Source organism: Pinus tabuliformis, chromosome 4_2, assembly GCF_031772625.1.
Source record: "Pinus tabuliformis cultivar Carrire ecotype Pingquan chromosome 4_2, CPIR1, whole genome shotgun sequence".
In the NCBI taxonomy this organism is placed as follows: Eukaryota; Viridiplantae; Streptophyta; class Pinopsida; order Pinales; family Pinaceae; genus Pinus; species Pinus tabuliformis.
The window spans coordinates 740,619,189-740,763,367 of NC_142304.1; positions in this window are offsets into that span (position 1 = coordinate 740,619,189).

The window sequence follows — 144,179 nt, forward strand, 5'->3', positions numbered from 1 at the left end:
AGTAACCATCTAATAATACGAGCATTCACATCAGGTTTATTCATTAAATATCTAATTGCAGCATGATCAGTATGTACAAATGTTTGATAGCCAATGATGTAGTGTCGGAACTTGTTTAGGGAATGGACCATGGCCAGGAACTCCTTCTCAGTTACAGTATAGTTCAATTCTGCCTTGGATAAGTTTTTGCTGACAAAGTATATGGCATATGGAAGTTTTTCCTCAACTTGTCCTAAGGCTGGCCCTATGGCTTTGTTCGAGGCATCAGTGTGGATGTGGAAAGGTAGGGCCCAGTTTGGGCATCTCAAAATTGGGGCGGACACTAACTTATCCTTCAACTCATTTAGAGCCCTCTGACAATCGTCAATCCATTTAAACTCAACATATTTTCCTAAGAGGCCAAACAATTGCGAGGCTAGCTTACTAAAGTCTTTAATGAATCTTCTATAATATCCCGCTAAGCCTAAGAAACTCCGAACATCTCTTACCTTCTGAGGAGGTGGAACCTTTTTTATGATAGCAATTTTATTAGGATCCACCTGTAATCCTTGGCGAGAAATGGTATGACCTAACACAGTCCCTTCAGTCATCAGGAATTCACATTTTTCAGGGCTGAGGGACAGGTTCATCTCAATGCACTTGCTTAAAACTTTTCCTAGGTTGGACAAGGCTTCTTGGAAGCTAGATCCATAAGGAGTAAAGTCATCCATATAGATTTCCACCGAATCATGAAGCAGCTTGGCAAAGATGCTCAGTACATCTCTCTAGAAAGTGGCGGGGGCATTGCATATCCCAAAGGGAAGGACTCGGTAGGCAAAGGTACCCCATGGACAAGTGAAGGTGGTCTTATCTTGGTCCTCTGGGCTGATTTGGATCTGATTGTACCCGCTGAACCCATCTAGGAAAGAGAAAAACTTCTTTCCTGCCAGTCCATCCAACACTTGATCTATGAAAGGCAAAGGGAAGTGGTCTTTCTTGGTGGCTTTGTTCAGTTCTCTGTAGTCCACATAGATTACCCACTTCCTGTTTTTCTTGGGTACCAACACCAGAGGGGAAACCCATTCGCTGTCCGAGATGGGGTAGGTGAATCCTGCATCCAACAATTTTTGCACTTCGTCTTTAACATTGTCCTTAAGGGCTAGATTCATTCTCCTCTGAGGTTGCCTGACTGGTTTACAGTCCTCCTTAATGTAAATATGATGGGTACAGACTGAGGGATGGATTCCTTTCATTTCCTTGTAGCTCCAGGCAAAAGCCTCCAAATGCTGGGTCAAGAGGCTACATAGCTCCTTTTCCTGAGAGGGAGAGAGAGAGAGGAGGTGATGTTTAAAGTTCTTTCTGGGAGTGGTCAGATCAGTCACACATAGGTCCACTAAAGCACTGCCTTGGGTATCTTCCACCAACTCTTCCAAGGATAGCGCACCGGGGGGAGGATTTTGGATCAAGTTCTCAATCAAATCATCCTCGGTTTGAGGACCTCCCCTGGTGGCCTCCACTGTGCATAACGGTGCAGAGTAGACCTCATCCTCATCTCCTTCTTTGAACCAGAGGGGTAAGTCATGTTCTAGCAGAGGTTGGGCAGGAGGGTATATGACCAGCTATTTGGACATAGGCCCATTTTTTATGGTCATGCTTCCTGCTCGACAGCTGATGCAAGCATCCGCAGTAGCTAGCCAAGGCCTTCCCAAAATGAGGGGATATCCAGTGAGTTTTGCCTTTGGCTGAAGGACCAAGAAGTCTGCACGGTACTCCCAGGAGTCAACAAAGACCAAGACATCTTCCACAATCCCTTCAGGCATCACGGTGGAGCAGTCTTCCAATTGCAGTATTGTCGAGGTCTTCCTTAAGGAAATCTGAAGGTTGAGCTTAAGCATGGTGTCCCTGGTCATCACATTAATGGCGGCCTCTAGATCAATCAAGGTGTGGGGTATGATGGTGCCATTGATGTGAACATCAACTACAGGACTTCCAGGGTCCAAATACTTTGGACAGATTACTTGCCCCAACATAAGATCGGACAGTTGTCCTGTGACATTGATAGTTGAGGCATCTCTCTTTCGCCTGCCTGGGTGCCTGAAACACTTCTCCTTAATCAATTTGTTGTATATCGGTACATCTTTTATGGCCTGGAGAAGTGGTATTTTCACACACAACTGCTTGAGTTCTCCCAGAAGCTCAGTCTCTTCTGGGTTCGGTTGTGTGGTTACTGTGAGTCACTCAGGAAAGGGTGGAATGGCTTGGGGTTCACTTTCCTGTTTCTCTTCCTCCTCCTATAGGGAAGGAGGTTGGCACTCTGGAAGGACCTTCCCAGATCGCAGGTTGATCTCTTGGATCTCCATAGCATAGGTAGGGCATGTTGTCTCCCCAGTATATACCTGCTGGGCCTATCTGTTGTTAGGGTTCAGGTTCGATTGAGCAGGCATCTAGGGTTGTCTTGGAGAAGTAGGAGGTAATGGTTGTGGTTGATCTGGTGGAGGAGGAAAAATGGTGGGAGGAGTGTTGTACTAGGGCCTCCACCCCAGTTGAGGTGCATTCCACTGAGGTTGTGGCTGGGCATGTGAGTGAAACGAATGAGGAGGAGGTTGAGTATGGTATGGAGATGGATAAGACCACGGAGGAGGTGCGGACTAGGAAGGATGAGCAGGGGGGCCCCAAGAAGGTATATGAGTGGATTGGTTGGGGTTATAATAAGCTTGGGATGTCCCTTGCATCCCCTGCTGGTAAGGTCTGGGCCCATGTGGCCTCCTTTGGTTGAGGAAGTAGAGAGGTTCAGTTGCCACCTCAGTCCCTAGGTACATGGCTTTAAATCCAAGCTAGGTAGGGCATTGGTTGGTGGGGTGGTTTTCCTCACAAATGAAACATACCTCTACTAAGTGGAATGGGCACTCATTCTTAGGATGCTTCCTCGTGCATCTAGGACAAAAAATGGCCAAAGCCCTCTCAGCTTCCTCTTTCTTTTGCTGAATTCGAAAGGTATCAAGTTGCATGGCAATAGTTTGTCTCATCTCAATCTTGAGGTCTTCCATCTGGTTAGAAAACTCATGCTTGGAGAAGGTGGTACTAGCTGAAAGTGGATTCCCCCTACCTCTCTTCCAGGCCGCCCTAGAATGGTTTCTAAACACGGTCTTTATGTCCTCATAAGGTAGTTTGTAGATGTCCCCTCCATCCAGCATGTTAAGGGTGTCCAAAAGGTCTTCACAGACTCCTCGAAGCAGAACCAACTTCAGAGATTCCAGGTCAAGTGTGCACCTGGCCTGTTTATAACTAAGTTGGAACCTTTCCTCGTAATCTTCTAAAGACTCATCACTTCCCATGGTCATCCGAAAGATTTCTCCCTTGGTTTCCTTGGACCTACAGTAGTCCCGGTATTTGGCATTGAAAGCTTGCTGCATCTAAGCCCAAGTGGTGATAATGTTTCCAGGTAACCCCATGAACTAGCGTAATGTTGCATCCTTGAGGGTAGAGGGAAAGAGTTTCAACTTTTTCTCGTCCTCAGCATAGTCGTAAGTTCAACAAAGGACAGCAAACTCAAACAGGAAGGTATCAGGGTCTTTAGTAGTCAATCCATGGAAGTGAGGTAAAGCTGAGGGACTTATGTTTTTCATTTTCATGTCTCCATTGGTCTCCTGGATGGGAAAGGCACCTTTTATTCTCTCATCCTCTCCTCTATCATTTCGGTTTTCAGCCATGGCTTCAGATGGAGTGTTCTCTAACTCTTCTTCTGTTATAGGATCTTCGTATATCTCAGGAGGTTCACCTATAGGTTCTTCTAGCTCACTATCACCAGAGAAGAGAGAAGGTTGACTCAGTGATGTGGTGGGGGTGTTGGGTAAGAATTTGCCGGTTTTATCTCTGTTCCTACGAGGCATGAAATGGAAAGACTTTTGATTGCTTTTGTTTTTTTTCTTCTGGTACCTGCAAAACTGAAATAGATTGAACTGCAACTAACTATCTTGTTGAAATGAAAATGTGGAATTGAAATGAAAGCAGGAAAGGACTAATCTATTTTGCTCAAATGAAATTGCAGGAATGAAATGCTAGTCTACGCTTGCAGAATTGAAATGCTAATCTACACTTGCAGAATTGAAATTGTGGAATTGAAACGCTAATCTATGAAAGCAAGAAATATCTACTCTACTTTTGCAGAAATGAAATTAAATAAACTACTTAGTAGAAGGTTGTAGTGGAAAATAGAAGAAAAGCAGCAATCACAAATACTCTGATGCTTCCCCAGAAATGGCGCCAAAAATATGGTGGGCTCCAGTATTGCAGCAATAATGCTGCAACTCTTGGGACTCCCATATTTACTTTTATCAACCCGGTAGTTTGTAACAAACTTGAAAGCGATGGTGCTGTATGCACAAGTACTAGTTCTTGCCGCAGCTGTCACTTGGTCAGCTGGCACAAGTCCACTAGGAGCATAAGCCAACTTCTATGAGCTCTTAGAAGAAACTTTTTAATTGATTGATGAAAGCTAACTCGAAGGAAGCTAATCTATTTGCGAAAAGGGATTGAAAAATTGAAGGAAAACAAAAACCCTAGCAAACCCTAATTCTACCAGCTAGTCCTACTGATGCAAAGGAGAGAATGCGAAGTATTGAAAGAGATGCCATTACTTCTATGAAGGTAAAATACATGTGTCTAGACTACCTCTATCTGAAGAAAACATCTTTTTGTATTTTTGATTAAGTCATCAGTTTGATCATGCATATGCTTTCACTGTTCTTTGACTGTGCAGGGGTGGATCAAGGAGGAGAAATGCTTGGAAGAGGTCGGGAAGGTTCAAAGAGGGTCTAAGGAGTCCCTAACACCATTCCAGAGAGTTTCACAAAGTTTGGCTATCAAGAAACCTCATTTGTGAGCTTCTACAGGAAGTCTGCAGGGGTTCTACAGGATGTTCAGGAATTTCTACAGGATGTTCAAAAATTTCTACAGGATGTTTAAAAAATGGATTTTGGAGGATGGGTGAGTGAGGGAAGATGCATGAATGGATATGGAGGTAGGATAGGGGTCTGAAATGGCCCAGGGACTGGTGGATGGAGTGGTGAGAAGGTGTAGATGGCTAAATTGGCTCAAAGAAGGCTTAAACAATGATTGCACAAAAAGGTAGGGTTACGTGGGCAAGAGGACAGACGTGAGACGAGGAACCTAGCTAGGAGATGGAGCAGATGGCTCTCATGAAGCTTAGGTGGATGAAAGAGTCGTAGAGATGCTCTGCACCGTATACATTCAACTAAATCAACAAAGTCTTGCAAGTAATCAAAGTCCTAGCTAATCTAATCTAACTAACAATAAAGTGAATGAACAACATCTTTACTTGAAAGAGAACCATGTATATCAACTATGCAATGAAACATTTCAGAGATCTGAACACATAACCAAATTCTGCAAATGAAAACAATACACTAAGGATTGCATGGTAAAGCAAACTAGTGTTTTTGTTTGGGACAGCATGGTTACTTCAATTCCAGCCCCTGATCCAATAAGGAAGAGGTGAAACCAAAAGTGTTTGTTGACGCTTTTTTGGCACCTTTTTCCTATTATTATCCTACCAATCTATTCTAAACATCTAAAACATTCTATTCATAAACAGTGACCTAGTTAATCAACAAAACTTAATCTGCCTAACAGAAATACGTTTGCCAATGCACAAAAGGAAAAAATGATGTTTAAAGGAAAGATAACAGTACATAAAGGAGGCCCTAGGCTCTCAGGTTGGGCCCAACCCTAAGAGCTACGGCTCCTATAGAAAACTCAGAGTTGATATGAAATAGGACTGCTTATCGTTATCAAAAAATAGTCATTAGTCAAGAGTTATGCCAAAATGGCTACAAGAAAACGAGCTAAAGCTGACAGCACTATAGTGCAAAAATATGCAATGGTTTCAAAAGTCCCTTACGAAGGCTGAGGCCTTATCATTTATACACCACGAGGGCCCTAGTAGGCCTCCTAAATCTGGGGGACTTGGCTGTCCAACTGTTAGTAGACAATCCCTCTTCCAAAATCTGCTTGGATGCCTTCAAGATCTAGTTTTGGTGGCCTGTGAGCTCGGAGTTTGGGGGTGAAGATCTCGAGGAAGGGCTATTTAATGTCATAGACAACCCCCCTATGAATCCTCACCTCAAGCTTGGTTGTCTTCTAGCCCATGATTGCTTGGTTTTGCTCCAACATGTGTCAAAAAAACCTGAAATAAGCACGTGTTAGCCACCTAGGAAGAGTGACCACCCTTATTCGTACAAATGACATAAACATACTAAAAAATAATGCATAAGCTATGAGAAAGGAGGATTGAACAAGGACTGAACAAGGATAATTAGGCAAAATGAGCACAATAAGTTACCCAATTTGGGGCTCATCACCAGGTTAGACTCAAATTTAGGAGATCCCAGTGGAAGTGGGGGTTCTGGATTGGATTCAAGAGACTGAATAAGGAAAGCTAATTGAAAATCAACTCCCATGTCTAACAGTTCAATAACCCTAGGTGATAAATGAGTGGCATCTAGATCAGATGGAATGTTACTATAGGGATCAAAATGTATAGTATCTTTAGTGTGTAAAGCTGAAGTGGAAGAAGATGGTTGATGTCTTCTTCTGGAACTAGTGCTTTTCAAAAGTTTTTCTGGATCTGACAAAGGATGAACTTTGTTAGACTCATAATGGGATCTTTTGTGCTTTAAAGGTGCAAGTTTGGCATAGTGGAGTCGCCAAGTGAATAATTTTGACCTATCTAAACCTTTAGTCACCTTAAAAGAATAGGATTAATATCATTGTCGTAGGGAAAACTTAATGAAATTCAAATCCATGGCAATAACACTAGATTGATGTTGTATCTCTGAGATGATAATGATCAGCTATCATGCCAGGGCATTTAAGATAATTTTTTTGGGGTTTTGTTTTGATTTGGAGGACCAATGTAGGAGACAGATTTAAAACAGCAAGGCTTAACCTTTTGAATAATATTAATATCGAAACAGAGGGTTGTTATTAAAATTCGCACAGTGATTTTAGCTTATACGATGGGGGTGAACATAAATAGAGAAATGATATGATTATCACAGTCCTCGGATTTAATATTAAATAATCATAAGTGTGAAAACCTTTAAACTATGTTAAGAAGGTTTAACATAATATTCTTAAGCTTATAAGAGATGCTGATGATTTATTGGTTTAGAGGGAATTAATTAAACAAACAATTCATTAATTCATTCTCTTTAAAAATGATCACTTCAGAAGCTTATAGGAATAGATTGAAACCAAATTATTCCTACCTAGTTATCTCTATAAGACATAAGAATACAAAGAAAAACATAATAAATAATACTGGAAAAACTTACAGGAAACACAAAACTGTGTAAATCAGGATTTAGAATCCTTTGATTTTATATTAATGATTGAGAAAAGTCAAGTACATTTTAGGCTTCAAATGGCTTCTTAAAGGGTGCAACCCATGATAACTCGTGAAGAGATTTATTTATACAACTGTGGAACTAAGAAAATATCCTAAATTGTTTTTAAAAAAATAGGTTATTACAAAATCAAAAATAAAAACTGCTAGTTGATCTGGCACTATTTTGGTGCTGAGGTGTTGATGACTATCGCTGGAAAAATTGAAAGTTGTTGAAGCTAGCTAACTATTCCTCCAAAAACTAAATGTTGTTAGATCACCCTTCAGTCAAGTAAATCTGTCAACTCTTCCCAGCGATTCTTTTTTGGGATAGATATCTTAATTACTCTTCTATAGATTTCATCCATCTCTATATATTTAGTAAAAGTGGGTTTTTCTAAAAATATGTCTTTGATCTCATTCAAAATAAAGAAGGTATCCCTGAGTTTATTTACTGTAAGTTCTGGTGTTGCTAAACCTCTGATGTTTGAAACTGAAGCTGCATGTTTTCCCACCTGTGTCAGTTTCTGAACATAATCCTCAATTGGCATCAATTTTCAATTGATCACAAGCATAAAGGGTAAACCCTTGTTGGTCAAGGGTTCTATCCTACTGAAAAACCTCTGAACTATGGTACTGACATTGCTACTCTTTTCCTGTAGCTGAAATATGAGGTTTTTCTTGGTGATGATCTTCTTTACCTCCAATATAGTTGTTATTCTGTCACTTATGCCTAATTCCTCAAGCTCATAGCTGTCTTTGGAATTTAGGAACTTCATTATATCATAGGCAATTTCTGGCATATCCTCAAGCTGTTTGGTAATGGATTCAACTACTTCTTGGGTTTTCTCTAAGAGATATTTCTGATCAAACACTATCTTGATATAGGGCCAAATATCCTTGATTGATTCTATAATTTCTTCCCACAAAATTTCCTTTGTTAAACATAATTTATTTCCAATGAAGGATTCCTTAAGTTTCCTTTGTAGTACTTCAATTTAACCTTTGACTTTGTTGAACTCAATTACATGAGAACTATCTGTTACTGATTTCATAAGCCATAACTCCTTGAGTTCATCCTTTAGTTTATTAATTTCTCCTATCTAGGTAGACAGGTTCTGAACAGCTTCAACAAGTTGTCCAGCTCCTTATACTGCACTTGTAGTTGATGTTGTAGCTGATGTGGAAACTTTGGTGGTGGGAATTGTTGTAAGGTGGACTATATCAATTGGAGTTTGAGCCTTGTTAACAACTTCCTCTTTTTCCTTGATCAGTTTCTCCATCTGCTCCTCCATTTGTTTCATATGTAGATTTTGTTCTATGATGAGCTTCATGATATCAAAATTCTGAGTTTCTGTCTCAATTTCTTTAGCCATTGCATCCTCTGAAGCTAGAAATTTCAACTGCTTCTTTAATGCTACAACTTCAACATTATTTTTCTTAATAAGCTCTTCTACAATGTTTATGTTTGAGGGATCATATACCATTTTTAACACTAGTGTTATAGCTCCAAATCTCACTCTTATGGTTTATGATGCTATACTCATGGCCTAGGGAAACCCCTCCTTCCAGACCTGGTCCTAAAATTTAAAAAACAGTGTTTTATCCCTTATAAGCGACATTTCCCTGAGTTAAACGTGTGTATACGCGGGTCTGTGTATACCCAACCCACGTATATGTATTAAAACACTTAAAAAAATATAAAATTCCTTATTTTCGGGCGAAGATCGCGTGTTTTACCTACTGATCACCTGTTAGTGCCTGTGGCCCAACTGTTCCCAACCAACTCCCAATTGAAAAAATACTTTGGGAGAGGTATAAAAATACCTCAAAGGGAAGGCCTAAGAAGGAGAGAAGAGAGAGAAAGATTATTATGCTGAGATTTTTCCCCTGACCAGGTCTAAAGTCCCTTGTGCCTTCTGCACTTCCCCCATTTGTACAGGAAACTCTTGTTTCCTTGTGTGTTGATGTTCATCCATTACTTGTGACATCATGGAGAGAGTCATGGAAGGAGTTTGTTAGAGGCTTGAGGCTGGAATGGATCCGGAAGGAAGCTTTGCTTGGAGCCTGCTGAAGGTGACTCAGGTGAAAATATTCCTTTTTATGTACTTTATTTGTCTATAATAAAAGAAACACATGTCTTGGTTCCCGAAATGAATCCTCTTTATGTTAATGATATTCATGTTTAGAATTCATATGTAAATGGTTGTTTGGATTTCATAACTAACTACCTTTATTTATAACATGAATATGGTTTCTTTATAAGGTTTTGTCCATATACTGTTGTGTTCTTTGGAATTGGTTGTTTTGCAGGACAAAAGAAAAGAAGGGAACTCCAAGAAGGGTTTGGACCCTAAGGGCCTTCTCGAATGTAGGACCTAAGGTACGTACCCTTTACAATAGAATTTGCTTATAATAGCATAATGGCTGTGTGAATGTGTGCTTCTTTGAATAGACAACTTTCAGTCTACTAGGGTTTCAACCCAGAAAGCCCTAGGGGAACATTTCCCTCCATCAGAATTGGCGACTCCACTGGGGATCAAACCCAGAATCTCCGGATCTGGGAGTTAAGCATGAGTGTCTATGAAGACAGGGAAGAGAGATACCCCCTCTCCTACTTGTCCGAACTTACCTCACGACTGTTTCGCCTGGCTTCTGCGACAAGTTGGTATCCATAGTTGCTACTCCTAGGGATCTACACAGCTGGTTGCGGAGGGGAATCCCGTGGCACCTGAGGTCAACGTTGCATCACTCTCGACAGTACTACTGGAGGGCACCCTTATGAAGCTTGGGGGCTTGCACCGGCGCAGGCTGTTGTTAGGAGGTCAACGTAACTTCCTCTAATACCTTCGCTGATAGGACTGGACCCTCATCATCCTAGACTATCTTCAGAAGGCCCCTTATTTCACTTTCTTGTATTTTGGTGTCCAGTCCTAATCACCCGGAGCGGAAATACTTGGAAGTTGTTTGACTAGATGTTATCTTTAGGGACTTTATAGTGTGTGCTCTGTGTTCTTAGTTGGCCTAGCTTTCAATTTTTTGAGTCTTTAGTTAGATCATAACAAAAAATTCAAAGTGGCTGAACGATCTCCCAGACGGTCTCGAAGACTTCGTGGTCTTTCACCACCAAGTTTAGAGCCTTCTCCTAGAAGGCGCAGAGGTAATACTACCGGTGGGTTCCGTCCCACGCCGATTGACGCATCGAGGATTGATCCTCCTCTCGGGGGCATTAGTGTTCAAGCAAGGCCTGGCACTTCTGAACATGAGAGGAACACTCCAATCCTTTCTCGAGTTCTCTTTCAAGCTGAGAATAACATAGAGGTAGAAGAACTCTTAGAGTCGTTATCGGCTCTGAATTCTCCACTACCATCTAGTCATCCAGACGTATTACAATACGCTGGGACTCCGACACATAGACCGTCAAGTCCAGGTTACACTACGTGTTTACCATCAATGACCACCACTGGAAGCATGGCTTCTACAAGTGCTACGACTATGCAAACTCCAACATCGGTGCAAGGCGGAGGAACGATTTCCATCTCCTCTGCTTCCTTGTTTGGATCTTTTGCTAGCACATCTTTAGTTGGGTCTACCTCCATTTTGACCACAGGGGAAATGCCCAAACCAATGCTTTTGGTACTAGATTCTTTCCATTTGGCACCCACTCACATGGTATTCCATTGGTTCCGTTTAGTGCCGCTACGTCCATGATGGGCGGATCGGCTTCATTCCAGGGTTTTCCTTTCGGAAGTGGTCATATACCACATTCCAACCCAACGATAGGATCCATGCCTTTTTCATCTGTAGGACAAAGCAGTAATCCTTTCCAAGGTTGGACTAACCCTGGGGACAGTGACGTGGGAACTGGGAATCCATTTATCGGCCAACATGGGAATAGGCTGTACTCCACGATTAGTTCGTTTCAAATTATTCCTCCCCTAGCTTCGGCTTGGAATCCTTATCAGGGGTTATCAACTCCTTACAATCCTTTAGGAGGAAACTTTGCTGGTTATGGAGGTTTTGCGGCTGGAGTTGGTCAAACTCCAAATTTTACTCGATTACAAGGCTTGCGTTTTGGTTCAGCCAGTTCTACTGGTTACTTCGGGCAGCCTGGTGCCTCCCAAAATCCAGGACAATCTTTTCAGAACTTTGGGAGTTCTGCCCAGTCTGGGTGGAATCCCCAAGGTCCTCCTAGGCTTCTGTTTCTGGCAACGTTGAACTTGCCAGATATCACTAAGTTAACAAATGACCCAATCAAATACAATTCGGCCTGGCCTCCGGTCCCAACCAAACTCCCTTCGGACATTCCAAAATTCGAAGGGAAGAGTGGTGAGGACCCAGGCGACCATGTAACCACTTTCCATTTGTGGTGCTCATCTAACTCCCTTATCAATGACTCGATTAGGTTGAGATTTTTTCAGTGCACCTTGACTAGTAATGAGGCCAAATGGTATATAGAGTTGCCAGGGGGTAGCTTCACATCTTTCGCTCACTTAGCCAATATTTTCTTAAATCATTTCCAGTTTCCTGTCCGCTATGATGCCGAAACTGAACTTCTGGCCACTTTTTGTCAGGATAAGGCAACTCACATTTCTGACCATATTCAGGAATGGAGACAGAGAAAGAGGCTCATTAAAGCTGAAATCCCTCCAGAGTACCGTCTCGAGTGGTTTTTGAAATCTTTACAACCCGAGATCTCCAAGGATGTCTCCATGTCTGGGGTCTATTCTTAGGAGCAAGCCTTTTTTAGGGCCCAGCAATTAGAATTGATCTACTCTCAGTCTGGGATCCTACAAAAATACTTGCCAGATGCTCCTAGGTCTAAGGTTGACATAGCTAAGTCGAAGCCAGGTCCACACGTGGATGGTATTGTTGGGTCAGTAGACACAACTACCATGAACTTGTTGAACCAATTGCAGCAGTTGTCCTTACAAACTGCTTCTAACAACCAAGTCACATCGTTTAATCCCCCCGCTTCCCAAACTTCTTCAATTAATGTCGTCCAATCTGATAACCCCAAAGGAAATCAAAATTCCAATTGGAAAAAGAAAGGACGAGGTAAGAAAAAGAGCCAGGATGGGAAGCCTGATGCAAATAAGTCCGGCAACAACACTGGTGGTGGTAGAAATGAGACTAGAAAGAAAGTTAAGTTTCCATGCAAGTTGTGCAGTGGAGACCATTTAACTCATCTCTGCCCTAATATTGAAGATGCTCAGCGCTTGTTAGGATAGCAAGGGACTTCTAGTTCTCAGGCTGTGTTAACTAACCCTTTTCCCCAAAGGGAGCAACTTCTTGCCAGCGCGAGTTCAAATCCTAGTACCTTCACAGGGGGCAACCAGAAAGGGGAAAAATCATCGAATGTTTTCAAGATCGGTTCTAACGTCCATGTGACTACTTGGTCACGTGATTATGGTGAAGCCGAAACTTCCAAGGACAAGACTGTTCCCGGAAATACCGACCTTCATATTGAGTGACCCCCTATTGAGACTATACCACGGATACCGAAAGGTTCCGCTAAATGCGCGACTATTAATCCTAATGCGAGGGCCACCCAGAATTACTCCATTGTGGAGGATCTGGCTCAGAGTCCGTGCGCCATGTCCGCTTTAGAGGTTCTCTAGTCATATCCGGCTCAGCGAAGTGCTTTACTTTCTGTGATTGGAGCAGTATCTCCAACTAATTCTTTAGTGCTCACTTTTGACATGTTAAATGTCAAAAAGCGACTCCCTCATCATATGGCTTTCCAAATAAAGTCTACATACCGGAAAATCAACATTTTTCGTACCGTTATCGATGAAGTAGCTTCCACATGCGTCATGTCGATGTCATGCTGGAAGGCTATTGGATCACCTTCGGCTGTTCCTTCACCCACCGTCTTGACTGCATTTGATTGTCATTCTCATAAGATGCATGGGATTATCCCGTCCTTTCCTATATGTGTTGGGGGGAAGGTCGTCAATATTGAAGTAGAAGTCATAGATGCTAACCTAGACTATAATCTCCTATTAGGAAGGAACTGGGTATACAAAATGGACGCGGTTGTTTCGACTCTGTTTCATGTCATTTGCTTTCCTCATGAGGGGAAAATTGTTAAGGTTGATCAAATGGATTATTGTCTAGTCAATCCTCAAGCAAGCTCTGACTCTACAGTTCCTTTAGTGGATAATCCTCACTCACCTACTGAGAATTTAGAAGTGGGAATGTATTCCTCATTGATGGGTACCTTCGATCTTCCCTCTCCTTTCGCTAAAATCAATGCCATTTCATCATCTAAGGAGTCCCCTCGACAAGAGTTCTTTCGAACTTGTTATTTTTTAGACCCTTGGACCTTGCCTTCACCTACGACCACATTAGTTGAAGGACAAGTAAATGGAATGGCATTCCCTATATCTGCAGCTGAGCTTAGATATCAGTCTATCGTAGACTCTGCAGACAACCACTCTGCTGCTTTTTCCGAAGAGGAGTTAGATGGTGATGTGGCCCCGGCTTGGAGCCTTGATTCTACCTCTGCCTTGGACTGCTTAGATTTAGTTTTACCTTCTGAAGAAGCAATCCTCGAAGCAATATGATGGGTATAGATTGACCTTGGGAATACCTACACCATCGTTCATACTTTCTTCCTCCATTGCAGGAAGTAGAATCTAGATTCTCCTAGCTCTGTACTAGTGATGTTTGTATGGTGTCAAACCCTTTGGCTCCAGCACATGTTTGTGCCGAAGGAAATATGTCGGTAATTTCAAAAACGATACCTATAAACATCTCTAGGGACCCTAACGTCATCGAGAATCTCTTCATCAGAATTGAGTGTTCCCCTAAAGAAATTCAAATTTCCACCGACCTTTTCAAGGAATTTCGAGATGTATTTGCTTGGTCTTATGAGGAAATGCCTGGCATTGATCCTTCTATAGTTTAGCATGAGATCAAGACGTATGAGAACGTCAAACCAGTTCATCAAAGGCTTTGGCCAGTTAACCCTAGGAAAGCGGCAACTATCAAAGCTGAGGTTGAGAAGCTGCTAAAGGCGGGTTTCATATACCCTGTTCCTCTTACTGATTGGGTTTCTAATCCAGTCCCTGTGGATAAAAAGCTAGCAAAAATCCGAGTATGCATTGATTTTAGGGATTTAAACAAGGCCTGTCTGAAAGATAGTTACCCCATGCCATTCATTGATTAAATTATCGACGAGTGTGTGGGTAATGACATTTTTTCCTTCATGGATGTTTTTTCGGGTTATAATCAAATTTCTATCCGTCCTGAAGATCAACATAAGACAGCCTTTATATGTCCCTGGGGTACCTTTGCATATAGAAAGATGCCTTTTGGTCTTAAAAATGTTGGAGCCACTTTTCAGCGGGCCATGTCATATGCTTTCCACGACATCAAACATGTCATCGAGGCTTACTTGGATGATCTCACTGATCGTTCTCGAAAGAGAACTAATCACCCTAGTCATCTTCGATTGGTTTTCGAGCGATGTCAATTTTATAAAATCGGTTGAATCCCAACAAGTGTGTTTTCGCGGTTACGTTTGGTTTGTTGTTAGGGTTCATTGTGTCCAATGAAGGGATTTGAGTTGATCCCTTCAAGGTTGAGGCAATAGTTCAATTGCCTCCCTCATCCTCGATTCGGCAACTTCAAAGTCTTCAAGGGAAGGCTAATTTCTTAAGATGGTTTATAGCAAACTATGCCGAGATCACTAAAGGGTTCATGCGTTTGCTACGGAAAGGAGTTCCATTTGTGTGGGACGACTTTGCGCAGCGGTCATTTGATGCTTTGAAAAAGGCATTAGTCTCTGCCTCGCTTTTGAGTCCACCAGATTATGGTAGAGACTTCCTTTTATATCTCGCTACAGCAGAATCAACCATTGGTATTGTTCTCGTTCAGGAGGACGATGCTCTCACCGAGCATGTGATTTATTATTTGAGCCGAGGCTTAATAGGTCCTAAACTTCGCTATTCTCCGGTTGAGAAGTTTGCCTTGGCAGCTATCCATGCTGTCCAGTGGCTCCGTCATTATATCTTGCTACGCAAAACTTTTGTCTTAGCGGTAGTCAATCCATTTCAATTTGTCTTCAGTAGGCGAGTGATTGGGGGCAAATATAATCAATGGATATTCATTTTGCAAGAATTCGATCTCGAGTTCTTGTCTACCAAGTCTAAGAAATCCATGGTTTTTGCGGAGCTAATTTCTGAGCTACCTTGTGGAGAAGATACTATTTATGAGGAAAGTTTTCCTGACGAACATTTATTCCTCATCTCTTCACTCGACCCTTGGTACGGAGAGATCATTGTCTATCTCCAGACTTTGAATTTTCCCTCTACTTTCTCCAAGGATGAACGTCGAAAATTATGTCACCTGGCTAAAAACTATGTTATCATCGATGACACATTATATCGTCGAGGGGTTGATTCAATCCTTCGACGCTGTTTAACCTTAGAGGAAGAAAATTCAGTGCTCAATGAATTCCACAGTGGAGCTTGTGGTGGTCATCTATCAGGGCTTGCTACAACCCAGCGCATCTTACGTGCCAGCTATTTTTGGCCTTCACTCTTTAAAGACTGTGTGGAAGTGGTCAAATGCTATCACCCGTGTCAAATTTTTACTCAGAAAATGCGCGCGCATCCAGCTCCCCTTTTTCCTGTTGTCACCCTCGGTCCCTTTACTAAGTGGGGTATTGATTTTATGACTTGTAATCCACCTTCAGCGGTGAATCATAGGTACATTATCGTGGCTGTAGACTACTTTACGAAGTGAGCTGAGGCCATGCCTACTTATAAGAACGATAGTGACACGACAACATTGTTTCTTTTCAATCAGGTTATCTCAAGATTCGGTATCCCGAGAGAGATTGTCACTGACCATGGTAGTCATTTTCAGAAGCAACTGATGTCTGAATTGGCTGTCAAATTGGGTTTCCGCCAGGAGCATTTGTCTCCTTATTATCCTCAGGCCAATGGACAGGTCGAGGCAGTCAATAAAACTCTTAAGACGATACTCCAACAGACAATCGATAAAAATCAGTCCAATTGGCACGTTATGTTGTATTCGGCTCTTTGGGCATACCGAACCTCCGTCAAGACGGCTACTGGTTTTACACCTTTTCAGTTGGTTTATGGGATGGAATCTATCTTTCCCGTTGAATGTGAAATTCCATCTCTTAAATTGGCTGTTGAGCTCCTTCCAGAGACTTCAAATCTTGAAGAGCACATACTTCACTTGGAACATCTCGGTGAGCAGCGTCAAGATGCTGCCACGATGAATGAGGCTCATAAGAAAAGGGTTAAAACGCAGTATGATAAATCTGTCTGTCCTCGAGTCTTTTTCGAAGGTGACCTTGTCTTGGTCTATGACCAAGATAAAGACACCTTGGGGGCAGGAAAATTTAAGCCTATGTGGTACGGTCCTTTCATTATTAAACGAGTTTTAGAAAAAGGGTCATATGAGTTAATCGATTTTGAGGGAAACATGCTGGCGGAGCCCTGAAACGGGCTCTACCTAAAGAAGTACTTTGCTTAGTTTTGGCCAGGCAATGGCTTCTTTGTACTTTATGTATATTTGTACATATATCGTCGAGAGTTTTCTGATATCAGCACTTTTTCATCTGCTGTGGCAGGTGTTGATGGATGATTTGGTATATTTTGGGTTTGCCGATGGTGCTAGTCGGCACACTCGGAATCTTGCTTCCGCAGCTTGGGTACTCTATTATCCAGCTGGTCAATTGATGGCATCAAGAGGCGTGTGTATTGGTCCTGCTTCAAACAATATGGCCGAGTATACTGCTATTATTAATTTATTATCCGAGGCAATCTCTCATGGTATCGACTCGTTGGTAGTGTATCTTGATTCTCAATTGATAGTGTCTTAATTAAATAACATTTATCGGGTACGGGATCCATCTTTATATCACCAGTATTTAAGGGTGAGGTTGTTGCAAAGATCATTTACTTATATTCATTATTTGCACATTCCAAGATCTCATAATTGGTTAGCTGATTCTATCGCTAATCAAGCATTATACTGGCACATCAACCATTCATCACAATAAAATCAGGCATCAAAAAGTCAAACTGTATATATATATATATATATATCCTAAAGTGTCTCGAGTGTACATATGTGTGTCCAAAAATATACAAAATTGGGACTCAAACGCCCATAATCATGTCTGGCATATCTAATGCCCTGACTCAAGATGAGCGGCTAAGTATGTAACTATCGCATTGGCCACATGCCGAAAAGTGCGAACCCAGTCACGTGGAATGCCAACCACATGACGCTGCATATCCTCAGGAAGGTCCTCTATGGTGGCCATCGGTACTCGACAGCTCAGTCTCGCCAAGTGTCGCTGGACGTTGTTTAGAGTCTGTTCTGTATCAGCAGCCACCTCTTTGGCTCCTCGGCCGTGTCGTCCATGCTGTGGGAACCCATCTGGTCGTACGGGCCCAATTTCTGGAACATGATCATCATATCAGTCATTTGAATCTCATCAAAAATATTTTTCAAAATGCATCATTATATTTGAAAAATCCAAAAAAAAAATCATAAAATCAAAAAATTCTTACCAATCTCGCCCCATGCTGCGTTCGGTGGTAACACTAGATCAGGATCTCCTCATAAATCCAACCCAGCATAGGGGTAGTCATCCACGAAGATGATCTGCTGATCCCACCAGGTGAAGAAATCATCGTCGAAGGCAGTCCTTGGGACCTCCCCACCCCCCAGACATTTCATCAGATCGGCCCACTGGCCCATGCGTGGATCACGTGGGGTGCTGATGGAAACCGCTACCCTGGGGCGGAGTGGGGGAACGTTCTCGAAAAAGAAAGTACACAGGATAGTCCCATATCCAAAGTTCTTGGTCTATCCCCTCCTGATAGAAGTGAGCTGGCTATTCATGTTGGCCAAGAGAGGAGTACACCAGTCGAACACAGTAGTGAGACAGTCAACTGCCACGCTCATGATGACCCGTGACGCCTGATGCAGAGAGGATGATCCGTTCACTCGAGCTATGGTGAATAGGATTATCCTAAGTGACAAACTCGCCACATGTGTGATGGAAATCTAGCTCCCAACCTTCTTGGGATGTCTTGGGCAGTATATCTGTACATAGTCCTCTATCGTGAGGCTACTCCATGTCCTGCCTCGGGAATGTACTACCTCTCCCTTTCGGGAAAGGCCTGTGATAAAATAGACATCCTCCACTTCTAGCCTGAGCGGCATCTGATCGATCATAAAGGCTTCCTCCTTGACGTCCCAATAATCAATGAGCATCTCAAGCAGACGCGTGTTCACTTTCATATTTGGCAGTTTGAAAAATTTAAGCAAACCGCATCCCCGTAGGGCATCTAATGCTTCTAGACTATTCATAACTTCATTATCTACCACTGCGTGCTCTCTTTCACGCCACGTGATAGGCATCCTGAGAAAAAACGATTTATAACCATTAGATTTTGTGTAAAAATGGTTCGTGGCATATATGCGGGTCCCTGTGCACACAGTCGTGTATAGGGCCCGCGTGTACGCGGGTTCAATATTACCAACCCGCGTATACGCCGCGGGGAAATTTTTGACAAGAGTTCAACGGTGAAACATCAATCAAAAATCTTAAAACCTGCCATAATCAATTGCAAGCTAAGTATAAGAGTTACCTGGAGGTCTTTAACAAATTTGAACGGCTGAATCTGGCTGTGGGAAGTTTGCTCCTTTTGCTCCAAATCCTTTGCTCTCAAACTCAAATGGTAAAAATGGTGAGTCCAAAATGCTTTTTATAAGTTTTGAAAATGCAAATTTTTTTCAAAATTTTATTTTGTTTGGCCTCATGTGAATTTTAACTTGGGAGCTTGGAATGTCGAGAATGGTTTGTTTTTCAGGACATTTTGGACGTTTTTCAATTTCGAGATGGTTCCATGACTACTGACCCATCATGGCAGGTATCATTTTCTCACTGGCATATAGGTTATGGACACCATTTTTTCGTTGCATTATGTATACTAGCCTCCATTTTCCGATACATCTGCCATAGGATCGATCCCATCGTGTTATGGTTCGTAAGCCATCTTCACTCGCCGATTCTTTAAATCATGACATGATGGTAGAGCCATACTTTACATGGGAATCGTAGTTAGCACCTCACTAACATTTTTTGCCCATGTTGCTCCATTGAGTAGGCTCGGGAGTCCTCTGTAGTCCCTCCGTGACTTATGTGTTGAAGACTCATTCCTCTTAGCTTCTTTGCTTTGTTCTGGCCTTATACCCTAGAGGCTCCTTTGTGTTGAGTTGTACTATTGCATTGCATGTTGACCAGTTGCACCTTTTGGCCTAGAGCCGGCTTCACTTGGACTTGTGTTTAAACCAACTTTTGACCATGATGACTGCAAAATCAACCTTGCATACCTTTGACTTCTGCAGCTTGACACACCTTGACCCGTGGAAGGAACACACCTTTGACTGTCACTAACCAGTTTTCACCTCCCTGCATTGAGCATAGGAACGTTCCATTCCTAGGAACTAGATCATCTGTTTCACCGACACTCGTTCTTTCCATTGTACCATAGCATTCTTTTATTCTTTTTCCAGCTTAACAGAAAAAGAAAAAAAAAATTAAATATTCCAAAAAAGAGCGAGAACGGGACAGTATTTCCATTTACTGTTGGCAGCTAGAGTCAGTCGTGTCGCCCTTGAACAAAGCACTCGAAACAAAGTCTCCTCCGCATGGGTGGGATTTAGTTTGATTTAGGTACGCCATAAACTTGTTATTGAGTAAGTTCTCCCCCGATTGGTTATCTCTTCCAATCATATGGAGGGTTCGTTCATGCCTCCTACATGGCGAACTTATACAGAGTCATCATATGCTGCCACATAATCACATTGAGTCTTGCCTTTGTTCAAGGGAAGTTAGCCTGAGTCGGCCTCTCTGCGGTGTCTCTTGACTCATTTTTCAGTCAGCCATCACTGCTTGTCAATGTCATGTCTATCATCACATCAGCTATATTGGTTCTTTACTCGTGCCAGTTTGAGAACGTCCCCATTGACTTCTTGCTAGCGGGTCTTCTCCTTATCGACGATGACATCTTGCTCTGAGGACAGGCCTAGAGCCGCACTCTGGCCCTATTTTCATTATTGATAGGTCACCTTGTGCTCAACATCGATCAATATCATGGGTCTTTGACTGAGTGGTTTCCCTTGTGTTCGACATCAGCTTACATTATCACACATTGGGATTCGTGCAATACCTTGGTTTCCATTTGACCCTATTGGTGGATACCTCACCTCTGTGTCAACTTTCATTATTGGTTGGTTCAGAGGGTTTCTGTTGTGCGCTAGCCACATCTTGTGTATGCCAGAAACGTACTTCAGTTGGGTTACTACATCTTTTTTGTCCGATTCCTTCCACATTATTGGCCTACAGGTTACACTCGCGCTAGATTGATGAAGGATGCCTTAATGCCTTCCTTCTAGCAAATCTTTCCCTATCGACTCCAACTCATTGCTCTGGGGCAAAGATCTAGAGTCCATTTGGCAGTACCTTGGGGTTAGCAGTCATTAGTGGTAGATCCTTCGCTATCGATAGTGGGAAACCATCATCGTCTCCTAATCGATAGATTCTTACAGGTGTTCGACTCCAGCTCATCTATTCACACTTGTTAGATTGTACTGGGTACCTTGACGCTCATTATCATTATCGGTGAGTAGTCTCATGTTTGTTAAGGGTATACATTAATGACCGGTAATCAAACGATTTCTCACATGGTCGACTTCAGATCATTTATTCTCATGGTGTAGAAATGTACCACGACGATCAGCGAAGACCTCAAGTTGTATCCGCATTCATTGGTTCACTTGATAGTTGCTCCTATTGCTGCTAGTTGATACCACTCCACTTTATATGTTGCAGTCAGTCATGGCAACATTCTATATGCTGGAACCTGAGTTTGTAGTGTAGTACCATCCTATTCCATCATGTTCAGTTGGTACCTTTTGGGATCAGTCTTTGATATCAGTGATCCGTTGCATCTTTTAGCATCATTGACAGACTTATATGTGATATTCAGACATGTACTTGTTCATTATGACCAGATGATCCATTATGTATCTTTCAGTCATTTATACTAGTATACTTAGTGGATCTACTTGTACTTGATATGCGGACATGCTTTAATTTTTCTGAGCATGGGTATGCCCGCCTCAGATAGTGTTTCTTTCTGATCTCCTCTGGTGGCTTGGCAGGCTGAATTCTGGTGATGTCCTCCTCGGTTTTTGATAGACTTCCTTTCCATGTACTCGCATAATATATTTCGGCCATCATGTACCCCTTCTGACCTCATATATTAGGGGGCATCTGTTATAGCTCCAAATCTCACTCTTATGGTTTGTGATGTTGTACCCATGGCCTAGGGCAACCCCTCCTTCCAAACCTGGTCCTAAAATTTAAAAAATAGTGTTTTATCCCTTATACACGACATTGCCCTGAGTTAAACGTGTGTATACGCAGGTCTGTGTATACCCAACCCGCGTATATGTATTAAAACACTTAAAAAATATATAAAATTCCTTATTTTCGGGCAGAGATCATGGGTTTTACCTGCTGATTACCTATTAGTGCCCGTGGCCCAACTGTTCCCAACCAACTCCCAACTGAAAAACTACTTTGGGAGAGGTATAAAAAGACCTCAAAGGGAAGGCCTAAGAAGGAGAGAAGAGAGAGAAAGGTTATTATGCTGAGATTTTTCCCCTGACCAGGTCTGAAGTCCCTTGTGCCTTCTGCACTTCCCCCATTTGTACAGGAAACTCTTGTATCCTTGTGTGTTAATGTTCATCCATTACTTGTGACATCATGGAGAGAGTCATGGAAGGAGTTTGTTAGAGGCTTGACGCTGGAACGGATCCAAAAGCAAGCTTTGCTTGGAGCCTGTTGAAGGTGACTCAAGTGAAAATATTCCTTTTTATGTACTTTATTTGTCTATAATAAAAGAAACACATGTCTTGGTTCTCGAAATGAATCCTCTTTATGTTAATGATATTCATGTTTAGAATTCATATGTAAATGGTTTTTTGGATTTCATAACTAACTACCTTTATTTATAACATGAAGATGGTTTCTTTATAGGGTTTTGTCCATATACTGTTGTGTTCTTTGGAATTGGTTGTTTTGCAGGACAAAAGAAAAGAAGGGAACTCCAAGAAGGGTTTGGATCCTAAGGGCCTTCTCGAATGTAGGACCTAAGGTACGTACCCTTTACAATAAAATTTTCTTATAATAGCATAATAGCTGTGTGAATGTGTGCTTCTTTGAATAAACAACTTTCAGTCTGCTAGGGTTTCAACCCAAAAAGCCCTAGGGGAACATTTCCCTCCATCAACTAGATTCTCCAAGGATTGAATCTTGGTATCCTTTTCTAATGTGGAGACTTTATCCAACTTAAGCTATGACTGAGTGTTGGCCAAGGTAACTGACATTTTTGACAAACTCATGGTAGTGTTTGTCAAGGTTGAAGTAATCATCTTCCTAGTTTGTTTGTGCATATCAATTTGATCAATTGGATGGACATCCTTCACGTTGAACTCAAAAGAGGTCTGCCTTTGATATTGAGTAGCAGTCCTCGGTTATGGAACCTGAGCCTGTAGATAAGCCAACTGCATTTTACCCTTCTCGGAGTCAAAGAATGAAAGATGTCTAGCTTGACAACTGGAGGAACGTTTCTAGAACTATTTGCAGGTGTTCAACTTCAACTCTTCATTCTTCTTTTTGATATCACTGAAAACATGAAACATGTCTTCCTCCTTGTGCTTTTGACTGCTCCACTAGTCTGGGTTATCTACTATTCCTGAGTAGCAGTAGAATGAGTTTGGGACTGTGTAGACTATGCACACGACTATGTATGGACATAACCTCTCCATGTCCATCAAATGTGGTTTTCAGAGACTCATGTGTTGCACCTACATTGACAGAGGTTCTAGGTCTCTTCTTTCTATGCACAATCCTAAAACCCTAGCTTGATGCTTCAGTTGTAGGGGATGAATGTTCTTCCCTCCCACTCTTGGCTATGTTTTCTTGTGCAAGTGGAGTTTGCATGTTTGATGTAGAAATTGTCTACTCTTCAACATCTTGGAGGGTGTTCTCTACCCATTCCAACTAATTTTTATATTGTTCTATCTCAGGCCTGGATGTGTGATTATATGCTATAAAAATTTTCTCCATCCTGATTTTGGAAACTATTCCCATTGGGTCATAAGACCAAGTGAAACTCAAGCCAAACATCATCTCCTTTAGTAATTTGTCTACTTCCTCTCATGCTGCCCTGGTGTTACAGATGAATGGACCAACTTGGGCTTTCAGTTTGAATTGTGATTTCTTCTTTGCAGCCACAAAGTGCACTTCATCTGCATTTAACCTTTGTCTTATATATTCCAATGTAAACACTCTAATAGGCAGGTACTTGGGCAATTTGTAGGGTGTAAGCTCAAAATCATAAACCCTAATCTCTGTATAGTTTTGGTAACAATACCAATCCCCTATTCCAACTTGATCAACCAACTGTAATATTTTGACAATCTCCTCAATGATCCTTGGTACTAGAGTGCTACTCATAAGACTGATAGCTAGATGCATAAACAGTTCTATGAACTATTTATATGTAAATCATTCTTTCTCCTTCTTCCCCATTGAAGTTCGAAATATCACCAATTTTTGATTTCCTTCCTCATCTAGCTTCTATAAAGAAAATGGGAATTTGTCTCCCTTAAAATATATAAAAAGGTAAAAAAGTATTGAATACTTCTTCAGTGTTAAACTTGACAAATTGCTCATGTATTGCTTCAGCTAGGAATTGACTGAAATAATAAATGGCAGTGGGTTTAGACTCAGTAGAAAAGATAGACAAGAAACCAAGGATGGCTTCATTAACATTTTGATCAGAGTTGTAAGCAAGAAAATAGGAAAAAATAGATGTGATTTGCTTGGTTCTATCAGGAAAAATGGATGAATCATAAGGAGGATTATTTTAGGTAGAGGACTATCAATAGTTAGAAAGAGTTCAAGGGTCTGGGTTCATTTAATAAAATCTAGTTTTTGATAAGGTTCTATTAGGTTTTCATGGGAAAAAGGATGGGTTGGTGTAGTAATAGGGGCCTGCAACATTTTTTCAATGGAATCAGAATAGATTAAGTAAAGGATTTCTCCTGTGGGTGAAATAATTGTTGTCTGACCAGGATGATAAGATTCATGGAATTTCCTCAGAAATTCAGGTGCTTTGTCTATTTGAGGAAAAATATAATGAGGGAGTTGGGAGTCCCAAATCCTTATCTCATTTGTCTGGTCAATTAGTTGATCTTCCATCTAGCGATAGATTTCATATAAATTGAATTGAGAAGCAGTGTCAATGATTTTACAATCTTTGTCAAGTAATGGGGTATGATGAAAGTTGGCTTGTGGATGAATCAGAGGATTTGAGACTTCTACAAGTTCTTTTCCCTTGGGAGGAATTTTGTCAAACAAATTGCAGACTGATGGTGACAGAAATAGGCCTAAAACAGAGTGATTACAGTCAAAATAGTATAAGTATAAACTGAGAAAGTGGACCTGAATGTCAGTTTCCTGAACAGGAAAACAATTGCTTAATGTCAGACAGTGGTCAAGCTGTGGCAAAGAAACCTCCAATGATCAGCTTTGGTTGCAAAAATTGATTATTTAACCGTTTTCATCAATTAACGGGGTTTATAATGGAAAAATGGGAGTGGGGTGGCAATGAACGTTTGAATTTTGCATTAATAACCCAATGGGATTAATTAGTGGGTCTTTGAATCATAAATTTACGGGATTGACATTGAATGGATAACGGATAGGCGGTAGTTGATTGGATGGTAGGCATGAGGTGGAGTGTGACGTGGAGAAGCGGTAAACAGTCACTTGATATACCACGTTTGGGGGTAAGGTGAGGCGGTAAGTAGTTTCAGGATTTTAAGTCCCGAAACACTAAAACACAGAAAAGGTTGTTTATGTCGGCAGTATTGGAAACTACCCATTTCGGACCCCCCACACACCCCCCGCACTTGCTGATAAAGTTTGGATGGTGAATGAGGGTCGAGGAGGGACACGGACCATCAGATTTTGGGTGTGCCTGCGGAAAGGAAGGTGAGGTGAGGGGGATTTAACACATAAGCAGAAGTCATGGTGGGGTCATGTCTTTAAGGGCAGATGTGACAGCTGCGGGTTATGGCGATAAATGGATGAATGGAAATATTTATGAAACAAAATTGCAACTTTAAAACTTTAGGTTAATTGAAACCCATCATCAAATGTATTATTTTCCAATGTTACAACTTAATATAAAACATTTGTTGCTGAAATTAAATTTCACATGTCTACCTACCCTTTTACTCCTAACATTTTCACTTATTTTTTAGAGAACATTTAAGCTAGAAACTCAAAATTTTCTTTTTATGCCTACTCTACCTCTATCCCGTATTTCCTCCATTGGCTCAGTTTAAATTGTTGGGCCAATTTTATTTGCTATCTATTGCTACCTATTAACAAAAATTTAATACAAATCTAATCATGATTAAATTGTATAACTGGATTGTATAAACAATTGTGGCATTTAAACAAATTACACACAACTTTTATTTGCATAGGTAAACTAGACTAAAGTAGTGGCATTTAGACTTGCAACACTTTCAGAATTTATTGTTTTTTCTTTTCTTTATAACCTAACATTCTATTTTTGCCTTTGTTTTTTTAGGGCATCTATTCTAACATTTATTTAATATCGACACATTTATCAAAATATTTCCTAACATTTTTTTTGTTCAATATTCTTTTGTTTGTATCCTAGATTAACATTTTTTGAAATATATTTTCATTTTTTGACTAATTCATTCTAACTTACCAAAACCAAAAAATTCTACAACATGTGGAATGAGGTAACACACTCGGAATGTATCGCAGACAAGTTAGCAACATCTACTATGTTTTACGACATTGGAACACGTCTCTAGCCTAGAACCTCTAAATGTTTTGCATTAGGTGAGAATGCTCCATTAGGTTAATTGATGTTAATTTTAAGTTGATCTTGATTAATAATTCGCCTTTCAAGGTTCACCACATGATGTATTTGAATTCCTAGAATGCAACTAATATGATAAGCATCCTTTTCATTCAATTTTGACAATGAAAACCTTAGCTAGTAGGGATAGAGCAATCAGATTCTTGCAATCAAAGAACAAAGAACACATCTAATGCAATTTCCTTAAACTATTCCTATGATCACACACAAACTCTTTAAATGCACAATGCAAGTTTTTCTTTTCAATTCCCTTAATGTTTTGATGAACAAAAGGAAACTAATGCACATACAATCAATCAATCTCTTTGCAAGAATGAAGACTTTACGACAGTTCCATTTCAAAATAAATGAAGACTTTTACGACACTTTCCTTTGAAAAAAGATTAATCGATTGTAAACTAACTTTGACAATGAATTGATAGTGATAAAGAAATCATTTAAGAAACACTTAACAATCAAGGCCAAAGTATGGCTAGCAAAGGAAAAACAAATTGATTTCAGACATAGAACAATCATTGATCATTCAGCAAGCATAAACAAAAGGAAATTTGGGAAAAATCAAGTCAAAGGAGGGATTTTTTACCTAAGGAGGATCAGTGCAATGTTGAATGGGAGACAATACACTCCAGAGCACTATTCTCAAGCCAAGGGTGCTCTGCAGCACTCTGTCTCTTGACCAGACCTATGCTGATGCTAGACAGGCCATCCCAGGGGCTTGCAAGCATAATTTTTACCAAAAACACTTCAAAAAGGGTTGAAGCAAGATCAATGGAAGCAAGTAAAGTGTACTAGGGTATATTAGGATGAGGGGAAACTACCCGGAATGATGATCGCTCCCCAGTGGAGTCACCAATTTGTTATGTGGAATTTTGCATCTATGGATAAACACAATTTCCCTAGGTGGGTAGCTACACCTAGAACAACATATTTAAAGCACTTAACCTTTTTCTATAGAAGATAAATAAGACAAGGGACCTACCTTCTATCTTTTTCTTTCCCTTTGTCTCCTTTATTTGGATCCCGTCGCTCCTTCTCAAACTTAATCCGCTCGACAAGTACTGGTAATCATAAACAGAGGACAAAAACCAATCAAGGCAAGAGATCTATCTAATATAAGCAAATGGAATCGAAAGTATTTACACATATAATCATCATACATAAAGACAAGAATATGGGAAAAGGTGTAAACAAATTTATTAATTAGAGGGAAGAATTACAGCCATGAAATCTGATCCATTGTCACTCTTCCAGCTTGGGCTCCAACCAACCTCACATCAAAAGCACAACACTCTGGCAGCATAAAAATACTTGCTTATAATCTCAAACCTCACACAAATATTATCTCCTTACAAATTCTTAAACTCTAGGCCCTAATCACTTAGATGAGTGCTCAATTTATAGGAAAATGATGCTAGTTTGGTCATAAATGAGGATATTGAATGGCCTTGCAAACTTAGAGTTAGTTTCCATGGAGGAAGGGATGAGAGGATAGGAGGTTACTTAACTCATTCCCTATCCAATTTCGATCTCATATGAGATGATAAATGTGGGAATCTTCTAGATGGCTCCAGAAGAAAAGAATATTCCCAGAACCCTATGATGACTTCGCTCAATCTCTCCCAATGCAGGTCAAAGTGGACCTAAGTGCTCTGGAAAGCACCCTAACGTGGGCCTACCTACGCTGAAGCACACTTATCGCTGACCAAGGCTGTGATGGTCCCTTAAGGAGGCATTTCTATAGGGCTTTAGGCTAAGAAACTCTTAGGGAAGGAGGCATTCAAAGTGATGACTTGTCTAGGGCATGTAGCAAATGAATTAGGGTTTGATGAGCCCTAAAAGTACTGATCTGAATGATGGGAGTGAAGTGCCCAAATGGATCTGTAACAAATGGAGTTTTGCTTAGGTGCCTAAAGGCACAGGAATCAAAGAAGGTACTTCAAGATTTGCATGACAGACCCACCGGGGGTCACTTTGTGAAAAATAACACTGCACAGAAGGTTATGCAAGCCTATTTTTATTGGCCCACATTATTCAAGGATGCACATGCCTATGCCCACAAATTCTCAATCTGTGAGTGATGCGCTAGTAGAACACGAAGATCAGCAAGCCCACTACACCCTATTGCTGTGATTGAACCATTCCAACAGTAGGGCCTGGACATCTTTGGGGAAATTTTCCCTCATTCATCAAAGAAACACCACTATATCATAATAGAAATTGACTACTTTACGTGGTGGACAGAGGCAATTCTGCTCAAACAAGTGAACGACGAAGAGGTCATCAGCGTCCTCCAGCAGAATATCATCTCATGCTTCTGCGTTCGGTATCACTTGTTTTTTATAATGAAAATTATTTTTCATCTTTGAAACTCTATGACTTTGCATTACAAAATGGTATTGTGCTAAAAAAATCATCAAATTACTATCCGCAAGGAAATGGTCTAGCAGAGTCTACGAATAAAAACCTCATTCGTATAATCAAGAAGATCATTTTCTTTGAGCAACGTAACTAGCATGCCGCCCTGATGAATGCGCTATGGGCTGACCGTATAATGCCTAAGCCCTCTCTGAATACCTCATTGTACTTCCTAGTTTACGGTAAAGAAGCTATCCTGCTGCCAAATATCTACTTTATTGCTCTTCAGCTTTCCCAGGAATCCCAAGGCGAGCCTTGCCAACTAGTTTGGCGTAGGATGGATGCTCACCATAAGCTCCAAAAGGAAAGGATGAAAGCGAAAGAAAAATTCCCACTCCACCAAAACCATATCAAGAGGTGGTTTGATAAGAATTTTGCAGGTAACGTTAGCTTCGATGTGGATGACTTAGTTCTGAAATGGGATAATCCCCGTGAAGACAAATGAAACATACAAAGTTCCAGTCCATGTGGATTGGCCCGTACATAGTTCATGAGAAGATTGGCCCATACATGTATCATTTGCGAGCACTCAACGAGAGGATTGACAACCTTCCTGTCAATGACCAAGATCTCAATCATTATTTTCAATAGGCCAAGTTGCGCCCATGCCATGTACATAGTTTGCTTGCTGCTTGTTGTTTCATTTGGTTTATTTTTCTTATTATCTTTGCTTTCACTTTGTTTGATTCCTCTTACTATTTTTGTCCACATTCATTTTGTTTGTTTGGTATATTACTATTTTTGTTTCCAGAAATAATTACTGCCAACTACTACGTTCTCGCTTTTCAATAGAGTATGTGGCTGAAATTTGAAGAGACTGTGACACTGGAGCACTTGGCAAGTCTTGTGTCTATTTTCTCTGTGGTTCGTTACAACCTTCGGCCAATGAAGTCCTGACAGAAAATATGAACCATCCGTAGGGAAGCTTTGGTCCAACCATGAACCTATGCCCCATGCCTCTACTCAACCTTCTGCTCTATGTGTTTAAGCTAATCCAACTAGTAGAAACGGAGAAGGGTAAAATCTAAACAAGCAAACCTATGTCAAAGGTCTTACATGCTTCTCTGATCGAAGAACCTGTTCTGCTCTCAATAATTCGGGATCCCTCTTCTACCCCAAAAATAAATGAGTGCATATCCACAATCCTCTTGAAAAGCACAAAGGTGAAAGAAGAGAAAGGCTTCCTGTGCAGAGAGGTGAATCATGCAACTCCTCAAGGGTATTGACTAGGCTTGCTCGCAGTGGAGCAATGTGTGTGTTCCTGTGTGACTTCGTCGGGGTACTTTCCAGGCTTACTGGCAGTGGGGAAACACCAAAGATGAAAACTTATACGCTGAAAATCTTCAACTCACGACCTAAACTACCCTTCCCGGATTCGAAACACTGAGATCTAAGCTAAACTTTTGATTGTGTTCGACTAAGTTGGAAAAAGGTGAACCATGTATGTCTATGGGATAAGTGGGGAAACTGAACTAACCCACACAATGATTCAATACTACCCTAAAGACCAAGGTACTGTGCTGGCAATGAACTGAAATAGAGAAGCTGGAGTTCTACCAGTGTGTTGCCAAGTGTTGTAGTGGCTACAACCACCCTCCAAAATTTTGGCCTGCACCAATTTCAGAGCCTCCCTTGAAGAGTCCACTTGATGACTACACACAGTCGGGTTCACTCTGTGAGCTCGCATGAGTCCTTACATCTACCTTGCTTGTTCATTGCATTCAAGTCTCTACATGATGATGTCTAAGTCATGATTGGGACCATGTTCTGGTTATGCTTAAAGTCTTCGCTTGGTATGTGTTTTCTGAATTTGCTATGAAAGCATATGTTGCACTCACACATAGATTCAAATTCGCTATTGTGCAAGTGTCGTCTTCATCAATGAACTAGAAACCATGAGTGTCGCGCTTGTCTCTTACACGGTCGGTCAGTCTTGTTGAACATATGTGTCTTGATGGTTTTGAATTTTCATCGTCAAGTCATGCAAGTGTGTGTTGTATGATCACCTATGAATCTTTCGATTGTTCATGCACTTAGCCATTTTTGCTAATGGTTTTGATGATCTGACTCCCCTCTAATAGCCATACCATCAACCTGCCATCGACTCGATCGACCATCAACGAGAACAGCGCAGAAGCACTACGTTAATCTTTTCAAGCTATGTTTCCCACAAGCAATTCAATCGACTCTCATGATGGCCACCCGAGTAGTGAAACTTGGCAGTCACCCTGGGACTAACTCCCCTCAAAAGTTGCGCAAAGGCCACTGACTTCACCCACTCAAATGATTGAGGAAATTGTAGAAACATGCCTAACAACTACCAAGTGCATGTCCCTGTTTCACTCAAAAAATTGTGCAATGTTCACGAGCATGCCTTCCACTACCCATTAGTCAGCTTAGCCAAGAATGTGCAGAGATGATCAGTAGGCCAGCCTCCTAGCCTCATTGCAGTTTTCCTTGCCATGAACCCCTAACAGTAGACTGCCAGTTCCCTCTGGGAATTGCACAGTTTCTACTACGAGTCTCCCAGGCAGCCAATTGGGAGTTCCCTCTAGGAATTGCATAGTTTTAGCTGCCAGCAACCCCAGCAGCCAACTGGCAGTTCCCTTTACGAACTTCCCAGTTTTCACTACCAGTGACTCCGACAATTCCCCAGAAAAATTGTGCAATCCCCGCCTACTGACCCTTCATGTAGCCCGACCTATTCCTTTACAAAATTGCGCAAATATGGTTGTCTAGCCTCATTTCCCATTCATTCTAAAAAATGCATAGAGCATGCTTGCCTTGCCTTCTAACCACCCAGATTGTTCATTCCAAAATTTGCGCAATTTGGCTTCCCAGCCAAGCTATACCTTGCATACAGTCGTTGTCGACTTAGATTGTCTGTCTTCTTCTCTCAGTGACTCTTACGGAATTTTCATCAGTAGCTATTCGGAGCCATCATGGCGCATCGCAACCTTGCTCCCTCTCACGATCACTTGCACCCGAATGATCATGTGCCATGGTAGACTAGGAGGTTTTGGATTTGATGCCGTCTCATCATGAGTGACTATAGGTACAAGTACACAAATGAACATGGCAAGATGATGGATAGGATGAAAAAATAGAGCACATGCAAAAGGACAGGATCACCAACAGACGAACGAATGAAGCATGCAAAGCAGACGAACCTGATGAATAAGCACCTTCACAAACAGATGAGCCTATCAAACCTTCCAACATGAAAGCAAGGAACAACATGTGGACAAATTCATTAATCAAACCAAGGACCACTGAAGACTCTGTGCACTTTGACATGTGGAGGTGAAGCTATGATATAGCATGAAGACATCCATCACCCAGCACCACTATAGCTCAACATGCACTCCAGCAGTAGCACGAATGTACCAGCATTGTCATATCAAGTCATGTCGAGTCATGTCATGAGTCACGTCACCACATCCTCAATATGGGCTTATTGTCAATCAATGTGATGTAACATGGAAGTCCAAGAGACCCACTTGTTGAAAAAAGAGTCATGTAAGTCAAAGAGTCATGGAAGTGAAATGTTCATGAGGGTAGTCGAACAACCTTAAGGGTCATTTTCACCCTTGGCTATAAATACCCCCTCATTTGTACATGTAAATGACTTTTCACCTCAGCTCCTCCCACATAGCCAAGAGAGTCAGTAATATTTTCTTTGAGGAGTAAGTAGCGGCTCCAATGCCCCACTGACAGGGTTAGTGATGTACGGTGTAACGATATGTCTTGGAACTTTGGCTTAATTCATAAGCATATTAATAGGCTAGCACGTTTACACACATTTATTGTATTTTTTGTAAGACTGATCTTTAACACTTGTAATGCATGCTTCTTTAACATGTGTTCTACATCTATATTGATTCATTTGTTGTAATACATAATCTATTAATCGAAATGTGTTGTATATGTTGTTAATGTTGTCCCGTCTATGTCTACCGCTCTGCTGGACATCAGACAAACCTTTCACAAGAACCTTGTTGTAACAACTATTGTACCTGTTTGGAATGGTCTATGAGTGTTGTACGTGTTATCTTACCTTGTATGTTGTGACTGCCGCATCCAAGTGGACTGCTCCACTGGAAGCTGTGTATGTCCTTTTGTGTTGTGTGTTCCTAGCTAAGTCAGGATTGATCCCTTTCAACCTGGAACTCACCTTCACCTTCTTCCCCACAAATTGAAAGAACTATTGACACAAGTACACTTACACTCACCAGGCATGCGAACCTCACTTCTCGAAGAGAAATCGAACCACTCACCTGTGTTGATAAGTAAGAGTTGAGGCAAATCCTTAAGACATTGGCAATTGGGCCATCATACCAGATGGGACTCCCACACCAAACGGTGTGAGGTCTAGTTGGGACTTCACATTGGGGTGATCCCCTAAATGTTGGCAAGTTTCAGCACCATCAACAAGGTGTCATTGAACACTAATGATATTGTTCCCCTAAGGTGGAGGGTTTTGTAACATCCCTCGTTAAAAATTCATATAAAAATATATAATACCACAGTCATGGGACATGTATTCCAAGATGAATGTTGGGAAAAACATTCTAGTGGGTGTTCATTTCAGTTATTATGGCTAAGGAAATTGGAAAAGGCAATGGAAAAAGCTTTGGAAAGGCATGAGGCATTAATTGTCATATTATTTATGAAAATAAAGGGAAGTAGCATAAAAGGGAGCTAAAAGGTCAAAGGTTGCATGTCAGGAGAAAATTGAAGGAAAATAATGGAAAATGAAAAAAATAAAGACCTGATTTATAAAAAGGATTCTGAGGATCAATTGGAAAGTTTTTTTCTTAATCTTGCATTTGATCAAGAAAGGAAAAGGATGCAAAGAGATATGAAGAAAGGAAGGGTAGGATCAAGCAGCTACAACAAGATTCATTGCAGGTATCAATTTGCATGTGTGATTTCTTTGCTAGATTTGAAATGCATGGTATTGCGTGTGGTTCTTTGCTGTCATGGAATGAGTCTTTCCAAGTGTGACAATGTTTTCATCCTAGCCTTGCCATTTTCAGATAGCCATGTTGTGATGGCGTTCTCATGTTTTGTTTGAGTTGGATTGTCGAATGGATTCAAAGCTTAGTGAGGTATATTTGAAATAAGGAACACATGGCCTAATGATCCTCAAACCAGACCATGGATTGTAGTAAAGCGAGTGGCCTAGTGACCCCTAAACTAGACTGTGGGTTACAGTAAAGCCAAGAACTTTGTGCGTCGGTGGGCCTAGGAATCCTTGACCAATGAATGGAGGAATATACGACAAAGACTAGAGGTGGGTGTTGTCCCTCAAGCCTAGTAATCCTGGGATGGGATGTATGGTAAAGCATGGGGAGCGGAGTCTCGATTAGGGCCTAGTGATTTGGGATGGTTGCGGTAAAGCTTGAGGACTGGTATCTTGTTTATGGCCTAGTGATACCTAGTTCAGACTATGGATTGAGGTAAAGCCTAGAGACTAGGAGATAGGAAAAGTCCTCACGATGTAGGTGGAGAAATTGAGTGGCATCAATACTTGCTTTGGCCTAGTGATCTGGTGGAGGTCATCGTAAATCCTTTTATTACATGTTTATATTTTTGGCCTAGTGATCTGGGGTGGATTGTAGTAAATCCTGGTCTTTGTTGATGAGGGTGATGTGGTTTAGCCCTGGGATGCCTTAGGTGGTTCTTTTGGTTTGAGTCCCGCATTCATGCTTAGGATATGGCACATGGGCCATTCACTAGAGAGAGATTTGGATTAGCTAATATATGGTCAGGTGGAACGTGGTGGTCCCATATCAGGTTGGATTTTTCATTCATTAATAAGAGGTTCTTTCCTTGGTATCTTATGTATAAATGTATTGGTTTATATGTGGATTCTATGGTTGATGTATCCTTGATATTTATGTTGTTATTATGCTGGTTATCAGCATATATTATGAGCGTGATGATGTACGACTCTCATATTTTGATTTGTAAATGAATGAATAATATATATATGATTGAATAGATTATAATGGTGCTAATGATAAAAGGGAACAATGCTTCATAGTGACTCTTAGATAAGTATGAGACCCCTATGCTCAAATCTATTGTTTAAGACATGTAGATTACATATTTGTGACATGTTTCACAAAATGCCTGTCATGGCTAGTAGGGGTCTAGTATAGTCATTGTTAATGTTTTTACAAATTTATCATTGTTATGTTGTGTAAATTTATTTGTGAACCTATCATTGAGTTCTGGGTGGTGACCTATGCTCTTGACCTGAAAAGGTGGCACAAACCCCAGATTCACAGGCACAAATCTGAGGAGAAAATTCCCCAGACACATGCATACCCATGCTATGAGAGTGTCTCGAGCCTCCTAAACACACCTTTGTCCATTTCAACAGATCATCTATGGGTTTAATGGTCTAAAAACTCACATGGTCTCAGGGGCTAGTTACTTGAGTGGTTGTGATGGCTCGTGACAGTTTTGTTGCTGATGTGGAAGGTTTGTGTAGTGCGTCTCCATCAATTCCACTTCCTTAAGGCCAGCGAGGAGGTTGAATCACATCATAGTAAGTTCTCATCACATATTTACCCCTATTGGCCAGTTACTTATGTAGATGTGGGAGGGTGTTACATTAAATCGGTTGATAAACAACTGGGTGCATGTCAGAAGTAAGATAAACCACTTGGAAGGATGAGACACTAAGGTACTTGCTGCAATGAGTAGCTAAACCATTAACTACTTTCCTTGGAGGTTGATAAACCACTTAATTTCTTTCCAACTAAGGTGACAAAGCACCTGGATAGTTTGATCTAGACTATTGCAATGATTTCCATGAAAATCGAACCGATAAACCAACCATAGAGTAATATCACTCTCCTGGAACTGAGAAAAAATTGACTGAGCCTTAGATGATTCCCTGTAAGTTATCCTAGAGAGTTAAAAGAGTCATTGTGGTAATTAATCAATGAGGCATATGATAAACCACGTGGAAAATTCACTTTCTCTCTCTTGTCTAGTCAACTTGCTATTAGCTTGATATTCCGTTGAGCAATTAATTCCTTAGACTCTAATTCTAAATTGGGGGTGCTTAGCTACAAGATATACTACAATGTAATTGGCTTATGGTTGGGAGGAGAGTTGAAGTCCCTTCTTAAATTTTGAGACTTCTTAAAACACACAGATAAGTCTATTTTGTTATTGTTTAAATCAATGATCATGGATGATGTGATATTTTGTATGTTTGTAGATGTAATGTATGTGTGGACTTTGTTGTTAATTGATTTTGTTCATGGCTGGGATATGAATTTGAGTGACTATGCTTAGTTATTTTGGACCATGATATACAACACTGTGTTATGAATGATTTATAATGTTGTGTGACCTTAGTCAATTGTTTATCAAGGCTCTCTAAATAAGTTTAACAATAGACCAATATGGCTCGAGTAAGTTGGTGTATTTCCCTTGCTAAGCTATGGGTGTTGTGTGAATTGGTGTTGGGTCCGTGCCCCCTCTCTTTTCTTAGAAGCTATTATTTTATAGCGTTTAGAGGTACATACCCTAGTTATTGTTAATTGCTCACCATCAACAACCCCTTTACCTCGAGCTCTTATATCATAAGTTCAGAGAACTAGATTTCAGGTTGTCACCCCTTTCTATTTATTTGATGTAAATATTTTATTTGATATGTCTTATAGGCTTGTGGCCACCAGGCTCTCTAAGCATATTTGAAATGGAGTGTAATTGGAAGGACCGATGATTGGGATGAGGTATGCTCGAGGAGAGCCTATCGAGTTATTTTTTCTATGGGTTATTGGATAACACCTTAGTTGGGGTGAAGTATTCATGGGGAGAGCCCAACAAGTTATTTCACCTAAAGGTTATTATATACAGCTACGATTGAGATGACTTATATGTAGGAGCATCCCACTGGGTTATTTTTCTTATGGGTTGTTGGAAGAAGCTATAGTTTGGATGACATATTTGCAGGGGGGTTGGGGGCGGGGGCAGATAACATTGTTCTCTTGTCAGTGAGTTGTTGTAAGGATCCATAGCTGGTATGATGTAGACATGGTGGAGGGACCCACTGTGCTCTCTAGCATGAAGGTTTCAGGTTCAGTTTAGTTAGTAATGTGGATATGTAGGAGGACTTGTGACTAGGATGATGTGGCTAGGTTGATTGACTATAAGGGGGAACAGTGGTAAGATGAAATGGTGTCGGAGTGCTGAGTTCGATGGCCTTATGTACATGTGGAAGGTGTCAATAGGCTAAGTCAACTCTACGTGGATGCCATGTAGGTGCCATAAGGGAAAAATATAGAATCGCCAAATTCGACATGCTAGGCACACGGCCACATGGGGGGATTCCATATGGTGGTTATTTGATGATGTGGCACTATCTAGTTAGTCAAAATTCAAATGAGAATACCTTTCGATCTCAGAGTTGGATTTGATTAAATTTATATCTCTTGAAAGCTCTCAACAAGTTGAGTGTAATGGCAGAATTAGTTTCTAAAATTCAAATACTTTGAGTAAACGAGTGAAACAACCCCATCTTCATAACAAACCATGTAGGTCATGTTAATTATAAAGTAACACTTTCCACAAACCAAGAAGGTCTAAGTGGGTGGGAGGGAGTGTTATAGATGATGTGAAAAATCATAATAAGCTTTGTTTAAGAAAATTATAATGTCTTGTTTCATTCATTGTTATTGCAAGAGGGAAAAATAGCTACTCCATGGAAATAGATGAGGATAGAGAGCTTGACTTACTTATTGTAGTGGGATCTTGAGTGATTTTTACATCTAGTGTATGTAGTGATGCACAACTAATAGATGAGGCTCCTCATGTTGTAGAAAGGGTTGTGCATAACCCTCGTATTTTACCCCCAAAACCACCCATATATGTTTTATTAAGGTTGGATAATAATGTGGGAGTTCCACAGGCTAAATCATCCCATCAAACAATTTTGATTACACATATTCAAATAAATAATAGAAAACAACGCCCTTTGAAATTCGTTTAGGGCTTAATAATCCATAAGTCAAAAGGTTCGATGTTAGAGAAATATACAATTAAAATTGAAAAGAAAGAGAGATATGGTATGATGTTTAATGCAATATCTCAAGTTAAATATTTGAATGGATTATGGTATCAACATTCATTTTCATACGACCGTAGTAGATAATAAGAAAAGTAAAAGAATAGAGATTGAGATTGATCACAATGTAAACGGATTGTCATTGACTACATTGTTATTCTTCACATTTTCCATCATTCAATATTGTTGCATTATCAATTTGCATTCAAAATTTGTATTTCATCAATTTTCATCTTTCAAGTTATTAAGAGTCTCTATGTTTTTAACCAATTGAAATAGCTAAGCAAAATTTGAAATTAAAATGGTCAGTGTAATCTTAAACATATTGAATGTATTTAAAATGATCACATTAATAAGATGTTCAACAATTTTTGTGTGACTGCTCATTAAAATTAAACTAGATTCATCTTAACCCTAGATCTATAAAACATCAAAAGGGATCAAATTTGTTGAAGCTTTACTGTTTTATGCTCAAAAAAAAGTTTTCACCTTGACATATTTGATCCTTATCTATGGATAATAAATCTAAACAAATATAAAAATGAGAATTTATTTTATAAAACTTATTACATTATATTATTAAGCCGAGAGGCTCATTCGACAGTCGTGTGAGGGGATCTGTAAGTTTCTCCATTGTCTATGCCCCTTTAAAATAAAAACAAAAAATAAAAATTATGTTCTAAATAGAAAATAATGTTTTCTATAATTAAAAAAATGAATATCCTATAAAGTAATTAGAAGTAAAAAAAAATGTGAAACGCATGTTTAAATATTATACTTTTCAAAAATATTTCAAAGATAGATTTAAATAAACTATTTGAAGATCTATGTTAACCAATATATGTCCATATCAATTTCATATGTATATATATATATAAAGAAAATTAAGTTTTTATGGTTAAATTTTTTATTTGGTGCTATATATGCTCTATTTAATGTTCAAAAATACAATTTAAACAATGAAAAATAACACATTGTATTTTTCGCTTTTGGAGTTTGTATATGAAGAAATTTGATCGTTATTTTGTAGCTAAGATAGATCTATCCTCTTAAAAATTTAATACAAGATATATATATATATATATATATAGCGAGCGAGCGAGAGAGAGAGAGAGAGAGAATATAATGGTTTAACATAGGTTACCTTACAAACAAGGGCTACATAGTAGCTAGTACCTGTAGCTTAGCTTAACTATAATTTAATTAAACTGAAAAATAATAAATATACATATTTCATCTTAAAAATAAAACAATTAATAAAATATTCTATTGTTTAGTGTCATCACCAAAAAATAAGAAATATGATTAACAAAAACTGTTTATATTATCATATATACACTTTAATATATATGTCTACATTTTTATATATATTTGTGTGTTCAATTTGGTAGCAATATATATGTATTTTTTAAACTATTTTTTTAATATAATAATAAGATATCTTAAATTGAAAAAATAAGAAAAACTATAATTTATGAAAATGGAAATAATAGGAAATTGAAAAAAATCAAAGTCAAAAAGTTAAATAAAAAGAAAATAAATCTAAAACAAATAATTGATAATTAAGAGAAATGGATGTTACTAAAGAGCCCACAATAAGACTTCAACCAATCACTTTACAAATAAATAAATTTAAATAATGAAAAAACATAATAAAAATTGAATCCTTAAATAATGATAAAAAATAACAAAAATTGAATTCCTGATGTTATTCCTAATGTTAAACTATTCATAAGCAACAGAAATTTTTGGTCAAAAACACACTAATAAACAAGTCAAAGCAAAACTAATAGGGAAATATAATAAGAATCAAAATTGAAAATAAAAATAAATATTATAAAAATAAAAATAAATATTATAAAAATAAAACTAAACTGAAAATTATATAATATATTTTTGTTATATGAGAAAAAATATCATGCAAAATACGGAGAAATTTTATAACGAAACATAATACCTACACTCCCACCGATTACTTTTCCTCTCAAAATATAAGAATATCTGCCCTCCTCCCATTACCTTTCATCTGCAACCCAGAATATAATAATATCCTAAATTGATCACTGGGTGCACTAATCAATTGCCCCGGCCATCAAATGCAATTTCTGTTATGACTATCGTCGACAGAAGTAATATCTGGAGAAAATATAATGAAATTGCTTATGGAGTTTAAAATAAATACCGTCATTGACATCTATCTTGTGCAAAATGAAGTATGCTGAGTTCTTATACTATTACAAATTCTAACAACAGCAGATTGGACTGCCATACTCGAGACTGGTAAAGAATCGATGTGAAACTCGAAACTATTCACTACCTGCATAGTTAATAAGTTGGAATTCGAATATTGTAGGAAATAATTAGATTCAAATCAGTATTTGAAAGCTTTGTTTAATGGTATTCTAACATTCTAATCAAATCCTATAAACAGACCCAAATTTCAACTGATTGGAAGAGTGAAAAGTCAGTACTTCAGGGTATCTTGCAGAAATAGAACGAAATCAACCTGAAACTATCAGTAATCAGTTCTAATACGGTTCGAATAAAAGTATGTGAAGTTAATTATTTTATAGTTAACACACTGCCAAAACGTCTGCAATGCTAGGAGAAAACTAGGATAAAACTTTCAGTGAAAACACGAAAATCATTAAACAACACAAAACTAAAGTTTAGCTAGAGAGGAAAATTGAGGTTACCGGTGGGCTTTAACTATGATAGTTCGGAGGAAATGCCTTGGGAATGAATCTATATTATCGGTTCAAACTATTCTTTTGATTTGTACAGAGAGCCATACCTTCTTCTAAACAATACTGGGGTCCTGAATCTCATCAATATACAGGGAAGATGGAGTCAGAGTCAACTGAGATATGTCTCTCATCCTGGTTTAACCCACAAAAGAAATATGCAGCTTTACCATTCAATATCTTCTGGGGTATTTGGATGTGTAGGAACAAAAAAAAAATGAGCAGAGAGCCAGATATCAGAGTTACAATATTTAAGACAGCAGCATTGGGCCAATTAGAAGGAATGTTTATAGTAGGATCGTCAAATATACTAATATTTGGGAGGAATTCCTTGTTCGCTTTTTCGGTGGGGCATGTATACATAGAAAATGTGGTTGTGAGGTTTATATGTGCGAAGTAGTTGGGCATTAAGCATTTAACAGTTTATGGGGACTCAAAAAGTGATATAGAATAGGTACAGGGATCTACCTTTTCAGCCCTTTCATTCTGAAAACTTAGATGAGGAGCATTCGGACTTCTGCACAGTCATTCCAACAAATCACATTCAGCCATGTGTACTGGGAACAGAATGGGATGGCAGACACCTTGTCAAAAAGAAGAGTTTTAGTGGAGGCAGGTAAGATTTTCTTTTCTGCATTTCAACAGGGCACATTAGTTAGTGAAGGATACATAGTTCTGTAGTTTTATACTACACTGTCCTTCAGATTGATACACTTCTTGTGATGAAAAGATGAAGTATTTTGGGGCCAAGGAAGAGGATATCCATAATATAAATAGTGACAGAATTAATAGTGTTTTTTTAAGACAAAACATAGCTAGAATATGGGGATAAGTATAAGATACACTTCTTGCGATGAAAAGATGAATATTTTGGGGCTAAGGAAGAGAATATCCATAATATAAAGAGCGGCAGAATTAATAGTGTTTTTTTTAAAGACAAAACATAGGTAGAATATGGGGATAAGTACAAGATACATTTCTTGTGATGAAAAGATGAAGTATTTTGGGGCTAAGGAAGAGAATATCCATAATATAAAGAGTGGCATGTTGGGAATTTTCTGATAAATTCCAAAACAAAATAGCTTGAACAGAGAGTAATACTCTGTTTTTAACACACAGAATCTTAACACAGCGGAACAAAAAAAAATGTTTCCAGAACACGGAGTTTTACCCACACACATAAAAACTTGTATTCATTAAAAGATTGCTGTTACAGAAGATTCTTCCTCTAACAGAGAGATTTCACCAACATAACTGCTTCAGATACAGTTTTTAACTTTACTCTGTCTCTTCAGAAAATAAAACCAACACTGCTGTGCATTTCAAAACAAAACCTTCTCTGCACTGCTGTGCATTACTTACAGAAAATTACATTTACACTGCTGTGTGTTTTTTTTTATATGCGCTGCTGCATACTACTCTTTTCTCACAATGGACAACTAACTAAAAACATGACACTTTGTTTTACTTGTGCGGTAAAAACAAAATACAACTCCCGTGAATAATAAAAAAAAAATAAAATTAAAAGTTTTTACCTACATCTACCAACCGCATTTACAATTTTGATTTCCGGTCATCTGATTCAATCTGAACAAGATGGAGTCCCATGCTGCGAACTGCTCGAGGCTGTCCTACTCGTCCTTAGCCATGTTGCTCTTTAACTGCGGTAGCTGAGAATTCAAAGCACAGGAGCTGAATCGCAACCTACTTCTTCGCGCGTCCAAAAATCGGGCAACTTTGAACACAAGCCGTTGGATTAAAGAAACGGACGACTGAGATTTATTTGACAAATGGTGCGATCTGCGATGGCGGTCAAATCGCATCGCGGAATCGCAATCGGCATAAGAACACAGGGCGGAGGGTTTAACATATGGGAGCGATACGCGATTTGCGATAGCGATCACATCGCGATATCGCAATCGGCGAAAGGAAAGAGCGTAATAGCGGCAATGGGGCTCGAGCGCGATTTGCGATCTGCAATAAGATCGCATCGCAAGAAAAAACAGACTGTTTTGCAGACGTTGTTTGATATTGGATTCCAGCAAGCGCTGCAGTTGAAATTATCATTTCAACACTCCCCTTTAATTTCAACTACTGGGTTATCAGTCATACCCAAACACTTCCTCAAAAATTCGAAGCTTTTCTGTTCCAATGGCTTGGTCAGAACGTCTGCAACCTGCTCCTGAGTCCTGGAATGTTTTAAAACAATTTCTCCATTGCTTACCAAATCCCTGATGGAATGAAACCTTGTGTCAATATGTTTCGTTCTCTTATGGAACACAACACTCTTGGACAATGCAATCGTTGAGCTATTGTCACAAAAAATTACCGTTCCTTTTGCCTGCTCTTGGCCTAAGCTCCTTAACATCCTTCTCATCCAAACTGTTTGACATGTCGCTGCTGTAGCTGCCACATATTCTGCCTCTGCTGTAGACAACGCTACAATAGGCTGTTTCTTAGAAGCCCATGAAATAGCTCCTGAACCCATGTGAAAAACATAATCGGATGTGCTTTTCCAATCATCTACACTTCCAGCCCAATCACTGTCAATGCATCCAACTAAATCTGAACATTCTGAGATAGTATATAAAATGCCAAACCTTTTTGTACCTTTAACATACCTCAGAATCATTTTTGTTGCCTTCCAATGTGCTTCTTTTGGCCTCTCCATGAATCTCGAAATTAAACTAACAACAAACATTATATCTCGCCTAGTTGCAGTCAAATACATTAGGCTACCAACTATGCTCTTATACAAGCTAGGATCAAAATCCTTGCTGTTGTCCTCTTTGTTGAGTTTTAATCCCATCACTGTGGGAGTGATTGCTGCCTTGCTGTCTTACATGTTAAATCTTTCCAACACTTCATTAACATATTTCGCTTGTAAGATAAAAATCCCATTTTCAATTTGATCTACTTCTATTCCTAAGAAGTATCTCAACAAACCCATGTCACTCATTTCAAATTCTTCTTTCATGACTACTTTAAAGTTTTCAATAATGTAGTCATCATTACCTGTGAAAATAACATCATCAACATATAACACAACAATTAGTATTTTACCATCCTTTTCTTCGATGTAGAGGGTGGGTTCTCCCTCACATTTGTCAAATCCATTTTCCAATAGATAGAAATCTATCCTATTGTACCATGCTCTTGGTGCTTGCTTCAGCCCATAAAGAGATTTCTTCAATCTGCACATTTTGTGCTCTTGGCCTTTCTTCTCATAGCCTAGAGGTTGTTCAATGTAGACCTCTTCCTTTAACACTCCATTTAGGAATGCTGACTTCACGTCCATTTGGTAAAGTTTCCACTTGTTTTATGCTGCTATGGATAGCACTACTTTCACGGTTTCCATTCTTGCAACCGGTGCAAAATTTTCTTCATAGTCTCTCCCATACTGCTACTTATATCCTTTGACAACAAGTCTTGCCTTGTGTTTTTCTATTTTGCCTTTAGCGTTACTCTTGGTCTTGTAAACCCATCTAACTCCAATGACTTCTTTACCTTTTGGTAGCTCAACCAAATCACGTGCATTGTTTTTTTCTATGGCATTGATTTCCCTATCCATAGCTTCTATCCATTTTCTATCCTTAATTGCCTCTTCGAAATGAATAGGGTCATCAACATGATAATATAAAGCAAACAAAGAATTCATACATTCATCATAAATGTCACTTAAATTTCTGAATTTCTTACCTCTTTCATTTGGTGTACAAGTGCTTGAAGATGCACTTGAATTTCCTCCTTATGATGTGCTTGGAGAAGCACATTCATTTCTCCTCAAGGGTGTCCCTTGCTGCCCTTGTGTTGGAGCTGCTATTTGGGGATGTATTTCAGCCATCTCCTCATCATCTTCATCATGAGACAAACAGTTTTTAACATTTACTGTTTTCTCTATGCTTTCATCCCAAGCTTCCTCCTCAATGAACTGAACATCTCTGCTCACAAAAAACTTCTTGGTAGATGTGATATACAACCTGTAAGCTTTGGATTCCTCACTGTATTCAATGAAAATAAATTTCTCCCCTTTGTTGTCCAACTTCCTCCTTAGCTAATTTGGAATGTGTGCATAAGCCACACATCCAAAAACTTTCATGTGGGTGACTCCTTGCTTTCTCCCACTCCATGCTTCTTCCGGCACTCTGTTCATCACTGCTTTTGTTGGGCATCTATTCAAAATATATATTGCACAGTGTACAGCTTCAGCCCAATAATCATTTGGCAAATGCTTTTCCTTTAGCATACTCCTTGCCATATCCATGATGGTCCTATTCTTTCTTTCAGCTACTCCATTTTGCTGCGGAGTGTACCTTGTGGTAAACTGTTTGTGTATTCCATTTTCTCTACAAAACCGTAGAAATTCTTTGGAGATATACTCACCTCCTCTATCAGTTCTCAGAACTTTGATATGCAGCCCGCTTTGGTTTTCTACAAGTGCTTTGAAATTTCGAAATTTTTCAAACACTTCACTTTTGGTCTTAAGGAAATAAACCCAAGTTTTTCTTGTAAAATCATCAATAAATGTTAGAAAATATTGGTTGCCTGCTAGTGATGGAGTTTGCATTGGTCCACATAGGTCTGAGTGGACAATCTCTAAGGGTGCTTTTGCCCTTATGTTTTTATCTGATGGAAAACTTTCTCTGTGTTGTTTCCCCAAGATACAACCTTCACAAAGGCTGTCTGGTTTCTCTATGAATGGTAATCCTCTTACCATTCCTTTTCTACTCAACAAGTTAAGACCTCCAAAGTTGAGATGTCCAAATCTCAAGTGCCACAACCAATTTTCATCATTTGGTACGCTTTGGAAAGCCTCTTGGGTAACTGCTGCAATTACTTCTTTATTTTTCAAATCTGCCCTTATTCTAAGAGGGAACATCCTGTTCCTTGTCATCTTCACTTCAGCAATACATCGTTTGTTGGGTACTCTATCCATGATGGTGCATACATCATTCACAAAGAAGACATTGTAACCCTTTTGAACAAGTTGTCCAATACTTAAGAGGTTACATCTCATTCCAGGAACATAATAGACATCTACTATAGTTTTCTTTTCACCTTTCTTTGTAAATATTTTTACTTCTCCTTTTCCCATAACAAAAATTTTACTATCAGTCCCAAGTGTGACTTGTGATTTCACATTTTGATCTAAAGCAAAAAACAGGGCTATGTTTCTTGTCATATGGTTGCTGCAACCAGAGTCTAGAAACCATATATCATCACTGTTTGTTTCAGCCATGTTACAAGCTAAAAGCACATTATCTTGGTTGATATTTTCTCTAGTGATATTTTCACTAGATCTATTATTCATATCATGCTACTTCTTCCTACATTCATTGGCATAATGCCCATATTTTTTACATTAATAACATTGGGCATTAGATTTTTCATACCTTTGTCCTTGAGCATGATGTTATCCACTTTGTTGGTTGCTGCCTTGGCCTTGGTTCTGATTTGGATTGCCGCCTCTTCCTTGAGCATTTGCTAGACTGTTCCTTCCACCTCTGTTTTCGCTTCTACATTTTCCTCTCTTGTTTCCTCTGCCTTGACCTCTTCCTCTTCCAAAGGACATCTGAGTCTTGAAGGCTTACTCTAGAGATAAGTTCTCATTTCTACTCAACCTCTGCTCATGTGTTATCAGTGATGCATGAAGTTCATCAACTGAAAAGTTTGTGAGATCCTTTGTCTCTTCTATGGTGGTGACAATCACATTGAACTTTGAGGGTAGGACCCTCAATAATTTCTCCACAATCCTCCTTTCTTCAAGAATCTCTCCATGAAACCTCATCTATGTAACCAGACCAATCACATGTGTGAAGAGTGAGTCAATATTATCTGACTCCTTCATACATAGGTTCTCAAAATCTCTCCTCAGCAACTGTAGTTTTGTTGTCTTCACTTTCTCCATGCCTTGATAGGCTGTCTTGAGAGTTTGCCATGCTTCTATGGATGTCTTGGCTGCTGCTATCCTTGGAAACAAACTCTCATGCACTGCTTGATATAAAAATACAAGGGCTTTTGAATCCTTCTTCTTATAACACTTCAACAGATCTTTCTCTGCCTGTGTCATGTTATTAAACTCTTCTTCATCTCCTGGTTCTTCAAACCCATATTCAACAAGTTCCCATAAATCTTGTGAGGCAAACAAGGCTCTCATGGTTATGACCCAATAGTCATAGTTTTTCCCATTAAACTATGGGAGCTGAGTGTTAAACATAACCATGCTAGTGCTGGTGCTGGCCATTCTTGCACTCTAAACTATACTGCAAATACCTGACTGTGTATTTAAAAAATCACTGAGAAATACCTTGTATTCTTTTGCCTGAATCTTCACTCTGCTGGAGAAGTTGCTGCAGTAAGAATCCTTCTTTCAGCTTATTTGACACCTTTAAAGTGCCTGGACAAGCTCTGATACCACTGTTGGGAATTTTCTAATAAATTCCAAAACAAAATAGCTTGAACAGAAAGTAATACTTTGTTTTTAACACACATGATTTTAACATAGCGGAACAAAAAAAATGTTTCCAGAACATGGAGTTTTACCCACACACATAAAAACTTGTATTCATTAAAAAATTGTTGTGATAGAAGATTCTTCCTCTAACAAAGGGATTTCACCAACAGAACTCTTCAGAAAATAAAACCAACACTGCTGTGCATTTCAAAACAAAACCTTCTCTGCACTGTTGTGCATTACTTACAGAAAATTACATTTACACTGCTGTGTGTTTTTTTTATATGCGTTGCTGCATACTACTCTTTTCTCACAATGGACAACTAACTGAAAACATGACCATTTGTTTTACTTGTGCAGTAAAAACAAAATACAACTCCCGTGAATAATAAAAAAAAAGGTAAAATTAAAAGTTTTTACCTACATCTACCAGCCGCGTTTACAATTTTGATTTTCGGTCATCTGATTCAATCTGAACAAGATGGAATCCCACGCTGTGAACTGCTCGAGGCTGTCCTACTCATCCTTAGCCATGCTGCTCTTTAACTGCGGTAGCTGAGAATTCAAAGCACAGGAGCTGAATCGCAACCTACTTCTTCGCGCGTCCAAAAATCGGGCAACTTTGAACACAAGCCGTTGGATTAAAGAAACGGACGGCTGAGATTTATTTGACAAATGGTGCGATCTGCGATGGCAGTCAAATCGCATCGTGGAATTGCAATTGGCATAAGAACACAAGGTGGAGGGTTTAACATATGGGGTGATATGCGATTTGCGATAGCAATCGCATCGCGATATCACAATCGACGAAAGGAAAGAGCGTAACAGCGGCAACAGGGCTCGAGCGCGATTTGCGATCTGCGATAAGATCGCATCGCAAGAAAAAACATACTGTTTTTCTGATGCTGTTTGATATTGGATTTCAGCAAGCGCTGCAGTTGAAATTATCATTTCAACATGGCAGAATTAATAGTGTTTTTTTAAGACAAAACATAAGTAAAATATGGGGATAAGTATAACAATAGCGGTAAGTAGAAAATGGTTATATCTGTATTTGGTAGAAGCATGAAATTAACTAGACATATAGTTTAAGGAGCAAGCAAATCAGAAACGTGCTCTTGTAATCACTTTTTTTATTAATGAAGAATTATGTGGAGCAAGCAAATCAGAAACATGCTGTTGTTGTAACCACTTCTTTTTTAATGGAAAAATGATGTAACCACTTATTTTTTAATGAAAAAATGATGTTTTCTTCCATTGGACAAAAAAAAATTACAGTTTACAATCCTTTTACATTGCCCCTGACGAGTTGGATGGTCTAGCTCCAAACGTCGTGAAACTCCGCTCCAGTAATTCCAAATTCTTGTTGCTGTGGCGATGCAAAATCATTTTGAATGACTGGATTTTCATTCAACTGCCAAATATCATCCTCCCACAGAAGCCCATAGGAAAGATCCGTACTCTCAACATAAGCATGCACGGCATCTGAATACAAATTATTGGTCACTGAATCTCCATAAAGATAGCTCTGCATGATTCCAAATTCATAAGGACTGATATGCTCTAGGAAGAAATCAAGATTTGCTCGAGCATCGTCGTAACAGGTGAAGTATCCTATATCAGACATCAGTAAGGTCGGATCAGACTCTCGGTCTGCATTTAATTGGCCTTGCTTATAATTTGAACACATCTGATCAGTATTGGGTTTTTCATCGGCGGACTCGTTATTTTTATTGGTTTGCACCGTCAACTCAATATCATCTTCCAGAGGCTTTATATCTCCGTTGAGCCTGATCTCGTCTTCACTGTAATCCATATCATCGATTTTGTCGAGAATAGCCGAGAGATAAATGTCATGCGCAAACGTTCCGCTATTAGTTCGCTTGGCGTCTGGGAAACCCAACCCGGCATTCCAATACCCATCTCTCCCTCGCTTTCCGTTGGAAACTTGTGAGGAGGCGGCCATCTCTGCAAACAAATGCTGTGATTAAAATGCAACAGCTATAATAATAGAGAACTTTGTTTCTATCGGCAATCCTCCTTCCTTCGGCGTTCGAAGCAGTTGGCTTATTAAATTTCTCAACGAAACACCGCCTCATGGCTACCCCAAGACTTTTCTACAGTCTATAAATAGCTGGCAATTCATGGATCACAAGAAATCCCACATGATGTGAACAACCCCAACAACCACACTCCAACGTGTTGTTCTAAGCTTTTGGATGCTTAGCAAGAACGGCACTCGTAAGACCCACGAGAACCCACCTCGCAGTCTGCATCATACTGCCCAAACACGCAAGTTACCGGAGAAAGTGAAAGTAGCCTGGCTGTTTTCATTCATTCGGGTCTGCTTCCTTCCGACACGATGCAACAGGGGCTGCGCTGGCCTTTTCGATGATGCTCGACAAAGCTCACTAGCTGTACATCTTTTGCTATTTTTTTTATATGAAAATTTCAAGGAACCATGTGGATGAAAGACAAAATACAATTTTTGCCATTAATACGGCTTTTGTACGTCTATTGTTAAAGCGTTTCCCATATATGTATTTTGCAATGAGTTGAATCCATTCCTCTGTGCTATTATAATCCATCCGGCCATATGGAGAAATTTTCTCGACCATGCTCTCCCATGTGCTTATGAGAAATATTAATGCATACAGCTATTCTAACACCGAAAAAGGGAAAGATTTCTTCTATCGTAATTTGTTTTTGGCGTATAATCCACCACAGTACACACGCCAAATATTATCCAACCTTCGTGTTAACACAACTCCAAAGGTACGATATCTAACGTGGTATTAGTTAAAAATCGAGATTGTATGGCAAGTAGGGTATTAAATAATCAATTGTATTAATTATGTGTTAAAATTATTGTTGGAATCTGCAGGCTAAAACGGTTCGCTTAATTCAAAGTTGGATGTGAATGTCGAGCGGTTGAATTCACATCTCTTCAATATCATGAACTAGAATTTAAATAAATAGCTAAGGCTTCAGATCCGGAGAGCAGCTATCCTACACGTTCCATTTGTCTCCCTAAATCTTAAGATTTCATGTCGTCATTAGCTATTTTATTTTATTTTGTTATAAGATGGAAATTTTGGATAAAGGATGATCTCAAGTTATACTAAGTAATAATCAGTCTAGACTCATTTTAAAAGAGGTTTGCATCTTAAGAAATTTGATCTCGGTAGATTTAGAGTTAAGATTGATCTATATCGATTTAATTATTAATTATAATTTTATAAAAATAAACGTGATTATTAATTCTATGTTTTTTATTTTATTTTTAGAAAATCAAAATGATAAAGATTAAAAATCACTACTATAGTGGAATCAAATGTTTCATAGAGTTAAGTTTACTTATAAACCTGAAATATAAATAAACTTTTTAATCAAAAGTGAATTGGGTGAGGGGAAATCTTGGATAAAATATAAAATTACAATTTTATTACCACCTCCCTCCAATAAAGAGTTGTCTTTTTTTTTTTTCTAAAGCAAGTGTGGATCCTTCTATTTCATTAAACCGAAAAGATAGTGTACAATTTTTACAAGTGTGGAGCCCATGACATCCAGGTCAAAACCTTTTAGCCTCACAAAGAAAACCCGAACCCAAGGAAAAACAAACAAAAATGTAACCCGGCTCCCGGAAATCCCGTGAACTTTCCCGCTTCACCGCTGTCAGAAAACCCTGAACCATCTGAGCCGTCCAAAAAAAGCACTAAGATTGACGGCCGAGGAAGAAATCGCTCAGTCAAAAAGACCGAAGTTTAATGGTCCTGCCCCCCAAGATGCAAGATCCGACTCAACCGTTGATCCCCATTAACTAAATCCAACGGATGAGATTGAAATCGCACTAGACAAGTTGGTCTGACATTAGTGTGCGGGGAAGGGCGGTTTTCGGAACCCTCTCCCTGCCACGTGTTGGAGGTTGAATGGCATCGCTGCGAAATCTCCAAAACCGTTTCCCAATTGAAAGTGGTGCGATCAGCCAGAAACCACCTGGGGGGCGGTATTCCATGCCGAGACCCCGATTTCTTAACAATCTGGCATCTGGAAAAAACAGGGCTCTTTCTGCGCATGTGGATCTCCCTCGCCTGAACTTGGAACCCTGAAAAGATGGGAGGTTTGTCACCAAACGAGGACCTGAGGGAATCGTTTCATTCCCCACGATAAACATAGATCTTCCTCTTATGTTTTTTCAACACAAGCAGGAGATACCAAATCCCCAATCGGAAATCAAAATAAGAGTCACACAACAATTCACATGGATGAAAGTATGATTTTTAAAATATAAGGCAACATAGTTCCTACATCACCTAAGTCCAAGTGTCATAATGGAAACTACAGTGCGAAGGAATGCCATTCAAAGCCAATTTCAAATATGGAATATTAGGCTTCAATACTTGATGAATTTTTGGTCTGATGATTTCGAAAAGCCTATTGATATGGCTGAAGCTCTACCACTTAATATTACTCTCCTAATTCCATGATCTCTTGCCCTACCGCCTCTGGAATTTGTAAAAGAAAAAACGAAAAAACAAAAAAATACCAATTAGATATACTATTAATGTGTACTAGTAATTGTATTAAAAAACACTTTTTGGGATTGACACTCACTAGTAATTTTGCCTGCATTTTTCACTTCATAATAATATAATCAAAGCTCATTATGAGAATGGTTTTGATCTTCATCATGTCTAAGCTCTTATCGTGGTCTTTTGCTTCAAGCAATTCATGAACAAAGTTTAGAGGTCCTGTTCCACTACCTTCCTTAAGTACAAGATGTTTCTCTTTGATGACTCAATCATACAATTCATCAACCCATTGCATAATTTCATGCATTCTCTTTTCATGACCCAGTAGATCCAGATACCTGAGGAAGGAAAGATAAACTCCAATGTTGAGCATTGATCAGAGAAAAGGATTCATAAATTTTGGCCCTATGTTTAGTTGCTAATTCAGGGCCTGCACCCTTCGGACCAAAAAACTCTAGCCCAATATCATTTTGGTAATGGAATTTCTTTTCAAGGACCCAAACATGTTTCTCATGTTAATACTCCTTCCTTATTGAGATGACTTAAGCACGTCCCCCACCATGCATTGAACTTATTCATTTCTTCATTTTGTAACACCCTCCTCCCACATCTACCCAATGAACCGGCCAACCAGGGTAAACATGTGACAAGAGATTACTATGATATGATTCGACCTCCTAAGTCACATTAAGGAAGTGGAACCAATAGAAACACACCATACATACATTCAACATCTGTTTCAAGGCCCCTAGGAACCATGCCAACACTTCAGGAAGCTTGTCCCTAGGTCCCACTAAGCTTTTGGATAACTTAACCCCAAGTCACTCTCATGTTATAGGGATCACAGTGTCCAAGGACCACCATTCACTTTCACAGGCTTAAATGCCAGCATCATATAGACTCATTTTTCTAGTATTGTGCCAATGTCCCTGGGATTTGAGCCACTTTTTCAGACCTAGAACCCAGGTAACTTCCCAAAATTGAAATACATCTTCTGAAAAGTAAAATAACATGGAAATGATAGTACTAAATAAATTACTAGATTAATACCTTGATTGGACCCCTACTATCCATGATAGGAATTTCATTAAAAACATCACGAATATGTAATCTATAGGTGTAAATAATATATCTGGGAATAGAGGTTTCATACTTATCTTAGATTCATTATGAGGCATTGTTTGCTTATCACTTTAGCTACAATTTCATCAATTAGGCTATAGATAGATTGTTCAATCGTATACAAGTAAAAACATACGGAGAGCCATACATAGTTGTTGTCATAACACAGACATATAACCAACATCATAGCAACAGAAATACCAATGAAATCACATCCATATGATCCACATATAATTCATTATAATACTCATAGAAATACAAGGAGAAATAACCATTCATTATTGATGCAAAATCCAAACTTGGAATGGGACTTCCACATTCCACCCAACCATAGAATGGCTGAGCCAAATCTCTCTTCACCCATTCACCCCCGTGTCATATTCCAAGCATAAATCTAGGACTCAGAACAAAAGAACCAACTAGGGCATACAAAGGCTAAAGCACCTCACCCTAATCAATAAAAACTATGACTTACCATAATCCATCCCAAATCACTAGGCCCACATAAAGAAAACATCATAACAATATTTACCATGATCTCCACCCAATCACTAGGCCAAACAAGCATGGATACCACTGGATTTCTCCACCTACACCGTGAGGAATTTTCTTGTCTCCTAGTCTCTCACGCTGTACCACAATCCAAACCTGGATCACCAGGTCGTAAACCGATACCCCAGTCTCTCAGGATTTACTACAATCCACACCAGATCACTAGAACCTAAACCGAGACCCACTCTCCAGTCTTTACTGTATATCCAAAACCCAATATTACTAGGCTCAACAGAGAGAAAACCACCTCTATGATTTACTATATATCCTGTCATTCACCAATAAGGATTCCTAGGCCCATCGAGGAAACACAATCCTAGCTTTACCACAACCCACAGTTTAGCTCACGGGTCACTAGGCCAGTGGCTTTCTCATTCAAAAATCCACCTCACTCAACTTTGAATCCATCCAACAATTTAGCTCAACCAAAAACATGAGAACCCCATCACACCATGGCTATTTGAAAATGACAAGGCTAGGCTGAAACCACTGTTACACCTGAAAAACTCATGCCATAATAGCAAAATAACCACATGCAATACCATGCATGCAAAACCTATGCAAATTGACACATGTAAGCATCCTTATGTAGCTTCTTGATGCTTCTCTTCCCTACTTGATCCATCCTTCTTCTTGTCTTCTTTGCCTTTATTGATCCCATGCAAAGCTAAGTAAGAAACTTGAGCCAAGAGCTTAACACTAACTAAGAGCTTACGAACCGATCCTCATAAGCCTTTTTATTAATGGGACCCCTATTTTCTTCATTTTCCATTATTTTCCTTCATTTTCCTCCTCACATGAAACCTTTGACCTTTCACCTTAATTTTCTCCTAATTTGCATTATTTTCATAAATAAATGTGCCAATTAATGACTCATGCCTTTCCAAATCCTTTTCCTTCGCCTTTGCCAATTTCGTTAGCCATTAAACCAATGAACACCCACACTACAATGTTTTTCCCACCATTCAGCTTGGAATATGTGTCCCATCACCATGGCCATATATATATATTTTTACATGAATTTTTACCAAGGATGTTACAGAACCCTCCCCTTTAGGGGAACACCATCCTCTGTGTTCAATGACACCTATAACCAACAATAATGTTGAAAACAAAACATAATACCCATGGAGCTTTATAAAACAACTCATTTTAGTATTTACAATGACCACTACAGAAATATGACAAACATACTGTTTACCGGAGCTTTATAAGACAACTCATTATTGTATTTACAATAATAACCACATATAAACACATACACATTTGCTTCACCTAGTAAATAACCATACTGTCTATGGAGCTTTATAAACTAGTTCGATACAATATTTACAATAATATACACATATAGACATATATACATTTTCTCAACCAGCGAATAAAAGGATATGATGTATGCATCCACAACAAGGGAATTCAAAGGCTCACACCTCCACCCTCAAAGTAATATCAGGATTCACCTCCTTCCCAGGAAGTCCAGAATCCACTACAACGTCAAAGTTGTATCCAATGTCCAACGCTACAATCTTGCACCATTTGTCCTCTAGGTGAACAATTATCGGCTTATTGTTCTAGGGCGCACTCCCAATGTGCATCTAATTCCATCTGGAAATGCTCATAACCAAAAAAAATATATCCCTGACCTTCCCTTCTCTACTATATAGTCCATTGCGCAATCAGGTCACCCCTTCAATGTAGTCACTCACCTTCTAGGTTTCCTGACATCCTCTATCCCGGGGGGTCGATCCCTTGGAAATCCTTCCTCTCATTAGAAGATCAGAGAACCAAGGCATATACCTTCCTCAAAAGCATCATACTAGTCATAGCATGCTCATGGAAATCAATGGACACTGTTGGGTACCATTTTCCCACAATGGCCCTACTCCTAAAGTGCCTTACCAACATATTACTACATTTTCCTATTCCTTTCACTGACATTGCTAATTCTTGCAGTCGATTTCAGCCACTCAACTAGGCATGTTCATGCATTCCTATTCCAAGCACATAATTTCCATTAGATTCAAAATAAATTGAAATAACTCTGAATCATACCTCATTGTTAGCTTGTCCATAATGTACACTTGCAATCCTATTTACTTCATGTCATAATAATTCAAACTAACGTCTTTGACCAAATCAGTGTGTATAGAAATATCACATCAGGTTAGCTCAAAACACAACCATCATTGATAAAAATCATCGATCACATGTAATCTCATAGACCATAATCATAAATCATATGCATAGTAAAACTGAAATACAATACCGATATTTGTCCTTCATCGGTCATTTCTTCTTCCTTTGTGCTTTCTGTACACACACTGGATGACTTACCACAAACGACAAACACTGAGAGCCTTCTCCTTAGCCAGGTGCACATACACATAGTGTGCATCACACACATACAACCTTACATGACATACAACACCATGCAATACATGCACCCACACCTGACATACCATACCTACAATCTACACCCATTGTATGACATGACACAATACATGTGCCTACATTGAGTGTACACCACCGCAATACATATTCTACCCAAAGTACAACATCATGAATACACACATCACAATACAATGACTATAAAATATGCATACATAGTACCACATTCCCTCAACACATCATGTATGATATGCACACAATACCACACATACACCAGTACCATATGTACAACATTTACAACTCACCACCTGCACAATGTGTGCATAGCATCACTTGTACACGACAACACCTACATAGCGTGTATATAATGCCACATGTACACTGCACCACTTGTACAATGTGTACAGAATACCACATGTACCTAGTACCACATGCACAACATGTACATGGCACATGTACACATCATCACATGCATGACATGTACATATTACCACATGCACCCAAAACCACATGTACAACATATAAAACATATGCATGACAATAGTACCACACATCCAAAACCACAATGTCTGTCACGAAACCTTGCTTCTAGTATCTCTCTACAATCCATGCTTATTGTAGCATGTATTAAAGAACTTTGTTTTCATTCCACTGATTTATCCCTCGATATAACCTTTCCATAACATAACATAGGCATAATACGAGCAAATAATATCAATTCATATCCACATGATACTGACCTCATATATTTGTCATGACTACTCTTTCCACTTGATTCCTCATAGCTAGGAACCTCTTCATGTCATTCACTTGCATAAGCAATCATTCCTCCACAAGAATGATCCTTGACAACCCTGTCACACAGTAACATAGATACATGGCTACATACATACATATATAAAAGTTAGCATAAAACATTCATGATCCTCTCAGACAACGACATGCATGCATACATACATGTATACATATATAAACATCAACATAATCACGATCATAATATAATTACCAGATAACATAAGGTCTCGGTTAAGAGAACTTCCCTATTTGTGGATAGCATGCAAAACATTGAGAACCCCAATTCCCAACTTGGCCAAGGCATATGACATCTTAGATCCATTTACTTTACCTTTTCTGATTACTTTTCTCATGTTTGTACTACCAATGGACCCAACAAGTCCAATGGACTGTCATAGTCTTACCTTCTATTGTGCTTACTCATGCACCAAAATTCATCCAGGTGGTAACTTATATGTTAGGTACCACACATCTCTCCTTGAGATCCATTAAATTTCTCAATTCCCAAGACTATCAACATAAAAGGAAAGAACAAGAAGAAAATAAGAGAAAAAAATGAAAACCAATCACAATACGACACCACAAATAAAGCGGCATGATCATGCACTAGACATAAAAAAATGCAAATCAAGTGCAAGCAAATCACAAAGATAAAAAACACAAGACTAACAACAAACACCATGACTCAATCCCCATGGTTCTCGGTGATTCAAAAGGAAAACTCAACCTGAGCCTTCTCTAAGATTTCATGGCAGTCTCTTTGACATGCAATCTCCTGTATCATATTTCCATGAACGCATAACTGTCATTCCATAATTAAACATAACGATACACTAGTTACCTTACCTCATTGTGGCAAGAACATTGCTTGCAATTGAACACATTCATGCCATCTCTCAAGGAACTCCAATCCTTTGACAGATTCACCTGTAACTATATACTAGCTAATATACATATCAAATACATGTCCATGAATATAGCACATACCCACATAATTTCAGATGAAATCAAGGTTAAGAAGACTTCCTGTATGAAAAGGACTCATTCATTTGCAATTAGGGTTTCCAAACATATCCAGAGGAATTCTTTCCTAATTCCTTTCTTTTACCTTTTTACCTTGTTGCAATCAACGCTTACTATTTACTCTCACATCACCCAACTATTAGTTATATAAACACATCAATTGTTACCTTGTCGTACTAATACCAAGAATGTTTCCTGCAATTGTTTACACATGTCAAACTCAAATTCCAAATATCGTGTAAATAAACCTTTACCAAGGCTAACAATCATGTCATAATCCCTAGTCAACTCATAGTTATTGGATATAGTGCTACAACTACCACCTATTACCCTCAAGTACATATCAACCATCTCAACACATATGTACTAGTTCAATCATCTTAAAACAAGATCATTGGAACACATACTCATATTATGCAATTCATCAAACATTCAACCAACTTGCAAACATACCATGTTAAATGAATCAATTAGACGACATAATAGACACCAAACACTCAAACACCAAATAGACTACGTAATAAAATATTCAAGCACCAAATATACGACATAATAAACTCATACCTTAATGTATCTTTGGGGAAGCTATCTTATCTACACAATCAATCTAGTTACCATGATATAATTTTATAACATATCATTTCAAACATCATAAGATCCTGATATCAAAAATAGTCACCAAATAACATGTTCGCATCATAAGCTCATAAATAAGTATCATTCATACATAGCAATCACATCCACACAATCAATATAGATTAGTACAACACCATAATACAATTATGTCGAATCATATATGAATATCATAACCATAACCATCTACACAGGCCAACCCAACATAGTATGATACATATAACGTCAAGATCTTAATGTGATAACCCTAATCGTCAAGTTACTATCATACAATATCTACAAGTTAACCTATAACATACTCATCAACAACATATAACATATAAGATAATCATCAAGTTATCTAACCTAACCAACAATAGCAATGCTTACAACCACATATTACTATCATTCTTGACTATCTGACACCTGTATATGAGTATACTAATCAACTATCATCTATCATGTATGAAACCATAACATCAAAACACATGTGTATGAACCTAATGTATATAAACCTAATGCATATAACAATCCCTAACTTACAGACCTGCATGCCAAACATAGAATACATTTATGACGATCTTATCTTATCCTAAAGTCTAATGTTGCCACCTCATTACGATGATCTACATCTCCTGCTCTATCTCAGCCAACACATTGGCATCATAACGTACCGATAGCATCATGATGACCTAATTTTGTACAATAACCTCAAGCATAACAACCTTCACCATGACAATGCATGCATAACAACATAAATACACTGACATGAATAACAAATGCATATACAACCATACACTCATGAAGACACATTCCAAAACAACACCATCAACCTTCACATGGTGACATTAGTACAACCATGACCAACACCATTAAAATGCAACAAGCACATGGAATATAAGAATAAGGAACACATATGAAACCAACTTGAAAGCATGATCAACACATAACCCAAGGAGAATACAACCACACTCTGATACCACTCTGTAACACCCTCCTCCAACATCTACCCAAGTAATTGACCAACTGGGATAAACATGCGACGAGAGGCTACTATGATATGATTCAACCTCCTAAGTCACATTAAGGAAGTGGAACAAATGGAAACACACCATACAAACATTCAACATCCACTTTAGGAGCCCTACGACCCATGCCAACACTTAAAGCCACTTTCCCCTGGGTCCCATTTAGCTTTTGGATAATGTAACCCCCATTTACTCTCATTCTATAGGCATGACATTGTCCAGGGACATCCAGTCTCTCTCACAGGCTTTCCTTCCAATGCCCAGAGACTCTTTTTGTCAGTGTTGTGCCAGCGTCCCCAAGATTTGAGCCACTTTTTTAGGCCCAGAGCCCAGGTCACTTCCAAGAGTTGAATCACATCTTTAGAAAAGTAAAATAACATGGAAATGATAGAACTGAGGTAATTACTTAATTAAGAGCTTCACTATACCCCTACTAGCCATGACATGCATTTCGTCAAACACATTGCAAATATGTAATTTACAGGTGTAAATAATAGATCTAAACATTGGGGTCTCATACTTATATGAGATTCTCTATGAGGGCTTGTTTCCTTATCAATTTAGCTTCAATTTCATCCATTAGGAAATTTATACATTTCTCAATCATATACAATTAAAAACATATTGAGAGTCATACATAGTTGTTTTCATAACACATACATATAACCAACATCATAGCAGAAATACCAATGAAATAATTGCCATATGATTCACATATAATTCAGTATAATACTCATAGAAATACAAGGAAAAATCACATTTCATCAATGATGCAAAATCCAAACCCAGGATGGGACTTCCATGTTCAACCAAACCGTAGAATGTCTGAGCCAAAGCTCTCTTCATTCATTCACCCCCGTTCCATATTCCAATCATGAAAGTGGGACTCAAACCAAAAGAACCAACCAGGGCATACCGAGTCTAAACCCCCTGAGCCTCATCAATCGAAACGAATATTTACCATAATCCATCACATATCACTAGGCCAACATAATGAATGCATCATAACATGCTTTACCATGATCTCCTCCTAATCACTAGGCCAAACAAGCATGGATTCCATTGGATTTCTCCACCTACACTGTGAGGAATTTTCCTATCTCCTCATCTCTCAAGGTTTACCACACTCCAAACCTGGATCACTAGGCCCTAAAAGGAGACCGTAGTCTCTCAGGCTTTAACACAATCCAAACTAGATCACTACGCCCTAAACGAAGACCCACTCTCTAGGCTATACCGCATATCCAAAACCTGGGATTATTAGGCCCAATGGAGTGCAAACCACTTCTTGGATTTACCGTATATTCTACCATTCACCAACAAGGATTCATAGGCCCACCGAGGAAACACAATCCTAGATTTATGACAACCCATAGTCTGGCTCATGGGTTACTAGGCCGATGGATTTATCATTTAGAGATGTACCTCACTCAGCTTTGAGTCCATCTAGCACTCCAACTCAAACAAAAACATGACAACCTCATCACACCATGGTTATCCAGAGATGCTAAATTTAGCAAGGCAATGATGCATGAAAATCGATACCGACAAGGAACCTGATGTAGCTGCTTGATCCTTCTCCTTCTTGTTTGATCCTTCTTTCTTATTGCCTTCTTTTCCTTTCTTGATCCCATGCAAACATGCGTAAGAAACTTGAGGCAAGAGCTTAATAGTGACTAAGAGCTTGCCAACTAATACTCATAATATTTTTTATTAATGAGGCCTCTATTTTCTTCATTTTCCATTATTTTCCTTCATTTTCCTCCTCACATGCAACCTATGACCTTTCACCTTACTTTTCTCCTAATTTCCACTATTTTCATAAATAAATGTGACAATTAATTCCTCGTGCCTTTCCAAAGGCTTTTCCAATTTCATTAGCCATTTAACCAATGAACACCCACACTAGGATGTTTTTCCCATCGTTCAACTTGGAATACATGTCCCATCATCGTGGCCATATAGGTATTTTTACATGAATTTTTACCAAGTCTATTACAAAGCCCCCCCCCCCCCCCCCCCCCCGGGGGAACACCGCCCTCGGTGTTCAATGACACCTATAACCAACAAGAGTGCTAAAAACAAAACATATTGCTCATGGAGCTTTATAACACAACTCATTGTAGTATTTACAATGACCACTGCTGAAACATGACAAACATACCATTTACTGGAGCTCTATAACACATCTCATTATGGTATTTACAATAATAGCGACATATACACACATACACATTTTCTCTACCCAACAAATAACCTTACTGTCTGTGGATATTTATAAACCACCTCGATACAATATCCACAATAATATACACATATACACATACATACATTTTCTCAAATAGAAAATAAAGGGTTACGATGTCTGCATCCAAAATGAGGGAATCTAGAGGCTCACACCTCCACCCTCAGAGTAATACAAGGATTCAACTCATTCCTAGCAAGTCTAGAGTCCACTACAAAGTCAAAGTTCTATCCAATTTCCAACACTACAATCCTGCACCACCCGTCCTCTCAGTGAATAGTTACTGGCTCATTGTTCTAGGGCACACTCCCAATGTGCATCTGATTCCATCTAGAAATGCTCATGACCAAAACAAAGATATCCCCGACTTTCCCTTCTCTACTATATAGTCCCTTGGGCAACCTAGTCACCCCTTCCATGCAGTCACTCACCTTCCAAGTTCCCGGACATCCCCTATCTCGGTGATCCATCCCAGGGAAGGCTTCCTCACATCGAAAGATCAAACAACCAAGGCATATACCTACTGCAAAACCATGATACCGATCATGGCATGCTCATGGCAATCAATGGAAACTATTGGGTACCAATGTCTCACAATGGCCCTACTCATGAAGTGCTTTATTGGCATACTCTTGCATTTTCCAATTCCTTTCGCTGGCGCTGCTAATTCTTACAATCGATTTCGGCCACTCAACCAAGCATGTTCATGCATTCCTGTTCCAAACACATAATTTCTATTAGATTAAAAATAAATTGAAATAACTTTAAATCATACCTCATTGGTAGCTCGTCCATAAGGTACACCTAGAATCCTTTGACAACAAGTAAAACTAACATCTTTGACCAAATCAACATGTATAGAAATATCACATCAAGTTAGCTCAAAACACAACCATCATAGATCACATGTAATCATCATAGACCAAAATCATAAATCATATGCATAGTAAAATTGAAATACAATATGGATACTTGTCCTTCACCGATCCTTAGTTATGCCTTCGTGCTTTATATACACACACCAGATCGATTGCCACACATGACAAACACCCAGTGCCTTCTCCTTAACCATGTTCACATACACATCTTGTGCATCACACACATACAACCACACGCGACATACAACATCATGCAATACATGCACCCACACCTGACATAAAACACATACATCTACACCTAGTGTATGATATGACACAATACATGCACCTACAGCCAGTGTATACCACCACAATACATATACTACCCAGTGTACAACATCACGAATACACATGTTGCAATACCACGACTATACACTGCACATACATAATACCGGATTCCCTGAACACAACATTAATGATGTGCACAAAATACCACACGTACACCAGTACCATATGTACAACATGTCCACAGTACCACCTTTACACCGCAACACCTACATAACGTGTGCACAACATCACATGTACATGGCACCACCTTCACAATGTGTACACAACACCACATGTATAGTGCACTGCCTGTGCAATGTGTACACAATACCACATGATCAACATGTACATGACACCACATGTACACAACATCAAATGCATGACATGTACATAGCACCACATGTACCCAAAACCACATGTACAAATTATACAACATATGCACAACAGTAGTACCACACATCCAAAACCACACTATCTCTAGTAGTAAACCTTGCTTCTCTCTCCACCATCCATTCTTATCCCATTATTTTCATTTTGCTGATTTATCCCTTGGTATAACCAGTCCATAACATAACATAGGCATAATACAAGCATAAAATATCAATTTATATCCATGTGATAATGACTTCATATATTTGTTATGACTATTCTTCCCACTTGATTCCTCATAGCCAGGAACCTCTTCATGTCATTCACCTACATAAGCAATTATTTGTCCACAAGAATGATCCCTGCCAATCTTGTCAGACAGTAACATAGATACATGGATACATACATACACATATAAACGTTAGCATAAAACAAGCATGATCCTATCAAACAATGACATGCATACATATATACATGTATACATATATAAATATGATCATAATCATGATCATAACATAATTACCAGATAACATAAGGTCTAGGTTAAGATAACTTCCCTATTTGTACATAGCATGCATAGCATTGAGAACAACAATTCCCAACTTGGACAAGGCATATGACACCTCAGATCCATTTACTTTACCTTTTTTGGTTACGTTTCTCATGTATGTACTACCATTGTCTAATTACCACAATGGACCCAACTACTCTAGCTGACTATTATAATATTACCTTCTGTTGTGCTTACTCATGCACAAAGCTTCATCCAGATCTTACCTTGTCTATCGGGTGCCACACATCTCTCCTCAAGCTCCATTAACTTTTTCAATTCCATAGACTCTCAACATAAAAGGTATGAACAACAAAGAAATAAGATAAAACCATGAAAACCAATCACAATACAACATCGAAACAAAGTGGCATGATCATGAGCTAGACATAATAAAACTGCAAATCAAGCGTAAGAAAATCACAAACATCAAAAAACACAATATTAATAGAAAACACCATGTGTCAATTCCCATGGTTCTCAGTGCTTCGAAAGGAAAGCTCAAACTGATCCTTCTCCAAGATTTCATGGAAGTCCCTTTTCCATGCAATCCCCCACATCATATTGCCATGAAGGCATAACCGTCAGTCCATAATTAAACATAACAATACACTAGTTACCTTACATCATTTTTCCAAGTACATTTCTTGCAACTAAACACATCCATGCCATCTCTCAATAGACTCAAATCCTTTCACAAACTCACCTATAACTATAGACTAGCTAATATACATGTCAAATACATGTCCATGAATATAGCACATACGCACATAATGTCAGATGAAATAAAGGTTACGAATACTTTCTGTATGCAAAGCATTAATTCGTTTAGAATTAGGGTTTCCAAACATAGCCAAAGGAATTCTTTCCTAATTCCTTTATTTTACCTTTTTACCTTGTTGCAATCAAGGCTTACTGTGTATTGTCACAACACCCAACTGCTAGTTATATAAACACATCAATTGTTACCTTGTGACACCAATACCAAACATGTTTCCTACAACTGTTTACACATGTCAAACTCATGTTCCAAATATTGAGGCAATCAACCTTGACCAATACTAACAATCATGTCATAATCCATAGTCAACTCATAGCCATTAGATATAGTGCTACAATTGTCACCTATTACTCTCAAGTACATATCAACTGTCTCAACACATATGTACTAATTTAATCATCTTAAAACAAGACCATTGGAACACATACTCATATTATCTAATTCATATAACATTCAACCAACTTGCAAACATACCATGTTAAATGAATCAATTAGATGACATAATAGAGACTAAAAACTCAAACACAAAATAGAAAGCCTAATAAAATATTCAAGCACCAAATATAGAACGTAAGAAACTCATACCTTAATGTATCTTAGGGGAGCCTATCTTATCTACACAACTAATTTAGTTATCACGATATAATTTTACAACATATGATTTCAAACATAATAAGATCATGATATCCAAAATAGTCACCCACTAACATTATTGCATCATAAGCTCATAAACAAGTGTCATTCATACATAATAATCACATCCACGTAGTCATTCTAGATTAGTACAACAACATATTACAATTATGTGAGCTCATATCTGAATATCATAACCATAACCATCTGCACAGGGCAATCCAACTTAGTATGATACAAATAACATCAAGATCTTAATGTCACAACCCTAATCGTCAAGTTACTATCATATAACATCGACAAGTTAACCTATAACATACTCATCAAAATCATATAACATATAACATAATCATCAATTTATCTAACCTAACCAACAATATCAACGCTTACAACCACATGTTACTATCATTCTTGACTATCTGACACATGTGCATATGACTATACTAATCAACTATCATCTATCATGTATGTAACCATAACATTAAAAGACATGTGCATGAACACAATGTATATAAACCTAATACATATAACAATCCTTAACTTACATAACTGCATGCCAAACATACAATGCGTATATCATGATCTCCTCTAATCCCAAAATCTAATGTTGCAGCCTCATTATGATGATTTGCATATCCTACTCTATCTCAGCCAACACATTAGCATCATAACATACCAATAGCATCATGATTACCTAATTGTGTATAATGACCTCAAAAATAACGACCTTCACCATGACAACGCATGCATAACAACATAAAGATACTAACATGCATAACAAATTCATATACAACCATACGCTCGTGACGACACATTTGAGAACGATATCATCAACATTCACATGGCGATATCACTACAACCATGACCACCACCATGAAAATGCAACAAGAACATGGACTACAAGCATAAGGAACACATGCAATGAACATGAAGGCATGATTAACACACAGCCCAAGGAGAGTGCAACCACGCTCTGATACCACTCTGTAACACCCTCCTCCCACATCAACCCAAGAAACTGGTCAATCGAGGTAAAAATGTAACGAGAGGCTACTATGATATGATCCAACCTCCCAAGTCATGTTAAGGAAGTAGAACTGATGGAAACACACCATACAAACATCCAACATTTGCTTTAGTACCCCTTAGAACCATGGCAACACTTCTGGAAACTTTCCCCTAGGTCTCACTAAGCTTTTGGATAACTTAACTCGACCATGTCCAAGGACCTCAAGTCACACTCATAGCCTTGTGTGACAGTTTTGAGAGACTCTTCTTGCCAGGGTTGTGCCAACATCCTCAGGATTTGAGCCACTTTCTCAGGCCCAGAGCCCAGGTCACTACCCAAAAGTGAATCACATCTTCAGAATAATAAAATAACATGGAAATGATAGTACTAAAGCAATTACTTAATTAAGACCTTGACTAGACCCCTACTAGCCATGACACAGATTTAGTCAAACACATCATGAATATGTAATCTACAGGTGTAAATAACAGATCTGAGCATAGGGGTCTCATACTTGTTTGAGATTCACTCTGAGGCATTGTTTCCTTATCACTTTAGCTACAATTTCAACCATTAGGCCATAAATACATTACTCAATCATATACAAGTAAAAACATACTGACAGCCATACATAGTTGTTGTCATAACACGTACATATAACCAACATCATAACAACAAAAATACCAATGAAATCACAGACATATGATCCACATATAATTCAATATAATACTCATAGAAATATAAGGAGAAATAACCTTTTATTAATGATGAAAAATCCAAACCCATGATGGGACTTCCACGTTCCACTCAACCATAGAATGGGTGAGCCCAATATCTCTTCATCCATTCACCCTTGTGCTATATTCCAAGCATTAATGTGGGACTCAAACCAAAAGAACCAACTAGGGCATATCGATGCTACACCGCCTCACCCTCATTAATAGAAAGCAAGCTTTACCGTAATCCATCCTGAATCACTAGGCCAACATAATGAACACATCATAATAGGCTTTACCGTGACCTCCACCCTATCACTAGGCTAAACTAGCATGGATGCCACTAGATTCCTCCACCTACACTGTGAGGATTTTTCTTGGCTCCTAGTCTCTCAAGCTTTACCGCAATCCAAACCCAAATCATTAGGCCCTAAACCAAGACCCCAATCTCCCAGGCTTTACTGCAATCCACAATGAATTACTAGGCCCTAAATCGGTGCAATCCACAATGAATTACTAGGCCCAAAATCGAGACCCACTCTCTAGGCTTTACGACATATCGCATACTGGAGATTACCAGGCCCAACAAAAAGAAAACCACCTCTTGGCTTTACCATATATCCTGTCATTCACTGACAAGGATTCCTAGGCTCGCCGAGGCAACACAATCTTGGCTTTACTGCAACCAACAGTCTGGCTCAGGGGTCACTAGGCCACTCACTTTATCATTTGGAGATCGACCTCACTTAGCTTTGAATCCATCCAACAATCGAGCTCAACCAGAAAACATGAGAACCCCATCACATCATGGCTATCCAGAAATGGCTAGGCTAGGCTGAAAACACTATTACACCTGGAAAAACTCATGCCATAGTAGAAAAAGAGCCACGTGCAATACCATGCATGCAAAATATAACAAGGAAATCGCACATGCAAATCGATACCTACAAGCATCCTGATGTAGTTGCTTGATCCTTCCTTCTTCTTACCTTCTTTGTCATTCTTGATCCCATGCAAACTTGAGAAAGAAACTTGAGCCAAGAGCTTAACACTAACTAAGAGCTTGTCAACTGATTCTCAGAAGCCTTTTTCTTAACAAGGCCTCTATTTTATTCATTTTCCTTTATTTTCCTTCATTTTCCTCCTCACATGCAACCTATGACCTTTCACCTTACTTTTATCCTAATTTCCATTATTTTCATAAATAAATGTGGCAATTAATGCCTCATGCCTTTTCAAAGTCTTTACCATTTTCTTTGCCAATTTCCTTAACCATTAAACAGATGAACATCCACACCAAGATGTTTTTCCCACCATTCATCTTGGAATAAGTGTCCCATCATCGTGACCATATATATATATTTACATGAATTTTTACCAGGGATGTTACACCTTTAATGTAAGAATCAATCTTCTTTGGAGTTAAAGAGCAATGTTAAGACCAAAGTGAGGTTTGATATTTTAAAATCAATCAAGGAACTTGCATCTCAAATAGGGAGCGTGCACCTCAAAGCCATATTGGAAAATGGAAAAATAAATGTCCTCTATTCACATAATGCTACATGATAGTTCTAATATATTAAGGTTTATAACACTTGGTACTTCTAATAAAAGCAAGGATCTGAACTTATAAGCCATATTGGAAAATGGAAAAATAAAGGTCCTCTATTCACATAATGCTACGTGATAGTTCTAATATATTAAGGTTTATAACACTTGGTACTTCTAATAAAAGCAAGGATCTGAACTGATAAATTGGGCTTTTGCATTCATTCTGTTACACATAATTTAATCTAGTGCTTTACACAAAATAGTTCTCCATTCCTCTAATTTTGTTACAACAGGTCTGCAAATATTGATGAACACATGATAACCAACAACCCTGCTAAAATTTGGGATATTGCTCTAAGTAATGTAGAATTCCATCATCCACCAATGGATCATGATAACTGCAGTTCAAATATATCATTTAAATCAATGATTTCCTTGCAACTCTCCACACATTATTGATAACATATATGAGAAAATTTTTATCGACGACAAGAAAAATCAATTGGAGCATTCAGAAAACCCTTTCTAGAAAGCATGTTCTGGCCAAAAATTACCCTTATGTTTTTTCAACACAAGCATGAGATATGAAATGAGAAATTAGTAAATACTGCACAAATTTATGATTACACTGAGTTGGAATTTATGGAAACAATGTTTTTTGGGATTTACACTAACCTCCATAAAAAAGGTAATTTTGTAATTGACTTCATCATTTGGCAACGGATCCCAATAACTATAGTTGAAGTAACTCATATAATATCATCGATTTCCTTGCAACCCTCCACACATTATCAACGATGGTGTTGGCATTGCTTGGCTTTGTAATATTGGGGGAAAACGGATTCAGATCATATCAACCATTGCTGTGAGCTGGAATGGATCGATGGTGGCTATAATATGCAGGATTTTGAGTGGTGGCGTGCAGGGGATTCAATGTGTGCAGGATAGCGAAGAGGTTAATATTTGGTCGAATGTTTCATTTCTGGGGGTTTCTGGAGGAGGAGGACTTTTCTACAGACTAAGGCAACAAGGTTTTCATCTTTTGTGCTGGAATTTTGTTGATGAGCTTTCGAGCATAAGCACAAGAGTATTCGAAGGGAACAACTTTATCACAAATAGTGATAGGCATAAATCATATTTGTGGATTGATGAATGGAACTGACGATGTTTAGTGTTGGAGAGGCGATGGAATGAAGGCTTCTAATATTTGGGCATTTTGAATCTATCAACGCAGGTTCGAATCTCAGCTATGGGATATCCGAAAACAGAAGCGCATCTTGATGGGACATCAATGGAACATAGCTCTGGATGCAATTTGATTTAGGGCTTAGATTGCTTGTTGAGGGAGGTGGTCACTACTGCGATATTTAGGATGACGGTGTATTGGCTTGTTGGGAAAGAAATGATTTTGGGCAAGCAAATGTGCCTGCGCATTTGCCTTTCAAGTTCGCGAGCCTGGGGTTTGGAGAGTTCCGTAGTTGTGCTACTGAGGATAACAACAATACTATATGATAAATAAATATCGTGCCCTAAATTAATAACAGATTTCCTTGTAAAGATTTGAACAATATCACTCTCAAATTTCCTTGTAAAGATTTGAAAAATATCGCTCTTAAGTTCTGTTAAGGTAGAAAATATTGCGTAAGAAATTTTCATGATTACGTTTGCATTTCTTTTGAAAATATTCCTAAGCAAAACAAGGGTAATTTTGATGAAAAAATCAAGGTGTATATGTTTTGCTGCTATAGTGAAAGGCTAAAGTATATTGACTACTAAATATCCTAGCTACAATAATAATTATGATTAATAAAGATGTTGTAGGTGAGAAAATGTCAATCTTCAAGTATATTGACTACTAAATATCCTAGCTACAATAATAATTATGATTAATAAAGTTGTTGTAGATGAGAAAATGTCATTCTTCTCTGATTAGAAACGCCAACCAGAGATACGAGTACAATAACTTGATGTATGATATTGGTAGGGATAAATTACTCAAAGGGTTTATCTTCATGATTATAGGAACAAATTCTCAATATCAAAACAGATTCACTTGGATTTGGTATATACAATAAAACGACTAATTCAACTCATCTTCCAAGATATTGAAATAAAATAACCAATGCCTAGCGTTACCACATTAATCATTCTTTCAACGAGCAAACACCATATAAAATTTCAGGAGTAAACATTAGAAAAATGCAAGTGGAAGAAATACGAGTCTGTAAGATCACCATCTTTGCATGTATCCATAGTCATTCTTTTTCGTCATGATATAGCAGTAGGAGTGATTACTAGGAACAACTTCACTATTAAGAATAAACTTAGAAAGATAACAATCGTTCAAAATTCTTCATTACCACATTAATTATTCTTTCAGCGAGAAAAATTTCAGGAGTAAACATTTGAAAAATGCAAGTGGAAGAAAAATAAGTCCAGAAGATCACCACCTCCGCATGTATCCATAGTCATTATTTTTCGTCATAATATAGAAGTAGGGAAGTAGGTGTGATTATTAGGAACAACTTCACTAAGAATAAATTTAGAAATATAAGTCATTCAAAAGTCTTCAAAACAGGGGATCAGTAACCTCGACATCTAGAAAATACCAAGCCTCCAAAAGTATTCAGAACGTTATCAAAACTACTATTATTCTTCAGTACATAACTTGAACATAGAGACTCCAACTTAGTCAACATAAAACTATTCTTCATTTCATCTCTTGAGCATTTAGACCCCGATTGAGTCCACAAATCCCTATAATATTCCCCTCCTCAACATAAAACTATTCTTCATTTCATCTCTTGAGCATTTAGACCCCGATTGAGTCCACAAATCCCTATAATATTCCCCTCCTCAACTCTGGTGAGTTTAAGTCGATTACATATTTCTGGAATATTTGGGAATCCGACAATATTAGCGCGCACCCATGTCTGTGAGATTCCCAAATATTCTGGAAATCTACAATCGACTTAACAGTGGCCTTCCCTCAAAGTAGTTTCCCTGTTTTGTTGTTCATGGACCGAGTTTCCTCTAATGGGTATGAAAACTAAGCAGTTTATTATAACCCACCTTTGCGAGCAACATTCATAAGTACCATAATAACTGCGGATCATCGTGACTATTTTGAGCATATAGACCCCGATTGAGTCCACAAATCCCTATAATACTCCCCTCCTCACTCTCAAAGTAGTTTCCCTGTTCCGCTCTTGATGGACTGAGTTTCCTCTAATTGGTATGAAAACTAAGTAGTTTTATTATAACCCACCTTTGCGAGCAACATTTTGAGTTGTCAGTGAGAGTCTTTAGGTGTGATTTTAGAAATAGTTATTACTTTAAGTGTCTGAGTTGTTTATAAGTAAGTCATAGATCTATCTTTTTAGAATCTTATTATCTAAAAGTTGCTAATGTACAACTATACATATAATATATTATGTGCTCAATATTACAATATTTGATTTGTGGTGCGTGAAAAATCTCTCTCCTCTCTTCTATATTTTTAACATGGTACCAAAAGGCATAACGATTTGACTCTCTTAAGGGAGCGCGTGAACAATCTCTGCTCTCTTCTATATTTTTAACATGGTACCAGAGGGGCTAATGACTTGACTCTCTTCAAGCAGCGCCAGGAACATGTAAGGGATTGTGAGTATTATTGTTTATATATATATTAGTATAGATCTGTGTGTTGTGTGAATATAGTGTGTTCTTGTGGAGATTTGTGTGAGTTACATACGTAAAAAGTTGTGCATTTTGTTTCTAAAAGAAGAGGATGGGATTGTGAGTGTTATTGCTTATATATATATTAATATAGATCTGTGTGTTGTGTGAGTATAACGTGTTCTTGTGCAGATTTGTATGAGTTACATAAGTAAGAAGTTGTGCATTTTGTTTCCAAAAGAAGAGGATAGATCTGCACAGAAACGATTTTTTTGGGTGGATCACACGTATCGACAGAGCCAACGATTCCTCTTGTATCAGGGAACCCATGCGGAACTAATTTTATTGGTAAAGCTAACCAATTAAAGGGAGCGGAGAGAAAGTGTTTGAAGAAATGTCAGAGAGGGGATGTGTGCGAAATGCGCACTGCTTCAATGTGTTTAACGACGGGCTTTCGAAGGTAGTATAAATGGATACTGCCATGGTAGTTTTACGGGATATGGAGGAGGAGGGTTGTGAACCGACAGTTTACACTTACACCATATTGATTGATGGGCTTTTCAAATCACACAAATGAGAGGAGGCCTTAAAGCTGTGGGATGAGATGATTGATCGGGGTATCACTCCCACTATAGTGTCATTTAGAATATCAAATGGTCTTTGTCTCTCCGGCAAAGTCACTAGACTAAAATGGGTGTGGTTCTTGATACTGCATATTTTGCAAAGCTGTTCGTGTGGAACGAGCATGCAAGTTAGCAGATGGAATTATAGACAAGGGTCGTGAAATTCCTGGAAAAGTACGTTCTATATTCATTAATGCTTTGCGAAAGGTCGGGAAGATAGATCTAGCTCTCAAACTGTTACACAGTAGAATTAGCATAGGTTACAATGTGTTCAGAAGCGTAAAACAACGAGTGAAGTTCATAACATTGCTTGAACCTGACACATAGATGTGTTGGTTATATTCTCTGCTATTGATCCAATGTGATCTTTTATAACCAAACCGAGCAAAGCTTTTGGAGTCGTCAAATAAAAATAATAATTAATTAAAATAAATAAAATTAAGTCGATGCATAACCATAAAGAGTGGCCAATTATTGGATAGGTTGATTAGGTAGTTTTTAATAAGGTTAATAGGTTGATTAGGTAGTTTTTAATAAGGTTAAGCTGGTGTAACTCTTCATGCTTCAGGAGCGTCATTACATGTCATTTTATGTAAGATGAAGTTGTAAATTTGTCTGTTAAAGACATTTGTACCTAGAATGTTATCCTATATAAATGGTGAATATAGCTGAATGCCATATATTCAATAGATGGTGGCAGTTCCATAGGATGGTTCAGTATGACACTGACCTGTTGTGCTCAGGGAGGTTGAGAAAGGTCAACTTTGCAAAGCAGGTCAATGATGTCAAGTGGGAAGCTCGAATGTGTGATGAAGAAAAGATCAAAAAACTGAGTGGATATGATGCTAGTGATGATCATATCAGAGAAACCTGACAAAGATTCATCTATTGTTGTAATCTCTGTTACATGTAATCATTAAGGGAGGTGTTAGAAGTAATACTTCTATGTCTTGTTCTAAATTGTCATTAAAAATCCTTAAGTGTGATTCTAGAAATAATTATTTCCCTAAATTGTTTATGAGTCACAATCCACCTTCTTCAGATATCATTATCTAGAAATTAAAAATCTACAACTATAAAATATAATATGTTATCTGCTCAATAATAAGGTGTGTAATTTGTGGTGTGTGAACCATCTCTCTGCTCTCTTCTATTTTTCAGGACCAAATGTTATGTGCTCAATAATAAGGTGTGTAGTTTGTGGTCTGTGAACCATCTCTCTGCTCTCTTCTATTTTTCAAGACCAAATAGTCAACCAGTGAATAAAAATTATTTGCAATTCGGATATGCCGCATTATATTATGACGGTTAACTATACACTCCGTCTGCTCTGAATAATTCGTAAGCTTATAAATTCATTGGAGTTGTTGCCTGCTCTCTTCTGTTTTTTACGACCAAATAGTCAACCAGTGAATAAAAATTATTTGCAATTGAGATATGCCGCATTATATTATGACGGTTAAACTATACACTCCGTCTACTCTGAATAATTCCTAAGCTTATAAATTCATTGGAGTTGTTGCCTTTCACAAGTAAGGACCCCTCCACCCTGGCCTTTCCGGGCGGTGGGGATTCCAAGTTTCGAACCATCGACATGTTGTTCTCACTGAACTTTCCAGTACTTCGTTGACCGCTGATACCTCTTCTCAATCTTGATGTTGGAATTCCAAGACTGCCTAATTTTCCTCCGCCAACTGTATATTGTTCGCTTTTCGTTTCTTGTTTGCCCCACTTTGCCTCAAACCTGGGCTTCAATTCACCATAGTAGTGGAGCTCAAGTTCGACTTTATTTCTTATGCTCCATGCCTCCGGAGGTTTTGCAGCTTCAACTTGGCCTGAAAGAACAGTCACAGTTTCCTTAGAAGTGCACCCATAATTTGCCGCTTGTATCTACGCTCTATTGTAGATTGACTTCTTGAAAATGATAAGCAGTGAAATAAATCAGTTCCCTTCATTTCCCCGCCCCTTCTGCAACTCCTTGAAAATGGCCACAAAGGTTTCGTCGAAGAAAGTTGTGATTAACTGACCGGCTTAAATGATGTTCTTGTATTCTCTGTGGAAACATTTTGCTTGTTTCTCGTCTCATACATCATTTTCTTCCACTTATTAAGAGGCTTATCACCTAAGGATTTGGACGCAACATTTCCCCAACAACTGCTTGTTATCTCTGAAGAAGAAGAGGTGGATTGAACTCGTGACAAACACCTTAAGCTTTCAAGTCTGACATGACGAGAGATGGTCAGTCGGGCTCTGCTTGTCGTTTGTAGTCATTTTAGGCTCCATCAGTGAAAAATCAAAACTTAATGAAGTTCGAGGACTTTGCCAATCATTTCCAGTGTCCAAGGAAGCCACATGAAGAGATGTTATCATCTTATCAGAAGAAGCAGGTTCTCGAATCTAGGTGTTTCTGAGGTTGCTGCTGGTGGGTGCTCTTGCAACTTCACAAAAGCGCTCGAGCGAATGCAATCCAATTTTAAAGATTACCGTTAACAGTTGTGTCATTTATAGGTTTTCTTGACAATGCATTCCTTTTTTCGGAGGTATCAATCCAACGGCCCATGTGAATTTTATTGTCTAACATACAAGATCCATGACTCACAGTTAGACATAACGGCATCGAGGGGAGTTCTTCCCGAAGAACTCTTTCTAAAGGAACGCCTTCTGATGTAATTAGATAAAAGTATAGAAAAAGGAGAACTTGAACGAAGTATCGAATATGGTTTAAGTTAATGATTCAATGTAATTTATTATTTGAAAATAAAATTTATTTTATATAATAAAATATTTAGCCCAACAGTTCATGGGATATAGTTCAATTGGCTAGTGCCATGTTATGGAGTGGTTCTCAAAATAAAATACAGAAACATAAAATTAATAAAAATATAAATTTATTTTAAATTATTATTAGCAATAATTTTTTATATAAAATATTAAATGTTAAAAAGTGATGTTGGAATTAATAAAAAAAGAATCCATTGGTTAGTTTTGCGAAAGAGAGTTTGAACCATGGGAGTCTCGCTTTGCAGAACACTCTACATTGTCCATGTACCTCACAGATTATATAGCAATCATAGATTTAAGGAAGTTAGAACCATAACCTAAGAAATAGAAACTATCTCGTGACCCAACTCACTATTCTAAGATATTCTCCATTATCTCTAACACTCCCCCTTAATGGAGAAGGGGTTCACAAATATGCCTAGCATATCCCTAAACATTGCCCTTAATGGAGAAGGGATCCACAAATATCCCTAACATCTCCCTAGACATTTCAAACTTAATCCTGCCAAGAGACTTAGTGAGAATGTCTACAACATTATCACATGTATTACAATATACCAAATGGATTTCTTTTGGTTGCACTTTCTTTTTGACAAAGTGGAATTGTGTATCAATGTGTTTAGTGTTCTTGTGAAACACCATATTATTAGCAAGTTTAATTGAACTCTGATTGTCACATCAGGTTGTTGTTGCATCTTTTTGTTCTTCCTCGACATCCTGGAGAAGTCTCCGCAACCAAACTTCCTCACACGTTGTTGCACACATGGCTTGATACTCTGCTTCTGCCGAAGACAAGGAAACCGTGTTCTGTTTCTTGCTATTCCATGTAATCACCCACGATCGAATGCTGAATGCATAGCCTGTTATGGATCTATGGTCACCTACATTTCCAACCCAATTTGAACTTGTAAATCCTGTCAATCTAACATTAGAAGAATTAGTATAAATAATACCATAGTCTATAGTACCTTGTAGGTATCTCAAAACACATTTCGCTGCATTCCAATGACTCTCAAGTGGCTTGGGGATGTATTGACTTAGCACACTGATTGCATAAGCCAAATCTGGTCTAGTAGTGGTCAGGTAGATTAAGCTTCCAACCAGCACTCTATAAAGTGTCACAACTGCCTCTTTAGAGCCATCCTCACTCTGCAGTTTGATGTTCTACAATAGTGGTACTGCTGCAGGCTTACACTGATCCATCCTATATCATTGCAGTAGACCTTTGACATACTTACCCTGGGACAAAAATGTTTGTCCTGAATCTCTCCAGATCTCAAGACCCAAACAATATCTCAATTCACCAAGGTCTTTCATTTCGAACACCTGTGACATCTGTTGCTTGATTTCTCTGATTAGAGTAATAGCATCACCTGTAATAATTAAATCATCTACATACAAAGAAATCAACACTATGCGCCCCTTTTCATCTTTCATGCTATACAAATTAGGGTCATTTTTACTTCTGTGATAGCCAGGACCTAGGTGCTTGCTTTAGTCCATAAAGAGCTTTCTTTGATCTACAAACTAAATTTTCTTTCCCTTTCTGGACAAACCCCTCAGATTTCTCTAAATAAACCTCCTCTTTCAATTCTCCTTTCAAAAATGTAGACTTTACATCTAGTTGGTGAATCATCCAATGTTTCTTAGTAGCTATATCAATCAACATTATGATGGTATTTAGTTTAGCTACAGGGGCAAAGGTTTCTTCATAGTCAATGCCCTGTTTTTGTACCCCTTTGCTACCAATCTAGCTTTTAATTTATCTATGGTTCCATTTGCATTAACCTTTGGTTTATACAACCATTTAAAACCTATGGTTTGTTTCCCGTTACGAAGTTCAACTAGCTCCCAAGTGTTGTTCCTGATTATAGATTCATATTCCTGTTCCATAGCTGTTTTCCATTCACTACGTTCATTTGATTCCTTATAACTAGAAGGTTCAACAACATTCATCATACTAGTTATAAAAGAATTTTCCCTATATCTTGCAGGCAATTGAGCTTTCCTACCTGTTCTCCTGAGTGGTGGGGTAGCCTCAAGCCTTGTTTGATCATCATTTTCTGGACTTAGCTTGATAGCTACATCATCTTCTTTTCCTTCCTACTTCTGTTGTTGCTCCTATTGTTGTTGTTGTTGCTGCTGCATCTGCTCCTGCTCATCTTCTGCCTTTGTCTGTTGATCCTGATTATTTCCTATTTCTTCGCTTTCTTCCACCAAAAATCGAATATCCCATTCCTCATTGTGCTTCTCAAATTCTTCATGATCCTGCTCATGGAATATGGCATCTCTACTAACAAAATCTCGTGAGTAGAGGGATTGAATAATCTATAAGCTTTGTATTGTGAACAATACCCTATAAAAGTACATCTAATGGCTTTTGAATCTAGTTTTCTTCTGTCTTCCTTTTGGATATGGGAAAATTCTTTAGACCTAAACACTCTTAAATTTTTTACTGTAGGCTTAAACCCAAATAATTCTTCATAAGGAGTTTTAAACTCAAGACTCTTTGTAGGACTCTGATTTTTGAAATAAATTGCAGTATCCAATGCTTCAGCCCAGAAACTATTCAAAAGATCCTTACCTTTCAACATGCTCCTAACACATTCCACCAATGTTATGTTCTTTCTTTCCGTTACTCCATTCTGCCAAGGAGTATGAGGTACTGTGAATTACTGTAATATCCCATGGTCTTTACAATACTTGATAAGCTCATCCTTCTTGTATTCTCCCCCTTGGTCGGAATGGAGAATTTTCATATGCTTCCATGTTTGCTTTTCAATCATGTTTTTGAACTGCTTAAAGTATTCAAATGTGTGACTTTTCTTACTCAAAAAATATACCCAAGAAAACTTTGTGTAGTCACCAATAAACAGTAAAAAATACACTGCACCTCCTAATGACTTTGTTTGACTAGGTCCACAAAGATCTGTGTGCACTAATTCAAGTATTTCTCTCTGCTTCTTCTCTACTCGAACAGGGAATTCTTCTTTATGGTTATTTCCTAATGTACATGCATCGCAATCATTATGAACTTGTTTTAACATAGGAAGATCTCTTACCATTTCCTTTTTCTGAAGTAACAACAAATCATTGTAGTTGATATGACCAAATTTCTGATGCCACCACTCTTTTATAGTCAAACTTGCTATTGTCAAAGCTCTAACTAGTGTTGTTCTTACATCCAATTTGTACAGACATCCTGTTCGAATTCCTGTGCCAATAGTCTTCATGCCATCTAACAGATCTTTAATATAATAGTTAGATTTAAAAAATTGAACTTTAAGATCTTGATCTGTAATCATGGATACAAAAATCAAGTTCTTTGTTACACCAGGCACATACAAGACATTATGAATTTGTCTTACAGTACCATTAGGTAAAATGATAGAAATTTTCCCACACCCTTTCATCTGATGACTTCTATCATCACCTAGGTAGATTTTTTCTCCATCATTGATTTCTTTAAAATATTTGAACCATTTCCTGCTCCCTGTCGTATGCGTTGATGCTCCCAAATCTACATACCAGATGTCTGCATCAACATTCTCATCAAAGTCAACCATGAACAATCTAAAGTTCTGCTCCTGATTATCATTCGCGAGATGACCTACATGTCATTTTTGCTTCTGTTTTTGTTCATGATATATCTTCTTCCTGCACTCCTTAGTTATGTGACCAATTTTTCTGCAGTAAAAACATTTAATTATAAAGTTGTTTCTATTCGGATGCATACCTTGAGTCTAGTTTGGTCTTTTATATGAGTTTCCTCTGTTTTGTTATTTCAGATTTCCTTTTCCTTTGAAAAAGTTCTTCTTTGCCATCAATGCAAGATCTGCACTTTGGGGCATGAAAGTCGATTTTCTTTCTTCTTCTTACATTAATATTCCTGTCAATTCTTCAAACTTTGGGATATTCTTTCTTGCATTTATCCGAGTGATAAAAATTTGGTAGTCATCGGTCACATCATTCATGGTAATTGTTACAAGATCTATATCTGCAACTGTATCACCAATGTCTTCCAATTTTCTCTTCAGATCTTTGATACTTGCTATGATGGCAACAACTGTTTCATCCTCCTCCAACTTCAGGGATAAGATCTTGCTCTTCAAGAATAGAAGGCAGTTTGTATCCCTTCTTGCATACAAATCCTTCAAAATTCCCCAGATTTCGCTTGCTGATTTACATTCTCTGATGTGTGGTATGATTAAGTCTTTCACTGACATAACAGCATCCTTGCTTTACCTTCTTGCTTCTCCCAATCTAGGATCGATGCCGATCCAATAGCTAGCTTCTGCTCATCCCCATTTGTAATCGTCCAAGCACTCTTCACTTCTAGCAGAGTCTACATCTTGAATTTCCAATTCACATAATTGGAGCCATTGAGCTTGTTATGCTCATTCAAGTATGCTTCAATCATTTGATTATTCATCTTGGTGATTAAAAAATTGACCGGTAAAAAAGATACATGTTAGATCTACCCCAGATCTGTGTCAAAGACAAAAATTGCTAATCTCCACGGGTCTAATTTCTGGTATTGTCAATAGCCTATAGCACTTGTTGATCCCTTACAGTCCGCGCTCCCTCTGCACATATAGTGTCATCACAGCCTTCTCTCGGCAGACCTCGGCCTCCACGCAACCTTCTCTCGGCAGCCACCGCTAAGACGCAACCTTCTCTCGACCTCCAAGCAGCCCCTTTTTTGTTTGCACAATCGGCGCAATTTATTACCACAGATTCGCGAAGGTCTTCTCGACTATCCAAGATTATCCAACGATGGTTGTCCAAAATGAAATGAATGGGATGGGCACGATTAACCCTCCAAACCACGTGACGATTTCACCTCAGTCGCGCCTTTCAAATCCTTCACTCAACGTACAGGTTCCTCCATCCTGTAGCTCTGATACCATGTTAAAAAGTGATGTTGGAATTAATAAAAAAGGAACCCACTGGTCAGCTCTACGAAAGAGAGTCTGAACCAGGAGAGTCTGGCTCTGAAAAATGCTCTACATTGTCCATGTACATCACACATTATATAACAATCATAGATTTAGGGAAGTTAGAACCATAACCTAAGAAATAGAAACTAATTCCTATCCTGAGGTCTCGTGAACAAACTCATTATTCTAAGATATTCTCCATTATCTCTAACATTAAATTAGAAGAAAAAAACAATTACCTCACCTGGAAGAGGCACATACTTTAGAAAACCTTGAATATCAAACTTATTAAAGAATAAATGGATAAGTTTATAGAATTAGATCATGAGTATAATAGAAAAGACCTTTTAATTTTTTATTTAAAAAAATAGAAATAGTAAAAGTTATTTCTAGTTGAGGAAGAACTATAAAATAAATTAACAATAGAAACAATTTCTCTCTTAAAAATAAGCGATCAACTCCAATGAGCATAAATATGGTATACAAAATAAATCTCCAATTCTAAAATGGGTGGGAATATCATAATGAATTATAGAAACAACTTTAATAGTTTAAAGAAGCTTGGATGGAAGAGAAATGAGTAATAATTATAATTATAAATTTCGTTCTTATTAATAGAGATAAAAAATATAATAAGAAATAGGATTTTGGGATATTTTCAACTTTTTTTTTTTAATTATCATGATTTTTCTGGGAGTAAAGGAGGATCCATGTAAAGTTGGATCCTTGTTGAAATTTAAATTCATTTACTTTTGAAACTTGGAAGTACGAATAATTGATGGTCCCTTATATAAAAATATTTGTCTCACGATTAATATATAGAAGATATATTATGATAGATCTTCCATGTATACCCTGCTACAATACATCATGATAAGGGAGTTAAAAGTGTTACTGCAAAAGGGAATTATCTATTGCCATATCTAGTCCACCAAAGATATATAGAATATTTTTCAAAGGTGGCATTTTAGCACACAAAATTCAACTAGCATGAGTGACAAGAAAAAGTGACCAATCAATCCTACTATTGCAAAATTAGGTTACTTAGATTACTACTTTTTGTAGTTATAGAAACTAAACCTATGGGCATGAAACTAAATATGCTAGGTTAGTGCACTAAGTTTTTTCCCTTTTTTCTTACTGTAGGTTTTAATCCCGTACAAAAATTACCTACATACAAATTCTAAAACATAGAAAACAAACAATGTGAGAGCATAACACATAAAACACATATACAGAAAGATTTTCCCCTTGATCCCAAATCCGGGACTACCAGCTTGATTTTTCATTATGTTCCTTTCAATGTTACAATACATATTTATAGATGCTGATGCATCTAATACCATGGATTGAAAACCATTGCATCCAAAACCATGTGCGAGAAATCATGCACAAAACTATAGGTGGGTTCACCCATCCTAACATAGGGTCCAAAACCAAAACTTTCCGGGGCATTGCCCCAGACCCCACAGAGTGGGGTTACCTGCACCCCTCAAACCCCCTGTGACCCTCCCGCTATGCAATCAATGCAACGAAGGGGGGGCTCCTCCCCTTCTAACCCCCCAGTTAACTACATGGGCTAGTCGTGGAAAGAATATAATACAACCCAAAATTCTCTCGCTTGTTGTTTTCTTTCCATAGAGGGCCACAAGAGAGCTTAGTCATTTATCCAGCCTTGCAACGCCCATTGTTTCTCTACACCAAGAGAACTTCTCAGAGCTCACAGATTTTGTCAATGCATCCGTAGTATTCTTCAAAGTGTCCACCTTTACCAGCAATGCCTTTTTTTCTTCTCATATCCCTCACAAAGTGATACTGAACATCAATTTGCTTTGTCTTTGAATGATATGAAGGGTTCTTTGCCAAGAAAATTGCAGTTTGTTTGTTACAGTGTATCCTTATAGCTCTTTGTACTAACCCCATACTTGAACACAATCTCTGCAATCAAACTGCTTCCTTTCTTGCATGAGTGGCTGCCATGTATTCTGCCTCTGTAGTTGATAGTGCCGCTGCAGATTGTTTCTTACTCATCCAACTGACTGCACCTCCAAATATGTTAAACACATACCCACTTGTAGATCTTCTCTGATCTAGATCTCCAGCCCAGTCTCATCAACAAAGCCACAAATATCCAACACTCTGTCCAATCCTGGTCTTCCTTAGTAGCACAAACCATAATCACTAGTGCTACGCAAATACCTGAAAACCCACTTCACTGTTGTCTAGTGCTCCTTCCTTGGTTTTGACATAAACCTACTCAATACTCCTACTGCATGTTCAATGTCTGGTCTAGTATAGACCCTCTCATACATCAGGCTACCGAATACACTTGCATATGGAACACGGGACATGTCCTCTTCCTCTTCTTGTGTCATCGAACACAGTTCAGCAAATAACTTTACACCTACAGGAATAGGAACCTTCACCAGTTTACTATCCTGCATATTAAACCTCTGTAGTATTGTCTCGACATACTTCCTTTGGTTTAACCGGAGCTTCCTCTTTTCCTAGTCTCTTTTAATTTCCATGCCCAAAATATAGTTTGCAGCACCAAGATCTTTCATGTCAAAGTTGGAGGACAATTGGGTCTTCGAATCCTGGATAATTCTCTTGTCATTTCCAACCATCAACATATCATCCACACACAAGACCAGATAAATAACATGATCGCCAATTAATTTAAAATACACAAAGTGATTTTCTTTGCTTCTGGTGAAGCCATGTCCCCATACAAATGTATCAAATTTCTGATACCACATCCTTGGTGACTATTTTAATCCATACAGAGACTTATTTAACTTGCATACCAGTTCTTTCTTACCCTTCACTGCAAAGCCTTCAGGTTGCTTCATGTATATTTCCTCTTCCAAATCTCCGTGAAGAAATGTTGTCTTCACATCCATCTATTCTGCCTCAAAATCAAAAGCAACAGTAAAAGATAAAAGTAATCCAATAGAAGTTACCTTGGAAACAAGAGAGAGAATATCACCAAAATCAATTCCCGCCACCTGGGGATAACCTTTTTCTACCAACCGAGCTTTGTATTTCTCCACCTTTCCTTCTACATTTGTCTTCTTCTTGAACACCCATTTGCTGCCAATGGGTTGCCTTCTAGCCGGAAACTCCACTAGATCCCAAGCCTCATTTTTGTGCAAAGATTCCATTTCATCAACCATGGCCTCTTTCTAGAGTTTACCATCCTCTGAATCTACTGCTTCCTTTACAGTTCTGGAATCATCATCAGTAATAGATAAAGAAAAATTTGAACAGAAAGCAGATGGACTATACCTTTCTGGCTGCCTTCTTTCTCGAACTGATCTTCTCACACCCGAAGTTTGTGGCTCTTCATCGTCTGATTCCTCCTCCGCTGTAGAGTCTGATTCTTCCTCCCTTATCTCAAACTCTATCTTCTTAGTTTCCTTTGGTTGAACTTCATGTTTAATAACATATTTTACCTTTCTAAACACCACATCTCGGTTGTACACAACCTTCCTTGTTACTGGGTTCCAAAGCTTATAACCCTTTAAACCATCCTTATACCCAATAAAGATTCACTTTTCAGAGTTACTATCCAACTTGGTTCATTTCTCCTTTGGAACATGTACATATGCATCACTTCTAAATACCCTCAATGTGAAAGAGAGGGTTTCTTACGATTCCATACCTCTTGTGGAGTCTTATCCTCCAACATTGATGAAGGTGACCTGTTGACCAGGTAACATGCTGTCTCCACCACCTCTACCCAGAATTCTTGCCCTAACCAAGCACCACTGAGCATGCTTCTTGCCCTTTCCATCAATGTCTTATTCATTCTTTCTGCAACTCCATTTTGCTAAGGTGTATATGGAGTAGTCTTATGACGTGCTATACCACACTTCTTACAGAATTATTCAAATTTCTTACTGCAAAACTCTCCACTATTATCTGTCCTCAGCATCTTTATCTTCTTCTCTATTTGGTTTTCCACCAGAGCCTTAAATTCTTTAAACCTGTCAAAGACTTTAGACTTCTTCTTAAGGAAATATATCCATGTATTCCTTGAGAAGTCATCTATAAATGATACATAGTACACAGACTTACTCAGTGATGGAATATTCACAGGTCCAAACACATCACTGTGCACAAGCTCTAATATCTATTTCGCCCTCTTACCACTTGAGGGGAAACTCACTCGATTTTGCTTCCCATATACACAATTTTCACACAAATCAAAATAAAGAGAGCTATTACTCATACCTTCTACCATACCTTTACCATGAAGTATTCGAAAGCCCTTCTCTCCAATATGTCCAAGCCTTTGATGCCACAACATGGTCTTCTCTCCAGAGACCACAAGATTTTTTTCTCCACTTTCAGAAACCACAGAACCTTCACACCCATCAACAACAATGCTACCTTGCAGCTTGCACAGAGTTCCAATCCGAACTCCCCGCATCAATACCAGTGCTCCCCGAACCATTTTGCAGGTATCCTTATCGAACACTATTTTTACACCTGCATCATCTAGCTTGCTTACAGAAATCAAATTTTTGGCTAATGTAGGAATATGCAGAACACCAGAAAATGTTCTAACCCTTCCACCTTGCAACTTCAACTTTACTTTTCTGTGACCAACGATTCTAGCCTTCCTATCATCCCCTAAGAAGACATCACCACCATCATATTTCTCATACTCGCAGAACCACTCTCTATGTGGAGTGAAGTGAAAGGATGCACCTGAGTCAATCAACTGTGCCTCACGATCTACATGTGTACTTGAAGAAGCCAAGTACACATCCCCACCTTCATCTGAGGTGGTTTTCACCTCTGCGGAAGGAGCATCATCAGATCCCTTTCCTTTATCAAGAGCTTTAGATTTACAGTCCCCTTTACACTGCCCTTCCTTTCTGCATTTCTAGCACACCACCTTTACAGGTTTTCCTAGAGATTTAGATCTCCCTCTAGATTTAAATCTCCCACTCAATGACTTATTTTTGTTTCTGTTCTGGGACCATCCTCATATAGACAAGGCATCACCATTCTTTCTCTCCATATTTTTCCATCTCATCTCCTCTATCAGCAAGGATGAGACTATTTCATCAAACTGCAAGGCAGTTGCATTGCTACCTATTGCAATAACCAAACTATCCCACAAATCTAGTAGAGAACACAACATATTGATGCACTTATCTTCATCTGAAATTTTAATATCAACAGATGTTAACTGACTTACCACAGTATTAAATGCGTTCAAATGCTCTGTCACCGAGTCTCCATCTTTGATCCTCAAGTTATACAACTTTTTCCGCAGGAATAGTTTATTCATTAGAGACTTTGATTGGTACAAAGTCCTTAATTTGTCCCACAAAGCCTTTGCCATAGCTTCCTCTGATACATTCAGCAATACTGAATTCGAGACACATAATCATATTGTGCTCTTAGCCTTCCGATCCAACTTCTTCCATTCTTCATCAGACACTCTGGTTGGTTTAGTACCTAGATCTACTGCGATCCAATGATATTTATCCACCAATAGATCCTCCATCTTGAGTTTCCACATCTCAAAACTCTGACAATTAAATTTCTCGATCTCTATCTTTCCACTATTCACCATCTCCTTTCACCACCAGAATTGACCTCACAGATCTCCCACTGAACATGGTCTACCACAGGCCTAAGTGAAACCCCTTAGCAAAAAAGGTGTCCCCTTGAAGCCAAAACAACTCCAATACCAAATGTAGGTTTTAACCCCGTAGAAAAATTACCTGCATACGAATTCTAAAACATAGAAAATAAACAATGTGAGAGCATAACACATAAAACACACATACACAAAGATTTTCCCATGGATCCCAAAACTGGGACTACCAACTTGATTTTTCATTATGTTCCTTTCAATGTTACAATACATATTTATACATGCCGAAGCATCAAATAACATGGACTGAAAACCATCGCATCCAAAACCGTGTGCGAAAAATCATGCGCAAAACCATAGGTGGGTCTGCCCAATCTAACATAGGGTCCAACCCCTCAAACCCCTTGTGACCCCCCCGCTACATAATCAGTGCAATGAAGGGGGGGCTCCGTGAGATGAATGGTTACTACATACGTAAGACTCATTCATAGTTTTCGAAAATAGATAGAACATCATTAACTATTTGTTCATAAGTGTAGCAAGAAAGTCTCAAAATAACTTAGCCTTGGTCGAATTGAGAAAATCATAAATTTTGGCATCAACAGACAACTTGAAGGCAAATAACTAAGGTGACATTTCTCTTGTCACTCAGATAGCTGAGTAAATTCAAGTTAGAGGGCTTGGAGTTTGGTTATGTATATGTGATTGCTAATTTATAGCAATCTATTTTAGTTATTTCTAGTTGTACTTAGCTAAACTACTCCTCACAGATAATAGAACTAGTTGAATGTCAGTTGTGTATTGGGAAAAAATCTAACTTAGAGATCATCTAGTTAACTAATCAATCAACCAAAAATAGCTCATGCATGCAAGGAATTTGAATTGCTCAATTGTGGTGGATATTCCAAGGTAGTGTAACATTAGTTGTAGACTAGTCTTGAGTGTACAGGTGTGCATGTAATCAATGATAAATCCTTGGGAATTGCACAATCATTTTGGAGGAAATTCCTAAAGCATAGGGGCTAATTTACTCAAGATTTGCCCAAGGAAATATGAGCTCAGGTGGGGGAATAAATTTACTAAGTTTGGGTCAAAGCTTGTCATTATGCAGAGAGAACAATTATTCTTTTGTAGATTGAGATCAAAGTTGGAGCTAGCAATTGTAATAGATTCTATATTAATTTGATTATTTCAAGTGGGCTTAATGGGTTTTTACTATTTTTTCCCCTAGATACATCTTTGTACTTGTGTATGTGATTGATGCATGTTTGCAGATGTTGTTCTAAATTGTGAATTAATTTCCACAAAGCAGTAGAGTAGAATTGTGTCTCGTGATTCAGATTAAAGTTCTTGAGAAGTTTCAATTATATCACCATATTTCCATATGGTATCAAAGCAAGTTTCACATTACAACATAAATTTTTAAGTTATTCCTTAAGAGGTTTGAAGTCGCAACTTCGTTGCTGCATGATTTCCTGAGAGTTGGGAAAATCAACTTCAATGGATTGAGATTAGAGTATGCCTTGGAAGGTAGCTCAAATTTCATTTCCTAGAAGGATTGCATGGAGGCAGTGCTTGATGATAATGGATTGTTGGAATATGTCAAGAAATATATTCCAAAACCAAGATTAGTTGATGCCCAGAACCTAGCCCAATGGAAGAAAGATGTAGCGAAGGCGAGTTGAATAATCTTGGAGGGATTGAGATACTACATTCTCTCAAATTTTCATGGTAAGGGAACTCCTTTCACAATGTGGAAGGAACTGACTGAGCTATTCGATAATAGTAGTGACCATCGAAAATTGGTCCTCAAAGAAAAACTTCGAAACATTAAGATGCAAGAGAATGATAATATTCTGCATCATCACCAGATTTACACAAGTTCGGGATGAGCTTGGAGGGTTTGGTGTGAATGTTGTAGAAGATGACCTGGTGAGCCTAGCTCTTCTAGGCCTTCCAAAATCTTGGCATAGCTAGCAGGACTTAGTGAGCGGGAGGAAAAAATTACTGAATTGTGAATGCTTACGGTCCAATTTCGTATAAGAAGAAATTAGGTGAAATACCAGAGATGGAGGTTCATACAAGAGAGAGGATAAAGTTATTTTTTCATTGGTTGGGAAGGGAAAGTAGGGTAAAGGGAAGAAATCTCAAACAAAACTAGATTCTAGCCAAGGGGGCAAGAAGAAATACTTCTCCAAAATAAAATGCTTCAATTTTCATCTATTCAGGCACTATGCTACAAAGTGTCCACACGAAAATTCTAGAAAAAAGAGCTCAAGAGGAACAAGAGGTGAAGCATTGGATTCAAAGTTAAAGTTAGATTTTACCTTGATTGCATGCATGACCAACACTATAATGGGGAGTGTGTGGTACTTGGACACATGTTCCTTGTTCCACATGACACGGTATAGAGAGTTTTGCAGTCACCTGGAGGAGAAAGATCTCCATATGAATATTGAGCTTGGGGACGACGAAAGGTGCAATACTATCGTGATTGGTACAATAACCTTTAAGAGGGATTCGGGATCCCCTCTTTGCGTCAAAGATGTTATGTTTGTACATGGCCTGAAGAAGATCCTCATCTGAGTAACATTTTTGGTTAACCGTGGCTACGGTGTTATTCTCATTAAAGGGAAAACCTTTCTGAGACACATAACCACTATTCAAGTGAAGCAGATCGATGTTCATTTGAAGAACATGCACAAACGTGTTGTGGAATATTGTTCTCTATTAAGCAATAAGGTAGAGATGAAGAAGAGTCAAGATGTACATGACCTTTTTCATAGAAGACTTGGTCATTTGCACCATGGCACCCCTAAAATTGTGTAGAAAATAACCACTGGCCTCCCTAAATGATTGCTTGAGTAGTAGGATGTCTGCAAGGCTTGTCCCTTGGGGATGTATGTAAAATCCACATTCCATGATCGAGACAACAAAGAAAATGTAGTCTTAGAATGAGTCCACTCTAACGTTTGTGGATCCTTATTTTTATTGATGATTTCTCAATAACGTTTTGGATCATCTTCATGCGAAAGAAGGATGAGACATTATCAAAATTTGTAGAAGTCAAGGCACTAGATGAGAAAGAGATGTACAAGAAGGTGAATGCTTTGAGAAGCGAAAATGGAGGTGAGTATGTTTTGAATTACTTCAAGGAATTTTGTGCCAAAGAAGGAATTCAAGGTGAACTCACAACTCCCCAAAACCCACAACAGAATGGGGTAGCTAAGAGAAATAATTGAATCATTATGGGAGATGTGAGAGATATGCTACATGACCAAGGATTTCCATTACATTTATGGGAAAAGACATGTAACACATTAGTCTACTTGCAGAACTGTATTCCTCATCTGATTCTTGGTAAAATTACACTAGAGCATAATTTCTCCGGGATAAAGTCGGATGTGTCTCATTTTGAAAGTTTTGGGGTCTTTGTTTACTACCATGTCTCCAAAGATTTGAGGAAGAAAATTGAGCCGATAGTAGACTTGGAATTTTTTGTGGATTAGACTGAAAATCCACACAATTACCGAGTGTACTTTCCTTCCTTAATAATGACAGCTATGCAAAGGGATATAAAGTTTGATGAGGAGAAAGAAATGAGATGGTATCTTGAGAGGGAGATGAAAATCCCACTAGAAGAGGAGCTTTTAGCTCCAAAGAAGCAGCCTTAGGAAGTTGTAGAGTAGCCACAAATTGATAAGAAAGGAGGTAGAGTGGAGGAATCCACTCAAGAAGAACCATCTAGAGAAGGTAGAAAAAGAGCCAGGGAAGTTGAAAGACAGGTGCAAGATGCAAGGGAGAATGTTGGATATCCTTCAAATTTGCGTAGGAAAAGGGGGTAACATAAGAGGTACACTAGCTACATGGCTCTAATAACTGCAATTATAGATACTGAGCCATCCTATTTTGATGAAGTGGTAGAGCAACAAGTTTGGGTTGATGTAATGGTGGAAGAATACGAACCCGTCATGAAGAAAATTGTTTGGGAAGTGTTCCCAAGACTGAAAGATAAATCAGATATGGGTTCAGGATCGATCTTCAAGGTTAAGCACACCAAAAAGGAAAGCATAGAGAAGTATAAGACCAGATTTATGGCCAAAGGATTCTCTCAAGTTGAGGGAATTGACTATGAGGAAACCTTTGCTCATGTGGAAAGGTATTCATCCATTAGATCGATTCTTTCACTGGGTGCATAGATGGGGTCGAAGATCCACCAGCCAAATGTAAAAATGAAATTTCTGAGTGCTGTTATTGAGGAGGAAGTGCACATAGAGAAACTAGTAGGTTTTGAGACATTTCATTGGGAGTCTCACGTGTGTAGACTCAGACAATCATTATACAATATCAAACAGGAACTTTGAGTTTGGAACTTTTAGATTGATAGTTATCTCACTGGATTGGGCTTCACCAAAAGTGAAGTGAATGCAAACCTCTATCATAGTTTGGTAGAAGGTAAATTTCTAATCATTGTTGTATGTGTTGATGATTTAATAGTGATAGGTGAGTAGCAGTTGATAAAATGTTGTAAGGAGGACCTTGCAAGAAAATTTTGGATGAATGACATGGGTCTCATGCAATACTTCCTTGGGATAGAAGTATAAAAAGGTGATGGGGAATTGTCTATGTCTCAAGGAAGTTATGCCAACAAGATACAAGAGAGATTTTGGATGGAGAGTTGTAAACCCATGGAGACACCTCTAGCAACCAACTTGAGGAAGGATAATGCCACTTCAAAATGAAGAGGTTGATGCTACCATTTACCAGCAACTAGTGCGTTCATAGATGTATCTTGTAGAAGATTAGATATGTGCTATGCAATCAACCCTCTAAACCAAGTTATGGTTAGGTTGACCAAATTGTATTAGAAGGCACCTAAGCATTTTTTACGGTACCTCAAAGGAACTAACCAGTATGGATTATGGCACAAAATGACAGTGGGACTGAAGTTGTATGGCATCATAGATGCATATTGGGAAGGGAGTCCATTCAACCAAAAGATTACAACAAGTGGAATTTTTAGTTTTAGATCTACAACAATTTCCTGGTAGAATAGCAAGTAGAGGTTTGTGGCACTCAACTCAACAAAAGTTGAATACATGGTTGAAAATCAAGCAACGTGTGAGGCAATTTGGATGATAAATACACTTATGGGATTGTTTGGTTAGGAGATGATCCAACTATGATCTATTATGATAATCACAGTTGCATAAATCTCTCTTAGAATTTGGCATTTCATGATCGATCTAAGGATATAGATATCTGGTATTATCATTTGTGGGACTCTGCGTTGAGGAGGATAATGTTGCAACAATACATTCCTATAGAGGAACAAGATGTTAACATCTTGACAAAGGCTTTGTCTAGAGGGATGTTTGAATTCCACAGGTCTAGGATATGGTTGGTTGATAATCTATTTGTTGCTAAGGGGGGGTGTTGATAAGTGTAGTAAGAAAGGCTCAATTTTATTTAGCCTTGGTCAAATTGAAAAAATTTGAAATTTCCACATCATTACACACCTTGGAGGCAGTTAACTGAACTTAGATGGCTCTTGTGACTCATTTTTCTCAGTAAATTCAAGTTATAGGACTTGGATTTCAGTTATGCATGTGTGATTTCTAATTTATAGAAATATAGTTAAGTTATTTCTAGTTGTACTTAGTTAAACTATTGATAATAGTTAATAGAACTAGTTGGAGGTGAGGTGTGTAGTGGAAAAACATTATAACTTTGAGATCATCTAGATAATTGATCAATCAACCAAAAATAGCTAATGCATGCAAGGAATTCAAATTTCTCAGATGTGGTGGAGATTCTAAGGTAGTGTGACATCCACTACATCAAAACCCTATGATTATCATCCCTTTCTGCTTCCCTTTTTGCATCTAGAGCCCATTTTTGGTGCTATTTGTGTCCATTTATCAAATATGGTGCAAAACTTGATGCAAAGTTTGCATCGAGTTTTGCACCAAGTCTTACATCAAGTTTAGCACTAGGTATTGTAACAGGTTTTGCACTAGATTTTTTACACCGAGTTTTATGCCAGGTTTTATGCCAAGTTTTGTGCCATCCTTTCCACCATGTTTTGCATCAAGTGTGGCACCTAATTTTGTTTCACCAAATTTTTCATCCTCTATTTCATCCACTTTTTACGCCTACACTTGCATCAACTTTTGCATCATTTTTTAAATCATTTTTTGCATCCCCTTTGTGCCAAGTTTTGCATCGAGGTTTCTGTCTAGTTTTGCATCTAATTTTTCATCTACTTTTGTTGCATTGACTTTTACTTCTTGTTTTGCATCCATATTTACATCCTCTTTTTCATCTGTTATTGTGTCCACTATTGCATCCATTTTTCTTGTGCCATAATTTGCACGTAGTTTGACACCTCCCTTTGCACCGTTTTTTGTTTCTAAATTTGCATCCACGATTGCATCCTCATATACATCTAGGTTTTCATCAACTTTTACATCTATTTTTTCATCCCTTTTTATATCCAATTTTTCCTCAAGATTTGCATCAGGTTTTGTGTCTCATAGTGCATCTACTTTTGCATCGAATTGTGTTGCATCAACTTTTGCATCCTATTTTACATCCATTGTTGCACCCATGTTTATGCCCACTTTTACATCCCTTTTTGCATCTTATTTTGCATCTTCATTTGCTTCTTTTTTTGCATCTATCATTACAACTACTTTTGTTGTGACACAATTTGTGACATGATTTTTACTTACTGTTGTACCCATGCTTGCTTCCAATTTTGCATCCATATTCACATTCTCTTTTACATAAAATATTGCATCTATTTTTGCATCCACTTTTTTGTTGGGTTTTGCGTCTCATTTTGTATCTTCTTTTGCATGTACTTCCATTGCATCCATATTTTTCATCCAATTTTGTTTCTCCTGTTGCACTCGTGTTTGCATCCACTTTTACACCCCTTATAGCATCTTGTCTTGCATCTAAGTTTGCATCATTTTTTGTGTCTATTATTACATCCACTTTCTCATCCACTTTTGTTGTGCTATAATTTGTGCCATATCTTATGCCTATCATTGCAACCCACATTTTCTTCCACTATTGCATCTACATATGCATCCTCTTTTGAGTCCAAGTTTGCATCAAATATTGTTTATGTTTTTTGCATCCCATTTTGAAACTACTTTTACATCCACTTTTGATTCATCCAATTTTTCAACTAATTTTGTGTCCACTATTGCACCCATGTTTGGCCCATCTTTACATCCCTTTTTGCATCCAACTTTTCATCATTTTCGCATTCAAGTTTGTATCTTTTTTTTTTTTTTTTACATTCATTGTTGTATCCACATTTGTTTCACCACAATTCATGCTAAGTTTAATGCCTACTATTGTTCCCATATTTTCTTCCACTTTTTCATCCATGTTTGAATCCTATTTTGTGTTCAAGTTTGCATCAACTATTGCATCTACTTTTTCATCCACTTTTGTGTCAATTTTTCTGTCTTGTTTTGCATCTACTTATGTTGTGTCCACTCTTCATCCAATTTTACATCTATTTTTACCCCCATTTTTTTCACTTTTGCATCCCTTTTCCAACACACATCATATTTTTTGCATTGATGATATTTCTTATGACATTGAAAATTATGAACAACTGATGATAATGTCAATAATTATAATGATGATGATAATGAAGATGATGACGATGACATGAATTGTGATTATTATGATAATTACAATGATGATAAAGATGATTGGGGTTACAATGACAATGATGATGATGCTAATGACCTTGGCCATTCTTCCCAATTTTTAAACGTTGTCATGGCCATAATCATAATAATTATCTTTGGCATTGTATTCCAAGTGATCATCATCTGATCATCATTATCATTATTTTAATATTGGTCATCATCAACAACAATAATGACATGAATGATGATTATGATGTTCATGATGAAGATGACAACAATTATGTTAAAAATTATATTAGTTATGATGATGGGGACGATGACAATTATAATGACGATGATAATGGTAGTGATGATGATGATCATTGATCATCTCTAACAAATAAATTTGTTATTTCTCTTGCATATATCATGTGTACTAACAACCCTTTTTGATCACTCGTAACATTTTTTGGGTTGATGATATTTCTTACGATACCTATAATTATGAGCAATTGACGACAATGTCCATAATCATGATCGTGATGATGATGATGAAGACATGAATGGTGATTATGACGATAATGAAATGATGACAATAATGATGACGGTGATGGTGGTGATGATGGCGATAATGAAGATGATGACCATTCCTCTAAACTAGGGAGGTAGTCATAATGAGACAAAAAAGTACTCTCAAGTTGAAATATTCATATAGGAAGGGATATAGATTGATAAGCATCAATGATGATTTACATCATCATAGCCAACATTGTCAAAATAGCAAGGCCTTGACTAACAAGTTTATCTCTCCATTAGATCAGAGCACAATGTTGGGAGGCATAAATTTTGACACCACTGCCTCTCTAAGAACTTACCCCACCAGGATGTTCACAAGGTATGTCCTCACATGATCATTTCCTTTTCCACTATCATAATATTTGACACCAGGAAATGTCAATCCTCATGACAATTGGATTAATGTACTTGACTTATGGCAGTTAGTCCTAGTCAAAGTCTAAATTCTCAAAGAATATTGGTCCCATATGTTTATCCAATCCACCATTCTCCCTATTGGTGTCTTTATTAGGCTCATGACTGTTAGTACTGGCCATAGTACATGACACATGGATAATATGGTGTCTACCTTCACTCCCTCTCAACCAGAGAAGAGACATCTAGTACAAGGATAAGATTTTCTTAAGAATACCCATCATTTTCATAGAGAATAACATCATTAATTTGTTTTCATCACATGATGCCTTTATGATTAAGCATTCATAGATTTGTTGCAAAATATTTCCCCTCTTTTCATTTGTGATGAAACAAAATCAAAATGTGAAATCCAAAATCATTAAAGATACACTATACTGATTTATCTAAGTCTAAACTCTAAGGTTGAAGTGAAAATTCATGTAAATTTTATATCTATGAGTTGTGCCAAACTTATGAAAATCTTATTCCCTAAGTCCTATATATAAGAAAAAGAAAAAGAAAGAAAAATAAGGCCCAATGAATGGTAACTAATGTATTCACTCCCTCTTTGGAAAATATATGAATATATACACTCCTAGTCACACTTGATCACATGTTTGTGATGGTTAAATCATGAAGTCCTCTTTTCCCCTTGCATTTTCACTTCATCATTTAAGCACATAATTGAGGATCTTGGGAATGTTTTTTGCCTAAGGGTTTCATGTCTACTCTTTGTTTACTTATGCCACATTACTGTCAATTTATGTGACAAAGTGAAATATATAAGTTTGCGGAGTTATTAGAATAGTGTATTAAGTTAGTTACCACACACACATGTATTACATCTCATTGATCCACATGTGTTGGTTGGAGACTCATTGCTTGACAACTTTAATGGAGACTACTTTATAGCTTTAATGGTATAGCTTAAAAAATATCTTGTTAAACATTGTGATTCATCCTTTCTTTTCCTCGAGACAGTTGATAATATTGAAGTCACTCCCAATAATCCATGGAGACAGGGAGTATAAATTACTTGTGCTCGAAATAGAATTGAGAAATAGCAGTTTTCCATTTGCGATATTGGAGTCATAGGCATTGGATACATGGTAGTAGTCCTTGATGTCAACTAACTAAAATTGTATTGTCATAATGTGAAAAGAGGTGAACATATTGGTAACCTCGATGTCTTGATCATTTCAAATAATAACCATTCCACCCGAGTGTCTCTAAGCATCAATCACTACTACTTGGAAATTCCTCCCACATTTGCTAATTATATGAGGTAGAACCTCACTTAATATTTTTGTTTCTCATATCAACATTATTGATGGGTGCTTTGTGTATCATTTTTCTTTTAGGAGTCTTTGTTTTCCTTTACTATTGAGGGCCCTCATGTTCCATGAGACTATTTTCATCGATAATTTATACAGAAAGGAAGTATAATGTGACTAAAAAACACATGTCTCAAGATTTAAGTGCTTGGAAAATTCCACTTCATGACTCCTATATTTCCTTAACCTAGGATGTAATGGTGAGCTTGATGGTCTTAAGGGAAATTGGCTAATGAAAATCTAAAAAAGAGGTGACTTTTGACTTTATCACATACAATTTAATATACTAAAAGAAATATCCATAACAATTTCATCAATCAATGAATCATTAAAAAAAATATATCCAAAACAATTTCATCAAGCAATGAATCATTGCATTATAAAATATAATCTATAAACCTTTTGGGAATGTTTTGCTAAACCATGCTCAAAAAACAACATATTTAATATTAATATTTAACAATAATATGGACATTAACACATTTTGATAAATTAAATAACATATTATGAAGCCTAAAAAATGTCACTAACAGAAAACTATAAAGCATGCAACTAATGGAAGTGACCACTCAATGTCACCATAAGACAATTAATCTGTTAAGACCAAGATTAATGGGGACAAATATCTACAAAGGACAAAGGCAAATCTATTTTAACTTTATTGTTTTATTAGGTTCAAGATGAACATTTCAAGATATAATGAAGAACATAATTGGTTTTATTGCATTAAGAAAAACCAAGCACATTCTATAACTTAGCAAGGAAGAGATGTATAATACCCATCTCAGTGACACAGCACATGGCATTAAGTTACTTTTTTAGATATAATTTAAAATCCTATAATAAAATCATAAATTTAGCATGAATGGAATGTTAAAATCTATTTTTATAAAAACAAAATATAATTTTTCTTATAGAAAAAGATTACCAAAAACTAAATATATATTTTTTGGAAAAAAAAAAAAATACTAAAACTAAATATATATCAAAAAAATAAATAAACATAAGCAAACTAGAATTTGAATTTGACACTCTTGTTATGGTGGAATGTGATCTCTTTATCCTCATCTTTAGCTTTTTCCTAAAAAATAAAAGCATACAAAAGCAAGAAAGAGCCATAAAGACTGGGGAAGACTTTTCCTAAGCACAAAAGCATCTAAAAAGTGGAAAATGCCATTTTAATATGAGGAAACATTATTCACCCAAAAGATTTTGCCTAAATTAAACTAATGAGGAGTTTGGAAAATCTTCATAGCCTTCACTTTCCTATATATTGGAGGTTTGGCCATTGAAAAAATGATGGGAATTCTTGTATTATCACATTGTTGAGATCTATCTTGAGATGGAGAGTTTTGGAGCTAGGAGTTGGGGGAGGTGTTGTTGCAACTACATCTGATTGTTGTAACTTTCCTCCAACTCCTTTATTAATATAGATCAATTGTTCTTCCTTCCATATGTTTCTATTCATTCTTTACTTATTCTATTTAACTAATGAATGTATGGGATTTTGGTTTATATTTATTTATTCAATAATATTTATATGTTTCTGATAGTTTCAATTATCAAGATATTATGCTGTGAAGGTTTCTTTATTCTCTCTCTTATGTGTAGGACCAAGCTTTGGAGCTAGCTAGGAGGACTTCCTAGCTATACTAAAAACGCCAAGAACACATTCATGCGAGGACTCACAAGAATTCCTTCTCCTTTTCTTAATCTATACTATACATCTTGATTTACTAAGAATCTTGAGCCTTAGAACAACCTTTCTCTTACTTGGTCTGTCCTAGGTTTCTGGGACAAACTTAGAGAATTTTATGTTCATCTAACCATGCATTAAATCCTATAGAAAAATGATATTTAGAAACTTTAATATATTTCACTATGTAAATGAAATTAGTAAAATGAACCCATAGAGGGGGTCATAAATGGAAATAAAAGTAAAACTCTAAACAAGAAGTCAAAAGTGGATTTAACTGTGGATGCAAAATTGGGAATAGAATTGGATGTTAAACTAGCCATTAAAACAAGATGCAAAAAATGACACAAAAAGGGTTTTAAAGTAAAATTAAAAAAGGGTGCAACACTAGACACAAAAAAGGGAACAAAATAGGGCATATGAAAGGATACCAAATTGGGTGCAAACAAGGATGCAAAAATGGACACGAAAATGAGGATGCAAAGAATTGTGTAAGATTAGGATGTAAAATTGGGTGCAAAAAGGATGTAAGAAAAGACACAAAACAAGATGTAAAATGGGACTAAAAAAGTGTGAAACCAAGGATGTCAAAAATGATGCATAACTATATCAAAATTCAAACTAAAAATCTAGGTGTAGAATGAGATGCAAATGTGGCAGAAAAAAGGAAGAAAATTTGGATGCCAAAAAGGATGCAAAATTAGATACCAAAAAGGATGTAAAATTAGATACTAAAAAAGATGCAAATTTGGACATAAAAAATGGTGCAAAATTGGACACAAAAGAAGAAAAAAAATGGTGCAAAAATGGGCATTAAAATGGCTCAAATTTGGGTGCAAATTGAGATGCAACATTGGATGTAAAATGAGGTGCAACAAATAATTCAAAACTTGGTGCAAAAACAAATGCAAAAGTAGATGAAAAAATGGCTCAAAATTGAACATAACAACAGATAGAAAATGGGAAGCAAAGGTGGATGCAACATATGGTTCAACATAGGATGCAAATTTAGATGCTCAAAAGGATGCAAGAAATGACATTAAAAATTATGCTAAATTGGATGCAACCAATGATGCCAAATTAGATGCAAAATATGGTGCAAAATAGGGAGATAAATAAAATGCAAAAGTGGATGAAAAAAATGGTGCAAAAATGCATGAAAAATTTGGCACTAAATCAGATTCAACATATGGTGCAAAATTGGATGGAAAAAATGGCGTAAAAAAAGGCAGAAAAGCTGGCCCAAAAATAAATGTAAAAATAAGTACAAAATTAGAAGCAAAAAATGGCATAAGACCAGATGCAAAAATTGGCACAAACTGGATGTAAAAAAAGGCACTAAATTAGATGCCAAAGATGGTGTAAAAATCGATGCAAATTATGACACAAAACTAGAAGCAAAGAATAAAACACAAAAGGAAGAAAAAAATGATGCAAAAATGGCACAAAACTAGAAGCAAAACTTGTTGTAAAACCAAATTAAAATCTTGGTGCAAAATATGATGCAAAAAATGATGGAAAATTTGGCGTAAAAAAGATGTAAAATTTGGTGCAAAAAATGACACTTTAAAAATTGTACAATAGAGCCAGATTTAGCGCCAGGCTGCTCATCTCAATTGAGAAAAAAATGTATTAAAATTTGATGCTAAATCTGGCGCAAATTTCCTGTTTTGTTGTAGTGATCAATTGTAGGCAAGCCTTGAATGTACAGGTGTTGCATGCAATCAATGATCAATACTTAGGAATTCTACAATCATTTTGGAGGAAATTCCTAAGGAATAGGGGATAATTTCATTAGGATTTGCATTGGAAAATAGGAGGTCAGGTGGGGGAAGAAATTGACTAAGTCTAGATCAGAGCTTCTCAATATGTAGTGGGAATACTTATTCTTTTGCAGGTTGATCTTAGAGTTGGAGCTATCAATTGTAATAGATTTTGTATTCATCTGATTAATGCAAGGAGGCTTAAAGGGTTTTTAACAGTTAGTTTCCCCTAGATACATTTATGTACCTATGTATGTGATCGCTGGATATTTATGAATGTTGACCTAAATTGTGAATTAATTTTCATAGAGAAATAGAGTAGAATTGTGTCTCTTGATTTAAATTAAATTTCTTAGGGAGTTGTAATTGTATCACCATATTTCTACACTAGCTAAGTAAGGATTTTCAGTACTGAAAAAATGAAAAAGGAAACCATATATAACATCAAATCTTAAAGTAATTACATAAAATATTTTTGATAGTTACGAGAGTAACCATTAGTAGTTGTAGACCTACTTACATTAGAGATATATAATGATTATTTAGTTAAGTAAACCAACAAATTGTCATCTTTGTATCCTAAAGTTTAAGGGTTCAATAAAATGTGTTACGAAATACCAATGCTAATTAAAGTCACTCGTCTCATGCACATTCATCAATCATTGGACATAAAATGAGTAACATTAAATCAATGAAATTCATTGAACATATATTGATCCAAGTTCACATAGAAGGGAATTATGCTTGAATTAATATTGTTGATGGATATCTAACTAGTTGGTACAGAAATAATATCTAATTTAGACTAGTAATTGGCACATATGTTTAGGCACAATTAAAATGAAGGAGATGGAAAAAAAATATGAAGGAAGAATTTTTTAGGTCAAACAAAGCAATAAAGGAGAAAGGTGAGAATGAGAACAAATTCACATATGTGAGGATTGTCACTATGACTAGCAAATTTGTTTATAAGAGAAAGGAACATATTTCATATCAATGTCAAGACAAAGGCAAGCTTAAATATTCATACAAAAAGAATTCATATTCAAGAGGAATCCAACGAATATTAACACAAACAAAGAGGTAAATCTATGACTAGTGTTAAACATGGGTCTGTTCATTATCCTTAGAAAAACTCCTCTTCTAGTTGTAGAAATTTTGGACTTTCCACATAATGACGGAAAATTAATGTAGGATGTGATAGTGATGTAGATGATGGAGAGACTTCTTGCTAAATGCTAAAAATTCCACATATTTTCAAACCTACATTAGAGAGAAGAAAAACATAGAAGGACACTCAAAACCCTAAGAAATCGAAGTCTTGTATTGTAGATACAAAAGTTGATGGCCTTGATGAAATGCCCAGTTGGGAAGGATTATAAATTGATCAAAGTAAATTTAATACATAGGAATTGGTCCATGATGGGCTAATTATTGTTGAAAAATAATATGTGATGTTGCACAATGCCAAGTATGATAGAGTCTATGGAATTACAAATTTCAAGAGTTATTTTAACAAATAATAAGCTTACAAGTAAATGGAATTTTGAAATTTAGATTAAAGGCTTAAAACCTTTAGGCATGGCTAGATTTCACCAAGCCTTGAGTGATGCATTTCCTCACTCAAATAATTGAACATGAATTGGAAAATTATAAATTAAGGAAAATAATAAAAGTGCTTGAAGTTTATTTAAGTATGAGCTCCTTGTTTCATGAATTTCTATCCATGCTCGGAATGGATGAATTCTATTATGAAGAATCTATTTAAAAATTCCAAAGTAAAAAAGATTCTAAGATATTTATGGGTATTAGAAGGTATGTTTCTAAAAATATAAACACAAGAGTCAATGTATTTTCTTAAGCTTAGGAAATTGCAATTGATTTAGGCACAACAAGAAGGAAGATTAGTTCCTTTAGGGAATATTGACAAAACAATTCGGAAAAAGATTATAATATTTACGATAAGATAGTAAGAACCTTCATTGTAAAACTATCTAATTTATAAGAGTATACAAGATAAAAATAATATTTTCCTACAAATAAAATATTTTTCTGCAAATAAAAAGAAAATATAGGCTAACTAGCTTAGACGATAGCCATCCTCTAACAAATCCTCTAACAATTAATAGACATATATGACATTTTTGAAGAAAGTAGGGTTTCTTTGTTTCTATAAGTTGTTCATATGATGAAAGAACTTGAAGTTCCAATGCTAATAAGGGACTCAAAATGGTTAACTAAAGAACAAATCGAAATGGAACTAAATACACTCAAGATTGCATGGGAAAAAAGTTGAATGACCTCACAAACTTATAAAAGAATGAAATTACACATTCGTTGGTCAAATTTGTAAATGAAAATGAAGGTGAAATGCCCATGACATGAGAAGAAATTAAGGATAAACTATTTGACGTAAGGGTTAAATAAGACATAACCATGGCACCATTGGGAGAATATATTGACAATGGGTGAAGCCATCCTGAGAAGAAACAAGTGATGCATGAAATTAAGGATAAACGATTTGACGTAAGGGTTAAATAAGACATAACCATGGCACCATTGGGAGAATATATTGACAATGGGTGAAGCCATCCTGAGAAGAAACAAGGGATGCATGCATCAGTAGTCCCTGCCAGGCAAGTCAAAGGGAAAATTAGATAGCCATCCTGAGAAGAAACAAGGGATGCATGCATCAGTAGTCCCTGCCAGGCAAGTCAAAGGGAAAATTAGATAGGGTCAAAGTGTTCTACTCTCACCAACAATTTTTGCTCGAGCTTGAACATAAAGCAATTATTCTATTCTTTATCCATTTGTTTTCCTCTGTTTAATGCATTATCCAAAGGTGCCAAAACCAAGATTTTGAAGAATTTATCCATTTGATTGCAACATATGTTCCTCGCCATTTTCCATCCAAAACCAAAATCACTCAATTCTTGAAGGTGAGGATTTTTTTCTATCTGATAAAACGAGGAGGGAATGCTCAAAACCAGATTAATGCAGAATTTCAGAAAAACACTTGTAAAAATTACATAGATAGTAATTGGATTTCAAACTACTAAAAAAAACTACTCTTCGAACTGGAAACCACTATAATTAGTGGCATTAATTTACACATTGAAGGCAAATGTAGAATTAATTCTCGCTGCTCTGGAAAATGTCATACAAGGGCTCTACCAAATTGAAATATATTAATTATTAAATATCACATTGTCTTTGTGACTTCCGATTTACATTAGTATAGTCTATAGCTACAAAGATAACTTTCAGAGCTTTATAGTGGCAATAAAAAATATATGTTATATTAGGTCTCCCTCTCACCTGATTACACAAGAAGGTGAAACTTAAATATGAACTAAAAAAGACATAAAAGAGAAAGAAAATTATGAAAGGATGCTTGCACAGAGGACCAAAATTAGCATAAAATCTTCAATTACACCACACTAACAAACGTCAACATCTCTCTCTCCACGGAAAATTTCCACAGTGGGATATTGATCATAGTCATTCTGATTTTTTCTAATATACTTCCTAGTTACCCAAATGACGGAATAAATCCCACTAATAGTTGTAAAGGTACATTTGATAGTAGCAAGGGTTTAGTTGGTAATGGGGACTCTTTTTTCCATAGGTTAGTTAGTCAGCCAATTTGCAAGAGAAGCAGTTTCTATAAGTCTTTCCATTAGAAAGTGCATTTACTATTTGGACTATTGTGCCGACCTTGAAGTCTTGGCTCTCCTACCATGGCCTGAAAGAGAATAAAAATCCGTGTATATTTGAAAAATAAATAAACATAAAAAGAATTCGAAAGTAAAAAACGTTACGAATTATAAATAGAACTGTATAAGTCTTGAGTTTGGACACTAGGCAGGTTTGCAATCCGTAAAAAATGTTGTTAATATCCTTTTCATAATAAAATAGACAAGGCACAAGCAATGGACATATAGCCAAACATACGATATCCAAACCACATTAAACTAAAAAAGTTCAACTGGTCTGATGTGTGGACTTACTCACAAAATTATTCATATCCAAGATCCAATGCAAAGAATCTATGTGAGTGGGCTGACAAATTCATTAGAAAGCTCCTAATAATACAAATTTCTCTTGGTTGCGGCCTCAGTACCTTTAACTGATACATCAAACTTCTTATTCTCATTTGGAGTGCTAAACCATACAAAATTTTATGCACTTGTGAATATCATCTTCATTGTAAGGTTTCCATGGGGCCCTTGGAATAACCCATTGATTCCTAACCCTTGTAACTCTTAGTTACCTTGTCCTCTTGTCATCTTGGTCTCCCTTTGTCAAAAAAATTCCAACTTTGTTCATTTGGTTTCGTTCAAACTCATTTACCCCAAAACTAGGACTTGATCTACCAAATGTATTATTGTGAGGATAGAGTTTGTTAAAAAATGAATGGGGCATATAGGCTCATAAGTTCCAACTAAGATGAAGGTCATTGGGTAAAAAAAAAATATACTTAACTGTAATATAGTGATAATTGGTTTCTTCCCTTAGAGGACAACATTGTGCAAACTGCATACCCTAAGCCATCCAAACACATCCTCGACCACCTCCTTATCTATTCTCACTTTCAGATGAAGAGATAGAGCTCAAAATTATTGGAAGAGGATTTATGCAATCTCTACACATTGGGATATGGTATCATCAATAATATTGATTATGTTGATTTATAGACTTCATGGATTCCTAATTGAGACATTCTCAAAATTTCTCAGGCTAATGGCCTTGTGGCATTGAATTGCTTTAACTCATCCAGTAAATTTATGACATATCAATTTCCCTCACCCACATGACCCTGCATGTGCGACTCCATGAATATGCAGCCTCAAAGAGAGTGGGAAAAAAGAAACAATTCAAAACTAGAACCATAATTGTCTCACCAAAAAGCTTGTACCTAAAATAATTCTAAATATATTAAATGCAAACAAAAAACGATAAATAGCAACAATGAGTAGCATACCATTACGGAGGGTAAAGGTTGCATATTTTTCCCAAGTTGACCAAGAGATGTGGTCTGTGAAACCACTAATGACACTGGATTATTTGTGGGAGGCTTATATCGACCATTTGAAACTATTGGCGCATCAAGTCAAGAAGAAACTAGATTATTTGTGGGAGGCCTATATTAACCATTTGAAACTATTGGCCCATCAAGTTAAGAAGAAACAATCAAAATATCCCTGCCATATCCACCATTAGATGACACTTAGGCCTTGGGCCCAAGGGAGCCCCATTATTGTTCCCACTATTAATATTGTCATTTGTGTTGTCTATTAGATATGAGGTCCATGAAACCACTAATGGAATTGGATTATTTGTGGGAGCCCTATATTGAGCGTTTTAAATTATTGGCCAATCAAGTCAAGAAGAAACAATAAAAATGCCCTTCCCATATCCACCATTAGATGATACCTAGGTCTTAGACCCAAGGAAACACCATTCTTACTCCCATTATTAACATTTCCATTTCATTAGAAGAAATTTCAGCCTAAAAGTGGCATCCTAGGGAAAAATAATAAAATAACAGGAAAATAATAAGCTAAAAGTTATGGTCACTCTCATAATGAAGGATAAAAAACTGGAAGAGATACAACAACAGATAAAGGAGATCAACCCGAGCATAAAGAAAGAAGAGGAGCAGCAGGAAGGCATGGCAGATTAATAACTGAAGATATGTATATGCTGTCTAAAGTTTTTTGAATGCGGGTGGATAACCTTAGTTTCTATTTTCAGTTTAGAATGCAAACAAGAAACAATAGTACTCTTTTTGAATGTTTAGTTTACATAGCATGGACAAGAAGAATCAATATTTTTTGTTTTTGGATGGCTGTCAAAAAGTTAAGGTTCCCAACAGACCCGGTTTCCCCTTGGGGTGGGTTGAGGCCACCATGAAAATGTAATGGTTTCAATTCGAAGTAATGGAAAAAATAATGGTCCCTCCTTAGCTTACAAAAAAAATAAGCTAAAAGTTATGAATTTTGGAGGGAAAATAAGAAAACTATTTTTTTTTGTATCTTTTGCTTATCTCCTTATAGGTTTACTCAAATTTGAATTGTAGACACTCGTTGGATGCATAATTAAATTCCACACCCAATGAGTACTCATTATGCATACTTTAGAGAAGACCCACATTGATAAAAAAAACAATGAAGATACATCAAAAAAACGTGTTCAACACATTTTTTTGATGTATCTTCATTGTTTTTTTTATAAAAGTGGGTCTTCTCATAAGTATGCATAGTTGGTAATCATTAGATGTGTAATTCAATTCTGCATCTAATGAATGACTACACTTGAAATTTGAGTAAACATATAAGGAGATAAGCTGAAAATACAACTAAAAACAGTAGCATTTTTTTTATTTTCCCTCCAAAATATTTACATGTACCTCTTTTAAAATTTAAAGTATTTTGATTGGTTTATATATTATGTATGTGAAAATTTCATGCACACATTTAGGCTGAAATTTCCTCTAATGGTGTTATCTATTATTGTATGATTAGAAGTCTTGGAAATTGACACTTCTCCCTATGGTGGAGGAGGAGCCAAAGGATGAACATATTGTGCAGTTGCTATAGAGTATGTTGAAAAGTATGAGGTAGTAAGTGTTGTGAAAAATTAGCATTGTGAAAAAGTAGTATTGTAATAAGAGAATGAAAATGATCCCTCTTCAAAAAACCATGAATAGTGATTGGCCAATCATTTTGACCAAGGAGTTGTTGGAACATGAGAGGAGTGGGGAAATCCAGAAGAAGACAACCCAATTGTTGAAATGGATAAGTTTATGGCTTCAAATTGCGGCATCAACATAGATAAAATGTTTTGTGAGAGGCCCATGGCTACATTTACTCCAACAACAACACTTTTTGATGTCAAAAACATGGTATATAATGATATATTTGTCTTTGGCTTGAGAGATGAAGAATATGACACAACTATGGTTTCTTATGGTGATGTAAACCCCATTGTTTTACATGACAAAATCACAACCTTGGAGGATAAGAAATATGTTCCTTACTCTAAAAATAAAGGGAATACCAACACATCTATTAATGAAGAGTGTAATGTAGGTTTGTCCATCCTTGTTATATGGAATCCACAACCCCAGATAAAAATATCTTCCCTAGACCTAGTGGCCTAGTCTAGAACAACATACGTCAAATATTATAAAGTTATCCTTAGGGGAATTGATAATGGAAATATGCTTACTTGTAATCTGTCACAAGCTATTCTCTCTTCTTGGTTTGTAAGCTCCAATCATATATTTAATCGCTATAATTAGAACCTAAACAAACAATCACCAAAAACCAAATATGTACAACACACATGTAGCATTATCCAATGACTTTATTAAATGGATCAACATAACATTGAAATATGTGAATGTAAGCATAACATAACACATATAGGGAAATGGCATACTCTTTGTATTAATATGAAAGGGACAATGTTATGAAACCAACTCACAAAAAGATAGAAAAGATAGATCAACGCCTTAGAATTCAGCCTCTTCGAGGGGGCAACCTCCTTTATATTACATAAATGAACAATTCTTCGATGATACAAATGAAAAGGCCTCCTTTCTATATATAGGAGTCTAAGGGGTCATAACATAATCAGAGCCGACATAACAATAATAATGTAAGGACACAATAATAACAATATGGGCACTACATGGGTACATCAATATAATAAGTGGGTTGTACTAATAACAATAATGGGTTACACTAGTAGTATAGGGGCCTAACATGCCCCTCTCCTTCAAAAAGTGTTGTCCTCAACGCTTGAGTAGTTCTTGATGCTTTTGTATAAAATTCTTGTCCTCGCATGTGGAATCTTCAGTGGATAAGTTCTTCCACTTGATGAGATACTGTGAAATTGATCGATTTCGTAGCTATCGGGTTCTTGTTTCTGTGACTACTCCAGGTTCCAATATGATTTTTCTTTCCTCTTCAATTTCTGGGAATATTGTTTGAATTGGGATCTTTTGCAACTTTTGAATAAGTGGCCATACTTCTTCTTCCTTCTTCCATTCATCCCTTGCTTCATTTATCCAATCTAGTTGGATAATAGAAATAGCACAAATCAATGCTTCCACATCCTCATCCTTGAAGAGTCTTCCCATTCGTTAAGGTCACCATTTTTTTAAGTGCTTGTTGTTTTATTTGATTTTTCTTCTTGATATGTTAAGCCCCTATACTACTAGTGTAACCCCTTATTGTTATTAGTATAACCCACTTATTATATTGATGTACCCATGTAGTGCCCATATTGTTACTATTGTGCCCCATAGAAGCCCACTATTGTTATTATTGTGCCCTTACATTATTATTGTTATGTCGGTTCTGATTATGTTATGACCCCTTAGACTCCTATATATAGAAAGGAGGTTTTTTCATTTCTATCATCCAAGAATTGTTCATTTATGTAATGTAAAGGAGGTTTCCCCCTCGAAGAGGCTGAATTCTAAAGCATTGATCTATCTTTTCTATCTTTCATAACATTTGGTATCAGAGCTTTGGATTCTAGGGTTTCGCTGCTCCAAACAGGTCATCGTGGCATTTTTGCTATAACTTTTTTTCTATGACGTTTCAGAAGTCGCAAAAAAAAACCCATTTGAGAAGAAATCGCGCTGAACCTTGGGTTTGAATTTCAGAGCTTTTTGCACGACATTTACGGAGATATGATCTGAGGAAGTTGGCCTTTTTGCAGACTCCTGAATTACATTCCAAACAGGTGACTTGGGGAAAATTGTCATAACTTTCTCTTCGGGGATCAGATTGAAATTTTGTAAGAAGGTACAGAAAGAGGACAAACTGTAGTTTTCTGTATATCTTTTTCAAATCCAAAGGTCGAAACAATGACACGTGGCACTTCATACAAGTTCACTCTTCTGGAAAGGTATATAATCAGGTCATCTTGGGATATTGTGCATAACTCTTTCTTAGAGAATCCAATTTGGATCAGACTGGTGGCATTGGAAAGAGGACACAGAGGGCTACTACAGGTCGTAATTTCAGAACTTAAAGATCTGAAAGTACAGAGTTATAGTCGTTTCAAGGTCGAGCTCCTAAAATCAAGAAAACTCAAGATGAGGAAGTTTGATGGCAAGGATCTGGTAAATTGGATACTTCAGATGGAGCAATATTTTGATCTACATGGTGTACAACTGTTACAAAAGGTATATATTGCATCTTCATATTTAGAACCAAATCAGTTTTTATGGTACAAAGGGCTTTGTTCTCGTAAAAAACTTGTTACGTGGTCAATTTTCACGGAGGAAATGATAGCACATTATGAGGATACAAAGAGCAACACCACAACAATTGGAAAGAGTAAAAGGGCTTTGTGACATAGTGGAAAGCTAAATTATGGAAAGCAGGAAGCGTACCCCTCACAACTATAAAGATGGAAGTGTTGTTTCTCCTAGCCTTCCACAACCTACAAGGGTTACACCACAACAATTGGAAGAAAAAAGAGAAAAGGGGCTTTGTTACAATTGTGATAGAAAATGCACTAAGGGTCATAAGTGTGCTGAGAAGAAATTATTTTACATAGAATATGAATAGGAGGAAGAAAAAGATCAAGAAACATCAAAAGAAGAAGATATACGCCAGGACCCCACCCCAGAGAAAGAAGAAATGAATCAGACCATATCTTGTAAAGCATTGGCAAGAATTACCACTCCTCAAACTCTCAAGATAGAAGGACATATCAAGAAGAAAAAGGTGCAAGAAGTGAAATATCACATCGAGAAAGAAGAAATGAATCCAACCATATCTTGTAACTCATTTCCGAAATTACCACTCCTCAAACTATCAAGATAGAAGGACATATCAAGAAGAAAAATGTTCAAGAAGTTAAAGATCACATCCAGCATCAAGAAATGAATCCGACCATATCTTGTAAAGGATTGGAAGAAATTACCACTCCTCAAACTCTAGAGATAGAAGGACATATCAAGAAGAAAAAGTTTCAAGCAGTGAAAGATCACATCGAGCATCAACAACAAGTTCTCCAACTTTTAAAGGATAATGCCACTTCGGTGCAAAATCAAACGAAACAACATGTAGATCAACATCGTAGCGAAAAATGTTTTGATGTAGGTGATTGGGTATTTTTACTACTACATCTCAAGCAAGCTATTTATGAGAAGGAAATGTTGGCAATACTACATGCACTTAAAAAATGGTGACCTTACCGAATGGGAAGACTCTTCAAGGATGAGGATGTGGAAGCATTGTTTTGTGCTATTTATATTATCCAAATAGATTGGATAAATGAAGCAAGGGATGAATGGAAGAAGGATGAAGAAGTATGGCCACTTATTCAAAAGTTGCAAAAGTTCCCAATTCAAACAATATTGCCAGAAATTGAAGAGGAAGGAAAAATCATATTGGAACCTGGAGCAGTCACAGAAACAAGAACCTGAAAACTACGAAATCGATCAATTTTAGAGTATCTCATCAAGTGGAAGAACTTACCTGCTAAACATTCCACATGGGAGGACAAGAATTTTATACAGAAGCATCAAGAACTACTCAAGCGTTGAGGACAACGCTTTTTGAAGGAGAGGGGCATGTTAGGCCCCTATACTACTAGTGTAACCCCTTATTGTTATTAGTATAACCCACTTATTATATTGATGTACCCATGCAGTGCCCATATTGTTACTATTGTGCCCCATAGAAGCCCACTACTGTTATTATTATGCCCTTATATTATTATTGTTATGTCAGCTCTGATTATGTTATGACCCCTTAGACTCCTATATATAGAAAGGAGGTCTTTTCATTTCTATCATCCAAGAATTGTTCATTTATGTAATGTAAAGGAGGTTGCCCCCTCAGAGAGGCTGAATTCTAAGGCGTTGATCTATCTTTTCTATCTTTTCTTGAGCTGGTTTCATAACATTCTATCTCTAGAGTTTGAGGAGTGGTAATTTCTTCCAATCCTTTACAAGATATGGTCGGATTCATTTCATGATGCTCAATGTGATCTTTCACTTCTTGAACATTTTTCTTTTTGATATGCCCTTCTATCTTGATAGTTTGAGGAGTGGTAATTCCGACCAATGAATTACAAGATATGGTTGGATTCATTTCTTCTTCCTCGATGTGATCTTTCACTTCTTGCACCTTTTTCTTCTTGATATGTCCTTCTATCTTGAGAGTTTGAGGAGTGGTAATTCTTGCCAATGATTTACAAGATATGGTCTGATTCATTTCTTCTTTCTCTGGGGTGGGGTCCTGGCGTATATCTTCTTCTTTTGATGTTTCTTGATCCTTTTCTTCCTCCTCTTCATATTCTATGTAAAATAATTTCTTCTCAGCACACTTATGACCTTTAGTGCATTTGCTATCACAATTGTAACAAAGCCCTTTTTCTCTTTTTTCTTCCAATTGTTGTGGTGTAACCCTTGTAGGTTGTGGAAGGCTAGGAGAAACAACACTTCCATCTTTATAGTTGTGAGGGGTATGCTTCCTACTTTCCATAATTTTGCTTTCCATTATGTCACAAAGCCTTTTTACTCTTTCCAATTGTTGTGGTGTTTCTCTAAAGAAGGTGTTGCTCTTTGTATCCTCATAATGTGCTATTATTTCCTCCGTGAAAATTGACCATGTAACAAGTTGTTTACAAGAACAAAGCCCTTCATACCATAAAAATTGATCTGGTTCTAAATATGAAGATGCAATACATACCTTTTGTAACAGTGGTACACCATGTATATCAAAATATTGCTCCATCTAAAGCATCCAATTTATCGGATCCTTGCCATCAAACTTCCTCATCTTGCTTTTTCTTGATTTTAGGAGCTCGATCTTGAAATGACTGTAACTCTGTGCTTTCAGATCTTTAAGTTCTGAAATTGTGATCTATAGTAGCCCTTTGTGTCCTCTTTCCAATGCCACCAGTCTGATCCAAATTGGATTCTCCAAGGAAGAGTTATGCACAATTTCCCAGGATGACCTGATTATAGACTGGTTCAGTAGAGCGAACTTCTACGACGTGACACGAGTCACCGTTTCAACCTTTGGCTCTGAAAAATATCTAAAAGAAACTAAAGCCCATCCTCTTTTTGTACCTTCTTACGAAATTTCAATCCAATGCTCAGAGAGAAAGTTATGACGATTTTCCCCAGGTCACTTGTTTGGAATGTAATTGAGGAGTCTGCAAAAAGACCAACTTCCTCAGATCATATCTCCGCAAATATAGTGCGAAAAGCTTGAAATTTGGACCCGAGATTCAACACGATTTCTTCTCAAATGGGTTTTTTTTTTTTAGCTTCTGAAATGTCACAGAAAAAAGGCTGTAGCGAAAATTGCACAATGACCTATTTGGAGTAGCGAAACCCTAGAATCCAAAGCTCTAATACCAAATGTTATGAAACCAGCTCACAAAAAGATAGAAAAGATAGATCAATGCCTTATAATTCAGCCTCTTCGAGGGGGCAACCTCCTTTACATTACATAAATGAACAATTCTTCGATGATACAAATGAAAAGACCTCCTTTCTATATATAGGATTCTAAGGGGTTATAACATAATTAGAGCCGACATAACAATGATAATGTAAGGGAACAATAACAAAAATAGTGGGCTTCTATGGGTCACAATAGTAACATTATGGGAACTACATGGGTACATAAATATAATAAGTGGGTTGTACTAATAACAATAAGGGGTTACACTAGTAGTATAGGGGCCTAACAGACAAAGTTTACAACCAAAAGTCAAATTTGATGTTGTAAACATCTCCACAAGTTGACTTGTCCTTCCTTGCCACACTGAACACCTCGAGGTCCCCATAATGCATGGGAATGCTAACTTTCTTATGATCAAAGAAACAAGACAACGATATGATTAGTCTCTGAAATAAAACCTCTATCTTCTGGATGAAAGTAAATATATAGGAGAGGATGATAGTTTAGGAATTCTTATCCATTTACCAATCTAGGCTTGAGATCCACTCTTGATGGGAGAATGAGCTCAAGGAATAATAGGTGAAATTCCCAATGTGATATCATATAGGATTTGAAGTTCTTATCCAAGGTAAATGGTTGTAACAACTCCTAGAATCTTTTGGAAGAGGAAACTTCGGGATTCTTTTTATTTTTCCTGAATTTATAGAATCGACGCACCCCCAAGAAAGGACAACTTTTTGTTGATTAGAGTAGGTGCATAACTAAGAAACGGGTTGCTAAACATAGGTCCTTAAAGGGATAGGGTTCATTGGTCCTTAAAGCACTTAAATGAAGCAATCAAGGTCAGAAACTCACGAATTTGGGAGACTTGTGCTTATGGATTTATGTAGGGATTATGACAAGGTGTTCATTGATGTTAATTGATCTAGTTTGTAGGTCGATTGAAAAAATGTGACAAAATGGCCTATAACAATCCTCATTCTGGAAAATGAAGAACATATGATGAAACATCGTTAGTGACCAACCGGATTTTGTTATGTTAAGAGGTCAATCAACAAACAAAGATGGATGTCACGGTTTCCACGATATCCTTTCGATCTTACCTTCGATTCAAATATCCACTTCAATCATTAATCCAAATGCCCAATTCGATCCCTGAGTCAAATGCCAACTTCAATCCTTGCTTCAATCTGTAGCATTTAGGGAAGACTTAGAATGTTTTGAAGTTAATGTGGCGCACATGCAAAGGAATAACATGAACTTTCAAATGAGAAAATAAGAATAATTGTTTTGGTGATATACCTTAGGGTAAAAATACCAAAATTAGAGAATTTAGCTACAGATGTGTCTTAAAATGATTCAAAACCTGTGACGGTTAGATAGTAGAACAAAAGAACTAAAGGAAATAGGATACCAAGATATTTTGTGGTTTATATCATGATGACAAACACCAATAACATAAAACATAAAATAAAAAAGAAGAAAATAACAAATACTGCACTCATAGAACAAAATAAAGTCGGTTATTCATATATAGCATCATCAAAATCAACGTATCTGGTATGCATGCAATTTAACATATAATAATGGAAATTGGAATCCGTTGTTTTACCCTATTATAGTGTTTATAAATTTGTTAAGTTGAATTAAGTCTAAAAATGACTCTTAGGTTCAACATAATAGTGATGATAATGTTACTTAAATTTGAATGGATTATATAGAAGAAGAAATCTTTTGGTTTGGGTTCTAAGGTCTGGGCACATTAGGTTTGGATAGAATTGCCCATGGCACTACTTCTAAGGTACATACCTTATGTCTCTTCCATGAAATATTTGAGTTTCTTCAAGACCTCCTCTTCTTAGTAAGTCCAGGTTCCAACTGAACTTTCACGAGTAACAATTTCTCCAATAGTTGGAGGATTACCAAGAGCAGGAAAGGAAATGAAAAAGGAACCCACTAAAATAAGGGAAATACAAGAGAAACAAATCCATAAGCATAAGCATAACTCATAGATGCATATGCCATTAATGGACTAGAACTAGTGGGTTTCGTAGCTAATGTTATCGTTCCTCTCTTTGTTAATCTAACAAGAACTCCTTTGGTGGTAGGTAAAAGTATTCTATCAATTTACCAAAGATGACGCCATTTTATTGGTTCATAATGAACTTGGATAGTGGCAATGTAGAAAGGAAAATCCCTATTAATTCGTATTAGAAAACAATAGCTCGTATATGATGTGATTCCCATGGCATACTCGATAATCGATGTGTAGCATCAAAGAAGCAATATACTTAGGTCCACCTGGATTTTAGTTCATTGGAACCTAATTTTTAGATTCATGGTTACTTTCTTTATTCTCTAAACTTGCAACAAACAAGGTATTCTTAGAAATAACCATAATCATGTGATTTGAGGACTAAATTAAATAGACACTTGAATGTTTTAGTAGTAACGACTTGGATGCCAATATTGCCACGTGGGCCCCTTATTACATATATGATATACGTTCTGCACTACCTAGATGCCCTCACAACAGGGAATTCATGCACATTCCATCTGTCTCCATCTTTTCATCTGCCTTCCAAATGACCTAGACCAAGAAGATGAATGACTTCTTATACTACATGCATTCTCTACTTACCTTTCCACATGAAGGTCCACATGAAGAATAATAAGCTCTAAAATTGTCATGAAATCCATTTCTACTAGACTAAAATTTGTAACGAATACAGGCCCTTAGATGTGATACCAATGGCTCCAGCATATCAACAAGGTGTCAAGAATTGTAGGCTAATCCACTTCAAAATTTTCACCAAAATAAAAGATTAGAAAGAGAACAAGCAGTGTTGATAATATAGAGGTGGCATGTGAGGCTATGAGGTTGTCTACTAGGAACATGTTGGAAAATTCTACCCGGTCTACACAATTTACGTCATGGAAATTAACCCCAACTAGGGATCTTTGGGAACCATTGCCAATTTGTCGTGGATTCATCTTAGGCACCAACATATTGGTCAAAGTGACTGTTGATGGGGGTGCATTTACATAAATAGAACAAGAAAGTGTTTTGAATTAAGACAAGTATTATTGAGCTTGGTAGAGGCCAAGAGAGGATTGAAAAAATAACATAACTTTTGTAATAGAAAAAGGGATTAATATCCCTAACTTACTATCTCAACAACCCATAGAAATAAGTATTAAATTTTTTCCAAGGAATTTTATGGAACAATGTACCAAAATTCCCCTCAGACACCAACTTGTTCCAAACCTGTGTAGGATGATAGCTACTTAGTATATTTATTAAATGAAGTACAAAAGTTATGGAATTAGTGAGTATGCACATTTATTTTATGTAATCATGCTTGCATCATATACTGATAGGTATTTGTGCTTGGCCACACAAAAAAACTAGCATGGAGGTTAAATCTACCTGCACATCTGCTTGTTCTTCTTCTTATTCTGGTAAGTTTATGTTACTCAAATTAAATTAATAGGTTATTTTTTTTCCATTTGCAACGTCATTGTTTACTTATTCTACCTAAAATATGTTCTTTAAAATTAATCCCCAAGTGCTTTCAAAACTCACACTTCTCCTTGCGATTGGCAGGAAGGTGGTAGGGGTAGCCTCCATCGAGACCTCCACAACCTACTCCATTTGTAGTGTCACTCGAGGCTTCTTCCAACTGATAGAACCTTCTCCAAATGCATTTGCATGGTTCACCATCTACATATGTAGGGTTATTCTCCCTAATAGAGGCATCTCTATCTACATGTTATAAAGGCTTCTTCCCAAGCGGGGTCATGCTAAGATAGGGTTGGTTGTTGAAATACTCATCAAGCACCTACACATCATGACTATTCTCTCGTCTATGGTAGGAACCAACTTCTTTGTAGTGGCAACTAGAGGTCACATGTGGATGGACCTATTGGTAGGCGATAGTCGTAGGTGGCTGGAGTTGTTGATAGGTGGCTAGAGATATCACAAAAAGAAATGGAAAGTTGTTAGAAGAAGCGACCATTAGAGTACTAATGTAATAATATACATCTCAAAAATTCAAACATTTAATGGTTGAGTTATAATGCTAAATTTGAAATTAGCATTACTTCAATTATCTTATTTAGAAATTTTGGATATGATTTTTGAAGGATTTTAGTTTTTTCATACCTTTTGTTGTACCCTCACTTTCCCTTTTTAGGTTCTTATCATGTATCCCGAGATTTATAATTGTGTAGAAAAAGAGATAGACAAATAAAGTACGATAAATGGACAAATTAAAAATGCTCTTATGGCCCACTTAGTGTGCTTAGTCAAAAGTAGTGTCAAATTCCTTCTCAATCGCAAGTGGGATGATCAAAACAATGAGAATTAAAGAAAGGTGAGGTCCATTTCTACTAGGCATCAAATTGATGTTAAGTGTCAAGAAGGTACCCATCAGATCATCGTCCATCACGACGCATTTGTGATCACCAAAAAATGATCACCTAACCATTTCTAACTAGGTGGATCGAAATACACCATGTAGTATTAATTTTACAATAGTAAAATCACTTTCAGCATGGGAAGTAATTTAGTAAACCTTTTTATTAAATTATTTCTGATTAAAATTTAAAAACCCCATGAGAATAATTGAATAAATCATTATTTATTTAATTTTCTCTAGGAATATTTATTAAATCATTGTTTGATAATTATTTGTTGTCACATTTGACTAAACCAGCTAGGAATAATTAATTAAATCGCTATTTACTTATTATTCCTTAATTATATTATTGGGATAATGGTTAAATCACTATTTAATAACTATTTAAACTTCACACCATTCTTAATCCTTGTGAAATAATTAATAAATAATTTTATTTGTTAATTAGTTCTAAATAAATATATTTGACCATTTTGAATATTTTTTCCCTTTCAAAAAAATATAATGAAGCATTCCTAAAGGTTAGATATTGATTTGGTCAATATTATTTAATTATTTTCTATTTTCGAGTTCAACCTAATACGTTGTTATAAATAAGAGGGTTTTCCATTCATTCTTCACCATGATCATAATCATCAGCACCATTATCGTACTTTTTCATTTGAGCTCCCACTTGAGTTATACACATTGTTTTGGGTTTTTCACACATTGAAAGAGAGAACCGATTACTAAAACATCATGGACATCAAAGGACCCTTCCAACATAGGGGGATTTGAAAACCCTTTTATAAATCTCCTTCACCAGGTGTTATCAACAAAGATTATTATTAATTTTAAAGTCTCTCCATATTGTGTTATTACATTGGATATATATAGTTGTTTCTTGATTTGGATCGCATATGTCATTTTGTTGTAGGTTTTTTCTCATTTCCTATTGTAGATATGAATCATAAACATCCAAAAATTGTTGTTAGGGTCACGTGTCACTAGTGATTTAAGTGAATTATTTTTGGTACACCTTCCAAGAAATATCATACTAACAGTGTTCATCCCCTAGAACCATTATGGGGGGGAAACTATCATGATTGATATATTGGTGCCAACCCCAAGAGGAGAAAATTTATAGATAATAATCAAGTCGATCAACATTCCTGATTTACTCTAGGGTGTTGAAGCTTAATAGCGATTCTGAATTATCCACCCCATCAAAGATATGGGGACCCCACCTGTCGCACTGTACACTGGTGTACCATTAATGTCGGCAAGCGAGAAATGCATTTAATGGTTAACGGTATTCCCCACCCCTTTTGTCAAATCGTCCAACCAATACCATAACTCCACCTTTCACTCTCTCACTGTACCCTATGACGTCATTTTACCATTTTATTTGCCTATAAAACCATGCCCCAATGGCTATTTAAATTTCATAATTTATTCTCACAGTCAATCTCTCTTGGCACTTCATTGGCCCGCTACGCTATCTGACTATTAACCAGTGCAAGATCTCCTCAATGTTTCCGGGTCAAAATTCACGTAGTCACCAGGTAACTCACACACCCACAATTCACAATTTTTCTTCCCTATTCTTAAAATGAGTAAACTTGCACCCAAAACCACCAAACCTCGACAAGCCAAACCCTCATTGAATATTCAAACACTTATGGATAAAGAAGCAGGGATTCATGAATCACCCAACCCATACCACCTATCAAACCTTCAGTTCGACATGTATGACGTAATTTTAAAGGAGAAGACCCCTTTATGGTAGTAGAGTTAGGACATTATTATCAAATCGCCCATCTATTTATCATTTCCTATAATTTGTTTCTTGCCTTGTAGCAACCTACATCGATGAGAAAAAAATGTTTTATATCCTCTGTTGGACTGCAAATTTAGGAAATAACTCCAGAATTGATTCAAAAATCCTTTGTCTACCTAATCCATTCCTACCTTCCAAAATTTAGCAAAACAACCTTCTTCTACAACTATAATTCCCTCCTAGCTAGGGAAAAAAAAGTTTCTTTCATAGATGATCATGGCCCCTCCCCACCAAACCCTACACATATCTAATTACTTTCCCATACCCATGTTTACAAAATTTATACAACCCATTCTCATGTTGAGTTCCATGCTTTTTTGGGAGGATGACACCACTAATATAAATAAGGTTTCCATAAGGTTTTTGAGAGTAATGATGCAGTGAGACCATGTTTTTTATATACCTTAATTTCTAGCTGAATCTATTAAATTCCAATTGCATTATTTTCCTATTACTCTTTATTTTTATACTATTCCAATGTGTTTTATCTATTCCTGTATACCCACGTGGATAAATTCAAATATCTCGACCTCAGTCTTATGGATTCCCACAAATAGAGAAAATTTGTCTTTGACTAGGATGTTTCCATAAAAAAAAAAACCCAAGAATTAGGGTTATGCTCATTTCATTTCCACCTATATGTCTACAACCTATAAAATCATCCATAATGTCTCTCCCCCAAGGATTTTTCCCCACACAAAATAAATCCTCCAACTCACCAAAGACACCAGGGTGGGATACTGGTACTTATTCAAAGATTATACTAAAATTAGGGTTTATGGGTTCGAGCATCCTCCTTACCATTTACCCATCATTATGCCCATGAGAATATTCACCCTAGAATTCATTCGATAGAGCTTGCGTGACGATCAAATCCACTTCTTCTTGCTAAGAAGGACTTCATGTTTAAATTGGGAAAACCAATACATCCTTTCATTATAAGTACCAACCAATCATTTCATTCAGTTAAAGACTTATTAAAGGAGCTTAATTTTGAAATAGGAAAAATTTGGCACTATGACCCCCACTACATCATCTCAAATAAAAAGAAAAATATAAATTCCTTAGACTATGATCATGAATGTAGGCCTAAACTTGGATGGAAGGCTAACTGTGATTCCTGGCCTATTAATACAAATATGGATATTGAGACTCTGACCTCAAAAGACAAGGCCCAAAAGAGGAATGTGGACAAGGTTGGAGATTCAAATGGAAGAAGCTCACTCACAAAAAATGGACAAAACTCAAGAAACAACTAATGAGGACATTGTGACCAGGTTGATTGAGATAAATATGGACTAGTTAGGCTTTCAAGTGACCCTAGAAGACCCCCCCCCCCCCCCCCCCCCCCCCCAAGCTTTTGCCTTCATATCTCTAGAGGTATCAATTCTGAGTTCTATTGGGAGCTCAACAACAGCAAGAACTAGGTGGGAAACAATGAATTTTATAGAAGAGAGAAACAAGAGAATTAGACAACAAATGCAACAATAATTAGGATCACATTCAACCCCTTATCATACCAGACTTCTGGATTCCATGGACCTAGAGAGAAATCATATGAATTTTTCATTGCATCATCCCTCAGCACAGTCCCTTCCATTGGGATAACAGTTTAGGACTGTGGATGTATCACTTGACATGACCAGTGTCCCTCTATCAGATAAAATAAATTTTCATAGACAGGTAGGATACATTCTTTATAGTGAACTGAGTCAAAATGTTATGACAATCAATAAAGTTAAGAAGAAATTGGAGAAGGTTGCTTCTAAGTTGAAGCAAGAGAGAGCTAATTCTAGAGCTCTTCATTTACATAATGAAAAATTTAAAGAGATCATTGTCAAACTGGGAGTGAATGCAAAAGATAAGACTTTGATAGAGTCTCTTATTGAGAGTTCTCAGGCTGAGATCCAAGACCTACGGCATAAGATGAAGATGTTTGCTAGTGAACACGTGCAATCCAAGGAATTAGCTCAATTGGAAGGGGAAAAATAGATCCTAGACAAAGAACTGGTTGACATAAATAAGGAAGTGGTGTCTCTGAATCAACATGTTCAAAATATCCAACAGAGCATTGACTCACATATTTGTGCACTACTAGTACTAAAAAATCCACAAAATCCCATTGAACAACTAACCAATATCTTCACTGAATTATAGCCCTTTGAAGGTGAACTCAAGAAATTTCAGGTGGATTTAAAAAATTCCGATTGTACTCTCATACAAAAGGAAAAGAAGGTGGTGATTGCTAGGGTAAATCCTGAGTAAATCAACAAAAAATCATAGTATACAAGCTAGGAGATTACTCAACTAAAAAAGTAAGTTGAAAGGTAACATGTTCCTCCTCTATGCCATGAAGTTGATATGGGATGAAATCATAACTGAAATAAAAGGAATCTAGGATAATATAACTCTCATGGCAAATCAAAAAGTTGTTGTCAAAGACTATGAGTTGTTTATTTTATCGTCCACGGAGGAAGATGGAAAAATTGTTGAGACAACAAGGAAATTCATCTGGTACATCAATGAAAATCCAACCAACAAGTTGAGGACCAGGGATATTATGGATTGATTAAGTGTAATAATTGAAGTCTCCAAGATGATTCAAAAGGAAACTGCTAAAGCCATGTCCGAAGAATGTCTAGAAAAGGTTTTAAGAGCTATAGCTATTTTTTTAATTGGATTTTTATCAAAGTGTTAGATTTTTATTTCCCAATTTTTGGGACATTGTAGGAGGACTAATCATGTGGGAGAAATATAATCAAATGTTGGTTGAAGCCAAGAGCAAGGATGACTCTTCTCACGAAAATACCTCCTCTCTCAAAAGCAAAGATATAATAAACTATTTGAGGAAGGATTTTTAGTTGTTGTGGTTGTTGAAGACCTTATTTCCCACCAAGCCAAATTATGTGGAGCTCACCAGCCTAATCCTAGCACTATGGAAAAATTGTGATTAGTTCATTAATTCACTGCAACTGCAAATCATCATGCCATGATCTTTTCCACCAGAGGCAACCCAACAATAATGAAGATACTTTGTTTGTGTCAATCATGACACTTTATTATTTTCATGTTTTTGTAAATATTCCATTTCAAGAATGTAATTAAGTTAGTTATGCAGTAGTTATTAGAGTTGTGCAAATAGCACACTCGCACTAGTTTATGGTTATGAGATCATTAGAAAATCAAGAAAGAATATTTTGTAAAGGGTACTCGTCCCAGAGACCATATAAAATTGTTTGTGAGATATTTTTGAAGGGTTCTAAATTTCGGTTTCAAAAGGCTTCTTGAACTATGAATTGGAAAAGAACAAAAGATGTATGCTTTATCTACAAATTACTAAAGAAGTTATGGTGATTCTAATTACATGCAACTGTAGTATGTAATATCTCCTTTGTCTATTCCATTATGTGTTTCTTTCTTCTCGGATGACATGTAATAGTAGTTGTTGGATTTATTCTTAAAATCACATATTCATTTGTGCCTAATTCTGATTAAATAATCCTGTGATAAATCAAATCTAATGTCCTTAATATGTGCTCCATATTCCTATGAATTTCATTTATAGTTTTCAGCTTCTCATTTTCTTGTTGAAGTTCGATGCATATGATTCTGTGATAAGCCCTGTGTATTAAATTTATTTTCCACATGTTCTTCTTTCATGTACATTATAACGATCAAATGAACTATATGCTTCTTCAAGCTAGCCATCAAAGTCAAATGTTAAGTCCTCTCTAGAGTTTTCTGTGAATGAATGAATTTTTCCTTTGGAAGAGATATTTGAGCCCTTTATAGTTCATGTTGTGTTCTAAATGATAAATGTTAATGGAAGAATCTTAGAAATACTCTAAGATTTCCTAAGAACTGACTTCCCTCAACTCGGAGGTTGTATCTAGGAGCTACAATAATTTGGATAATAAAAACTTTGCATATCTAATGTTGCCTTAGTACATGAGATGTTTCCAATAAGATGTCGAAACCAAATTTTGGGTAAATGTTTAGTGAAGCAAATATGTGAATCGATACTTTGGTAAACCAAGGATATTTTTGGTCAGAAGAACAATTAATTGTTGGTCAACCCTCTAGTAATCACTAGAGTCCCTACAGTGCCAGAGGCAGGGACTAATAACTAGTTGATTGTAATGTTTGAGAGTACAAAAATAGTTGCATTATCTTATTTGTGGTGAAAGTTCCTTACGTAATTATTTTTGACAAGTGAGCTAGTATCTCCCATCTACCTTTTGTTATTTCCACTTTTCGTAGTATATAATATTTGAACCATTACTTTTGGGATTTGATCTTATGTCAAGTTTCAATCATCAAGTTTTGTTTTGCAATAATTGTACATTATAGAGATTTATAGCTATTATCTTTCATTTTTCTAGGTTTCATCTATTTATTGTATGGTCCACCTAAGCTTCATGGTAGTTTGAAATGATACATGCATTTTAACACCTTAAGTGTCACGAACATTATGTAGTGATAACTTATCCTAAATATATATGAGTGTGGAAAGGAAATTCTTACTAAGTTATGAAAAAAAGTGTAGATGGCTATTGCAAATCTCATAATTTTTGTTATTTATAGGTTTTTTAAACAAGAAATCTAGACTATGTGGTTTATTTTTATTCTCATGATATAAATAATTTGAATCACTTGAAATTATTTCCAAGAATGATTGATGTTGGTAAAATGTTCTATGTATTGATTTAAATGCTCGATTTTTACTTGTAATAGTAAAAGAAATGGTCATGTTGGAATGAATATTTGTCTTTTCATCTATTATTTTGTAATTATGTTATATATGTTAAAAAATGTAGCAATAAAGGCTCAATTTGACTTTATGCTTAGTCAAATTGAGTAAATCGAATTTCCACATCACCAGGACAACTTGGAGGCAATTATCTAGTATGACAAGGCTCTTTTCACTCAGATAGCTCAGGAAATTCAAGTTAGGGGCTTGGAGTTCAATCGTGCATGTGTTGATTCCTAAATTTTAGCAATATTTTCCAATTAGTTTTAGTTGTATTCAGTTAAGTGATCTCTAACTATTGATAGAGTTGGTTGTGTAGTGGGGAGACAATCTAACTCAGAGATTTGTTAGTTAACTAATCGATTAGCCCAAAATAGTGCATGCATGTATGGAATTTGTCTTGCTCAGCTGAGTTGGAGGAGATAAGGTCAGTATAACATAATTTTGAGTGTACAGTTGTTGCATCAAGTCATGAGATGAATTCCTTGGGAATTGTGCAAGGAAATAGGGACTTCGCTGTTGTTTAGAAGCTCAAATTTTCTTAGATTTTCACAAGGAAATAGGATGCTAGAGGAGCAGATAATTATCTAAGTGTTGGCCAAACTTTGTCATTCAGTAGAGAGAACAATTATTCTTTTGTAGGTTGTGCTTAGAGTTGGAGCAAGAAAATGTAATAGTTTCTCTATTCAACTAATTAATGCAAAGAGGATTGAGCGCTTTTTCCCATTTGGGTTCACCTAGAAATCACCATTTACTTATGGTTTTGGTTGTTGCATCTCTATGCATGTTTTTCTAAATTGTGATTTCCATTCTGCAGATCAGAAGAGTAGAATTATTTCTCTTTTTTTTCAGTTTGAGATCCTGAGAAGTTCTGATTTCTATAAAATTTCTACATGGTGTGAGAGCCCAAAATCACATTAGAACTAGTGTTTTGAACTTCTCCCTCGGGAATTTCGAATTTGCAACTTCATTGTAGCTAGTTTTCTTCAATATCAGGAGAATGTCTTTCAAAAAACTAAGATTGGAGTATTCCGTGGAGGGTAGCTCGAATTTCATAGTCTCGAACAATCGAATGGAAGAATTTCTTGAGGATAATGATGTGTTATAATATGTTAAAACTAACATTGCAAAACTGCAAAAGCTTAATGCAAAACAATTAGCCCAATGGAAGAAGGTTTTTGCAAAGCCTGGGATAATTCTTCTGGAAAGTGTGAGAGAGCATGTGGTATCAAATATCCATGACAAGGAGACACAATTTGCTACCTGTAAGGCACTGATTGAGATATTTGAAAATAGTAGTGACCATAGAAAATTGGCCCTGAAAGACAAACTTTGAAACATTAGGATATAGAAGAATGATGACATTACATAGTACCTCTATACATTTACTCAAGTTTGTGATGAGCTTGGAGGGGTTGGGGTGAATGTTGTAGAAGATGAACTAGTGAACCTAGCTCATCTAGGCCTTAAAAAGGCATGGCACAACTACTTAGACTCTGTGAATGGAAGAGAAAATTTATTGAATTAGGAAAGGTTGTGATTTGATTTGATTCAAGAAGAGTTCAGGATAAATACCATCTATGGAACATCATCCAAAGGAGAGGGTGACGAAAATTTTGCATTGGTTGGAAAGGGGAAGAAGATTAAAAAAATAAAACCTAAATAAAGCTCAAATCTAGACAAAATAATGGGAAGAAGAAAGACTTTAGCGAGATAAAATTCTTGCACTCCCACGAATATCGGTGCTATAAAAAACGATGCTTGCACAAGAGTTATAACAATAAGCCTTTAGGAGGTGAAGCACTCACTTCAAAATTCAGATTAGACTTCACCTAATTGAATACATGACTAGAACTATTGTGGGAAGTGTGTGGTACCTTGATTCAGGTGCCTCGTTCCATATGATAGGGTGCCATGAGTTTATCAGTAGACTAGAGGAGAAGGATCTCTAGATGCATATCGAAATGAGGGATGATGGCAGGTATAGTGCTAAAGGAATTCGTATTCTCACCTTTGGGAGGGAGAAAGCCTCTCCTCTTCACATCAAAGATTTTATGTTTGTATCTCGGCTGAAGAAGAGCCCAGTCTATGTAGAAATATTGAAGGATTAAGGCTAGGATGTTATTTTTAGTAAAGGGAAAGCCTTTCTAAGGGACATATCTACTGTGAAAGTGAATAATATTGAAGTTTGAGTGAAGAACCTATACAAACTTGAGGTGATAAATTGCACTATATTTACAAGTAAGGAAGAAAAGGTGTAGAGTCAAGACATTGGAGAAGTCTGGCATGGGATATTGGGTCATCTACACCATGATGCCTAAAAAATCATGCAAAAAATTACCACCGGTCTCCCTAAATGCTCTCTTGACTAGTAGGATGTTTGCAAGGGCTACACACATGAGAAATGTCCACTTTCCATGGCCAAGATTGCAGAGAAGATGAAATCTTAGAGTGAGCCCACTATCATGTTTGTTGACCCTTTTCTATATCCTCCACAACAAAATATAAGTACTACGTTATTTTTATTGATGATTTCTCTTGAAAATGTTGGATCTTCTTCCTACAGAAGAAGGATGAAGTTTTTTCAAAATTTGTTGAATTCAAAGCATTGGTTGAGAAGGAGACTAGGAAGATGGTGAAGGCACTCAGGAGAAATAATGGAGGTGAATTTTTTTCAAATGCCTTCAATGGATTTTTAGGTAAAGATGGTATTCAAATACAACTAATAACAACCCATCACCCACGTCAAAATAGGGTAGTTGAAAGGAAGAATAGAATTGTAGTGGGAGTAGCAAGAGCCATGTTGCATGATCAAGTGTTATTATTACATCTATGGGTGAGAGCATACAACAACATAGTCTACTTTCAGCACCATAGTCCTCATATAATACTTGGTATGATCACACAAGTGGAAGCTTTCTCTGGCAGAAAGTGTGATGTGTCTCATCTTAATTTTTTTGGAGCTTGAGTTTATGTTAGGTCGATATAATACTAGTGATTTCCCCATTACTATTGTCATTGTATCCCTTATTGTTATTGTTGTGCCCCTATTGTCCCCATATTGTTATTCTTGTTCCCCATAGAAGTACTATTGTTAATTTTGTGCCCTTATATTGTTATTGTTAGGTTGGCTTTGGTTATATTGTGACCCTTTAGAATCCTATATATAGAAAGGAGGTTTCGTCATTTGTATCATCCAAGAATTGTTCATTTGTGTAATGTAAAGGAGGTTGATCCCTCGAAGAGGATTATTTCTAAGTCGTTGATCTATCTTTTCTATCTTTTTGTGAGCTAGTTTCATAACATTTGGTATCAAAGCTTGGCTTCTAGGGTTTTGCTGCTCCAAACAAGTCATGGTGGGATTTTCACTATAATTTTTTTCTAAAACATTATAGAAGCTAATTAAAAAAACCCATTTGCAGAGAAATCTCTATAAATCTCGGGTTCAAATTTTAGATCGTTTCTCTCTAAATTTTCAGATATATGATCCAAGGAATTTAGGGTTTTTGCAGGATCCCAAAATATATCTCAAACAGGTGACCTGGGGAAAATTGTCCTAACATTTTTTCTAATCATCAGATCACAATTTCGTATGGATTTACAGAAAAATGATGGCCTGTAGTCTTCTAAATATTTGTGTTAGGTCCTAAGGTAAAAAAATTGACATGTGGCACTTCGTACAAGCTGGCTCTATTGAACTAGTCTATACTTAGGTCATTGTGGGAGATTTGACATAATTGCTCATTGGAGAATCCAATCCTGATCAGACTTGTGTGGTTAGAAAGAGGACTCAGAGGGTTACCACGGGAAGTAATCTAAAACCTTGGAGATCCGAAATTATAGAGATACAGCAGATTCAATATCGAGCTCCTACAAAGTGAACAAATGTGTGTAGTTTTTTTTAAATTTTGGATAAGTTTGGTTGGAAAAATTAGTTTGAAGAAATTCAAAGGGCATAATGAAGAATTATTATCATTAATTAATTCCCTGAAGAAATAAAATGGGAACACATAGTAAGCAACCTGAAAGCTCTAGCATGACTCATGAAGAAGAGGAGGAAACACAACATGATATATCAAAATTACGAGACCAAGTGCAATAAAATTCACTCGCACAAAAAGAAATAGAAGCTAAGATGGATGGTTTAAATAAAGATGTAGAAGCTAAGATGTATGGCATGGAAGCCAAGATGGATGGTTTAAAGAAAAGCGTAGAAGCTAAGATGGATGGCGTGGAAGCTAAGATGGAAGATTTGAAGACATATTTGACAAAGTTTCTACACGAAATGCTTAGTAACGGTGAAAGGGTAGTAAAGGAAACTCATGATGAGAACAAAATAAATGTTAATCATGATTTCATAGAATGTAACATTGGATTGAAGACCCACCATGTTCCAAAGATCGATATGAGGAAGTTTGATGGCAAGGATCCCGTAACATGGATACTACAAATGGAGAAATTTTTCGATCTCGATAATGTGAAAAACACACAAAAGGTACACATTGCAACATTATATTTGGAACCAAATTAGTTTATATGGTATCAATGGATTTTATCTCATAAACAAATTGTCACTTGGGATATTTTTACACATGAAATGATAGCACATTAACAGGATACAAAGAGCAACACTTTTTTTAGCCAATTGATAAATCTCAAACAAAAGGGTTCAATGGTGGAGCACATTGAGGACTTCAAAAAATTGAATATAAGGGTAAAAGATATTCCAGAGGAGCATAGGATTGATGTGTTCATAGCTACTTTAAAGGATAACATCCAACATGAGGTTTTCCTTTGGGAACATGATTCATTGGAGAAGGCATTCAGTTTGTCAAGAAAATGGAAAGAAAAATTATGGCAACAAGGAAGCCTACCACTCACAATCATAAATATGGAAGTGTTTTTGTCCCTAGCCATCCAAAACCTACAAGGTTGACACCACAAAAATTGGAATAAAAAAGAGTAAAAGGGATTTGTTACAATTGTAATAGCAAATACACAAAAGGTCATAAGTGTGTTGAGAAGAAATTATTTTACGTAGATTGTGAAGAGGAGGAAGAAGAGGAACAAGAAACATCAAAAGAAGAGGATATACACCAAGAATGATATCTTGTAATGCATTGGCTGGAATTACCACACCTCAAACTATCAAGATAGAAGGGCATATCAAGAAGAAAAAGGTAAGAGTGTTGATTGATTTGGGTAGTATCCATAATTTTATTCATTGTAAGATAGCCAATGAATTGAATTTCTTCCTATATCTAGAACCAGAGTGTCAAGTGATGGTTGCAAGTGGAGGAACCATAAATTTCTCAGGAAAGTTCCATAATATCAAGCTATCCATGGCAGAATATATATTGAATAGCCCAATGCTTTCCATTACAATGGGTGGTGTTGATGTTGTACTAGGAGTCCAATGGCTACAATCCTTGCGTACAATAGGTTTTAATTTTCAATAACTTTTCATGAAATTTTCTTCAGAAGAAAAAGAAGTTGAATTAAGGGGTATCATAGGGAAACCGGGAAATATAATCATCTCTAACGGAATGACAAATATTATAAAGAAAGAACAACAAGGCATAATTGCACAATTCTATTTACTAGAGGTTCCCACATCGAAATCATCTATTTCTCCAGATCTCCAAAAAGTCTTGGATAATCATTTCCAAGTATTTGAGACTCCTAAAGGCCTCCCACATATTCGTGATCGTTATCATGCTATTTGTTGGGATAGGAAAAACGTATGATTTCTCTTCATTTAATGCTTCATTTATCATTCATCCTTATAAGATTATCTCTGTTTATAGAATAAAATAAGGAAAATATTAGTTAAAGTTGGAAGAAACTATTTGTGATAGAATAGGCAAATTTAGTACGAAAAACTGATTCTTTTCTATCTTTGTATGCAGAGATGCGATTGGGGAAAAGTTGTTCAGTTGGTCGGACAACACGGGGCCATAAAGCGGAAAAGCCACGACGTTTAGGGAAGACAAGGAAATAGAAGATCAGTTCGAATACTCCTATTTGAGCATATGATCAGATTTTATATTGCAAAATCCTCAAGATCTCCTGATCTTGAGGGTTTTCTTCTATCCAAGTTTCCCTTTTATGTTATATAGGGCTAAAAGGCAACTAGATAGAAGTTCATACTTTTAGTATGTAATTATTCTTTTTGAAGCAAAACCGTTGTCAATTTAGTGACTCTGCCAGCTATTACTTTGAACTTAATGAAAGAAGGTTGTGTTTGATACATCTCTGTATTCTGAGTTTTTATTAAGCAAAGGCTTTTAGAAACTTTGGGCCCAGTCACAAGAAGTTCAGTCTTTGCAATTGATTTAATGTTTAGTTGTTTCAATTATCTTGAATATTTGTGATATTGATTTATACTATTGTTCACTTAGATTTATATTGAAGCTGTGAGATATACTTAAGTAGCGCCTTGATTATAACGAGTGAATGCGTGTTTAATTGTTGTTCGATCGAATAGATGTTATCATAGATCTTGAGAGACAAGACTGATTAACTTCTATGGATTGCAACATAGAATGTTTACCATTTAGGAATCCTTTATCGTTGTTGCTATTCACTTACCAATTGTTGTTCACATAACAGATTGTTGATTGTTGTTCATTTATTATTGTTGTTCAATTGAGTAATGCAGATAGATTTGGGTTGTTATAGATTGGTAGCGTTGTTCGATAATCGTAGCCACTTTACTTTATTGAGTGTGATTAGTCTCAAGCTTATTTGAATGATTCTCAGTGTAATTCTGAATTGCATTCAGTTCCTATTGGTTTCAGAACAAGTTGTATGGAATTACATAGTGTGTTGTGACCATTCCTTTCATGAAAAGTTATTTGCAGAGTTGTGTGAATTGAGTTGAAGAATTAGCCTTTAATGATTGCAATGATTCATCATTAGATAACCTCTAGCTTCAATGCACATAATGTGTTGGCACTCTTGAAATAGAAAGACTTACCTCGGGTTGAAAAACTAATGTAGGGATTGAGATTGCTTGTAAAAAGACATCTTAGTGTGTTGGGTCCCTATAATACTAGTGATTACCCCATTACTATTGTAGTTGCATCCCTTATTAATATTGTTTTGCCCCTATTATCCCCATATTGTTATTACTGTGCCCCATAGAATCCCTCTATTGTTATTTTTGTGGATTTATATTATTATTGTTAGGTCGGCTGGGTTATATTGTGACTCCTTAGACTCATATATATAGAAAGGAGGTTTTGTCATTTGAATCATCCAAGAATTGTTCATTTATGTAATGTAAAGGAGGTTGCCCCATCGAAGAGGCTGAATTCTAAGTCGTTGATCTATCTTTTCTATCTTTTCTTGAGCTGGTTTCATAACATTTGGTATCAGATCTTTGGATTCTAGGGTTTCGCTGCTCCAAATAGGTCATCGTGGCATTTTCACTATAACATTTTTTCTATGACGTTTCAGAAGCTAAAAAAAAACCCATTTGAGAAGAAATTGCGCTAAACCTTGGATCCAAATTTTAGAGCTTTTCACGCTATATTTGCGGAGATATGATCTAAGGAGGTTGGTCTTTTTGAAAACTCCTGAATTACATTCCAAATAGGTGACCTGGGGAAAATTGTCATAACTTTCCCTATGAGCATCGGATTAAAATTTTGTAAGAAGATACAGAAAAAGGACGGATTTTAGTTTCTTGTATGTATTTTTCAGAGCCAAAGGTTGAAACAGTGACTCGTGGCATGTCGTACAAGTTCGCCCTACTAAACTAGTCTATAATCAGGTCACTGTGGGAGATTTCACATAAATCTTCCTTGGGGAATCCAATTTAGATCAGACTAGTGGCATTGGAAAGAGGACACAGAGGGCTACTATAGGTCGCAATTTTAGAACTGGATGATCCGAAAGTATAGAGATACATCAGAGGAAATATCGAGCTCCTACAAAGTGAAAAAGGTGTGTAGATTCTTTTAATTTTTTTCTTAAGATTGGTTTGAAAATTATTTTGAAGAAATTCAAAGGGCATAGTAGAGCATTATTATCAGTAACTAATTCCCCGAGGAAGGAAAATTAAAACAGCTAGTAAGCAACATGAAAGCTCTGGCATGACTCATGAAGAAGAGGAAGAAATGCTACATGATATATCAAAATTACAAGAACAAGTGCAACAAATTTCACTCCCATAAAAGCTAACAAAAGCTAAGATAAATGGTGTGGAATCTAAGATAAAGGGCATGGAAGCTAAGATGGATGAGTTGAATATAGATTTGAAGACAGATTTGAAGAGAGACATCGCAGATTTGAAGATAGATTTGACAAATTTTCTACAAGAAATACTTACTAATGGTGAAAAGGTAGTAAAGGAAACTCATGATGTGAACAAAAGAAATGTTAATCATGATTTCATAGACTCTAATGTGGGATCGAAGACCCACCATATTCAAAAAATTGATATGAGGAAGTTTGATGGCAAGGATCCCGCAACATGGATATTACAGATGGCGCAATTTTTCAATCTCAATAATGTGAAAAACACACAAAAGGTACGTATTGCAAATTTATATTTGGAACCAAATTAGTTTGTATGGTATCAATGGCTTTGCTCTCATAAACAAATTATCACTTGGGAAATTTTTACGGAAGAATTGATAGCATTATGAGGATACAGAAAGCAACACTTTTTTTAGCCAATTGATAAGTCTCAAACAAAAGGGTTCAATAATGGAGCACATTGAGGAGTTCCAAAAATTGAACATAAGGGTAAAAAATATTCCAGAGGAGCATAGGATTGATGTGTTCATAGGGACTTTAAAGGATAATATCCAACATGATGTTCGCCTTTGGGAACCTAATTTGTTAGAGAAGGCATTCACGTTAGCAAGAAAAATGGAAAGCAAAATTATGGCAACCAGGAAGCATACCACTCACAACTATAAAGATGGAAGTGTTGTTTCCCCTAGTCTTCCACAACCTATAAGGTTGACACCACAACAATTGGAAGAAAAAAGAGCAAAAGGGCTTTGTTACAGTTGTGATAGCAAATACACTAAAGGTCATAAGTGTGCTGAGAAGAAATTATTCTACATAGATTGAGAAGAGGAAGAAGAAAAGGAGCAAGAAAGGTCAAAAGAAGAGGATATACTCCAGGAACAAAGCCTAGATAAAGAAGAAATGAATCCGACCATATCTTGTAATGCATTGGCGGGAATTACCACTCCTCAAACCATCAAGATAGAAGGACAAATCAAGAAGAAAAAGGTAATAGTGTTGATCGATTCAGGAAGTACCCACAATTTTATTCATTGTAAGGTAGCAAAAGAATTGAATTGCTTCGTATATCCAGCACCAGAGTGTCAAGTGATGGTTGCAAATGGAGGAACAATAAATTGCTCTCGAAAGTGCCATAATATCAAGCTATCCATGGGAGAATATGTATTGACTAGCCCAATGCTTTCCATTCCAATGGGAGGTGCTGATGTTGTACTAGGAGTCCAATGGCTACAATCCTTGGGTACAATAGCTTTTAATTTTCAAGAACTTTTCATGAAATTTTCTGTGGAAGGAAAGGAAGTTGAATTAAGGGGTATTGCAGGGAAACCAGGAAAGATAATCAGCTCTAAGGGTATGACAAAGCTTTTAAAAAAGGAATAAAGGGGTGTAATTGCACAATTATGTTTGCTAGATGTTTCCACATTGGAATCATCTATTTCTCCAGATCTCCAAAAAGTCTTGGACAATCATTCCAAGGTATTTGAGACTCCCAAAGGTCTCCCACCTATTCGTGATCATGATCATGCTATTCATCTGATTCCAGGAAGTGTTCCTCCAAACATCAGGCCGTACAGATATCCCTATGCCCAAAAGTGTGAAATTGAACATATGGTTGCAGAAATGCTAGAGGCTGGTATAATTCAACCGAGTCAAAGTTCTTTCTCTGCTTCAGTAGTATTGGTGCACAAGAAGGATGGATCATGGCGCATGTGTTCGGATTATAGGGAGCTCAACAAGCTCACTATTAAAGATAAGTTTCCCATTCCTGTCATTGATGAATTACTGGATGAATTGCATGGATCAATTTACTTCACCAAGTTGGATCTTCGTTCAGGATATCATCAAATCAGAATGAAGACTGAAGACATTCCGAAAACAACATTTAGAACTCATGAGGGTCATTATGAATTTTTTGTCATGCCCTTTGGCCTTACCAATGCACCTTCAACATTTCAAGGTTTGATGAATTCCATTTTCAAACCATTCCTTAGAAAATTTGTGTTAGTATTTTTTGATGATATACTAATCTACAACAAGTCTTGGAAGGATCATGTTGAACATGTTGACAGGGTGCTACAACTATTGGAGGAGAAACAATTATATGCAAAAAGATCCAAATGTTTCTTTGGAGTACAACAGGTGGAATATCTGGGTCATATTGTATCTCATGAAGGAGTTAAGGTAGACCCTAGCAAAATTAAAGCCATTAAGGAATGGAAAATCCCCACATCCATAAAGCATCTGCGAGGATTTCTCAGGTTGACAGGGTATTATCACAAGTTTGTTAAGAATTATGGGAGAATAGCAGCACCTCTAACAACATTATTGAAGAAAGATGCATTTTCATGGACTCTAGAAGCAACAAAGGCCTTCGAACATCTTAAAGAGGCAATGTGCCAAGCACCGGTCTTAGCTACACCGGACTTCACAAAAACCTTTATTGTGGAATGTGATGCTTCAGGAAATGGAATTGGTGTTGTTTTAATGCAAGATGAAAGACCAATTGCTTTTGAAAGTCGTCCAATCAAGGGAAAGTTTTTACACAAAGCTATTTATGAGAAGGAAATGTTGGCAATACTCCATGCACTTAAGAAATGGCGACCCTACCTAATGGGAAGACACTTCAAGGTAAAAACGGATCATGATAGCCTTAAATACTTTTTAGAACAAAGATTATCCTCTGAAGAGCAACAAAAGTGGGTCACAAAGATGTTGGGTTATGACTTTGAAATCATCTACAAAAAAGGGAAGCAAAATGTGGTGGCAGATGCACTCTCAAGAAAGGATGAGGATGTGGAAGCATTGTTGTGCACCATTTCTATTATCCAACCAGATTGGATAAACGAAGCAAGGGAGGAATGGAAGAATGACGAAGAAGTGTGGGCACTTATTCGAAAGTTACAACAAGATTCCAGTACATCTGATACATTTAGCTGGCAAAATGATTCTTATGGTACAAAGATCGCTTATACCTCTGTAAGAATTGCCAACTAAAACAAAAGATTCTTATGGAATTGCACACTTCTCCCTTAGGAGGGCACTTAGGATTTTTAAAAACTTACCACAGGGTTAAGAAGGAATTTTTTTGGGATGGCCTTAAATCGGATATTCAAAAGTTTGTGGCGAAATGTTTGGTTTACCAACAAAATAAAGTTGAAACAATTAAGACACCAGGTCTATTACAACCTTTATCCATTCCAAGCCAACATTGGGAGGAGGTTTCAATGGATTTTATCACAGGTTTACCCAAGTCTGAGGGAAAGAGTGTCATCATGGTGGTAGTTGACAGACTTACCAAGTATGCACACTTTTGTGCATTATCACATCCATTTAAAGCCAGTACAGTTTCTACTGCATTTATGGAAACAATTCAAAAGCTACATGGAAACCCAAAGATTATTGTAAGTGACAGAGATCCCATTTTCACTGGAAATTTTTGGACAAAATTATTTTCTTGTCTTGGTACTCAGTTAGCTCATAGCTCATCTTATCATCCTCAATCTGATGGGCAAACTGAGATAGTAAACAAATGTTTTGAAGGATATCTTCGTTGCTTTGTATCTGATAAACAAACACAATGGGTCAAATGGTTGCCTCTGGCTGAATGGTGGTATAACACTTCCTTCCATACAGCAACAAAAATGACCCCATTTATGGCACTTTATGGATATCAGCCACCATCTGTCACATCATATTTAAGAGAAAATTCTAAGGTTCAAGCAGTGGAACATCACATCGAACATCAACAACAAGTCCTCCAACTCTTAAAGGATAACCTCGTGTTGGCACAGAATAGAATGAAACAACAGGCAGATCAACATCACAGCAAAAGAAGTTTTGATGTAGGTGATTGGGTATTCCTACGGCTACAACCATATAAGAAAATGTCCCTCAAGCAAGTTAAGAAGGATAATAAATTATCACCAAAGTATTATGGTTCATAAAGGTGTTGCAAAAGATTGGTACTATGGCATACAAATTGGAGCTTTCTGCAGCTTCTCGATTGCACCAAGTTTTCCATGTTTCATGTTTAAAGAAGGTTATAGGCGACAAGCTCCCAGTTCAAACAATATTGCCAGAACTTGACAAGGAAGAAAAAATTATATTGGAACCAAAAGCAGTCACAGAAACAAGAACTCGACAGCTACGAAATCGATCAATTTCGGAGTATCTTATCAAGTGGAAGAACTTATCCGCTGAAGATTCCACATGGGAGGATGAGGATTTTATACAGAAGCATCCAGAACTACTCAAGTGTTGAGGACAACACTTTTTTGAAGGAGAGGGGCATGTTGGGTCCCTATAATACTAGTGATTACCCCATTACTATTGTAGTTGCATCCCTTATTAATATTGTTGTGCCCCTATTATCCCCATATTGTTATTACTGTGCCCCATAGAATCCCTCTATTATTATTTTTGTGGCTTTATATTACTGTTGTTAGGTCGGTTGGGTTATATTGTGACTTCTTAGACTCCTATATATAGAAAGGAGGTTTTTTCATTTGAATCATCCAAGAATTGTTCATTTATGTAATGTAAAGGAGGTTGCCCCCTCGAAGACGTTGAATTCTAAGGTGTTGATCTATCTTTTCTATCTTTTCTTGAGCTGGTTTCATAACATAGTGAGCCAAGGCTATTTATTTGATTCCTGGTAATGTTCCTCCAAACATCAAGCCTTACAAATATCCCTATTCCTAAAAGTGTGAAATTGAATGTATGGTTGCAGAAATGCTAGAGGCTAGTATAATTCAACCTAGTCAAAGTTCTTTCTCTACTCCAGTAGTATTTGTTCACAAGAAGGATGGATCATGGTGCATGTGTCGATATTATAGGGAGCTCAACAAGCATATTATTAAATATAAAATTCCCATTGATGTCATTAATGAATTATTGGATAAATTGCATGGATCAATTTACTTCACCAAGTTGGATCTTCATTTGGGATATCATCAAATCATAATGAAGACTAAAGAGATTCCAAAAACAACATTTAGAACTCATAAGGGTCATTATTAATTTTTGGTCATGCCTTTTGGCGTTACCAATTCACCGTCTACATTTCAAGGTTTGATGAATTCCATTTTCAAACCATTCCTTAGCAAATTGGTGTTAGTATTTTTTTATGATATAATAATCTACAACAAGTCTTATAAGGATCATGTTCAACATGTTGACAGGGTGCTCAAACTATTGGAGGAGAAACAATTATATGCAAAAAGCTCAAAATGTTTCTTTGGAGTACAAGAGGTGGAGTATATGGGTCATATTGTATATCATGAACGTGTTAAGGTAGAGCCTAAACAAATTAAAACCATTAAGGAATGGAAAATCCCCACATCCATAATGAATCTGCGAGGATTTCTTGGGTTGATAGGGTATTATCGCGAGTTTGTTAAGAATTATGTGAGAATATCAGCACCTCTAACAACATTATTGAAGAAAGATGCATTTTTATGGACTCTAGAAGCAACAAAGGCCTTTGAACATCTTAAAGAGGCAATGTACCAAGCACCAGTCTTAGCTATACCAGACTTCACAAAAACCTTTATTGTGGAATGTGATGCCTCAGGAAATGGAATTGGTGTTGTTTTAATTCAAGAAGAAAGACCCATTTCTTCTGAAATTCATCCAATCAAAGGAAAGTATTTACACAAAGTTATTTATGAGAAGGAAATGTTGGCAATACTACATGCACTTAAGAAATGGGGACCCTACCTAATGCCAAGACACTTTAAGGTAAAAATAGATCATGATAGTCTTAAATATTTTTTAGAAAAAGGATTATATTTAGAAGAGAAGCGAAAATGGGTCACAAATATGTTGGGTTATGACTTTGAAATCATCTACAAAAAGGGAAGCAAAATGTTGTGGCAGATGCACTCTCAAGAAAGGATGAGGATGTAGAAGCATTTATTTGCTCCATTTCTATTATCCAACCAGATTGGATAAACGAAGCAAGGAATGAATGGAAGAATGATGAAGAAGTGTGGACACTAATTCAAAAGTTACAACAAGATCCCAATACATATGATACATTTATCTAGAAAAAATATTCCTTATGATACAAGGAACAGTTATACCTATGTAACAATTCCCAACTCAAACAAAATACTCTTAGGGAATTGCACACCTCTCCCTTAGGAGGGCACTCAGGATTTCTAAAAACTTACCACGGGGTTAAGAAGGAATTTTTTTGGGGATGGCCTTAAATGAGATATTCAAAAGTTTGTGGCGGAATGTTTGGTTTTACAACAAAATAAAGTTGAAACAATTAAGATCCTAGGTCCATTACAACCTTTATCCATTTGAAGCCAACGTTGGGAGGAGGTTTCAATGGATTTTATTACAGGTTTTCGAAAGTCCGAAGGAAAGAGTGTTATCATGGTGGTAGTTGACAGACTTACCAAGTATGAACACTTTTGTACATTATCTCATCCATTTAAAGTGACTACAGTTTATATTGCATTTATGGAAACAATTCAAAAGCTACATGGAAACCCAAAGATTATTGTAATCGACAGAGATCCCATTTTCACTGGAAATTTTTGGAAAAAAATATTTTCTTGTCTTAGTACTCAGTTAGCTCATAGCTCATCTTATCATCCTCAATCTAATGGGAAAATTGAGATAGTAACGAAATGTTTGGAAGGATATCTTCATTGATTTGTATCTGATAAATAGACACAATGGGTGAAATGGTTACCTCTGGTTGAATTGTGCTATCACACTTCCTTCCATACTGCAAGAAAAATGACCCCGTTTATGGCACTTTATGGATATCATCCACCATCAATCACATCATATTTAAGAGAAAATTCTAAGGTTCAAGCAGTGCAATGTCACATTGAGCATAAAAAACAAATTCTTCAACTCTTAAAGGATAACCACACCTTGGTGCAGAATAGAATGAAACAACAACCATACCAACATCGCAACGAAAGAAGTTTTGATGTAGGTGATTGGGTATTCCTATGGATACAACCATATAAACAAATGTCCCTCAATAAAGCTAAGAAGGATAATAAATTATCACCAAAGTATTATGGTATGTACAATGTGTTGCAAAAGATAGGTACTACGGCATACAAATTGGAGCTTCCTGCAGCGTCCCGAGTGCACCCAGTTTTCCATGTTTCATGCTTAAAGAGGGTTATAAGTGACAAGCTTTGAGTTCAAACAATATTTATAGAACTTGATGAGGAAGAAAAAATAATATTGGAACCTGAAGCAGTTAGAGAAACAAGAACTCGATAGCTATGAAATCGATCAATTTCAGAGTATCTCATCAAGTGGAAGAACTTAACCGCTGAAGATTCCACATGGGAGGATGAGAATTTTATACAAAAGCATCCAAAACTACTCAAGCATTCAGGAAGACACTTTTTTGAAGGATAGGGGCATGTTAGGTTCTTATAATACTAGTGATTCCCCCATTACTATTGTTATTGTATCCCTTATTGTTATTTTTGTGCCCTTATATTATTAATGTTAGGTCGGATTTGGTTATATTGTGACCCCTTAGACTTCTATATATAGAAAGGAGGTTTTTTCATTTGTATCATCAAAAAATTGTTCATTTGTGTAATGTAAAGGAGGTTGCCCCCTCAAAGAGGCTGATTTCTAAGTCGTTCATCTATCTTTTCTATCTTTTCGTGAGATGGTTTCATCATAGTTTATTGTCATGTCTCCAATAATTCAAGGAAGATACTTTAGCTTACAATAGAGTTGGAACTTTTTGTAGGATACATCAAAACTCTACAAAATTACCAGTTGTATTTACCTTCATCGAGGATGACAGTTGTGAGGAGAGATTTTAAGTTTGATGAGGAGAAGGCTATGAGATGCTCTCTAGAATGAAAGTTGAGTATCCCACCATAGCTAGAGCTTATAGCTCCAAATGAGGACCCTTAGGATGAGCTTCAAGAGGTTTTGGAGTAGCAACATGCAACAGACTAGATATGATGTAGAGTGTAGGTACCCTCTCAACCAGAATCTTCTAGATAATGGGAAAAGAGAACTAAATAAGTTTATAGATTGTTGCAGGATGCTAGGGAGATTGTGGGAGCCCCTACATTAGTATAAAGGTAGAGGAGGTCACCTGAGAAGTACACTGGTTACATCGATCTCATGATAGAAATCATTGATTCAAAGCCTTCTTCATTTGAGGAAGCATTTTCTCAACCTGTTTAGGTTGATTGCATGCTGTAATAATATGAATCCATTAGAAAGAATAGTGTATGAAAGGTGGTGCTAAGACCAGTAGGGAAATCTTTTGTTGGTTCCAAACATATCTAGAAAGTGAAGCATGCAGCTGATGGAAGCATTGAGAAGTATAAGGCTAGATTTTTGGACAAAGGAATATCTTAGGTAGAGGGAGTGGACTATCAAGATACTTTTGCACCAGTTGCAAGATATTCCTAAATCAAATCCATTATAGGATTGGTTACAACATGGGGTGGAAAATCTGCCAGATGGATGTGAAGGCTGCCTTTCTCAATGGCTTTGTGAGGAGGAAATTTACAAGAACAAACAAAAGTATTTGAGACATATGATGAGGAGTCACATGTGCAAACTTAGGAGATCATTGTATGGTCTCAAACAGGTGCCCTGAGCATGATCTTAGGTCAAACATTATCTCAGTGGATTGAGATTTACCAAAAGTGAAGTAGATGTGAACCTCTATCACATTGTGGTAGATGGAATGTTTCTTATTAATGTTTTGTATGTTGATGATATAATATTAACAAGTGATGAGAAGTTGATATGTTATTTCAAAGAGGATCTTGCAAGTGAATTTGAGATGAAATACATGGGATGAATGCATTACTTCCTCAAGAAGGAGGTATGGCAAGGCGACGATGAACTATTTGGGTCTCAGGGGAAGTATGGCTCTGAAATTACTTAGATATTTCACATGGAGAACTGTAAGCCTATGGACACACCTCTAACTACAAACTAGAGGAAGGATAATTCCACTTCAGGAGATGAGGTTGATGCTACCATTTACGGGCACCTTGTGGGGTATCTTATGTATCTTTCGAACACCATACCCAACATGTGCTATGTAGTAAAATAGGTTAGTCAATCTATAGTGAGGGCTACCAAACTATATTGAAGGAAAATAGTGGATTTTTTATGGTATCTCATAGGAACTACCGAGAATGGATTATTGTTCAAGATGATAGAGGGAGTGAAGCTCCAAGGCTTCACCAATGGAGATTGGGTATGGATTCCATGAGATAAGAAAATTACTTCAGGTGTTATCTTCAGTGTTTGGTTTGCAACTATTTCCTGGTATAACGGGGAGCAAAGGGATGTGGCACTAAATTGACTAGAGATTGAATACATGGTTTCACGTCAAGCAGCAAGTGAGGTGTTGGATTTTTTCATTTAGGAGATGGATTTGACAATGATATATTGTGATAATAAATGTTGCATTAAGCTCTTGACAATCAAATATTTCATGATAGGTCCAAGCCCATTTATATTCAATATGATGATTTGCAGGACTATGTTTAGAAGAGAATTATGTTGCTACAATACATTTCAATAGAGAAGAAAGATACTGACATCTTGACAAAGGAATTTTCAAGAGGTAAATTTGAATTCCACAAGTGCAGGATAGCGGTGGCAAAAAATCCCTTTCTTTCTATGAGGGAGTGTTAAAAGAAATGTAGCAAGAAAGGCTCAATTTCACTTTAGCCTTAGTCAAATCGAATTTCCACATCACCATGACAACTTGGAGGCAGTTAACTAGTGTGACACAGCTCTTGTCACTCAGTTAGCTTAGTAAATTCGAGTTAGGGCCTTGGAGTTGAGTCATGCATGTGTTGGTTACTAAATTTTAGAATAATAGTTTAGTTATTTTCAATTGTATTTAGCTAACTTGACTCCAACTATTAATAGAGTTAGTTGAAGGTCAGTTGTGTAGTGGGACAATAGTGTAATCAGAAATTTGTCAATTAACTGATCAATGAACTCAAAATAAATCATACATGTATGGAATTTTATTTTCCCAAATGAGGTGGATGAAATAAGGCCACTATCAAGTGAGTTGTATAATATTTGAGTGTATAGTTGTTACATGAAGTCAGGAGATCGATTCCTCAAGAATTGCACAAGGAAATAGGGACAAACCTATTATTTAGGAGCTCAACTTTTCTCAAATTTTCACAAGGAAATAGGAGGCTGAAGGAGTAGATAATTGGCTAAGTTTTGGCCAGAGTTTCTCATTCATCAGAGAGAACAGTTATTCTATTGCAGGTTCTTCTCAGAGTTGGAGCAAGAAATGGTAATAGTTTCTCTATTTAACTAGTTAATGCAAAGTTGTTTTATGGGTTTTTACTAGTCGGGTTCCTCTACAAATCAAAATGTCATTTTAGTTTTTATTGTTGCAGGTCTATGAATGTTGTTCTAAATTGTGATTTCCATTCTATAGATCACTAGATTGGAACTGTGTCTCTTGGTTTTCAATTTGAAGTCTTTAGCAGTTGTAATTTTTATAAAATTTCTACAATGTAAATACATCTTGTTCATTTTTTCACTTTGTTAATATTTTATGTATGATTTCTTTTCTTCTTCTAGAAATAAAATATAAGATATCACCTTCTTAGGAAAAGAAAAGGAATACCTTTGTGGAAATGTAGATCATATCTCATTCCATTGATAAAATGCTATCTAGATTATTTTCATCCTTTAGAACTTTACAGGGCTAGTTGATGTGGGGGACTAATTAAAGTAAAATTGAGAGGGCTAAGTATACGCATAATACTAATTTGATGTGAGTGGCTAAGTTCATGTGAAAACTAGAGGACTAATTCTATGTGGTAATAAACAAATTTGGAGGATTCAATAGATACAGAATAGAAAGAACTAGATTTGTGTGGTAATAAAATAATGTGTAAGAGTAGTCTATATATATGATTGAGTCCATGTAGAATATAAAGGAGCAGGTATATGTTGGAGTAAAGACATGCAAATGATTTTGTGTGTACAAAAGAAAAGTATTTTAGACATGAGATTCTAATACTAATTTGATGTGAGTGGTTGAGTTCATGTGAAAACTAGAGGACTAATTCTATGTTGAAATAAACAAATTTGGAGGATTCAATAGATACAGAATAGAAAGAACTAGATCTGTGTGGTAATAAAATAATGTGTAAGAGTAGTCTATATAGATGATTGAGTCCATGTAGAATATAGAGGAGTAGGTCTATGTCGGAGTAAAGACATGCAAATGATTGTGTGTATACAAAATAAAAGTATTGTAGGCATGTGATTCTATGCAAAGGTAACGTAATGTGAAGGTTTGAGGCCATCTAGGATGCCAAAGGTCAAGAACATGAGTAAAAAAAAAAAAGAGAAAAATTGATGGAACTTGAAAAGAAGGTAGTGTAATAACATTTATTTGGAAATTGGGCTAATGATTTGACTTGTAAATAATTGGTAAATAACAAAGGTTTTGTGGGAAGGGTGAAAAATCATTTGGAGGGAAAAGGTGCCAAGTATTTAGCAAAATATGTTTTTAATCATTTGGAGGGAAAAGGTGCCAAGTATTTAGCAAAATATGTAATGGACCTAATTAATAATAATAATATGATGATAATGTGAAATTCACTGCTATAATAAGTAGATTAATCCATGATTAAATGTATTATTATAATAACAACCTAAGTAATTACACTTGTGATAAAATTGATTTGTGCAGAGAAGGACCTCAACCATTATTGAGGGGACATATAAATTTGTTTTTCTAACTTTCTAATCAAGCATGTAAAAACCTTCAATGGCTTAGGAGCAAGTTTGAGTTGAATTCCACTTACCATGTTGAGCATATGCATATATAAAATTAGATTAACTTTTTAACCATTATACTAGTGAAATTATTGGCACATACAAAATTAGACATGATCACTTCTAAATTGTTTGATGCAAGAAAAAATTTTACAACTTGCTTCCGTTATGAGAAATGACTTGGCATTTAGGTGTATGATTATGTTAACGGTTGGTGGAAAACGTTATTAGAGATAATTTTACCATGATACGAATCCATGTCCACTTCGTTGAAGATTTGAATTCATTATACATAAAATAGGTTTCAGAATGCAAATGTGTCGTATAAAAAAAAAAAATTATGACCCTCTAGTTTCATAATTTTCATGGAAATTGATATCATGCTTTTCCTAAAGTGAAATTAAAGCCATAATTTGTGCAAAGAAGATATCAACATGATGTGAAAGAAATCCAACAAATAATAAATTGAAACATTATAAAAATAGCAAGTGGATTTGTAAAATCTTTGTCAATCTCACAAAAAATGTTTACAAATGAAGCTTTAACACCAAAAAATGGTTCTCTCATTCCATTTCATGTTTCTTTTATATTTAATGCACCCTGGTATACGTAAGGAATTTTTCACACTTGTCCATGGCCCTTTTATTTTAGCTATTAATAAAATAGCTCACTTCTATATATGTGGATGAATTTTTTGTCTTAGCCTTAGATTTATTGTAAACACACACCCCCTTACACCCATAAACCACACTATGCATAGAGGAGAGTCGTTACTATGATGATCTAACTTTGAAAGTAATATTATGGAAATGGATTCTAAATTTTTTGACAACTTCTTCAAAACCCAAAATAGTCCTCAAAATTTTGTTCGTCTCATCAAGACCTTTTTCAGTGATATAAATTTTACTCCAATCTGACTTCTAGATCAAAAGATATAGTAATTTAAATATTGACCTAATAGCCTCTCCCACATCTTTTTGATTTGCCACATGGCACCCATGTGGTCCCTATGTAGTGCCCATGTAGCTATATGAATGAATTCCATGTCACATTTCATAGACTGCATGGAATTTATTTTAGTAACTATCAACTCAACCATGCCACTTCAACTCTCAAGCAACCCCCAATTTCCTTAGCATAACATTCTAATAAATACAGTAAGTGGAAATCCCCGTTGCCCATACATACATATGTATGAATTAATGTATGTGTGTATGTATTGTTGTACGTGTTTAAGCCACGCAACATTGATGTAGTCAAGTGGGTCCCTCCCAGGTTTAAAAACCAAATCATTTCCTATATTTCTCTGCATAAACCTTTGGGGTCCCTAGGAAGCAAGACAAGAATCCCTTCCCACCTTAATTAGCAACAATTCTTTTTCATCCTGAGATCTAAATCC